At 38.8% G+C, this 135,956-nt stretch overlaps 1 protein-coding gene across 2 annotated transcripts; it reads right to left on the bottom strand.

The window, feature by feature from the left end:
- Positions 1-17,928: 17,928 nt before the first annotated feature.
- LOC140237446 (coatomer subunit zeta-1-like) lies at positions 17,929-132,930 on the bottom strand. Of its 2 annotated transcripts, XM_072317372.1 has the most exons (8): positions 132,863-132,930; positions 116,158-116,226; positions 115,158-115,239; positions 103,013-103,160; positions 41,241-41,318; positions 37,577-37,667; positions 30,343-30,363; positions 17,929-20,928 (listed from the first exon to the last, which is right to left on the bottom strand). In XM_072317372.1, the coding sequence occupies exons 1-8, from the start codon at positions 132,878-132,880 to the stop codon at positions 20,881-20,883; spliced, it is 555 nt and encodes a 184-aa protein (XP_072173473.1). In that variant the 5' UTR covers positions 132,881-132,930; the 3' UTR covers positions 17,929-20,880. The 2 variants fall into 2 exon arrangements, with proteins under 2 accessions (XP_072173473.1, XP_072173474.1); XM_072317373.1 differs by lacking the exon at positions 30,343-30,363.
- Between the last annotated feature and the right edge of the window lie 3,026 nt (positions 132,931-135,956).

The following is a 135,956-nucleotide window of genomic DNA, read 5'->3' as shown; positions in this document are numbered from 1 at the left end:
TCTGCTTAGCGCCTCATAAAAATGACACCGGATGGTCCATGAAATGAAATATCCACCTACACTCATTGACTGGAGACGAATGAAGACTGTTTGTTTCTGTAGTTTTATTTCTTTGGTTTGCTCTTGTGTTTAAACTGTTTTCTTGTCATGACGTCACCGGCTTCACTGATTTGACACGTCTTTGGCCAAATACTAAATATTGTTTGTTCGTTTGTTTGTTTCTATTTATTTCCGAATCATATAAAAACACTTACAAAAATAGGTAAAATAACAAAATCATGTCATCAATAAAACACGGAAGATGGCCCAATTTCAGTGATATTATTAGAATACATTGTACCACTGTTCGTCATTGGGGTCCTTCGATTAGTTCAGTTTAACAAAAAAAAATCCCATTTTCTTTGCTCACTTTTCCACTAATAAAAAAAAAATACATACTTCTAACTTAGCAGGAAACAGAAACAGAAACAAAACAAACAAACAAACAAATAAACAAAGAAATAAACCAAAAAAAAAAAAACGAATTAAAAAACAGTAAAGTAAACAATTTTCCAAAGGTATATATTCATGTTTTGAAAGCAGTCCTGTTCATAGTGAATGGCGAAAAAGATTTGTTCATGGGTTAGTTCGTTCAAGATGGTCATTAAGTGCAGTAATTTAAAGGATCTTAAAGTTGTAGCAGTTCGTATTTCAATAGGTAATAACATCCATGAAACTGCCCTATAAAAATGCTCTTTTGCAGCTATTTGTTTTAGGTTTAGACGGTTTCATATTTCATAACTCCATGTTTATCACCACAACGCGATTCCAGCAAATAATGAGAGACCAGGCTCTGCACAAAAAATGCTGAGAGTAACTCATACTCATTATTATGAAGTGAATCGTCTGTACATCCAAGGGCTGACTAAGCATGATTTGTATAGCTAATGTATTTCGATACTAAACGCGCGCAGACATGTACGTCCGTCGACCATGCCCTCCGCAACAAACAACACATCTATCATAATATACCACTATATTCTGCATGCTAGCGTCACCATCGACTGGGAGTTCAATGAACATACATGACAAAAATTGGAGATGCCGCCATCCTATAGAAAGGTGATCAGGTGAACAAGAAATACCAGGAAACTTTTTCGGTACTGCGAGCATCATGATGTTTGGGGATTGTGCTACAAAAATCACGTTTATGACATGGAAATTAGCTGATGAAACCCGGAAGTGGCAGAAGAAATGATAAACTCCACCCACCACCCCCCGTTAAAAACATGGCGCCGGCCGTAGGAGTGACTGTGAATTCAACAATATAGATGGTAGAAAGGGTGTATGACGTTCTCTATCTTTCGCCTCGAAAACGCTATGCAAGCGTGCCATTGGCAACAAACATTACACATCAATCAAATCTTTTGAACTGTTATCTATATAAATATCGTCTTTTTTTTTGCGTATTGTCAACAACTCATCTTCTTCTTATAGCCATACGCAGATCACTTCAATCAGTTATATTTTTGCATTCCAATAACAATACAATGTGACAAAATTTGACAAAGTGTCGGCATTAAATGCAGAATCAATGTACACAATCTAATACATACTAAATAAAATAAAGTAAACATACAAAGATAGGTATGTAATACATATACTAAGAGAGTATATAAAGTAAAGATACAAAGCAATTTCGTATTGAATGTGCACACGGAGAGGAAACACTCAAAGTAAAGCTTTAAGAAAATGACTAGAGTGCAGTGGATCATTATTCAAAGGCAAAGCTTGATTAGGAATATGGCCCCATGTTGCAACACGAAATGAATTATCACAGAGTAGACATTACATATCTTGGCACTTTACTGAGAGGTTGACCCACGAGACTCTGATTATCTTTATAGGTATCATTCGTTGGAATACTTTGCGATATTTCATTATGTTAATGATACACGAACATACCCAACCCTATATACACGTATGGTGTATCTGTAATGTATATACGTTGTGTATACGTACTTATAAATGTGTACAATGTATATACATAGCTATATGATATACATACATGCGTTTGTTTGTGTGTATGTGTGTACATTGTGTACGTGTGAGTGTGTTCCTTTATACCAACAATAGAAAACGCCACGTCAACCACATTCTGAAATATGTCCCGATGTATTAAAACCTACAAATCCAATTTAATCCAGGGGATACAATGACCAAAGATTCCCGTGTCTAGTGAAGTGAATTTTTTCTTTTGCTTCGTTCTTTCTTTTGTTTTTGTTTTGTATTCTCTGGCCCTTTGCTTTGGTTTATGCTGCCCCGAGGATATTTCCTGAATGCTAAAACGCCTGAAGAACATATTTGATTCTCGTTGTCACGCACGTATAGTTGTAGAAAGAAGGAAATGAAAGGCGTGGAACTCTCTTCGCTTTCGTCACATTAATATGTTGTGCCCTTTCACCCTTTGATTGTTAAAGCGATAGAGGATTTGGAAGATCATTTTTATCTCTTGGGAGTATACACTTTCCATTTTGTTCATTGCAGTTTGTAAGGAGAGATAGTATGACACTTATGTTGAGGTGACGTGATACTTTGGAGGGGTGTTCAAAACTACCATACATGGAAAGAAATACTTCTTTTATTGCAATGTTTTGATTAAAGATATAATCAAAATGATAATACATTTTATTGTTTTGTCCTAATGCGCCATGGTTGCATTTACTTCTTCCAAAGTGTAGTATTTAACCGTGTTTTCTTTTTCCCTTATTCTGGTTTGTTTATATCAAATTTTGAATTACACAAGAATATTTGGCACAATCATTCTATCCTGGAAAGCGTTATTCATCTATCGCACGATCAGCTTTTCGTATAGAGTGAAAATTGCGATGGTCTTTAACCGTCACTTGTCCTGACTGTCGTGTATGAGTATTGCAGCACTCTGGGGCCGTGGGATTGCATGTCATGCGGGGTCCCAGGTTGTCAGAAGAAGAGCACGCTCAGCCAAACAAGCGATCCGACGGACAAGGGGGGAAAAATGCCGCAGCTCCCATCCAGTTTGACAACGAATGGAACCCCGGGAAGAGGGCCACAGGAAATTGTCTCTTGCGTCCATCAATCTTGGCATCATCTGCTAGAGATCCACGTATAGAGTATAACAACGCTGCCCTGACCCTGTAACTTTAACGACAGATCTGCCACCTTCCACGTCTAATAAACGACAGGTAGATAGATGAAGAGACAGCTATATAAAGATGCAAATATCCTCTACGACCAAAGATTTTTTTTTTCATATATATAGATATTTTCTTTTTTAGCCTGTTGGTTTATTTTGGTTAAATTACATTTTTTCTCTCACTTTTTCTTCTTTTTTTTTTTGTAACTTTCTCTCGTTTGTTTGTTTATATGTTTGTTTTGGCTGCATAATTATAGTCCTATACATTAAATACAGAATATTGTATATATATATATATATATATATATATATATATATATATATATATATATACATATATATGTGTGTGTGTGTGTGTGTGTGTGTCTGTCTGTCTGTCTGTCTGCCTATGTCTCTCTCTCTCTCTCTCTCTGTTCTTGTTTTCTTATTAAAAGAGAAAGATGAATTAGTGTAGTTTCGAAAAAAAAGATGAATGAGGTACTACAAATACAAGTGTATAAAATCAGGAAATTTGAGAATAAAGGAGAGGGGGCAGAGGGGAAGGAGCTGAAATAAAGAGCAAGAAGGGAGAGAGAGAAGAAAGAAAGAGAAAAAAGAGACAGAGAGAGAGATGAATAGAAAGAGGAAGAGAGTAAGAGGGGCAGGGAGCAAAGTGACTAAGATTCAAATAGCGGGAGAGAGAAAGAGTGAGGTTCATTGTATAGTATAGAGGGAGAGAGAAGAAGAGAACAGATGAATGAGAGAAAATTGCATAACTGAGATAGAAATGTATTTTTGGAATCAAATATGACAAATTTTAATCTGTTTATTTACGCAAGTTAGATTTTTGGGTGTTATATATCAGTTATTGTTGAGTATATCCTTGTATTATGTAAAATTATATTCAGATATCATTTGGTAACATATTTTTACGATACCTTGGGACGAGTCTTTTATTTTTTTTTTTTATCTGTGCTTTGTGCCTCCTGCTTATTCCAGGGGACAGCCTATGTGTTTTGCAAGCTACATAGTTTAATTGAAATAACAAAGCATGTTGAATATATATATATATATATATATATATATATATATATATATATATATATATATAAATCTTATGTGTGTAAATGTTTAAGTGTATTCAAAATAATACATACCAATTCTATGACTATGAATTCGTGTTAAGACGCATCTATTGCCTTGAAAAATTATCGATTCATTTAATCTTTAAAGGTCCTGTTTATCTTTGGGAGCAGTGATTTAAAATATGTTAAAGATATCACATTTGATGCATATACGTAGGTTTGTTGTACCACAAAACATTCTGCCATATTAAAATTTTCGCGATAAAGCCTTTAATGTAAGGAGATATTAGTACTTTTCTCAATTAACCAAAAACTGTAGATGGTTTAGTCTGGAAGCATTTTTATCAAAACTATTGTTCACACTTTGTATATTTAACAACGCTTAACATCGATTTTACTTATTCAAATTTTTACAGTGGTTGTTTCAATCCCTAACTCATATTTTAGAATTATTTAAAAGAACGAATGCTGTGTTTTTCTGCAAATGGTAATTGTATGCCTTTAAGTGTATGTATCATAACATACTGTTAAGCGATATTTCAGCGTCCTCTAATCTACCTGACTGTTCATTTTATGTCAATTTGATAATTCATTATGGATTGACTTGGATGGATTTAACAGAGAGATTGGGATGCGACGGTAACATCTTGGGCTGAGTGCTGCAGGCGATACGTCATCCGCGTTTGAATCACCAAATCGTCCCGTTTTGGTGGTTCGGAAGGGGGGGGGGGGATCCATGCCCCAAGCCTCCTCGATCCGTGGCCCTTAGACTCCGTGGAGTGAAGTTCGCTTCACCCATCATCTTCACCGTGTATGACACTCGTGGTCGGCGACCGTGGTGCAGTGTTTTCGCAGACCCGTGGCGGAGTGTGGGCAAGGGCGCTTCATGCGTTTCGCCGCAAACTACGAGAGCTTGTGGAGTGTTTGCACGGGGCGACACCGCCGCGTCGCACCGTGTAATAGGCCATTGACGACACACGGGGGGAACATTTTTGAAGTATTAAATTAACCGTCGAAGGGGATAAAATCAGATTGTAGTCCATTCGCATTTCAAAGTGCCTTCACAGCAAAGTACCCAGAAGCAGGGTCAGATAGGAAAGTAATTAATGTCATTTCATTATTAATATTTAGGTCGCAGAAAAGGGCTTTGGTCTGGTCTGAAATTACCCACTTGTGTGTGCGCATCGACTGTCTCTTATTATGACGCTTTACCGTATTTTTTTAACATCAAGCATCTACGAAATTTATCCAGACATCTATAAAGCTATGTCTATTGAGCTATTTAGTTATCCATGAATGTATCCATGTACTCTTATATTCTCAACAAAATGAAAAGGGAGTTCGACATCTGTAACTTGTGTTGCAGTGATTCGTAAGTATGAATTTACCAGTTTGCAAGACTTCTTTTTTTTTTTTTGAGTATTGTTTAAATCTGAAGATTAGATACATAGATAAAATTTAGCAATTTTCTAGAATCTGCACATCGATATGAATTCGAATGAGGAGGAAAATTGAAGTTGTTGTTGTTTTTATTTCTTTCTTCAGATAAAAACATACACAAGTTGCATATACATTGCATATACATACAGTACGAGGAAACGGGGTATTGCCCGTTCAGCCATATCTGCAGGAAGTACTGTTCTTCCACAGGGTCACGTAGTCATGTTTGCATGATTTTTATGATTAGGACCTACTCTGAAAAAAAGGAGTGACAAGAATGTCGTTTTACACCACAAATTACACCGCAATTTGATGTTTATTATAGGATAACCAAATTTCACCTTCAAATCTGAATACGATACCCATAGTCTGCTTAATTGTATGCATGCATGACTAAATGTATTATGATTAAACCCAATAGTAGGATGGGAATACCACTCGAGTATGTATGCCCACGATTTTGATGATCGGCATTGCTCAAAACGCTGAACAATATGTGTGTATTTACGTTGATGAAGGGCAAATGTCAATCAGTTGCAATAAAAAAGATTACAACTCCACGCAAGAACTTTTAATTTGAATCAATAAGCATATCGGATGCTGTAAGGGACCAGGGGTGTTTGACCTACGAGCGACTGGTGATCAGTTCTTGTGCTGAATTACTGAAATTCTGATAAGTATCGCACATCACAACTGATCACCAGTCACTCGTAAGTTGTTCGTAACTTTAAGAACAGCTTTATGAAACACCCCCCAGAACCATCAGAGACTATCGAGCGGAAGCCCTGTGGTCTAGTGGACATGACGCCTGTGTAGCAATCAGGAGGTCATGGGTTCGAATCCCACCCGAGTATGCATTCCCATGATTTTTATCATGGCTAACACTCAAAATGCTGTGATGTGTGTTTACGTCGATGACGGGCAATTTTTCAGCTGCACAAACAAAAAAGACAAAAAAAAAAAAAAAAACTCGACGCAAGAATCATTAACACGTGGAGGTGTCGTGGCTGAGTGGATAAGAGCGCTCGTCTGTGAACGACATGAGCGTGGTATGGTTCGTGGGTTCGAGCCCATGCCAAGCCCGACACGTTTGCCCTTCATTCTCATTGCTGCTCTCCACCCAGGAGTATAAATGGGTACCCGGTAGGATGAGAAAGCTGATGTTGGTTGATCAGCATGTGCGCGCCTGTAAAATGGCTGCGACTGGCTGGAATGCTCCCCAGGGAGTGGAGAATGAGCACTGTTAGTGCTGGTTGGAAATAATGTATCCAGTGACCGGGGTAATAATAGTCTGTAAAGCGCATTGAAACCCTGAAGTGTGTGAAATGCGCTATATAAAAACCAGCTATTATCATTATTATTACTATTAATGTTTAAGCATGAAGTTTTCTGTATGATACGCCCTTTTCCGTGGGCTTGATGTTTACCTTGTGTTCATATTTCCTTCATTGTTTCTGAGCAGTAATGATAAGTAGAGCATGATTTAGGGACATGCGTCATATCACACGCTCACACACACACACACACACACACACATGCACACACACACACACACACACACACACGCACACACGCACACACACACACACACACACACACTCACACACATACACACACGTACACAGTGGCAGTGGCCGATATCCTCTTCGTGATTGTGAAATTCTCTGAAGGTGCTTGATCCATGACGCGAGTGTGGACAAACATACAACACTGTAGATGGTCGATCTCCCACGTCCTCATAGCTACTCAGTATACAAGAAAAGTTCGGTTTTCATCTAGTACTTGCGTGGCGCCCTACACCTGAGTCACGTGATACTTAGAGTGAATGCATGTGGCGCCTTTCACACCTATACTTTCTGCGTGTGTAAGATTAAGAAGAAGAGGGAAGAAGAAACGATAACTACACGCTACTACTACTGCTACTACTACTATATCCACACCCACACACACACGCACACACACACACACACACACACACACACAACTTGCTGTCAGATTTTTAAAGTGCTAATTGTGTTTGCGTTTATCTTGGGGTTTCACTTTAGCTATCAAAGGGATGTAATGGCGTACAGTATTCCTGAAATTCTATTCAGTTTTTATTTCTGTGTGTGTGTGTGTGTGTGTGTGTGTGTGTGTGTGTGTGTGTGTGTGTAATCTAATACCAGTCACGTCATGTCTGATCTGTTTGTTTAGAGGTAATTTGCTGGAAACCATAGGCCCTGTAGGTGCGTGATCACCCACCCTGGTTGTAAAGGATCAGTGTGGAGGTGCATGTTTTTGAGTGTGCGCATGCGTTTGTGCGTGTCTGTGTGCTGGTCGTTGTGTGTGAGCGTCGTGGTGTGCCGGTAGTGATATGAATGGCGTGACATCAGGTCAAGTCAGCATTTCTGGGAAACACCTTCAGACTTCAGCGTCTCATCACAGACGTTGAAATCCTTCAAATGCCTCCAAAGTTCACATTATTTCTCGAATCAACAGGATTATGAGAATCAAAAGAACCAAGATATAATTATGCGTGCGCACACACCCAAAACACTTCGCGTGATCCAAGGAGCGTTACTATCTACCGTAGTAACACTCTGTGGCTTTGGACTGTTCTCTGTTTAAACCATTTCGTCTCCCTCTTCCTCTCTTTACATTTCCCTTCTGATAAAAGGATCCCCTTTGATCGTTTCTATCGCGACATTTTTCTCACTCCTTGTCTTCTTCTTTTAGTTTCTGTATATTTCAGGACAAATGGAAAGAACCGCGGGGAAGGACAGACTCGCTATATTTTGATCTATTTACTCCGCTCCATCCATTATGCGATGAAAGATTTAGAACTGACCGTGCGAGGGCGGGAGAAATCAAATCTAGATGTTCGCGACGAGGAAGGCAAAAAACGCCACCTCATGTTGGGCAGCAAATCAAGCACAATCAGGCTTTCAGAATCGATGAATAATTGGTCCACTCGGCCCCTCTCCTGGGCTGATTAATTATTGAAATAATTCGGCGAGAAAACATCAAATTTAAACATCGTCTCATTCATTTCCCGTGCCTCTTCTATATTCTTCTTGTCACCGGCGGTGAAAAGGTCCCGAATGAGCCATTTCACGCCCTGACGGGTTTCTGATCAACTTTAGATGTAACTGTTGTGCAGTGCTGGGCTTTTAACACCCCACCCCCTCTTTCCTCCATCCAGTGAACGCATATAGCAGGGGTGTTTCATCTTTTCGATGAAGAATGGAAAATTTTGTCGAACTTTTGCGAACTAGACGGTAGCAGAGATTCGTAATGATTTGTCGCTTTGGTGGCTATAAGAGCAACCATCCCTTGGCAGATTGAGAAAAATATTACATACATGCTCAAAGCATGTTGTTGATATAATTATACGTATATATATATATACATATATATATATATATGTACACACACACACACACACACACACACACACACACTATATATATATATATATATATATATATATATATATATATATATATATATATATATATATATAATATTGCATAGAAATGAGGGGAAAAAAGAGATAAGAGCCATATGAGGGCTGGCAGATAGCTTGTTAAGCAGTAATGAAATGCTACGTTACCCGAGTGTAAGGAGAGATGATGCTTAGGCCTTCAGAGGCTTTTTGAAGCTGGACATTTTCATGTATTCGTCTCGGATAGTCTTCTCAAAATCATCGGCAAGAATGGCAACATGATATCATAACGAGGTTGGTGTTACCTATGAGGTACTATAGGCAAGACGTACCTCCTTGCGTGGTGTTGGGTCATAGATTTAGACACGGGATGCCGCGTTTCAATACAATATTTTGATATAAAAGCACAAGATGACCCTCGAAATAAAAACTACAAAAGCACCCGATATTAAAAAAAAACAAGAAAACAACAACAACAACAACAACAACATTAGAGAGCCAGGAAAAACAACACCGGATTTTTCCGGCATGACAACACAGTTGTAGATTCTTATGTCCCGGAGAGCCATTACAAACATAAAACAAACAAACAAACAAACGAACAAATGTTAATCATAAATGAACGAATGAGTCATTTTCGACTATTGATAATGTATGTTTTGTCTATATAGGTCGTAATCTGAGGTTTCGACGTGTGATTATATTGATACTCTGTGTAATGAACGAAATCTGTATGACATCAGCTCATAGCCAAAGTACTACCGGCATAGTATTTGTCACACACAAGAAACAACCGGAGCTATAAATCAATGAGTAAACTGTGTAACATATTCAGGACTACAACATTATGAAAACAGGTCCAAATTGTGAAACAGGTCCAAAGTGTGAAGTATTTAGGGGTCTGGGTGGATCAGCATCTTAGCTGGCAAGAGCAAATCAAATATACCTCAAAAAAGATAGCAACCAGATTAGCATTACTCAGACGAGTTAGAAAATATCTAACTCTTGACAGCGCTAGATTGCTTGGTAATGCATTGGTCTTACCTTACTTTGACTATTGCTGTAATGCCTGGACGAATTGCAACCAGCGCAACAGGTCGATATTGATCAAACAACATAAACAAATGGCAAGGATAATACTGAAAGCAAATCCTTTAACACCTTCCTCTCAAATGTTCAAAACTTTGCATTGGATTCCTATGGAGGAACGTTGGCGGTTCCATCGGGCTAAGCTCTTATATGATGTAATTAATGGTTCTGCTCCATCCTATTTGATTGATCGCTTTACGCTATGCAGTAGTACACATCAGTACAGGACAAGAAGGGCGGGCACCCATGGTCTTGTTTTACCCAGAGTCACCTCTGAGAGTGGGAAAAGGGCTTTTTCTTTCTCTGGAGCTATGCTTTGGAATGCACTTCCTGCAATTATACGCAGTTCTCCTTCAAAAGCTACCTTTTGCTGTAATTATTTGAAACATTTCGCCTCATAACCTGGGTTATTTACTATCTGATATATGTAGATCTTGTTAGATCCATTTTCTGTAATCTCTGTTGTATATTTCTGTAGTGTTATTTGTCTGTTTCGTTTGACTTTTATGAATGAGTTTGTGACACAGGGCCTCTAAGGAGAACAGTGCATTGACTACTGATAGGGCCACCCTGTATAAATATGAATGAATAAATAAATAAATAAATAAATAAATAAATAAATGAAAGAAGATGACAACTACAACAATAAACTAGAAAATATATCGTTACGCCTCCGCCATGTCGTATTATTCTCCCAATGGGTTTAGTCTACACATTGCCAATTTGAGATGGCAATTTCGCTTGATTGGCAAATAATCATCATCTGGTAATTATACACCAATTTTCATGACAATACTTTGAGCCACTCTCAAAAGATAGAGAACAGGTGAAATGATCTTCGACCCCATGGCCTAACTTTCTCTCAATAATCACTGTGCAGTAATGCATGTACAGTATTTACCAGATTTAATTACACTGTTTCTACACACTGTTCAATCATTTCCAGGGTATGGAGAAAATAGTGCAATGTCAGCAAAATAGAATAGTAAAATTTTAGTATTTCAACCTGACCTTTGACCCTTGACCTTCGACCTCATGACCTAAGATTTCCAAAGAGAATTGATGTCAGGCAATAGGCCTACAGTACTTGAATAATCATGAAGGTCTATAAGTTTCACGGAGATTACCTTGAGCCATTTCCCAGATATTGAGGATTATGGAGCATTTTCACTTGACCTTTGACCTCTGATCTTATGATCCAATACTTTTTTTTTTCTAAAGAATCCTAACTGGTAACAGATGAATACACTAAGTTTCATGATATTACATTTGGGCATTGTAGAGATTTATGGGGAAATAGTGGTATTTTAGCATTTTGATCATGACCTTTGACCGTGAGTCTCTGCGGTCAAAAGTTGATGGGCACAGCTTCGTCCACTCACACATACACATGCCCAGTTTCGTTTGGATACCCTAGATGGTTCTTAAGTTTGATTAAGATTGGTTACGGACGGACGAACCGACGGACAACCGGAAAACATAATGCCTCCGGCGGCACTTCGTTACGGAGGCATAGACATTTTTTTTTTCGTCATAACAGAACTATCATGTGCGTGAAATGAAGTGCTTGTATTATGTCTGATTCTAGCGTCACATCAGTGCAGTGTCTCATTTAAGGGAGAAAATGCAGTAGAATGAAGTATCATGAACCCCATAAAATCTGCTGAGAGGAGTATTTGAAAATCACCAGGTGAACCTAAATAAGCTGAAGATGAAATTTAGGGGATGATTTATTCATCCTGGTATGGCAATGTCCGTGTTTACTGTCTCGAGACTAATCTTAAGATAATCAACATTACGATAACTGCCTAACGTCGAGAATGGAAGCTTCTAAATAATGCAAAAGGGTTAAGGCGCAATACCGTGAAATCAACTGATGCCGCCGTAAATTAATTTCAGGATTCACGGCTGGAAAAAGTTGCTGGCTGAAAATAACCAACGAGACAGTGCTCATAGTGCTGTCAACTCAAGAAAAATCGCTTTTGAACGCAAAGATACGACGATGGAAGATAATCAGCAATGGGACAAAATTGTCCCCGATATTCATCTTTAAACCACGCATCCTGGTTTCGTGTCTGCTCCGCGTAATCATTGGTCCCACATGTCTGCGAAAAACCAGGAATTATTCCGATTACATACGAACATAGCGCGTCGTTTTACATGCACCAACCCGAGCGGGCACAATTGCAGTTATTTGTAGCTGTGGAATTAAGGCAAACAAAAAATGTGTATGACTTCCTGTTATCTAGTAGCTCATCAAATGGTTCCCTCGTGATGGAAATGAAATGTTGGCTTTTCCCCTGTAAAGACATGATCTCTGACAACTATTTCTGACTTTATAATGGGAAGGTATCAATAATTGCTTTTACTCCATGTGGCGTTGTTACTGAACGGAACTTCAATAACTATTTTAGAATAAAAGGCAGGATTTTAACAATACAGATGTCATCCTCTGTATCCCTCTCTGTCTCTCCTCTACTGCCATTGTACGTAAATATATTGCTTGCCCTTTTGCATTTCTTCCGTCAATCATGTGATTTAAAGGACACCAAAGCCCAAACAATGACGTCATGAAGTGTAGTAGACATTTACATTTGGGCTTTGGCATCATTATCAGCAAAATGTGTAAATGTGTCATATTTATGTGAGGAATCTGTCTTAATTCTCACACCTTCTCACGTGATTAGCAAAGCGTTTGATTCTTAGATCGGAGTGATTTTGCAGACAGTTTGTTCATGAGTCAGTATGGGAAGAGTGTAAAGCCTGTCTACTAACTGCAATAAACGTTTAACAAAAATAAATACATATCGAAGTTAAAGACATAACGAATAGCACACTGGGGAAATAGATTGACCAAATCCTTCTTTTATAATTTTCAGGCGCGGTTCTCGAACGACCGTGAAATTTCTAGCAACCACTAAAATGCTTGTAACATGCCAACCAAAGACAATTTGTCTGGGTCAAGGTTGAAGATTACATTAACGAGTTTATTTTCTCCCTCGTATGAGTAAAATCAGCCTTCCCCGATTAAATTATTCATGGACTTGTTCCGGGTACACTTAGAGTGCGACCAAAGGTGTATACTTGTGGCATAACGAAATCAAATCTTTAATGGGAGGAGATGAGAGTTTGTTGTTTGTTCGTTTGTTTGCTTGCTCGCTAGCTTGCTTGCCTTTGAGGGGGGGGGGGTGGTGGGTGGGAATGGGGATGAAGTCTTTAGGATGTAAAGCTGACATTACCCAGGTACTGCAACCTGTAACGCCAAAAATACATAGTGGAATCGGATGTGCAATGTATATGACTACACTTTTGTAGTAGACATCTTGCAAATTTAACTGGTCCCTTTTTTGCATGTATTTTTTGTCTATATAATATCTATATCCATTCAATGACTCATTTAACTGTATAATAAGTAATTCAATAATTACCTTTTCGCACAGGCCTACCAATAGAGGTAATCAGTCAGATGAACATTTCAAAGAAGATGCACATGTTGTTCTATCACTGTGCAGTAGTAAACAAAATTAGAAAGGGTGAAATAGATAGAGAGAGAAGAGCGAGAGAGAGAACAAAAGGTTAATGTCTACTCTCCGTCTTCATCGTGCCTTAACATCACTGTACAAATGTGCATTCTTAAACTGTTATTCCATATCACATAGGAGTACCAATAAAAAACAACCCCAACAACAACATAAAACCTGAAAGTGCAGATACTATTTGACAGAGCCTCGCCTCTCCCTGCACTGTCTCTTAAAGCCAGTTTAAGACTCTCGCTAGTCGACATCACCCCCTCCCCATTTTTAGGGAAGACAAACCCTACGAGAAACGTCTACACGTCAATCTTTCGCTGAGGACATCACGATACATTCAATGCATACACTTACGAACGCCCTAGGAACCAGTAACCTTGCTACGGTGATAAAATTGATGACTTCCTGTCATTGGCCATGTTATTTTGACCCATTTCGTTCATCGGTAATGTCATTACGTTTGCTATGAAAAAGAAAAAGAGAAAACAGAAGTGAAAAAGGCAATGTTGCTATCGCCACAGTTAACCCCTCGAAGTCGGCATGTGCAAAGTTATTGGAAAACCTCAATTGCTTCTCTAGCACGAAATTTGGCGTCACATCTCTGACTGATACGAGTCTCCATAGACCCACAGAAAAACCCTTTTATGCATAATTATGTATATGATTATCTATGTGATATGATATGATATGACATATATGGCATATAATCCTGGAAGAAATCAAATTTAAGGCGGACGTTGGTCTCGCATCACAGCAGTGTGTGAATATGTATGTACAACGTACATGTTACAATGTATAATGCTGAATTGTCATTATTGTTCTTCTTTATACAATCGAACATGCCCACAAAAAGAAACTTTACAAAATCATATTGCATTGTTTTGTTTTCAATTGTCAGTGAAATAATGCTCATATTCAATCAATAGTCATGCATACCGCTAACAAAGATCATAATTGTTATTATTAGATTGGTTCATAACTCATAAATAATGGCGCGCAAAATTACCCATATCTGTATGGTCATATAGTAGTAAAACAGTAGAGCAGATGAGGTCTCATCTAGTGAAACGGTTGCAGCGTATCTTCAATACATGTATAAACTTGAGTGTGTTTAGTGTTTACCTGTATTCAGCTATCTCTGTTGTGTAGTCAAGGGGCTGTGTGTCTCTCTGCAAGTCTGGGAGTCACAGTGAAGGGATTTTGGGAAAAGTAATGTGCTGTTGTAGGGTTCACTGGGCAAGTTTAATAGCATTGGGGTCAGTGTTTTCAGTTTCTTGATCCAGAATGATTCTGTGTGGAGAATTATTTGGCGAGATTTAGTCCTCATCTTGATGCCGGTAATCTTTATAAATTTTCTATTATTTGTCAACTGAGTGGTCGGGCTGGTTGAAATGTACTGTGTAGGGGAGAGTTTTCCGCTTGTTGGGTGTATGGTTAATGAGTATCTCTCATTAACTGTTTTGCTGAATCAGGCATGCGGAGATGTTCCAGTCTTCCCCACAAATTGTTTTTTGCATTTTGTGCAGGATGTCAGATAATGAGCAAATCTGATTTTTAGTGTATTTGGGATGTAAGTGGGAATTCTACCCCCGTGACACTGCTCTTTAGCTTTTTGCCTTCTTTTACACAAAGCCACGAAGTACGCAGCGTTTGGCTTCACATTTTGACAAAGCCAACTGTGTTGGATTCGTTTCAGCTGGTCAGCTTTGGGGCGGAGAGTGCGAGGGCGTCGGTATGCAACCAAGGGGAGGGGGGGGGGTCCGAAAGTATCTGGGATGGTCAGTCTGATTCGTCCAAGATTTTCTTTTTCCTGTTAGAGAATTTTGGGTGGCGAAGGTGAAAGTCAAGGAGTCTTGAAATTTGCACCGTGTATGGGGCATGCACAGCCTGAAACGATAGGGCGTCCCGGTTTGTTGGGTTTGTGGACTTTAGGGATTAAGTGCATACTAGTATTGGGGCGTCATGAGTCCTTGGGTAATTGTTTGGGTTTTTTTTTTTTTCCGAGTTTACATTGAGGCTTTTTACAGTAACGCTACTTTTTACCTTTTATAAGTGTGTGTGTGTGTGTGTGTGGGGGGGGGGTGGTCATGATCCAGAGGTTTGTAAGTCTTTGTGTCTGTATAGTTGTCACCTAGATAGACTTGTAGAGAGACACGCAGTCCTTGACTACACAATGAAAATAACTGAATGCAGGTAAACACACTCGTGTATAGTTAAGATACACTGCAACCATTTCATTAGACGAGACAGATTATGCTAGCTAGACAATTACTGTTCTGTGTTCTTTTGGTAGATCTTGATGAAGGCCATGATATAGGTCAAACGCTCGATTAAAGGGAAAAGTAGAGAGCAACGTCTGCCTCAAACTAGATCTCTGCTAAATATATGCTTCATAATGAGACATGTACGTTTTGGTCAGGATCAATCTCTTGCATAATAATTGATACACACACACACACACATATATATATATATATATATATATATATATATATATATATATATATATATATATATATATATATATATATATATATGTATATATATATATATATATATATATATATATATATATGTATATATATATATATAACACTTGCAAATTTATGTACATGACAAGTGGTCAACTTTAACCACAGAACCCTAGAGCTGAGGAAAAACAAAGTAGGTAATGTCAGTAAATTAGAAGACATGGGCTTTGCATCAAAAGCTCTGACAATTTCATATCAGTGACAACACCTCTATTTATCGTGCATCTAACTAAGATGTGAAACTGTTGTACGGTGTGCAGTGTATATAATAGAGAAAACCGCAAATCGTGTGTATGTATGCATGTATATATATATATATATATATATATATATATATATATATATATATACATATATATACATATTATGCACATGTATGTATGTATATTATATATATATATAGATATATATATATTATGTGACCGTGCACCACAAAACGAACAAAAAGTCGCACACAGTGATTTTGTGTGAGGACTGAAAATAGGTGAAATGGGTCAACCTAACCAATCTTGAGTTTTTCAGATTTTCTGAAAGAGCAAGTCTTTTTCTATATCATATTAAAGTTTGGGATCATAAAACAAACAGGAACTTGTGTTTTCAGCAGTTTTTCTCGAACACATTTTGGTGGAATAGTGTGATTAGTTGTTTCTCATAGAACCCTCTTCCCATTTCTCAAAAACCCTGTCCATACACTTTACTTTCAACTCCAATAACTTTAGAGAGAATGATGCTACTGCGTTGAAAATTGGTATTAATTATGAACAAAGTGTGTTAATGAAGCATGCTTAATTTCAGCTTAATTTGATAATCCCTTAATTGTTGTTGCTCCGGTGGTCAACATCCTGTTTTCTGTTCAATTCATCCCACAGCTGGCATAGCTTGGTAAAGATTAAGCGCTTGAATACACCCTGTACTTCAGAGCCTGTTTTCTCAGTTAACACTTTCTAGAGTGTGTCCTTTCTTTCCAATATATAGATAGGTTAGAAGAGTCCATTTGAATTGAGTTATACATCATTTTAAAGCTTAGAGTCTGCTCTTTCAGAATCTACTCTTATCTAAAAATCCATGTCTGGCGACTTTTTGTTTGTTTTGTGATGCAGGGTCACATATATATAATATACCATTATATTATTATTATATGATCATACAATTATTATATTATATGTGTATATGTAATTTATAACGAGTCACACATCTGTCATAACAATAGTGGGGAAACCGAAAAACACATCCACCTGAACTCATTCACAACACTTAGAATACCCGTGGTAGTAAAAAAAAAGAAGAAAAAATACATTTAGTGACATTGATGCCTTAAGACTACCTCTCCCTAGTACTGCCACAATCATCACAATATAGTACATTGCTATGATGTCATCATAAAGTATGAAAAGGAAAAACTCACATTACGTCACATCGTCTTTCACACGCACACTTTCACCATTCATGCCCATCGGATCAGCACAATCGGCACAATAAGACTAAAGACAAGTATGTATCTACACTTCTAATGACATTTTTTTTTTCAAATGATCACACACCCAGCTTTCACTTAGAATAATCTGAAGGATAATAATAGTCACAGACACACACACACACACACACACACAAACAAACAGAAACAAACATGTCGACATTAAAGCTATTATCATAATGCAGACTCAAATTCATGATCACTTAAATTTTTTTTCTTGGTTTGTTTTTACTATCACTGAAAGGAAAATTATTACAAATGTTAGCTTACGTGAACCAACGTTGATTATGAAAGACCAGTGACCACTGTCAGTATACAAGCAAAGTACATATGAACACACATAGCAGACCCACAATCAATTTTCCACAGCAATAGCCTGTATAACAAATAAAACAAAGGCAGAAAAATAAACACACAAGAGAGATCATTATAGTTGTTCAGTCATAATGTTCGAACGGTCCTCTTCTTATTTCAATATCAACCTTTAAATACTATAGTACAGCATCTTTCAACCAGATGTCTTGACTGATGAGCATATACTTATAACTTTCTCTATGAAACAAACAAACAAACATTTCTGGAGGTGCATTTGTACCACTACAATGTAAATTCTGATAAAAACAGAGAAGTTCATACTCCACATACAAAAAGGACAAGAATGTTGAGTCTGGTGTATAATTCAAAAGAAAAAGAGGAATGCAATGTATTGATTTTGAATCCACAGGTATGGAGGCATCAAGAAAAACGATATCGGTGGATTTAAAGAAAAATTGTTGCCTTGATGAACAAATCTGTTTCTATGTCTAGCCTTGTCATGTCACAGTGGAAACATGCTTTACCTTTAATCTTTCATAAGAAGAAGATACAAATTGGAGACATTGTGAGCAAATCACACAATAAAATGTGCTAGCATAATCACTTTAGGTTGACTTTTAATCAGAGAATGAAAGCCTCAACAAAACAACAACAATAGGGAATGCAATGCACATCCTCTATTTGCTCCCTATAAACTGAGACCAGATGTTGCCAGAGGGAGGTGTTGGTAACTAGGTGAAGACCTCACCTACATGTATCCTGGTAACTGATAGACAGTATCTCTTAAGACAGCTGAATGACGTACCGAACCATGTTTGTATTCTCCTTCCATCTCTGTGAAAATTGACACTTTCTGCTGCTGCTTGACGGTTCACTTTCTCTCACATACCTACATTGTAATGTGTAATATGACTAGAATATGACCTCTCTTTCAAGAGCAAATTTGATATCTTAAAGCATTTGAAAGGAATCGACTACGAATTCTTGTCTTGCGTGAACTTGCTTGTAGGAATGAAACTGCGGTAACCCGGGCATATTGTATAGAACAAAAGACGTGCCCCATAAAGGAAATGGTTCAGAATGAATTGTGTCATACCGTATCTACACCTTTACATCATTTCACTCTTCAATAACACGATCAATAATTTCCCAGGCGAGATATGTTGATGATGTAGAGTTGTTGGCCTGACCAATAGGTATATACGAGCATCATGCTGGTCAAGCAATCAAAGAAAATATCAAATAAAAATAGATATGCACGGAATTAATCTCCAAAAGCCAAAATTGTGTGGGTTTTGGTGCCAAGGGAAGGCTCATTGTTTGCTACCAGTGCGTCAATACAAGTGATCATCGCTCGAATTCCAACGGCTCTATTACGGAGAATGGGCTGGGAAGGGTGGTGGAGTTTGTGGGGGGGGGGGGGGTGGAACTATGTCGGCAGTTTTGCTTTCGCATTCAGTGCACTGCTATGAATATCGCCATTACCTTTCATGGGATTCACAGAGCCATCTTTGCACTGCAGAATTATTGTGAGACACAAGGGGCTTGTGACTACATCACATCAATCACATAACATGAATACCTGATGCAAACAAAATGGGGGTCTGTAAAGAATATGAATACAGAAATTATTGTCGGAAAGCGGGCAAACTCTACCTCATACGGATGAAAAAAAAAAAAACAACTCGTGATATACAACTACTGTATTTATTTTTTTTTACATCAATAGTAGTCAAAGGGATATAGATACAATTGTCATGTAGTCACAATTGCAAATCTAGTGGCAACAGATGGATGACATCAAACTTCATTTGAAAAAAAAAGTTAATTTATGCTCCATTCAAGATCTTAATATCTGACTGTAAACTTCTTCTTCAGGTGAGAAACATTCTGAACAGAAATCATTCAAAGGGTGCCAAAAAGAAAAAAGACCCAAAAAGAGACTTTTCTGACCAGTATCAGTTCTTGGGAAAACATCAAAAGAAAATGATTCAGCATTTTCAGAGCATAATAATATATCATGAATTTTTCATACATATAGCCTAGTTCTTTTCAGATCATATCAGAAGGGGTCAACTGCGAACTGTGAGAAATCTACTAGAATCAAGCACTTACAAAAAAACAAAAAAAAAAGTTTAAATTTGAAAGCCTTTTTCAGTGCGGTAATGATGGTTCATGCATGAAACATATGCCAAGGAGGCACACATGCAGAACATAGGAGTTACTGATGACTGGTCATTTCAGAACTTGTTACAACTTGGTCAAGCAATATATCAAACCAAAAAGAAATGACTGAGATGCCATTTCACTCCAAATTGATCTATTTCATTTTCACACTAAATGTTCAGTGTAGTCAGAGTTTCAATACTAACTTTCTCATTTAGCAACTTTTCAGAGGAAATCATAAACTGCCATAACCTGAATTTCACGACTGATTTTCAGGCCCTGAATCCATGAAAGTTAAGACAAAAGGCCCCACAAAACAAAACAAAAACATATGCAGAGTTTGTTTATTCAAAATCAATAATTATTACGCTCTCAAGATTTATGTTCCCCTCAATGGCAAACAATGGAAATCCAACTGAAAGGTTTTCGCTCTCTGAGACAACTACAAGGACAGTCAAAGGAGGAAAAGTGAAGCAAAGATTTGATGAAAATGCAGTATAAAATATGGGGATTCTCATAAGAGGTCCCTTCTAATGTGTGACTTAACTCCTCTAGACACTGACATAAACATTAAAATTTACATTTGTACAGTTCTTTTCTCTGTTCAACCTGATCGTACATGATACAAAAAAACAAGCATCTGTACAATGCTAATGTATGCGTTGCCGGACATCGCGTTTGGCCAGCTGACCCCTACTTGAGTAGTGACCACTTCAGCTGGTCTCGCGCTGACTGGAGAACCTGGATAGAGAGAGAAAGATAGGAATGGGGAAGAACGGAAACAGGAAATAGAGATTGATTTATGAAGGCACATTTTGAGTTATTAACATTATATAGAGGGCGCCATTGTAAAGTGGTTAGTAAACTGAATGTGCTAACCCTGTATATTTATCTTTACAAAAAAAGAAAAGAAAAGAAAACACAAATAAATAAATAAACACACATGTAATCCTAGGTAAGTCTACTCACATCACCAACCCAACGTGCAGAATGAAGAAGACAAAGTGAATACTTCTCTTTGGCCCCAACTGATTAGCAAGTACAAGTGTAGAACTGAATTTCTGTCACGGTCTTAGAAACAGGATTAACATGATGACAAACATACTTTTCTTAATTTTTTTTAAAACATAATCTCCAACATTGTCATCTGTGAAAGTCTTTTTTACTCAACATCAACAATGGCACTTTCTATATTTAAAGATAATCATCACAAAAGTGTACAGATAATAAAAGACAACATTTTCTTTCGGAGATCATAGATGTTTCCTAGCATACAGATAAACTTGTATGCAGTCTAAAAAGTTGATTTAGTACAAAACTTAATGCCTCTGGCACCCTTCAGGCCAAAGACATGGAAAGGTGATTGTGAGGATGGTCAGAAGGCTATGCATTACTTTCTGTGACTTTACAGGAGTCATGCACAACCCTCAAGGATGGCGAAGCTGTTAAGGAAAAGTCTGATTGTTAGACAAGCAGTACAGCATATCATTCTAGCATTTTACTGGTGCAGCATACTTTTTTTCTATCATACCAGACAGACAGTGGAATACAGAACTAAGCAGTATCTCAGTAGCACACTTTTCCCCCTACAGGTACACAGCACACCCCTTTACTTGACAAAGTGAATCTCAGACAAAGTGAATCTCACCGATTAGGCATTATGGAGGATAAAAGACGGTTCAAAATTTTGGATATTTTGTTAGCTCAAAGAAAAAAATAAACAATCTTAAAATCAAAGGTATAAAGGGATTAAGATAATCACATGAATTCATTAAAAAATACTTTTATTTTCTTATATCAGCAATGAAAGAGTTGTGAGATTAATCATTATCCTGAATAAACATTTTGGTTCTAAGTTTGTCTTCATCAAAGTTTTAGTGCAGGGATTTAACGCTAAGGTCTGGACAACATTCTGTGGCTACACTTAATACTGAGTCATCTTGAAAAATAAAATCAATCAAGAAATGGTTAAACTGAAAGTTCAAATACCATATTCAGATTTGGCCCTACAATTGAGATGTTATTCCATGTCAACAAATTGATATCTATTTTAAGATGTTCAGTATCTACATGAGAATTTGTTAAAGAATGTCATCACCCTCGGGCAACTGGGGATCAGAAAATATAACAAGCAGTTGGTAAAGGCACATTTCTCCTGTTGCAAGGCAGGACCACAGGCAAACACAAGCTAAGGGGTGGGATGGTGGGGAATAGTGGGATGGAGGGGGCGTGGTGGGATGGGGTGGGATGGAGGGCTGGGATGGAGGGGAAGGGGTGGAATGGAGGGGTGGGATGGAGGGGTGGGATGGAGGGAAGGGTGGGATGGAGGGAAGGGTGGGATGGAGGGGAGGGGTGGGATGAAGGGGAAGGGGTGGGGATGGTGGGGAGAGTGGGATGGAGGGGGAAGGGTGGGATGGAGGGGGAAGGGTGGGATGGAGGAGGAGGGGTGGGATGGAGGGGAGGGTGGGATGGAGGGATGGAGGGATGGAGGGGAAGGGTGGGATGGAGGGGGAAGGGTGGGATGGAGGAGGAGGGGTGGGATGGAGGAGGAGGGGTGGGATGGAGGGGAAGGGGTGGGGATGGTGGGGAGAGTGGGATGGAGGGGGAAGGGTGGGATGGAGGGGGAAGGGTGGGATGGAGGAGGAGGGGTGGGATGGAGGGGAAGGGGTGGGGATGGTGGGGAGAGTGGGATGGAGGGGGAAGGGTGGGATGGAGGAGGAGGGGTGGGATGGAGGGGAAGGGGTGGGGATGGTGGGGAGAGTGGGATGGAGGGGGAAGGGTGGGATGGAGGGGGAAGGGTGGGATGGAGGAGGAGGGGTGGGATGGAGGGGAGGGTGGGATGGAGGGATGGAGGGATGGAGGGGAAGGGTGGGATGGAGGGGGAAGGGTGGGATGGAGGGGGAAGGGGTGGGATGGAGGGGAAGGGGTGGGATGGAGGGGGAAGGGTGGGATGGAGGGGAGGGTGGGATGGAGTGGAGGAGTGAGATTGAGGGAGGTGAGTGATGGCAGGGGTAGGGATAAAGTGGAAAGGGAGGGGTGGGTGGGATAGAGGAGATTGTTGGAATTGAGGGAGAGGGGTGGGATGGAGGAGAGGGATGGAGAGGAAGGGGAGGGGTGACTAGGAGGGCGAGATGAAGAGGGATTATTCCTTGGGGAAACATGCAGTGAATAGTAGTTGGGGATGGACTAGTTCCTCTTCAAAATATAATCAGAGCTATTAAAGCGAGAATGGAGTTGCCACTATGCTATCACTTGATTAGGGAGAGACAACACAGATTGGCTGGCAAATAAAAACCTCAACATTTTCCCATGATAACCATGCATTGGACTCGCAGATTTTTGTAGGTACACATTATTTTTTTCTGTAAATATTCTTCATTTACATAATTATGAAAAGGAGAGCAGAATAAAGCAGGGAATGAAGAGTAATAATAACCAAAGCTGGATGATATTTATTTGAATATTCTGCATGTTTGCAGGGTTGTACATTGATATGCATACATATATGATATCTTGAGGTTAGGTATATTGATGTTAGTTTCAAATTCTCTAACATAATGATACAGCATTGTCCAAATTGTATATTTGATAGGCTGCATTTCATCCACATGTCTCAGGGGTGGATCCAGGAATTCTGTAAAGGGGGGGGGGCGCAACTAATATTTCTGGTGCCACTTACGGGTTTCATTTCATTTTTTCTTTTTATTTCTTTTGTTTTTAACGAAAAATAAAGGGGGGGGGGGGCGTGCATCGGCCACGTGCGCCGGCTGCGTCCCCCTCCGGATTCGCCACTGTGTCTTCATTATTGTTATATTTTACTACCACAATGTTGCACACCAATTGTTACATCACTGCCAGTTATAACTTTGTTATCACTCATTTTCTAGCACAAGCAATATATAATACTATTATCAACAGCAAAATCAATAGACACCTGCATGGTAAGTAAAATGTCCACAATAAGTTTCTGGATTGTTAAAATTACTGGACATTCCTGATGATAGTTACACATGGTTATTGAACAATGAAAGCGATGGGTTTCTGATGAAATTCCTTACATAAGTAACACAATAAAATAAAATCAAACAATAAAACAAACCACAAACATTCAACAAGAGCAGGAAAATCAAACTGTTTCAGTTGCAGACAGTTCAATGACAGCTACACATAATGTAATGTGAAGAAAAAGAAATCATTTCCTAGGTCTTCTTGAAAGCTTAGTTTTACCCCTTTGAGATAATCTGGGGTATGTTATATAAAACGTTTAACCCAAGAAAAACTCTGGTTAGAACTGAAAACTCAGGTTAGTATGATGCTGTTGTTGACTTTAACACAGGAAAAAAATCTGTTAAATATCAACCTGGGTTTTTCACAGGTAAAAAGTTTTATGCAAAAGGCCCCACATTTTAACACCAGCTATCACACATACACTGCACACATTCCTATTCTTATAGTGATAATCTTCTGAACACAAGCATAGTATACTCTAAAAGTGGGAATTTTATGAGTAATTTTTCATGCTAAGTCGGGAATGTTTTTTTTTTCTTTTTTTTTGTGAGTTGCTAATTCCATAGAATTAAAACATAAGTGTTTCAAAGAACAACTTAAAAAAAATTGTTCCTTTATTTTTGCAGCAGTTTCTTGAAATTCACAAAAATTTCCACATGAAGAAAATTTCCACTTTTACAGTAATATTGAAAATGAATGGCTTGGATAAGAAATGAGGACTCTTTCTATAACCATTCCACTGAACTATGCAAAACTTTCCCACCGTTGGTAGACTGCCTAATGCAAATTTCACAAAGTGCTGAAAACAACAAAATAGATTGTTGTCATGACTGCCAGGATGAACAATACTAAAACTTTAAGTGACTTAAAGGGACATAACAGACAATTTATAAAATTTCACATCATTCAGTACATAAATTGATAGTGCCATAATTATATAGATATGTGGAATTCATTTCGGTCCTTGAGCAGAGAAACCAACACTCTGAAAACCCAAAATATAATATGCTGAACAAGGATAACGAAGTAGCAGGCTCACATATTCCAATAACATAGCAGTGTATTTTCATAACAATACAACTTGCTTAACTCTTTATGTGTCATGGTGAAACCCCTTGTGTGCCACATTATTATGAGACAGCAACATAGTCATCCTTTTGGGAAAACATTCTGTTTTTCAAATCTATGTAATTTTATAGGTTTTTGTTAACTCTGGACATATAATGAGCAAAGCTGAAGGGAAAATGCCAAGCTTTGCTTTGATGACAATTGTATGACATACATGTACCTATGATTGCTTTTCTTTCAAATGACCAGTAGCTACATTATTGTAGAGACATGACTTTTGCACGCAAAACAGAGACAGAAACTTGGAATTTACTCGCAAATCCAAGAGGGAACACCACTGGATAGTCTATCACCACATAAAATGCAAGCCACATGTGACAGGGATGGAATCCTGAGAAATGCTTTCATTGTACTGTGGCATTTGGTGATTGAGCAAAATATACGAACTTGGAACGACGTCGACATAGACCCCGTTTACAGTGCGGGGCTGGGCCGAGCCACGGCCGAGCCGCGGCCGAGCCCAGCCTCAATTGCGAGGCCGAGCCCCGCAATTTTGTCCGTTTACACTGCCGGGCTCGGCCACGCTTTTCATTAAAACCTTTCAATATTTTGTCGTAGTGGCGCTCTGCTTGTAAACAAATGCAATTTGGTATAGTCTGGTTTTCAGACCCTTTGCCAACTGAATTCTGTGGCGACGAAGGAAAAATCCTTTGCAGGACAAAACCACCTTAAACTATACTAGTTTTCGACGTTGAGGGGGTTAATATCCTGAAAAGCGAAATAGTACGGGCAGAGGGTTTGGAAGCCAGACTAAAATAGGCCGCGCATTTGGCCCAGTTTGCGTTTACACTGAGAAAAAACGGGGCTCGGCCGCGGCCGAGACCACCTCCAGAGCGAGGCCAAATGCGAGGCCAATTTTGGCCCCGCATTTGGCCTTTTGCACGTTTACACTGAAGCGGGGCTGGGCTTGGCCACGGCTGAGAGGCGGCCGAGCCTCGCACTGTAAACGGGGTCTAAGTCGGGTGTGCGGACGTGGCACATAAAGAGTTTTAACAATTTCACCTGCATAGAATTATCGCATGCTTCCTTCTTTTGTACTGCTTTCTTGAGCGCAGAATCATGCATTCTTATGTGAAGCTGCTATGTCACCATCTTTGTTCATTGCGATTCGTTTCGAATTTTGAAAACGTTCTCACTCCTTGTCCCAATCACTATAAATTCTGAAACTCTGTACCCAGTGTAACCAATTTATAGATATTCAAATACAGAAGTATGAAAATCATCCACAAGTTTCCTTTAAGCAACTAATTTGCTAATGTCCCTAGATGGAATACAGACTGAACATTTTAAATTCCATCATTAAGGCTGTAGATGTGTTGTTACAAATTTCAATTTTCATTTTCTCCTTACCCAATCCGATTGAATCACCCTATTTGCCTATTTGCTCAGTTTTTGGAGTCTGCAACGTTCTTGAACATGGCAATCTGGGGACAGGTCACATATGATCTGTCCCTCACAATCTCTTTGTCCATTCGTCATTCAATTCCAAATACACTCTGGTCAAGGGGATCAATCATTTACCTGACTCATGGGACATCTAAACTGGTGGGCAAATTCATGCAGCACTGATCAGTGACTCTCTCTGGGATATGTCTTGAATTATTATGAGGGAGGCACTATAAGAAGTACTTCTACAACTGATAGTGTCACAAGTTTCTATCTCCCTGACTTTGTTCCTGACATTACTGTCCTAATCAAATCAATCCTCAACATCAAACTCAGTCTAAGTGTACATCATTGTCAAAATCGGACATTTTAATGGTTCGCCAGAGAAAGTTGCAGCCAAGAAACACAGTACAGATGTCACACCGCTCGCATAGTTGCATAGGTGTAACGACCGACTGCACTGCACTCGTGCAGAGATTTGAGCTCACAGAGTGATGTCACTACAATGTATTTCTGGCTTGCCAAACATGATATGCTCGGGGCAAAAAATCTGTTAAGAAACTCAGTCAGTTTTGACTCGTGACTTCTTCATGGCGTGAATATCTTGTGGTATATTGTAAATTATATTGAAAACTTCTCTTAGGAGACATTTCCCCTTGCTCTGACATCCGTTTTCATCTCATTTTCATCAGTTTTGCTTCTCATTGCAATTCCTTTAAATGTTTGAAACATTGACTATGATGCCGTCCCAGCGATGAAGTCACGCTACATGTGTTCAATATTTAAAGCATGATCGTCAGCTCATCGTTTATTATGGTGCCACTAAATGATTAGACACCCATCTTGCCTTAGTCATGTTCTCTGACACAGCACTGTGGTCACTGTCTTGACACTTTTGCAAGGGGCAACCTGAGAAATGCAGATTTCATTGCACAGAGTTCCAATGCATAATTAATGTCAGAATTATAGCTTTTTAAAGATATTTTTCTGAGAGATACTGGACAAAATTGTTCTTTGCATGCAATTTCCCTTACACATTCCTCATGATGGAAATCATCATAATTGCCACATTATTGCAACAAAAAAAAAAGTGTTAAAGACTGTATGTTACCCCGTTACCCCATTGAGGATGAGTCCCGAGTATACTCGGGCAAGTGTCTATGGGAAATGCATGTTGTAGCAAAATTAGCCCGTCCTTAGCGGGTTAAAATGTCACCAGGTACCTGTACCTCCAGAGTTGTGAAGGGACTAATATGTTCTGAAACGTCAAAATTATGTTCAGTGAACTAAAATCAAATCAAATCAAATCAATTTCAGCACTTAACTATCATTTTTTCCCTACTCTTCTTGGAAGTCGAAGAAAGCAGTATCTAACAACATTAGTACACTATTACACTTGTAGGCATGGTATTATGCATCATCATATATGTTACTTTTAAGCAAGACCCTTTTGGTGATAGAGATTGTGTTTGTTTTTAACTACATGGATGCCACTTAGAATTGATATGAATGCCTGAAAAAAAAATCATCTAGAATGAGCCATTTTGTAAAAAAAAAAAAAGAAAAAAGAAAAAAGAAAAAAGTGTTTTCTATGGCACGAAACAAGTTACTTGAGCCTGCATTCAGGCTTTAGCCGGAACAGTGACATCCCTATAACTATGATGAGGATTTTAGTTATAGAACACCCTCTTACTCAAAGAGTTTTACACTCCAGAACTTTATAGACCTTGGCACAGACAAAAAAAAACAACAAAAAACAAACAAACAAATCAAAAACAAAAACACACACATGAAAAGGTGAAAATACTACACATCAAAAACATATTTTGACATGTGAAAATGTCAGTGCATTTTGATGTGATCCAATACTAGAGCAATTACAAAAGCATATACACTGTAGATACTGTACTTTCTTGAATTCAACCAAACAAATATTCAAGATCACGACTTGATATGTCAGTACCTGGCAAAATCGAAAGCATGCAAATGTCTTCTTACTCTACTAGGAAAAAAAAAAAAAAAAAAAAAAACTAGTGCTAAAATCTGTCTCAATACAGTATAACTATTGAGCACACACTTTATCACATTGGAAGAGAACGACATTTGAATGATGCAAGAGTGGCGGACAGATCAACTACAAAAGTAAAATGCTTTGTGATCATGCTTGATCTGGAATCAGATGAGAGACAATAAAGTTAACCCCTCGACTGCTACCAGGAAGACATGGCATGTTGAGACCTGACATGTAGCTGTTACGAGGGTTACAGCTCGTTATTCCGAAGGTTCGTTATTCCGAAGGCTCTTTAGTCCGAAGATTCGTTATTCCGAAGGTTCGTTTTTCCGAATTTCATTTTTGGATTAACGAATCTCTGGAATAACAAACCTTCGGAATAACGCCACAAATGTTCGGATTAACGAACCCTTTTTCATTTTCGGATTAACGAACGTCTAGGTATAGGGAATTTGTGTGTTTTGGATTAACGACCCTTCGGAATAATGAACCTTCGGAATAGCGAACCTTCGGAATAACGAACAGCATCCGTTACGAGCGTCTATAACACTTGATACAAAATGTCTGAACCGGTTTAGATTTGTCACCAAGATGACATGTACGCAGTGACTAAATCTCAAAATGCAAGAAAACATGATGGTTCACCAAAGGGACAGATATGAAGCCCATTATAGAAGAGAGAGTGCTAGTACCTCAATAGCCATAAGATGGTAGGTTTGTGTATTTTGTAAACAGAGAACTGCCTAGTTCTAAACCTGGCACTATGTACATTTTCATCTGATGAAAAGCGAAGGGGAAAGTTTCTGGAACAATAACAGCAAAATGGTAGCCAGTAGCATGAGGGGATAAAGTATTAACTAGTACTAAAACTTTTTTTTTTTTCAAATGGTCTACATAAATCCCATAAGGCAATCGCATGAATAATGCAGCAAGGATCAAAATCATTGTATTGCCTACAGTGAAATCACATCAGATAATATAATTGCCGATTTTGACAAGCTGCTGTAGGGGCTATTATGAAATGATGTGTATTTATGTAGACCACAAAATATACCAAATATTGCCCTGTTTATCATTGTAATATAATGCTTGACAGCCCCTTTGGAGTTATATTTTACCTTACCGCCGTGCACTATGAGAAAAATATGATCTCTTGGGGGAAATATAACTCCAGCAAGGAGGCCAGGTGTTATATTACATCTCTAAACAGGCAACATTTATGTGATACTGCATCATTCTTGTACATTTACTGTCTATCAGTGACAAACCATTTCTTTGAATGCAGTGTTAGATCGTGCAATGTTTTTTGGTTTTTTTTTTCTCAATTAGAAAGACACAACTGAAGCATTTGAGTTATTGACAGTATTCTTTCGCACAATGAAAAATAATGACGAGAATTGAAACCAGAATGAAATGTGAGAAAGCTGTTACTGGTGAACATGCAAATCATTAATAGCATATCCAAGATGCAAATCTACAGGCTAAATAAAATCAGGATGTAGAGAGTGCATTAAGAGTAAAGCAAGAAAACAAGAAAGTATAAAATTGCTTGAAATGATCAAATACCCCTGCACAAAAATAGAGCAGGCAAACTGAACATGACTTTAGGCTGGTCAACTTACATCCAACTTGCTGCTGATGACCTACACCATCGAGGGGGGAGGGGTGTGCAAGGCAAACAAAACGAGGGGATTTGATAACAAAAATTAAATATGGCCAATTCACGCATTACGCAATTAAAATGTCATGAGTCAACTTTACGATTTTCACAGCTTTGCTGTGACTCTCTACTAAAATTACATGAATGTCAATATCTTATATTTTGTTTTGCCTTAAAACACAAAAATAATTTCAAAGTAATAAAAATTCCATTTTTTCCCTCCTACTAAGTATCTCTCAAAAAGGAAAGGAAGGAAAAGCCTTAAGAAAAGCAAAAGAAAGAAACATAGAGCAAATCTCACTGCAATTAAGATGGATCTTGAAAATAATGCATATGACACCTCGGGGACGGGGCGCTGGTGAAGGCATAAAAAATGCAAAATAAAGACAATATCAGCACTGGATTATTCCATGCTAGTCTCCTTTTCACTGATGGTCTCTTTCCAGTATTGGAAGCTTCTAGCTTTCCATGCTAAGATAGTACTGTAATGTTTGAGCAGAGCTGAAGTTTGTGAAGAATCAGGCAATTCCAACGAAAGTGTTATGCTTTCAAATTTAAATAATATACATTTTCATGTATGTGTATACTCAAGTTATTATTGATATGCATTTTTACAATGAACTTGTGTTTATATCAAAATTCTAAATTTTGAATTCCATCACCTGAGGAGAGATTTGTTCAGGGAACTCAATCTCTTTTTAATCTTTGAACACTCAACAGGAGAGAATATTAGGGTTTCTCTTCTTTTTTTTTCCTATCCCTCTCTCTCTTCTCTTTAGTGCATAGTAAGAAGAATAGATAAAATGTATATAAATGTGTCAATTGTTTATTTATTTATTATTATTATTTTTTTTAGTGAAGCTGCCCCTTCATTTCATATGATACAGATTAGTAAGTGTATGCTTTGAAATGCTTTGGATTCATGTTGCAGCGCTTACAAGCTATATGTGAGTTAAAGGAATCCCAAACCCAAAGAGAAATGTGGATTGTGTGAAAGCAGCAACATTAGTAGAACATATCAGTGAAAGTTTGAGAAATACGACATTGCTCTTTGGGTTTGGGTTTCCTTCAAAGAAAATCAATTTGGCAGGCAGAGTAGCCAAAAAAAAAAAAAAAAAGGATCAAAACATTTGCTTCATCAGAGGTACTCTGATCTTACTAACTTATGTAAATATTGGTCAATAAAGCATGAAATTATACCAAACATCTTACACCATAAATATTGCATATTTCTGCTCTATTTTAGACTCCTTATTTTTACATCATATTTTCTTATGAGTAGGAATGAAGAGCAAGAACCCCAGAACAAAGAAAACAGAAGTACGTAGAAAAGGAAGATACACTCTAGAACTATTTATGCAAACCCATGAAAAGGCAGAACAGTGCAAAATGAATCCTTAGCTCTTGCAGGGTTACCAAATTCTGCAGACCAAAAAGCTCACTTATGCACACCAAAAAAACAAACAATATGAGGGCTTAAAAATATGGGCTGTACACATAATACATTTTGGTTCAAACTGCGGACAATTAACTATATAAAGTATGGTAAATCACAGTTTAAGCTAAAAAGATTTCAATACTGCATATGTTGGTGTTTTGGTTTTTTTTTTTTTTTTTTGCTGATGAAGAAAAAACATGAATAAGAAAATTAAAACTATTAAATATGGTAACAAAAAATAAATGGGCAGTTCTGCATTGTTATGATGACTGCATCAGGGCTTATTTTTTTTTTCTTCCAAAATAACAAGGCCATCAATTTTGAGGAGATAATCCACTCCTGATTTGTCTATATCTATGTTTTATCACAGTTATCTAGTACTTATTGCTCCTAACTCCTCAAATAACTGTACTGCACAATACATGATACACATACACTGTGGGAGCATCTCAGTATTTTAATTTTGAAATACTAAAAAGGGTATATGTGTATATATATATATATATATATATATATATATATATTTACTTATTTATTTCTTTATTCCATAATTTTGATGTGCCAACAATGTAGGAGAATAACAAAGTATGGGTGTAGAATTGTAGACATTTTGATGTAAATACTGTCTTGTCAGAATGAATAGTATATCGTCGCTGGGGTGACAAGACCTCGTATCTCAAAAATGTCAAAAAAATTTTTTTTTAGCTTAATGGTCCAATAATGGGTCAAGTGATGTCTTGGCCAAATCCTAACTGTCTTACTCCAAAAATGAAGCCACCATGACATGTCAAAGAGAAGGCTTTCCCATTCACTATAGTGCTTTGGCCGCCACGTTTTTTCGCTCTCCTGAACATTTGACAATTTTGAGATACGAGGTTTTGTCACCCCAGGGACGATATGTATATATACTCTATTAGTATATATGTATATACAACTTTGTGTAGTTACTGAATGTTAACAATTCAAATACAATATTAATTGGCAAATGTCTGGTATTTATCATCTCAAATTACAAAAGGTGTGAGATATTTTAATCCCTTTTTTATTCTAGGTATAAAGAATGTTCCTGTGAGGCAGACAGTGTAAGATATTGGCGAGCAGGACTTACAAGTTAAAGTTACAGGTCATAAGATATTTACTATCTATATTAATATCCCCACCATCATATGCATGTCTGAAATATTAAAGTCCAACTCTCAATGTTATAATACTTATATGAAAAGTAAGAGTAGAAAGGAAAAATGGTGCTATCTATGAACGTGAAAGAAATATATTACATATCAAAATTAAAGATCACAGCACACAAGTTATGAACATGCATCCCATTTGTTTTCACAACTTTATTTTAATTATTAGTACTTATTAAAAAGAGATGTTACATAACAGCCCCCAAAGATGTTTGATGTTGAATCCTGGTGTTACAGCAGACTACATTTTTAGTTTGCATTTTGGGTTTCCTTTTAATTACTAAGTGATAAACAGAATCTTTTCTCTCATGAACTGAGCTTTTAATTTATTATTCTTGTTGTTTTTTTTTTTGTTTTTTTTTTCATTTCTTTCTTTGAATTGAACACCAACTGAGTAAGTCAAATTTTCAAAAATCACTGGCAATACTACTGTACTAAAGATAGTTTAGTGAGGACAGGTAACATAGAATTCATATGCAATTAAACAAATAGATTGATTTTTCTTGTCATTTATTCATTGACTGATTCTCATACATATTTACATTTCTATCTAATTATTAGTTTATTTATTTATCTATCTATTTAACTTAATGTATTAATGTAGTTGTGTTTGTTCTTTTTTATTTTTTTAGAACAAAAATTCAAGCTACCTTCACAAGTAACATTAGGGTTTTCATCCACTGTGGAAAAGTTAATTCGTTTTCAAGACTGCTGATTCCCAAACCTCATTTCAAGACAATTTCACACAGTGGTACATGGAAGTTGTATCCACACTCACACACACACACACACACATAAATAAAGTGAGCCTCCATTTCTTGATAGGATTGCCTGATGTAATAAATTGAGGTGATGGTGGTGGTGGAGTTTGCAACAATTGGTCTTTTTCTTTTCTCTGACAGACCTTCCAAATTGAGGAAAGAATATCCCATGATTTCACAAGCCTGAAATTTTATGACAAAAGGCTTTAATACAAATCTACACTATCTGCACTGTAGTACTGTGGACAGAGATCTTAGGTCTGAGATCTGTGTCATATATTAACTGTCTCCATGACAATGCAGCAAAAGTGATGTGTGTGCAATGTTAGCTTCTATACTCTTTCCAAAATTTAACTAGAAATGTCGCTATGGCGACTGATGCCTCCGCCATAATGCATGATTCTCCCAATAGGCATATAGTACAATGTCTTCACAATGTGTGATCCATGACAGTTTCACATAACTGGCAAAATATTGAAATGACAGGTTTGTCAGAAATGTCTTGAACTGGGTTTGCTATAATTTTCTAAGAGTGCAGGTACACATATTTGGGGAATTTTGGGAAAGTTTATGCAATGAGTAATTTCCAAGGTACGAAGAAAGAGTGTGATGACGGAACAAAATAGACTTTTTTTTTTGGGGGGGGGGGGGGGGAGGGGGGCATTGAAACCTGGCCTTTGACCCTTAACCTTTGACCTTCTGGCTGGAAATTTCCCGGAGAATCTCCATTAGGTAATGCATGTATTAAGTTTTGAAACTAATAATGCAAGCATTGCATATACTAGTATATGAGGGAAATAGTAAAATTTTGAGGAGTTGACCTTGACCTTTGACCCCTGACTATTGACCCATGACCCCTAAATTCCCTAGATACAATGTAATCCCTGCCAGACAGTACATGCATATGTACCAATTTCCACGAAGATACATTGAAGCATTTGAGAGAAAAGTAATATTGCAACATTTTCACCTAACCTTTGACCTTATGACATGAAACTCTCTCTGGAGAATCTTTACGCAGTAGTACATGTCCACACCAAGTTTCAAGAAAATACCTTCGGGCATTGCATAGATATGGGGGAAATTGCAACATTTGTAGCATTTGACCTTGACTTTTTGACCTTTGACCTCTTGCCAATGTCACTAAAATCTACTCAACTAATTTTCCCATTATACATCATCCTTGGACCAAGTTTGGTGAAAGCTGCTTCATCCAGTTTTGAGTTATCACATAAACAGATACATTTTAGGATTTGACCTTGATCTTTGACCTTTGACCTCTGTCCGATTTCACTGAAAAACTAATCAAGTAATTGCCCCATCATACATCATCCTCCAACAAAGTTTGGTGAAATTTGCTCCATCCAGTCTTGAGTTATCGCGTAAACGGATACAATTTCATGATTTGACCTTGACCTTTGACCTTTGACCTTCAGCCGATTTCACCCAAAATCTAATCAAATAATTGCCCCATCATACTTCATACTTGGACCAAGTTTGGTAAAATTCCAGTAAATATTACTCAAGTTATCGCGTAAACGAAAGCGGACGGACGGACGTACGGATGTACGTACGGACGTACGTACGGACGTACGGACGGACGGACAACCCGAAAACATAATGCCTCCGGCACCACTTCGTGGCGGAGGCATAAAAAAAGTATCTACAGACTTGATTAGCACTTTCTTATGTTTTCTGATCATAAAGATGCTGCCATTCATGCAGGCTGTGGGGAGAGATAACAAGCTATTTGCAAGCATATAACTAACATAATTCATCATGAATATGAATAAAAGAATATTTTATGAGGAATGATTGTTAAAGAGAGGAATAAGCGAAAATATTTGGGTGTGACCCTTGACGGCATGTGCAATATTCTTAGAAACTATATGATATTGTTATCTGAATGAATTTGTCAATCACATACAGCTGAAATTTGGATGCATAGTGAAGAATTTCAAAACTGTTTTAGGCACTCTTTTTGTGACAATATTTTCAAAGCATGCAAAGTCACTCAACATACCAAATAATAAACAAACACTAAGAAACAGATTGTTGCTGCATCGTGCATATTGCAATTGGTCAGTTAACACTGCAAATTGGAGACTGCATGCCAGCTCATGTATGTTCCGAATGATTTTTTTTTTCTTAATGCACTCTTCAACGTGCATATTTGGGGGTGTGGGCTAAATTTCTTACAACTGTACAGATAGAAATTTAAAATGTTGATAGGAGATCATGAAAATATTTACTCAGTGGTCTTTTACAAGTATGTCTTTATCATACAGAAATATATTACATTGGAATTAGACCTGATGACATAAAAGCAAAACATAAAGAAAGATTGTGTCTGCAGCATCAAGACTAGAAAAACACTACCTCCTAAAAAAGTAAACAAAATATTCTGCAATTTTCGGGTTTCTCCATCCCTTTCTTCTTTTGGTGAAGAGTGTACGAGTTGTCAGTGTATTTGTGCATGTGTTTCAGAGAGAAAGAGAGAGAGAGAAAGTGTGTGTGTGTGTGTGTGCATACAAATGTTAATTGGATGTCTTGTATATTTTAAGGATTGTTTGTTTCACAATGTAACAATACTGCTAAAGGATACTGTATAAGCCATATACTTTAGCAACTGATCTCTTTTTTCACAAATCAGGACTTCCTGACAATCTGCGAGTAGTTGCATACACGATTGTCGAGTTCAGTAATAAATGGAGAAATGTACGGGTGCATGTCGCATTTATCTTGGCATCAAAGTTTATATCTTTGTCTGTTGTTAGATTTTTAAGTAGCATCCAATTTACGAAATTTGTGAAATAAAAACCCTGCAAAATAAATATGGCCTATACAGTAGTCAACAGAACCAACAAAAGAGTATTGCACATTTGCATTCACATGGGCACATGAAATTGCGTACATGCATGCAGGATTGTCGGTGAACTTTCAATCAAAATCAAACTTAATACATCAAAGTTATATTTTGAATATATATCTGAACAGAAAAGCCCGTCAACTTTTTCACTCTCGAAAGTCATGCACAGAAACATGTTTCCAGATAGTGGGTCATACAACTTTCATGATGGTGTTTAAAGAGAAATATTACCAATTTTCTTTAAGAGGAGACTCATAGGCCTGAATTCACGAAGGTGGTACAAATGAAACCATGGTTTAAACCATGGACAAAAACCATGGAGCGCCAAGTGTCGCATGGAATATTTCGTTATGAAATCAGTCATTTCGTCGATGAAATGATTAGTTTGTAATGAAATGACAACACTTTGTAACTAAATGAACATTTCGTCGACGAAATGATAATTTCGTTAATGAAACGGTCATTTTGTCGACGAAATGACCAATTTCGTAACGAAATATTCCTTGCGACACTTGGCGCTCCATGGTTTTTGTCCATGGTTCAAACCATGGTTTCATTTGTACCACCTTCGTGAATGCAGGCCACAGTTTTGATTTATGGATGTTTACTTGTAGACTACAGAATAAGAATCAAAACTAAATGTATTTGTTACATGTCTGCTATGGTTACATGCTGATAAAATATATCAATTTCTGATGAAGCGAATTTAATTTCTTGAAGTCCTCTTTGTTTTTCCATTTCTCTAAAAACACAAAGCATTGCTAACTCGCAAAATAAAAAAAAATGATTAATTGATATCTGCAAATCAAATTGATGGTGAGGAATTCCACAACTTAAAATGCATTCCTTGGTCCATGCAAAGATAAATCTTGCTGGTGAGAGTATGGACCAATAGTGTGACTATGGGAAAAGGATTGGTGTACAAGAACCCATAGCTCTACCTGTGTCATGGTCTGCTCACTGAGTGGTACATCATCCCCTCTCAAAGCCACCTTCTGCACTACAGAGCTGGGATCTGCCTCCAAGATGATCCTGAAAAAGGAGAACAGTACAGCATGAGTTTTGCCTCCACAATCAAAGGCAGTGGTTCATTGGTTCTGGTGTAAAATCTCCATCACAAGTTTGATTTTCAATTGTGACCCTGCATCACAAAACGAACAAAAAGTCGCCAGACATGGATTTTTAGTTAAGGGCAAATTATGAAAAAGCAGACTCTAAGCTTTAAAATGATGTATAACTCGACTCAAATGGACTTCCCTAACCTATCTAAATACTCGAAAGAAAGCACACACTCTGGAAAAGTGTGAACTGAGAAAAGAGGCTCTGAAGTACAGAGTCTATTGCAGCGATTAATCTTTACCAAGCCATGCTAGCTGTGTGATGAGAGGGACAAAGCACAGAATGTAAACAACTGGAGCAACAACAATGAATGGATTATCAGATTAAGCTGTACAGCATGCTCTATTAAACATTCTGTCCCTAATTAATGCCAACTTTCAAAGCAGTAGCATTATCCTTTTAAAAGTTATTAGACTTGAAAGGACAGAGTATGCAAAGGATTTCAAGAAATGAAAGGGGGTCTCTATAAAGACATAGCTGATTAATTTACTCCCCCCCCCCCCCCAAAGAAAAAAAGGGTTGTAGAAAACATGCTCAAAACACACTTTCCCATTCATGTTATGATTCCAAACTTGAGAATAACGTAGAAGAAGGATGGCTCTTTCAGAAAATATGAAAAACTCAAGATTGACTTGGTTGACCCATTTCACCTCTTTTGAGTCCTCATGTAAAATCAAGGGATGCGACTTTTTGTTCGTTTTGTGATGCACGGTCACAATTTACACATCAGAGCGTAAAACCATAATTTTTTGAGTGCATGGAACTTTTGCACAATTAGTGAGGAGCCAGGACTCGCAAAAGTAACATACATATGATGCCTACACTGTTGCAGAGGCAACGTTCGCTCTGGATAGAAGTGCATAATTCTTATTTCTGATACATGTTTAAGGTACACATAGGAGAAATGAACAGCTTACCCCTTCCGAGTAATGGAACTGATATAATTTGTATGTAGTGGTATGCGTGCACGTGTACACTGTACAGCTCAGTTTACTCTGAGTGCTTCTGAAGTCAAGTACTAGTACCTGTCGAAGTACTGCGCATTCTGTTTTTTTTTTCTTTTCTTTTCTTTTTTTTTGGTTAAACTATGCATGTTTAGAGGGTGAATTCATTTGCGTGTGTGTGTGTGTGTGTGTGTGCTTTATATCTACCATCAGTGTAAGATTAACAAATCCCTGTGTTACTATTACAATGTACATGGAGTATCTCATAATTTTTTTGTGGTCTGCACTTTGCAAAAGTTTCATGCCAAAAAAAAAAAAAAAAAAGGACATTGGCTCTCGGAAAATGTTTTGGGTTTTACAGTACATAAAATGCTTTCTTATTCGGGTATGACTTCCTACTGCACACACAAACAAGCACTTAAACATTAAAAATATATATTAAAAGAAATCTCACAAAAAATGTAATACTCTCAAAAGTGATATATGCCCTCATTCAAGTGATACAAAATATTGTACGCGCATGCAGCACAGTCATATTTGACATATCAGGCTCTTGACATTCACTACGTCTAGTAATTAAAGTCAGAAAAATCTTGCATCTTCTATTAAACCACTCTTTAATCACGTCTGAAAAAAAATTAAAAATCTCCATAGCAACAGCCTCATCTGTCATTGACAGTACAACTAATGATCCAAGACTTTCAGCATATAACGATGTGGTGAAGGCAAGAAACAAAAACTCTAGAACAATACATCAGCTAGCTGAACAATGGTGGCCAGATATTGCATCTGGCACACACGATCAAGGGCGGACATCCAGTTCGATAACAATTATATGACTGCAGGAATGCTCATAATTAAGCTTGTCTGTTTTCTACAAAAGGTCACAACAAAACCTTCTCTTGCCAACTTTAAAAACCCTGCTTTGTTTTCCTCCCCCTAAAAAGGTTAATCGGAAATATGCAAGACATAGGAGGTCGTTAACTGCCATTGCTCAAACCAGCCCCATTCATAAAACAGGATATGATGAGGGACCAGAGTGCTCACTGCTTGCAGAACACGGTATGCTGTTATGAGGCTCTGTTAAATTTTGATATCTTCCATTAAGTGTCTGATATGTATATAGATTCACATCAATAGAAATCTTCTCCACAATGACAGATTAAAGGCATAATTTATTATTTGCAGATGAAACAAAAACCCAGCATTAGTGCTTTAGAATAGTTCTAAAATGTGAGTTAGGGAAAGAAACAACCATTGTAAAAATTTGAATCAGTAAAATCAATGTTAAGTATTGTTAAATATACAAAATGTGAACAATAGGTATAACAAAAATGTTTCCAGACTAGACAGTCTACAGTTACGGTTTATTGAAAAAAATACAGATATCTCCTTATATTTCAGGCGTTATCGTGAAAATTTTATATGATAGGATGTTTTGTGGTACAACAGACCTACACATGTGCATTAAATGTCATATCTTGAACAGTTTTTAAATCACTGTTCCCAAAGGTAAACAGGACCTTTAAATGTCTGCAAACAGAAGGATGAATTCTTTCTTCTTCTTCTTTTTTTATTTCTTATTTTTTGGTTGTTGTTAATGAAAGGCTGCAGGCTGTGGACCTAGAGGATATTGGTTCTATAGTTGAAACATCTCACTGGAGAGAAAAAAAAAAATCTGCTTCTATTGTCTTCATATTAAATCTGTATCATGCTCATAACTTGATTCCAATAGGCATTCTTTTAATCAGAATAGAGTGAAACATTGCTTGACATCTTATATTTTGTCCATTTAACCATTCCTGTTTTGATGGTGTTTTTTTTTAATATACTACAGAAAACAGATCATAAAGATATACTCTTGAAGAGAAATATATTGCAAATGGAATGAATACGGAAGCAGCAGTTGAAGGAAAAATTGTAGGAAATGAGCAAAATTCCAAGACCTTGTACATCTGTAAGAATTGGGGTTGGATGGGCCATGCATGATGGTAATCTGCATCATAAGATTGCGACATAATTTGCATGGTATGCACTACTTTCATCAACCTATCTCTATCAAGAGATTATTCAGGAATGCATATTCATATTTTCAAACTATGTACAGGTACATAGGTAGAGATAAAAAGTATAAAAAACACAAAAAACACACACAAAAAAACTCCACTCATTACCACAGCTCCTCACACTCATCAGTTCAAAATTCAAATTGTCAACAAGACACTGATCAATAGAAGGAGAACCCATTTGGATTTTTTCTAAATGTATATAAACTACCAGGTAAAAAACAACAACAACAAAACAATCACCTGCAAGTACTACTCCTGTATGTCAAGAAAATATCTTTCTTTTTCTTTCTTCTTCATTCATGCATTCAAACAAAAGATAAACAAAAGCAGTGAAATCCAGCATCTAATTGTGGTATCCTAGTAAAGAAACAATGCAATGCAACATTCCATATTAAACAAGGTAGTCACCAAACATACTGAATCAATTTCGTTTCTCTCTCATTACTGGTATGAAGTGCAGCTGACATACTCACCCTTCATCTATGATCTCATCTAGGGCAAGAATGATGGAGTCCAAATGGTCAAAAAGAGCCTTCTTTTCCACATTTTTCCTGCATGAACAACAAAACAGAACAGAGCCACACATGAGAGATGCAGAAAACCACTAAAAATGAAATATCAAATTTTCAGACGTCACATAATTATAAGAAAATCAAGAATATTTTGACTACAGTGCATTTAATGATAGAATTCTTAATAAGAATACAATCTTCTTTCTGTTGTGTTCATCAATGCAGAAATAGCATACAGACATCAACCTGAAAACTCACAGTAGATATTAGAGGAATAATAAAAAGTTTTAGACCAGTACTGCAACTGACACCACTTAGTCAATAGAGGGCAGCATTGAATAATTCTTCACTGCTTTCATGGACTGCAATACAACACTGTTCTTCACGCTGCTACAGAGTGTCTTCCGTCCTGTGGGCTGCCCTGCTAACCCATTGAGGACAGATTGATTTTGCTACAACATGCATTTCCCATAGACACCTGCCCGAGAATACTCGGGATTCGTCCTCAACGGATTAACCTCACTGTGCTTTGTTTATTGATTGGCACAGATGTTTGAAAACTAATTGTCAATGAAGAGAGATTACTTAAATGCCCCTAATCCCAATAGTGTCTGTTCAATTCATTTTCTTTATTTCCATCGAGCAAAAGCGATACATACATGTAGAACAAAGTATACAAGCAAAAAGTAAAGAAACATACACACTATATGAAGGACTAGAACTAAAACAAACAATGTATACTTTGAAAAAAAAAACAACAATGCATACTTTGCACACAAAAAACAACAAACAAACACCATGGCTTTTCTCTTGGACTGGGACACGTTGCTATACACTTTTACAGTGGGCTTGCTAATCTACAACTTTCTCAAGTTTGGATTGATCCCTAATTGCTGATGAAAAAGCTTGATATGGTTAGTTCAGCTCAGTGCCCGGGCACACAAACAATTACATATCATGTGCCATTACATAATTTCTCCCCAAACAAACATATCTTGGGATAATGACCAAGACAAAAGTGATCTCCCACTTCATAATATCGTCGGTTGAGAATGATAAGGGCGTTAAGTTGCCACAAAACCCATAGTGTTCGAGATAACTTAAAAGCCCTTCTCATTCTCAACAGACGATATGCACATGACATTTTCCAAAATGATTTCCTAACTCAAAGAGACTCAGTATACCCACTAATTGTGACAGTGTTGTCATGGAAATGCTTTGTGGTTAAACTAAGTAAAACTCACACACACAAACATAAAAAAAATTGAACATTATTACAACATATAATGTGCAGACCTACCAACCTTTCTGATTGAAAAAAGGATGAATTGACTCAAAAATAGGAAAGAAAGAGCAGTTCACATACGAGTGTGTAGAAAAATTATTACAAAAAATAGGAAACACCTATTGAAACAAGAGCTGGGAATGGTCAAAATTCATATTCTTTCCTCCAAATTCAGAACGGTTGGGAGGTCTTGGCAAAGTTGGTACACAGTACCACACAACTGTAAGCAGGCCTGGCATGAAAGCCCCTTTAATCGCCAAGTTTACTTTGGCAAGCATTTACTCTGCCTGTCACATGTAGGCAACCTTCGAGTTAATCACCGAACAGTTCAACAACCCATGAACGGAACCTTGACCATGGAAAGACAACATTCAGTGGGGTCCTCAGGGGAGGGGGAAGGGGGAGGGGGAGGGGCGGGAGGATGAGGCACTCATGTTCCAAGGATGACAACTGATGATACAGATCACTATCATCCCAATTATCCTTCCTGCTGACAGATGAAAAAAAAATATTGAAGATGGGTCACAAAATGTCAGGGCAGGCGGGAGGGAGCTCCACGATAGTGACATCACAAAAACATTACAGTCTAATTGCCGGCGAGCGGTGACGAGTCTCGGCGAAATAACAATGCTGGGGATGGCCGCGGGGAGGAAGAGGGGCTGCCAGGAAGACGAAAACGACAACGACAAAACGGGGGAAAAGACATGACTGGAATCGGAATAGCCTGGGCAGGTCAATCAGCGCTTTCATTTGGGCGAGGGATCCCCCTCTCTTCCCACAGAAAACAGGATCTGTGCAATTGACTCTGTGACTAAATATTGCCACCCCGACGGGATTGGGGAATTCGAAACATGTTGTCACGGATACTCATCCCCAAGATTTGAATTTTTTTTTCCATCTATATACCTGAAACCAAGAAGGATCTTACAAAAGAGATGATACTGTACGTCCACCTCGATTCAGTCTTAATCAGCGAAGGGGACTAAAGATAAAAGCGCATCGCTGGAATCAATTAAGGCACCTCATCGGATAGAAAAAGCTGACAGAGGCTAACAAGGCCCAGCAAGCCACCTGATTCTAATCTCCTATGAAGCAAGAGATGACAAATAAGAATTAGTGAGTATCAATTTGTGCTTTCTAAAGATCTTTCGCATATGGCATTAAAACAGATCTACCATAATATTTGAATTACAGATTTTGTTTTTCATGTTGTTCTCCTTAGGCGAAAAATAAAACATTTATAAATACTCCATTATCACACACTCTCTTTGCAAAAAGAATCCTCTTGCATTACAAACTTCAATTACCATTAGGACCCTACACTAACATCTTTTTCAATACATTTTTTTTTTTGGGGGGGGGGGTTAGAATTCAATTTGACCTCCTTTAAACAGGACAAACACTCCACTCTCATGTCAAGCTAATGATGATAAAATCATTTCCTACTTGGCAAATGAAATCAAAGCATGACTGAATATAACCTTTTCTCACAATCCACTTAGTTTCTTTAATGTGATGATCACACTATAAAACAGATGGTCAAAATGATACACCTTAATAGTTTATAATCCACACATCAAGGAAATATAGATAAAGTGTAAAATGTCCAATTCATTATGTTGTGCTTGTGCCCTCACATTAAATCTATCAAACATTAAAACACCGTAAAAAATATTTCATCAATGCAACATTGCACACTAACCCATTTTTTTTCCCCTACTGATCCACCCTGTCCCTGTTGGACCAGTAGATGCCAAGTTTATCGATTTCTTACTGATCTAAACCTCAAATTTATGGGTCCTGTTCTTTTTTTCGACTGGCCCCGACAACATATTTATATACATACACACACACACACACACACACACACACATATATATATATATATATATATATATATATATATATATATATATATTTCATTTATTTATTTATTATTTTTTTATGGTCAATTCAGACCAGTAAATTTGACAATTCCTGAAAAGTTACTGGCCCAACAGTGATTTTTACCAGTCTTGGGACTGGCAGATCAGTGCAAGTGTTAAGTGTAGATTAATATAAGTTTGTTAAAATATGTTCATCATTCAATGGGAGGAGCTTTAGGCCAAGAGGTTCACAGGCTTGGATTGATAGTGTCCAAAAGACATTCATACAGTTAGTCACATCAGCTTTTCTTTCAAAGATAACTCAAACTTTAGCCTATTAACCTGGGGGGTGTTTCATCAACGTTTGTCGGCGCTGACAACTTGAATCAACATAGTAACAGTCAGTGACCAGAGCATCTCAGCCAATCAAAACCGAGGATTTTGCTGAAATTGGTCAGCGGCGACAGTTGTCGGCGCTGACAAGCGTTGATGAAACACCCCCCTGATGGGCCAATACAAAGGGAAACTTTATACGTGAGTGAACACATTTGTTTTTGCCCTCCAAGGTAGAAAAGCAAAACTTGCAAAAAATGGACATGTGGTCATTCATGTGCAAGTGTCCTTCAAGATAACAATGATAAACAAAAGACCACTAACTCACAATGATAGACATGAATGAAATATCAAAATTAAGTTTTCGTTCTCTTGAATCTCTTTATAACCTCAAACAATTACAGAGTGGGAAACTAAATGGGGAAATAAACATTTTCTGTCAACTCCAACTCCTAGGTGATTAAATGGACATAATTTCATGATATTATTCTTTTAATTTAGGAATTCATGAGACAAATTCAAGAAGCAAATACGGTTTTTGATTTTCATAATTTAACATAACAATTCAAATTTTTGTTAATATTGCTTCTTTTCTAATGTCCTTTGAATGTGGATTTGACTGAAAATTCATCATATTCCTCCATTTCTTTTAGCCTTTCTTTACCTTTGGGGCTACAGAGACAGTATAGAGATAACAGCTTTATTTTTACAAATTAATTTGTGTTTCTTATTGTGTTAACTCTAACATTTGTTCTCATTGTTATGTGGAAGAGCAAATATGCATGAAGGACAACTTGTTCAATTTTGCATGTTTTACTTTTGCAACTTGGAAGAGACAAACAAGTGTGTTCACTCATGCATAAAGTTCCCCTTTTTATTGATCTACCAGGTTGATAGCCAATTAAATTACCTTCAATATGGTATACAATACATTAATTTCTAGCAAAATATTCTTTGGGAAATAAAAGCTTGAAAAAGTTGTCACTTTTTTTTTCCTGCCAAGTGTATAAGTCAAATTGGAGGGGAGGAATAAACAGAAAGAGGGGGAGGGGGAGGGGAAGGGATCTGGGGGAAAGGGGTCCTGAGAAAGAGGAAGGATGGAGTGAATCGTATTGAACTGTCATCTTGTAGTCATGGTAACGGGAACTGTCATCACTTCATCTTAAATGGTTACTTTGGAGCAGGTGGGTTGAATCTCAAATCAGTATTAAGAAAACCACAGACAGTCAAGTGGTCGGAGGTTTGTAACGTTATTGCCATTGTTTCATTTCCTTTCTTTCCAATTAACTGTTTCCTAGACAGAGGAAGGACATGGAAATCAAGAAATTAGACAGCTGTGGCCCATTTATGTGACATAATGAAAACAGATATTTTTCCTCCACCTCAATATGATGGTCTTTTGTTGACTTTTCCCTTTCACCTTTGTTTGAGGGAAATTTATCGGTTATTCAAGAAGCATGGACCTATGTAACGTTATCACAGTAAACTAGCATTAGAGATGGTTTCACAATTCCATAACGGTCACTTTAGACACATGCTCCTGAAATTTTCATAAGGGAAAAAATAAACAGCTTCTGTAGGAAGAAGAAAAATGCACCACTAATAGGAAAATGTAGATAATCATCATAACTGCAGTTAGAATACATCTGCTCTATGTTGACAGTCAAAGTAACAAGAAATTGTGAACATTGATGGTGAAAGGCCTAAATTGGTGGAACCCAAATAGAAAGTTTTCACAATCACGAAGATAGATGTGTCATGTATGTGATATACTTTTGAAGAGACGTATTATAGTCTGATTGGTTATATCAAGTCTCTGCCTTCTGCTTGGAAGGTTTAAGAAATGACAGCAGGTAGTCGCATCACGGCGAGTGGAGACTGCCGCATGACAACATCAATCATCAAGACAGCTTTATATCGCTTGCCACTGTTTGGCCAACGCCGTGTCGCGCAGAAACCAAAACAACACAAGGACTGCCATTACGAGCGGATGACCTAAAATCGAAGGATCCGGCAAGATTTGAGCTCCTCCTGCGAGAAACAACCGCATCTCGCTGCCCTCCCATCTCGATGCAAAATCGTCCCCCCACGACGACGACTCCCCCCGCTCCCAACCGACGCGGCGGGTCGGCGGCGATGCCCCTGCCAGGTAAATTCCTGAGCGCATGGCTCCTCTACTCCTTCCTCCCTCCCACCGGAGGACCCAGGAGACAAGAACCGATGACAAATCCTGACTGGTAGTTGGCAAGGATGCCTTTGTGATGATGTACGGCCCAATTAGGGCAGCGGGGGCGAGATGGGAGCTACGGGAGCACAGGGGGACGGGGGCTCCAATTTGGAAGGAGGGCTCGCGGAAATCGTTGAATTTTGGCTATGCACGGGAATATGAAATTGAGGAGGCAGCCAAGCATACTGACAACAAGATCACTGAAATGTTTGACCTCCTTTCTTTTATCTCTATCACTTAAAACAGATCTGCTAAAAAAAAAAATAATAACTTCAAATAGAAAGGAAAAGCACAAAACGATGTATATGGCTTTAGACACAGCAACAACATTGCCGATAGTCATTGCAAAAGCATCCAGACACTACAGAAGATGATCAAATTTACATACAAAAAGACAACAACACGATTCATTACAACAAACATTAACTTCAGTACAAGTGCTAAACAGGGCATATGAAGAGAAACTTGCAACTTTCATGAAGAAGGTAAAATATTAATCATATTGTGTCATGCTTTTTTTTTTCTACAGGAAACCACTAACCAATGACAAAAGGATTAGTGATTGATACTAATATGAATTATGACAAGTTTGCCCACTCTGCAGTCTGTGTTTTCTCGTTCCAGCCCATTGATTTCAAGTGGACAAGAAAAGCTGCACATTGCTGATGACACACTACAAAGCGAAACTGGGGTGAATTTGAACCATTCCACAAATAGGAAACCCTTACTTCACAAACCTCCCACCCTCCCCCCGTCATTCACCACCCCCCCCCCTCCATCCGTTCTCTTCCCCTATATAAAACTGGAAAGGACAGAAGGAAATGACAGCAAAGTGAGTGGGGAGGATGTATGAAAAAGCTCAACAGACCAGCTTTGATACTGTGTGATAACAACTCATGTGGATGGAAATAATTTTTTGGGGGATGTTAATGAACTCTTGAATGGGAAGGATGACATTGCAAAAAATATGTGAATATACATAATGAATGGACGTGTGTGTGTGTGTGTGTGTGTGTGTGTGTGTGTGTGTGTGTGTGTGCATATGGGGGGGGGGGTATTTATGCACACAATACCGTTCCAAAGTCTTTCATCTCTGTTCCATCATGCTGCATCCAGCAAACATCCCTCAAAGATATCATCTATGAAAAATCTTATCAAATTGTAAGGGGACTACTTTAATATAGTAGATACATCATTACTCTTGGCTGCAAAAGTGTAATACTCTATACGCATGATGATGAATATGGTGACGTGACATTTGCTCCTGTTTTCAATATGTATGTTCTCCGAGGACGTAGGGTTAGGGTTGTGATAGGGTTTTAGGTTTAGTTTGATTAGATTTAGGGTCATGTTTGTGGGTAGGTTTTGTGTTTGGCTTTAATAGCATGATTCATTTTATACTATGGGAGCAATTATCACAGGAGCAAACATCATGGAACAGATAAATATGTCTTTGTGTTGGATTGACCTTGTCTGGTGTGTGGTGGGGGGGGGGGGAGGGCTCCATTTTGAATGAACTAGAGAGTGAAGAGGTGGGAAGAAAAGAAAGAGGACCTAAGTCGAGTGGGAGAAGAGGTCGTTGCTAGCAAGAGTAGTAGCAGTGCACAGGATGCTGCAAATTGGCCACGTCGGGCCAGGGGTGGACGATGACCAACCACCTTGTCTCAATGGGTCCAAATGGCTAAAGGAGACTCAGGGGGCCACTATAAGGTGATCTATGGACAGGAAGGGACTGGACGGATCTTGTGCAAAGGGGAATCAGGCTCTGACCAGTGGTCAAGCAACAGAAGAAAATACAGATATTTGACACTGCAGTTGCTGGTGGCTTTCTATAAAAACATGGCAGCCCTTCTACACTTCTAGTATTTAACGATTTCCACAGAATATTTTACGGCAGTAAGCATCAGAAAAGTATGAGGGATGTGTCAGATAAAATTGCCCCTGAGGAATAGCTTTCCTTCCAGGAGCCACTGTGGCTCAATGGTTTAGACTGTGGATTCCCAATCATGTGGTCACTGGTTCAAGTCTCCTGGCAGCAGCTGTTGTGCCCTGAAGGCAAAGCACTTTATCCTCATTGGCTAGTCTTCCGAAGGGAACTCACAGCCATTCAGTCCGGTGGTAACTTGCTGACTGCATTTTAAAGCTTCTATAGCTCCATCCAGGGTCGACACAGAAATGCACACTCTACTGTACCTTAACCCGTTAAAGACAAGTCCTGAGTATATTCGGTTAGGTGTCTATGGGGAAATGAGCATTGTAACAAAATTAGCCCGTTCTCAATGGATTAACCTGTTGAGGACGAGTCCTGAGTATACTCGGGCGAGTGTCTATAGGATAATGTATGCATATTGCAAGCAAAATCAGCCTGTCCTTAACGGGGTCAATAGACAAAAATGTCATCACACTATTTCTCATTGAGGATTGTTCAACATTTCTCTGCAAACATATATTTTACCATCTCAAAATACAACTTACAATGTGTTTAGAAATTCTTTACAAATAAATCTACAACTGGTAGATATCCCGTAATTTACGGCAAGAATTGTCTGCCAATGAGATATTTTTTTACTCTATGCAAGTGCCACTGCTAATTAAAAAGGAAACACTATCCATTACTTTAGTGCATTTTTATGAAAAGTTCACTATTTGTTGGGCTAAATCGAACCTCTCCCTCATTCTTCACAGGAAAGACGGTCACGTAAGCTCTTTAAAGCCTAGAGTGCACGCTCTCTCCCGCAAGTATTCAATTTAGACCCTCAGAGGGCGCTAAACCAGGGTATCACTATCAGGCGTGATGTTTACCAGTTGGACCTCTGTACCGCACTGCGATCTGTCGGGTACGGAAAGGGATCAAAGGATCGGCCCCGAATTGACAGCGATGCGGCATCCCTATTCCCAGCAGCCCTCGCTGCCAGAGAGGGCGGCCTCTCCTTTGCAAATGGGACAATGACAACAACGACAATAAAAATCTGGGAGTGGTGTTAGGAAGGAAGCGCAGCTCCCTGGGAAGATTTGTGGCAGAAACACAATTCGGCTTAATCCCGACGATCGGCGACGAGTTTTAGGCAAACAACCGTATTCAGTTCAGCAAAAACAGTCAAATGATATTTCACTACAGTTCGTATCCTGTTTGTGAAACCACAGACGATGGTCTTATCCTTTGCCTGTGTATAGTCTATTCTGAAGCCTTTCCAGTCTCAAATAAAAGCATTAGAATAATAATTTTTCTTAGTTCTACTTTATCTGTTCTTTAAAACTGAGAATGCATCACAAACAACTGTCACAATGCTAGAGGTGCACCTTGTAACAAGAGCATGTACAAAATGAAAAAAAAAAGATACAAAAGTAGTATTGTGTCAACGTCATTTTGGTAGCTTATATTTTTTGACCTCCAAATCCGGATTGATGGAACAGTGCAGGGTTATTGAACATAAACTCTTCCGGCTTTGGCTCAATTATTTTTCCAGGTCTGCATGAGGAGGGGAAGAGAAAGAAGATCAGATAAACACCAGGATGCAGTTGAGTTTGGTCTACACCTACAACGCCTACAATCTTATTTGTATAAGGCTCACGGATTATTTGTTTTTTAGTTTTGTTTTTTTTTTTCGCTCTGATGATCTGATGATATGTCAAACATCGGTATGTATTATGGTATACACTGTAACTGTATCTGTCATCTTCGTGCAACAAAATGGATTTGTGTACCATTCCTAAATAAGCCCTCTAGAAGAAACGCTTTTGCAGTAAACTGCTTTCTAGGGCCCACTGAATGAGTTATTATATTGAGAAATCGTTGGATAAATAAAAGCAATTCATAGGTTACACAGGCATTACCATCCCCTTACCCCCTCATCAGAAAAAAAAAAGAAGAAGAAGAAGAAGAAGAAGAAAAAAAAGAGAATTTGTGTGTAGCTGCACACATGATTAGTGCTAAAAAAATAACTTGTAAATGGGAAGATAAGTTTACATCATGTCCATATAACCTGCTACCCTCAAAATATAACAATTCCAAATCAAACTCGGGCACAGCATACCCTGGCTCCCACAAGTAATGGGTCAAAAAAAACAAACAAACAAACAGGGAAAACAGCTAATGAACATGCTGTCATCACCTACTATAGATATTTGGGAATACCTTCGGAGGCGGTGATTAGCAAATCTTCGGCCAGTGACAAATCTTCACAGTGATGAGGCATATTCCACGGCTGAACTGGCGGAAAGGTCAACTCGCAGCCACTGGACCGCAGAGATTTAAACCTCATCCAAAGAATGACCGCCAAGAGAGTACAGGCCCTGGTCTCCGGAGTTTTGAAGTTGGAAGGTGAGGGGGAAGGATGGGGAAGGAGGGGGACAAGGGAGAGGGGAGAGATAACTTTGATGGGAGCACGGAGAATATTCGTTGGCCAGCTAGACAAACGGAGTTGACAGACTTGAGGTCAAGCAAGGTGACTATGATATAGATACATTTACCACTTTTTTTTTTTTGGGGGGGGGGGGGGCAGGAGGGCACAGGTTTTCCCAGTGAGAAGGGGTTAAAAAGACAAGATAGATGGATGTGCTGATGATTCCGCGATGACACCGCGATTATTGATTGACATGCAAGGGGCCTTAAGAGACAGATATGGAGTGGTACAAAAGAACAAGAACAATGGAAGAAGAAACCAGATAAACTTGACAAAAAACAAAAACAACAACAACCCAAAATCTAAATAGGGTAACTCAGACCTGTATATTTCAAGTTGTGCTCAGAACACAACAGACAATTATCTATTTATTTATCCTTTCCATTAAAAAAGAAGTCCCTACAAAATCTAAGGGGATTTACCACATGCAGAAAGATCAGTGAAACACATGGGTCAGTTTTGTTGACAGTTTTGGGTAAACTAGACAATCTGTTAACCCGTTGAGGAAGAGTCCCAAGTATACTCGGGCAGGTGTCTATGGGAAATGCTTGTTGCTGCAAAATCGGTCCGTCCTCAACAGGTTAAAAAAAATATAAAATTGTAAAGTTTGGATGAATTCCATCAGCAGTCCTCTACATGGCAACTCTATACATTTTTTATTCTTTTTTGTTTTTGTTTTATACCATTTTCTTTCACCTGATAAGGAATAGATGACAATTTAAATCAATCATAAGGAACACAGTCAGCCTGTTTACATGATGGATAATTAGCAATTACAAATTGATGATGTTAGTAACTTATAATTGATGACTGAAAACTAATGATACACAATGATGGAAAATCAATTGTCAAAACTAAATTGTTAGTTATACTAAACTGTCGTAATACTAATAAGTTCTAGTCCAATGTGACATTCATGTGTCTGGCAGTTTTTAGACCCTGTAGACAACAAAAACTAAGTGGCTGGTGTGGCTGAGTTCTGTTCCTGGAGAATTCTGTCCAGTACTGCCACTTCTTCAGACACTAGAGGGCAGTATTGCAAGAGCTACTGCAAATTCTCACACACACACTCGGGAAGAGAAAAAGGGTCGGTTATTTGGGCTTGGAGCTTGTCATGGAATTTGTAGTTTCTCTACTTCAGGATGAACGATTAGATGCTCAGACTGACATCGGACCTTGACAAAAAAAAACCAAAAAAAGAAAAGACAACCACAAATCCAGCAGAGAGTGAAAATTATGAATATGAGACATCAACCACCCAACCCCCATCCAACAAAAACTCCTCCTGGATAGATCTACCAGCTCTTGAATAAAGATCCATTTGATCTAGTCTTGAAGTACAATCACATATGTACAGCCTGAACTTTCCTCTTTCGTCTTAATCTGTTGGAGACGAGTCCCGAGAATACTCGGGCAGATGTCTATGGGAAATGCATGTTATAGCAAAATTAGTCTGTCCTCAATGGGTTAAGTGTGATTGGAGGACACTTCACAGCAGCTATTACGCAAATCTTGGCTCTTACGAAATTCGCGAAATTAAAATGCACACGAGCATTCCTAGTTTTACAGTAAAACTCAAGGCCACAGAAACTTTTGGTTGTTGTTTCTGCTCTCATCTTGACTTTGCAGGTACAGTTGATAGATTTCTTCCACAAGTTTATAGTGCTTGTACAGTACATTTTGCAGACACGCGATATGCCTTCCACTGGATTACAAATATTGAAAGCACAGGTTGCCCAGTTACTCAGTAAACCCTCCTCCATCAACTAAATTCTTGGCGAAAGGGTAGGCCGCCAACCTCAATAAATGCCTCCTAAACTGGGGATGGCGTGTTATTGTGGCTTGGCGATGTCAAATTTGATGTTTATGTCTTTCATTGTTGTCTGATGTCGCAGATAAACTGCTGCCTGAGACATCAGGGTTTTTTGGGAAGACCACCGATGCATGGCGCTTGCCACTCGACCGTGACAGCGTTTGCGTTGCGGTCGCTCTTTATCACTTCCCGCTGGAAGTATCGGGTATCCCGAAATGTGGCAGCAATATCTAAATCAGTTTCGGCGTGAAATATGATACCTGGGCGAGTATGGCGAGAAATAAAAAAAAAAAATTGACAAATTTGTCACTGTCAGAAATTCTCGTCAAACAGATGTACGCACAGAAAATAGCAAAGAATAAAAGTGTGGGCACACTGTGGAATTACTGCCCCCTTCTGGTTTGCTCCTTCATTGCCTCCCTCAACACTGTGCACCCGTACTTGTATTGAGTCACATGTCATCTAGAACGGACGTTAATTGATGTTGGCGGGGCTATCGAGGTCATCTGGGTTCACTGAGCCCCGGCTTGCACACCCACACCGGCCAACCCCTTCGCCCCGCAGTGAGCCTGCGAGTCAGGGGGGAGCGAAAAGGACCGTCGTGCGACAGGAAAGGGAATACCAATACGAACTTCCCGGGAAGCTCTGATTAAGATGCTCTGCGAGCAAAGCTGCCGAGAATCAGCCACTGGCAGCAGCGGAGCGACGGAGCTAACGTCCATTATCTGCCCCGCATAGCATGCCCCGCAGAGAAGCAATCGTGATTCGGCATGAATTTGCTAAAAAAAAAAAGTACACGACTCTCGCTCTCCTCCGAAAGCGGTCAGATGCAACGAACTCCGCAGAAAGTGCTCGCTGCTATCGGTCAAGTCAACATTTATCAGACTCAAGCACAATCCCGCCTTCAGCAATCTTTGTGTTGTTGAACAGCAGATTCCTCTCATTCTATCTTTCTCACTCTTTTTTTTTTCTTCTTCTTTTGTTGTTGTTGTTGTTCAGCGATCTGTTATCAGTGACAGCAGAAAGCAAAGAAAATTGTGGAACGAATGATTTTTGCCCGGGAGTAAAAATGGGAATCTTCTGGCAGTAGGTCATATGATCGCATGGGAGTGAGTCATGTTGATCAAGGCTGCATTACTAACAACCGTCTAACACCACGTCTTAAAGAAAATACAGCCAATGGGAGGCATGTTGTAATCAGATTGAGTCAAACCTGCAATGCGAGAACTTTCCGAGGGAAATATGTTATGTCACTGCAGATCTGAAGTATTGTGGAAGGTTTATGCCTCTAACCTGATTTAAAGCGGGCTAATTGAATGAGAACGGATACACGGGCGGGGTGTTTACTTTCAGCAGACTGACGAGCAAGGTTATGGTGTACAACAGGCTTAGAGTTGCTTTTATCACCCTTGACAACTTACAGCATCTCAGATGACTTATGAGGAAAATCAATGCTCCTTTGAATGATGCACTGTTAAGATTTGTTCATGATTAGTTGATAATCTTGTCATTTGTCATTATAATAAACCCACTTTTTTTTTTTCTGGTTCGACTTTTCACTGGGAATAGCAAAGCTGAGGCTGAACCCTGTGAAGAAATACTGCCTGTCATTCAAGACTGCCCAAACAACCGAGTTTGATTCTAACTAATTTGAGCTAATGAGAGAATCCCAACCTCCTGTCACTGTTCATTCTTAGACCCCTGTGACAGGTAGGCTCTAGCCTTTTGTCAAGGCCCTCTCGCTGTATGATGGCTATAACAGGCCAGCGAAGCAAGCCCAGCCGAGCGTGAGGGCATTTTAGATCTGCTTCACACATTATTAATCATAACCACAAGAACGATACTTGAAGAGTCATATTAAACGGATTCCGGTCAACCAATGGAATGGCGTGCTGCCAACTTCCTCCTTCTTGGTGTTCCGGCCCATTTGCATGCATCACTGACAACCCGTAGAGGTCTGTCACACACATTCACCGTATGCAAATCGGGCTCAGGGAGACAGACACGCAGATTGGTCAATTTTTTTTGTGCCCAAATCGGGGAGCAAAAATCGGTAATTCAAAGGGCTAACATAAAGATGCGAATCAGATCTCAAAAGGCCCTTGTGCTGTCGCACTCAGCTGGGCTTGCTTCATTTGCCCCAATTCGCTCACCATCATACAGCGAGAGAGGGCCTTGGCAAAAGGCTAGGTAGGCTCCATATGGCAAGCTGAGACAAAGAAAGTATCCCGTGGGCGGGACTGGATACGGGAGAGACAAGTTCAGAAAAATGGAACACGGCTCATCTCTGTCACTATCAATGGCAACTTGTACTGTGTACAATGGTACTGATGTTTGTCGAGAAGTCACAATGTTTATTGGAAGGAAAGTTGAATTGCCTCTCTGGAACAAAAATTGCATCATCCTTTTTAATTCAACACATATGTGATGTATCATCGCAATACCATAATCTACCAGAGTCACAGACATTTGGGGCAAGAAATCTGTGAAATAAGGTATATGGTTGAGAAAAAAAAAATCAATTTGACTTTTTCTAAATGAAACAAAATGTTTGATATCTTATCTACACTGTACCTCCCATCCAAATCTAAAAGTCGACAAATAGTTAGAACTTGGATCTTTTGGTTTTTATCGTAGCACATTAGATACTCTGGTGTTTTGAGTTTTGAGTGATAACTTTTTCAAAGCAAGATCTTCCAAAAACTGTTGTCTAGTAGCATACTTTCTTACTACTCCTTTATTTAATCATTTCTATGGTATATTGCCTGTTATGGAAATCAAGTGTGAAAAAAATGCACACCATTTGAAAAGAACAGAATCTAAAGAGTTTTAGAATACCACAATCAGGCTGCTTTGGTTTGTGGGCCACACAAGATGACCAAAAAATTCATATGTGATGTACCCCTCGGCAGTTGGTTGGCAAGTATTAACCCGTTGAGGACGAGTCCCGTGTATACTCGGTCAGGGGTCTATGGGAAATGTGTGTTTTAGCAATACAAGCTCATCCCCAACAGGTAAAGCTGAATCTGGTGATGCTTGTGATATAAGAGAAATCACCATAACAGCAACGGAACATTAAGACTAAGGACACCTTAATCAATGTATAGCCTTCCAAACTAGGAGGGTATGGAGAAGGGGTGGGGTGGGGCTCTTCACATTGTCATTCTTTTTTTTCCCCTTTCTGCATACTCCAGGAATTGAAACACAAGTTTCCATCATTACTCACCAGAAATAAAAACTTCTCATTCTAGCCAACCATGACCGCGAGGGTAATCCGAACGTACTTTATTTTCCCTTTCTGAATCATCAGCTGCCTAAAAACAAGGAAGGCAAGTCAGGAGTTTTATCACAGGTATACATCTTACCATTACCAACTGACATAGCAATTCCAGCAGCATTTATTACACCATAAACTGAACTTCACAAGAAATATATCCACCACCTTCTCTCGCTTCTGATATCAATGATTCTTGTATCTGCAGGCACAAACATGCTGATCCAATAATTGGCTGGAAACATTTTTTTCGGTGATTTCTGAGCCCGCAGGGACTCGAACATCCTGCAAGCGTGAACCTTGCCAGTGAACTGTACAAGGACGCTCCAGTTGAGCGCGTGCGCATGAGAAAGAGAGAAGGGGCTTCAACTCGGGGAGAGATGGAGTGATGGGGGTCTGGATGAAAGTGTGATAGATAAGGGGAAACCAAAATCAAAAAGTCTTGAAACAGATGTATTTATGGAGGGAATGAAATGATGCATTATCCTGTACGAGAAAAATTTGACAAGTATTACAAAAGAAGAGAGGCAAAAAGGATGCTAAATGATTTTCTTTCAAATGCAAGGAATGAGCAGTACAGTATGTTCACTTTCAACAGGAACTGAAAAAGAAGTATAAGCACGAAGAAAAGAGTGTTGATAAATGAATAGAATTTCCTTGTGAAAAAAGTCCTGTCTGATTACTACCTCTAATCACATTCTATGTCATCTCATCGCCATAAATTCTGAGATGGGCACAGAATTGGTTGTCTCTTTTCTGTGTGTTGTGTTCGGCAACTTCACACAATGTTTTCAATAGCTAAACCTTACTGAGTCATTGTTTTACACAGTTAGGCAATAATTAATGTAGCGGAACCAATGCCACAACTGCTCAAATTATCAGCATCAGGCCTGCATGGCTATGAATCTAGTTTAAGCACGTCCCATAAATACAAAACAATATTCTAAATTCACTCAAAAGATGGAATGATATTAATACTTCTCATACCTCTCAGACATTGAAAGGTAAAGCTCAAGTCCATATTTAAAAATGGTTCAGGGACCAGCTGCAATGGATCCATGGAAAGCAACGTGCACAGCATCTTACACTTTGTGCGCACGATGACTCTACAGAATTCGGCGTCGACCTTAAATAAACCTAGTCAGAGTAGCACACCCCCAACGGGCCATTTGTCCCCCTTCTGGCTGTGCCGTAATTTCTCCTGTGCTTTCTGAGAAAATGTGAAAACGTCGGCTAATTGTGTAGCCAGCCGGGCAGGTACAGGGGGAAAAATGACTGGGAACGTGACCGCCTCCGCTCCCTCGGGCCAGGGCGACGGAGGAATGCTCACCTGCACGCGACTCAAGAAGAGAGAAAAATTTACACAAATCATCAACCGTGGAGAGCTTGGCTTTCATACCAATGAAGCCTATCATTTCAATGAGCAGACCAAAGTGTCTACACTAATTACTTTACATTCGCTGCATCAAATCCTGTCAGTGCCTCAAAAACCTACATCTACTTGCTTCAAGTTTTCATCATCATCATCATCATCATCATCGTCATCGTAACAGTCATCGTCATCATCCTCATCATCATCATCATCATCTTTTGCAAATTATTGTTCAGGCTTTTCTTTATGTTAACACAATTTTCTTGGTGCATTCTCATACAGAATTGTGAAATTCCTGCCTTTGTCACTCTTCCCTAGCACTAGACAGAAGCCTGCACATTTTCATCTCATTCTCCTGTATGAAATGCAAACTGTTTCAGCCTTAATAATAATAATAATTATATTCACAATATGCAGCATTTGCTCATTCTTTTTCTTTTTTTTTTTGCTCAACTGCCTATCTAGAGTGAGTTATGTTTATGTTTTTGTTCCTTGTTCTCTCTGCTACTACCTACTTACTACTGATACCATATTTCTCCAAATCATGACTGGCTTTCTAATAGCTTACCAGGCAGAAACTCCTTTGTTTCAAGGTCTCATTACTACTTTACATCCGTGTCTCACATTTTTCAATATAAAATCATAAAAGTTACTGGTAGTGAACATCTTTGGACATTGTTGTTTCAAACACTCCGTATAGAACTTCTGAAGTTAAGAATAAATTTCGCTTGCTACGAACCACAGGGCAAAAGGTCTCTAACTTCCCTGATGGAAAATTTACAAACTGCACTGGAAACAGACAAACTGCAATTGCATCACGATTCCCTCTCATCAAAGTCCCTTGGAAACATTATTCTTCCATACCCACAAAACTTGGTGAATGTTGCCATGGCGATGCCATCCATCCCTCTTAATGCCAGGCGTCTTGCACGGAGCTCCAATGCACTGGCGGAAGCAATCAAGCCCCCAATTACTCCAGAAAAGCATTTGAGCGAGGGACAGACTTGATTAGGTTCAGACAAGTATTGGACTCACAGCGGAAATTGGGAGTTTCATCGCAGTCCGTAATCCCTTCAGGTTACTGGTAATTGGTGTACTTTCACTTATACTTTCTTACAGTTATCTTATGGGGTTGGCATTCTGACATCAAAATGAAACTTGGCAGTTCCATATTTTGCCTGCATCGTCAGGATGATGAACTCAGAAGCTCCTTCCAGTTGATGATTTGGCTTTAGAGGAAACCACCCAATACACATACTTTCCAGGTTCGCCTCATCAGTGAGGGACAAATAGTGATTGTGTTCTGCTTCCCAAACTTTGGCCCATGATGGACCTTGCTACCTTAATATGAAATACCAAAATCTGAACCTTCCAAGACATCTACATGTACGGTAGGCCAGGGAGCTAATGCACTTTCTTTTCTCCTCCTCCTCCTCCTCCTCATCCTCAGGAACCACCTTCAGTCTTTGACCAAACCCCAGTCTTCATATAAATTTGCCTCAGCTGCAGGGTGAAGCTCAAAAGCTACGTACATGTACATCACAATGATTTGTGTCTCTGTTCCAGCTATCCCCAGCTGATCCCAATGGACAACTAACACCTCATTGCCCATATTATAGTCTCCCTGAGATGCCCAAACATCCAGCCAGTATGGTGCTGCAGTTGGGAGAAACAGAGGTGACCACACCCATCAACATCCATCCATCCTGTTATCACTAGTGTTCTTCCAGAACACATAATGCCCATCATCTTATCAGTCATTACCCTGAATTTGCAGTATTTCTTCCTCAAAAATAGCTGCTACTGGTAGTTGCAAAGTTACTTCTTCTATCATAACTTTAGAGCTTCTAATGCTTCCTCACACTACAAACTTCATTTTTTTCTCAGATGGTCAGCAGCTGAATATTCTGTGCTCCTTCACCTAGAATGAAATTTAAATGATATGGAATGAATCTAAAAATCCTTTGTTTTTTCAATGAGTTTTGCAGGCATCAGATTAATTTATTTCAAAAATTAAATCGTCCACATTTTTTGAGGGGTCTTTTTACTGTGAATTAAATGGTGGGTGCAGTGAGGGTGGCCATGCTGACCTATACAATGTAGACCAAATTGGAACATGACCATCTGGAGCTAGAGTGGGCTAATACCTTTAAAAATGCCCTAGGATTGGGGTGGGGGGGGGGGGGAGGTGACATAGCACAGGTCCAATTTGACTGGGCAAGTGCCTGTGGCATGAACAATTCTGCCAGGAGGGCCCACGTAGCCCACGTCGCCAACAAGGCTGGATTGATTACCAGTCTCTTAGCAGGGCTTCCTGACAACGGCTTCAGCTGCTCACCCAATGCCGTGGCTGCATCCCCCTCCGGCATGGCTACACTTCCTCCTCCTTTATCCCCCCAAAAAGAGGCTGAGATGGAACGGTGGAGTCACCCGCTTCGTCCGGGCGCTGCGGCAAAGCTGCATCTAATCAAGCTATCCATCACTCTCGAGCTGCGTCGAAAGGCCTCAAAAACTTGGGGGCACCATAAACACCCGTCAGGTTTGCCGATAGGGGGGCATATCATCCTCGTATGACTGCTGTCCCCCAGAGACTGGCTGGCCCTCTCTGGTTTCTAGGGGGAACACCTCCTTCCGCACATTCAGTGACATATGCACCGAAGCCCCCTTCCCCCCTCCCTCCTCCACAAACCTTCCAGTTGCACCCGACGCTCCACTCAAACAGAAGTCCTTAATCTCTCTCCATCTCCGTTGCGATTCCTGTTGAAAACTCACTCAATTTGGGGGGAGAAATTGAAATTGAAACATTACCCCCTTATTGCGGGCCACTGTGGGACTATTGCTCTGAGTTTACAATGTGTATAAAGGACATAGAAACCTCTTCCAACATCCACTCAGAATGAATGTTTCTAAATGTTTTGCCATTAATGCTACACAAGTTTTACCTCGCCATGTGATATGGTCTTTATTGTTCATTAGCATCACAATTACGTAACATGGTTAAAGATACTACAGAGTTCACGAGAGATTTGGGTTAAAATCATATGATACCAAGGCCCAAAAAAAACCCAACTGAAATTTTAGACGCATAGAAGATAAACACACTAATGTTGCCAATCTTCAGTTACTGGTCCCTACTCTTGATTTGTGTGGACAAAAAATGGGTGTGGTTCTCTGAGATACCCTGACCCACTTTTACCTGCAGGTGACAACATGCAACACATTTCCACTTGCAACTTGAAGAAGCTTTTCTAAGGAGATGCTCACTTGATTCAACGAACTCGACACAGATTGCGAAATTTGTCTGTGTATTCCAAACTAAGCACTGAAGGGCTAATAGCCATGAACAGGTCTTCACTAATTTCATGAGTCATTCATGACTTCATATGCTGAAACTGGACCTATCTGTAATGGGTCGACTGCTCTAGCGAGAAGACAAATGTGACTACAGTATATCACTGCCATGACAATTTCATGTTTACCCCTAGCACAACAGAAATTGACTCAACAATGACATTGGTGGTGATGATTTTGACAATGAAGGATAAACACTACCATACTAATTATCATGAGACAAACAATACAGCAGAGATGAAACCAAGCAAATAGAGATGACCCAAAAGCTCATGGCACAGGCTGAAACGAGGAGAATGATGATAATGATGATGATGAAGGCAACAATGATAATGATGGTAATGACTCTGGGTGAAATGGAGGTAGACAATAGCATACAAGACTGTAGAAAAGAAATGACAAAAAAATATGGAAGATGAAAATTAGGTAAAGCCATAGGAGACAAAGAGGAGAATGAGGCGGGACAAATGGAATGTCTCGAGGTGGGAGAACAAAACGAACAAACAACACCTGAAGTAGACGCCGAAGTAGACGAGGGTGACAAACAATCAAAAGGGGAGGAAAGTCAAAAACAGGGCTGACCAGAGTAATTAGGCTAAACCCTGCTTTCTTGGTTCCTATCCAGGCAGCTGCCTCACTCTGGGATGGCAAACTCCCACGCCTGGTTACCCAGTCCGCTGCTCCCCAACAAATTGCCCCTCCAGCGGGATAGGACATGGGTTGGGCTGATAAGCGCCCTCAAGGGACGAATCTGGGAGATGGGGAGGTTTGCCTCGTACTTCACATTCTCCCTCTCCCTGTCTCTCTCTCTCTCTCTCTCCCTCTCTTTTACGATACTTCTCTGCTTCTTTTCTCTCATTCTCTATCTTTCTCTCTCTCTCTCTCTCTCTTTTGCCCTAATTCTATCTACCATAGGCCTGCAAGGTGTGAAACAACATTTTCATTCCAACAACAGCCAACAGTCTACAAGAAAGGCCTTGGACACTCTGTTCTTCTTTTCTGTTCTTGCTGTTGTTGTTTTGTTTATTTGTTGGTTGTTTATTTGTTTGTTTGTTGTTGTGTTTTGTTTGTTTGTTTGTTTGTTTGTTTTTGTTTTTGTTTTTTTTTGGGGGGGGGTCATCAAAGAAATCAGGCAAATCAATCATGGTCAATATGATTATGATGTGACAGCCCAACACTGTATTCTCTGGAATAAAATCAGAGGCTACAAGCTGTTACCTGCCTGGGTTTTGAAATTGACTCCTGCCCACCTGAGCGAAAGGGAAGAAACAAAAAGTAGCAAATATGTCTGCTAAGACAAACGATCATTTCCTCATGCATAGTCATTTCCAAAGTGAGTCTGGTATTAGGAACCTACTTTTCAGATTCTGTTAGGGAGGAAATTTCACTCAACTTTTCGGTGAACTTGATCCATACCTTATATTTCATGAACATCTACAAAAGAAACACCTGTACACCGTTAAAACATTAGATTTCAAAATGTTCCAGCATGACTCTGGACCATAATCATAACTAGAATTATCACTGAACGTGGTTAATACCCCCGCACCTAGTGTTGCTTTATAGTATGTGATGTCATGAGGGCAATCATACAAACAAAATGTGACCACAGTTGCTTGAGTGCTGTGGTAACAGTTGGTTCCACAAGGTTTGGGTAGAAAGTGTGGTTACCATGGCAACGCATTGTCTGATACAAACACAAGGGACATTTTGCATAACTACACTTAAAGACCATCATACACACCAAATTTGACCTTCATAGCTTGAATGGTTTATTTTGATACAAAAATGAGTGGTTACCACGGCAACACATTTTCCTTATACTAACACACATTGGTGTCTTGCAAAACTACACTTCTAGATCATGATACATACTAAATTTGACTTTAATTGCTTGAATGATGGAAAAGTTATTCGATCTGCAAGGTTTTAGTAAAATTGTGGTTACCATGGCAACAGTTTGTGTGAAAAACACAAAAATATGTGTTTCACATCTATACCTCAGGGCCATAATGCCTACTAAATTTGGTTTCAATTGCTTGAAAACTGTGGAAGAAGTTCACTCCACAGGATTTTTTTAAAAAAATGTGGTTACCATGGCAATGCATTGTTCGATACAAATACAAAGGACATTTTGCAAAACTACACTTAAAGAGCATCATGCACACCAAATTTCACCTTCATAGATAAAATGGTTCAATTTGATACAAAAATGAGTGGTTACCATGGCAACACATTTTTCTTATATTAACACATTGGTGTCTTGCATGACTACACCTACCGATCATCATACATACAAGTACTAAATTTGACCTTAATTGCTTGAATGATGTGGAAGTTATTCAATCCACAAGGTTCTGGAAAAATTATGGTTACCGTGGCAACGCTTTGTCTGACAAACGCAAAAATTATGTGTTCCACATCTATGCCTCAAGGCCATAATGCCTACCAAATTTGATTTCAATTGCTTCAAAACTGTGGAAGTTGTTCACTCCACAGGATTTCAAAGAAAACATGCCGTAACCATGGCAACGCTTTGTCAAGTACAGACACAAAGAGTGTCTTGCATAACTACACCTATAGATCATCATAGATACCAATTTTGAAATTGATTGCTTAAATACTATGGAAGTAGTTCCCTCCACAAGGTTTTGGTAAAATTGCGGTTACCATGGCAATGCATTGTCCGACAAACACACAAAAAAAACATGTCTTGCACATCTATACCTCAAAATCATCATTTACCCTAAGTTTCATTTCAATTGCTTCAAAACTGTAGAAGGAGTTCGCAACGCAAGATTTTGCAACAGACCGACCGACCGACCGCCCGACCAACATCGCAGTGATTCCTATATACCCCCTTCACACTAAGTGTGGCGGGGTATAACTACAGTGAAGGGGGGGGGGGGGGTCTTCAGTAGTTGATATGAAACATTGTTTATCCAAGAGGTCGGCAAGTAGAACAATTATGTCCATCGTTGGGGATGGGGCTCTTTAGTATTTCTTTCTTTTTTTGAGATCCTGAAGATGGTGACATACACAGTTTTCAACCCCGTTTAGGTAAACAGAGCGATAAATTGGGTAACAGGCATTTGACGGACAATGTGTGTATTTACAACAGGTGTACGTACATCAGCCACATAGCAGGCGACTATCAGTGATTGCTTTTTTACACGACAATGAGAATTGAAAGACACACTAGAGGGCAGCAGACACGCCCACGGACACCGGGAAGGACGACGGAGGCGGGAAAGATCAGAAGCTGGGCTCGTATTAAAAAGGAAGCCCCTCGTCCACACATCCTGGTATTATGTCAACGGCCCTAGCTTCCTTCCCAGCCTGAGCCGAAGAGAGTGCTCAGGTTTGCTGGAAAGTCAATCCAGCTGATCCTTCCTGTCCGAGATATGGCACTGATAGACGACCCTCTGGACCAAACTACGGAAAGACAGCTCCTAACTTTTCCTCTCCTTTCATTGTCATAACTCCACCCCCCCCCCCTTCTAAAATACAAGCTACATGTAAGGCAAGGAAAATAAAAAGAACAAAAACAAAAACAAAAACAATAGCCTGGTTTGGACAAACTTTTGGCAGACCACTTGTTGCCGTTCAGGGGGGTGTTTCATCAACGTTTGTCAGCTCTGACAATTTCAGCAAAATCCTTGATTTGATTAGCTGAGATGCTCTGGTCACTGACTGTTACTATGGTGATTGTCAGCGATGACAACTTTTTGCGCTGACAAACGTTGATGAAACACCCCCCCCCCCCCCCCAGGAGCATTTATGCAAGTGCATTCATGACTTTCTCTCTAAATCTACAGAATATTTACACACACTATTAAATGTGGACCAACAAGCTCAGAGGAAGAGGGCATTCACACAGTTCTTATGTCTTTCTAATTTGACCAAGCACAATTTGGGTTTGGTAGCGTTGCCTTCAATTGACAATTCTAGGCACGTAATATACATCTGCAGCAATGAAATACCCAATAATGCTGTCATAAATGCAAGAACAGTGAGCGATGTCCCACTTTCAAATCCACTGTAGAAAAACCGATTAAGGGACAAGTTGATAGATATTTCTGTACTTCTTTTTATAATAATAACAATGATGATGGCCATGATGATGACAATGATGATTATAAAAAATGATAACAATAACAATAATGATAAACACAATGAATACAAGTCAGAAATATTTCCAAGTGGCCTTCCTTCTTCTAAATCACTGTAGTTATTGAAAAAAAAAAGACAACAATTTTTTATGCTGTCACTGATATGACATCATTGTGTTGCAGCTTTTCCAGTATGGAAGATATTTGAAGATCTTATGACTATATCAAAAGCAAAGACTCATTTTCTTTTCTCACATGGTGCTGAAAGCAACCTCAAAAATTGTTATCTTCTTCTATTTTTTTTCAGCAATAGTGATTTAGAAAGAAGGCATGCTTCTTGGAAATATTTCTAACAACTTCAATCTGATGATGTCATCTGATGCTGTTTTGGTAAAATGCTTAAAATTCAGGCGTGATCAAACTTGTGATGAAATGCTCTGTGCCCGAAAGAATGAATGTGTATACTTGCGTCTGTTTGTGTGTGTGTGTGTTGGGGGGGGGGGGGGTTGTTGTCATACAACTAATAGAATTTAGGACAATTACAAAGCACTTGTTTCACATCATATAAAAGAAAATTAAAAACAGTCAAAATACCAGAGGTTATAGTTTTCATAGCACTAAATGCATACCATATTTGGCCAAGGTTACATCAGAGTGTTTTCTATTATAGATAAGCGCATATGAATGCACATACTTTGTATGTATCTCTTTTTATGGTTACTATATGGAGGCCATCAGGGTAGTTGGTGGATGATTGGATATAATGAGTACACTGTGTTCAGAGGTGATAATTGGCATGGAGGTGACGCTCTGTCATTGGTCGCTTTCCTGCCTCTGTGGTTCACCTCGATGGCCCACTACAAGCTGCGTACTTCTCCCCCATGACACGATTGACAGGTATCATACACCCTTGGCAGCCGGTGCAACACATCATGACTTCACGGCAACAATGGCACATAGATAACAATGACAAAAACAGGCTGGGACCACATCCCGTGCAAAAGGTACAAAGAGAGGCTTGCAACATAACTCTTTAAATGTGTAGAAATCTGAGGGAGAGAGAGAGAGAGGAAAAGATGTGATGTAGAAAAATGCTGGAATCTCCGTACTCTATAGCCTCTAACAAAGCAACCGTACAATATAACAAACTCTTGGGGACATTATTGTGACTTGTATAAAGAATTGCACAGTCTATGAACAAAGATGATTGCACAGTTGAATATAATGTCTGTAATATAGTGGTTATTAGCCTTACTTGACCAAACAAAAAAGGTTAAAAAAGACAGTAAGAATATAAAGGAATATTCTATTTCCACATGAACAATCACTGACATTAAAAAATGACTCAAACTGGCCTACATCCACCTCCTTTATTTGCCGTCCCGACATCTCAGTAAACAGCAAACTATGTTTTATCTGCAAAGGCACATCCTGTCATTAACATCTCCCATCCATATTTGTAAGGTTAGAACTGTTCAGTTTCAAGTCACATCTATGAAAGTGCACTAACACCAATTACATGTTACCTTCCCTGACAACAGTAAAACCACAACATTACACTATGCAGATGGTGTTCAGATAAGTTTATATGAAAACAAAAACAGAAAAAAAAAACCTCTCCAGAGGTTTTTTTTTTTTTTTTTTTTAATTCCCCAATGTCATATGATGTAAAATGGAACCAAAGGGTTGGCAGAGTTTGAAAAGAATACCTCTCCAATTTCTCCGGATTTCAATTTGTTTATAATGGAACTTCAATCATTTGTGAAGGTCGTTTGAGTCACATTCACACATCAACCCGATTTTCACGGGTGACGGGAAATTAGCTGACCCCAAAATGTGATTCTGAGAACACAAAGAGTGCGGGAGTAGTGACAACTCGCATTACCTTGCAACACGCGTTCACCAGGGAAGCATCGCAACAAGTACGAAATGAAACTCGGGTAAACACCAACAGATGTGCGGAGTACCAAGAAGAAAGATCTATCTGATTTAAGTGGGATTTAATTGTGAGATTTGGGTTGATGCTAAGTGTCAATCATGAAGTATCTGGCCACCAACCCTACATGGGCGGGGCTGGCCTATGCCAGGTCTCCGCGGAGTATGACGAACTAATTGCAGAGGAAAACCCGATTTATCACAACACTCTATTACCGGGGGAGTTTATTGACATCAACAAGCAAGCAGTGCTTCAGTTTAGTAACATTCACACTGTCAAAGTATTATTTTCTTTTTCTGTTTCCTTTTTTTTTTCTGTTTAACCCGTTGAGGACGAGTCCCGAGTATACTCGGGCAGGGGTCTATGGGAAATGCGTGTTGTAGCAAAACAAGTTCGTCCTCAACGGGTTAAACAGAATACAAGTAGCCTCCTTACCAAACCTTTGGAGGGTGGCAGATTTTCTGTAAAAGAAAAATTCATCATTTGTGGTCTTTGTTAAAAAAAAAAGGATACTGTAAAGTAAGAAATATTCGCTGCATGAAATTTTGCGCGAATTGGAGCCGACTGCCTTTTTCGCGGCATGACATTTTTGCGAATTGCAACTGGCATCCAATGCATTACAGTGTAGACAAGAACTTTGACACATGCATTTTGATTTCACAAATCTTGGCTCTCAGGAAAATTCATGAAATTAAAATGCACATGAAAAAAATTCTGATTTTACAGCAGTCTGAAATTTCCTCATGGTGTTTTGAACAGACAGTGTGCACATCTATATCATTATGCCAATAAAATCATAATATGATTTTATACAATATCATTGTCCAACACCAGTCGGATATCATAGATATTGCACAACCACCTTGATATCAGTTTCAGGAAATAAAACATATGCAAGAAAGAGCTTTTTAAACTCTTTGGTTCCTAGCTAACAGGAAGATATGTTCAGCATTCAGATCCTGAAAAAAAAACCCAATGGTTTACCTTTTTTTTTTTCGAAGTCAAACAGGAAGATTGACCTATTTTCCTCTTTGTTTTCAAATTTATTACAAGTCAAACAAATGATTTTCATGTTTTTTGTTTTCTTGTTGTTGTTGTTGTTGTTGTTGTTGTTGTGTGGTTTTTTTTGTTTTTGTTTTTGTTTTTTGTTTTTTTGTTACTAAAGAAATAGGCCAGTGCTTCTCCAATGCAAAAAGAAAAGAAAAGGGGGGAAAAAGCCTCATAGTGAACTAGTTTGTACGACTAGGAGACTGGGCTAGATCCAAATTGACATAAGACCAGTCCAAAACAAGGGAATTTTTTGGAGATTTTTATCATTTTAGCATTGTCAATGACATGAAAAATCATGTATGATACATAAATATGTCACCCTGGAGGAATTGATGGTTTGTACAGTTCTTCATTTGCAATTGAATGCAGATGTCATAAATGCACCACAAAAGCTTGAAAAGCAAATTGAAAGTTGGAACAGTATTCTGTGTGAGTGATAAAACAAACTGCCTAATATATGAGCCATGCAAAGTCAATACTATTATAGCGGTACAATGTGTCTAGGGCTGTTGGATGGCACCTGAGGAACCTGCTGCACGTGTGAATGCACCCATGGCCAATTACACTTCCATTCACCTTCAATTATGGGAAGGCGCATCAAGACAGGGACGGAGTAATCCATGAAACATGATACTTGTAACGATAACCGCAGCACCGAATGAGTGATACAGCACCGACTCCTTTATCGCCAGCAGATGACCCTCAACAAAAATAATTGAACTGACATTTCGAAAATCTTTCTGGGACCGAGAGAAACAAAATAACACCACGATTACGAGTTAAGACCATGTTCCACTGGTTTAATCCCAAGTTTGTGATAAATCTCTTCCCGGCACACACACTAGAATTGAATCATACATGATGACCTTTATCTGAAGGTAGAGCAGTCCGTGATGGGGTGTGCACGTTGCCTACCCATCAGCGTTGAGCAACTCGTGCAGCTAGGAGTTATTCCATCACAGGGTGACATTTGCCAGCATTCGGCACTATACGCTGCAGTTGTGAAACTGCTAATTGATAGCAGAGTACCACGTAAATGAAATGTTAACAATGAAAAGTGACTAATTCATATTCAGTACAAACAAAACACTTCTCCGCTCAGTACAGGACTCCACGATCACGAATTTAACCACTCGCGAAATCGTTAAGAATTCCCTATTCGCGAAAATTTAGACTCACGAAATAAATGGCGTATACAGTAGTCAGAGCTTTCTTCAAAATAAGGTACGCTGTAATTAATCCACTATGAAACACTGGGAAGGAGTTGGTCTGCTGAGTGAAAGGGTGAGTTTATCAATTCACTTCCGATGTAGAATGAAAGTTTCCCAACAACTTTCAGGGACTTTTGGGCAGTTGATAAACACAAAGCAGTTTTAATTATGGGGCTTTAAACATGTTTCTGAAACACCGAAAAAAGTGCAATCGCAAACGCTTTTGAGCCAGAAGTGGGTTTCTGGGGAATCAATATATTTATATGCAAAAGTCTTTTTGGAATGCGTTTATAGCTTAGATCAGCTCATGCCAACCACTGCCAAGTACTGCTACTCATGTCAAACTGCACAATGGAGTTGTGCAGTGACAAGGCCTCGCCATTGACTCATGACAGAGTTGATAAATGCAACAATTCGAAAAAAGGGAAATGATAGGTGTTTGCAAATGCATTTTGATAGTGGGTATTCAAACATGTCTCAAGCATGGGAAAGTTGACAAATGCATCCTCAGACAGATAATACTTCCCGTCATCTTGTAACCCGGCCACATCAAATATCATCATTGCAACCAAGAGATAGCCACAGTGTGGTGAGAAGGTAATGAACCAAGCTTCTCCAACCTTAATGCAACTTGCACATTCCTTGTGTACTTACAAAATGTAGAGGGGAAAAAACACAACATAACAGACAAACAACAAAGACAAACATACAAACAAATAGATACAACGAACCCCTGCATAGACTCCTTTTCCACTTTCTAATCCTGGGGCCTATTTCATGGACAGATCTGCAATATTATTGTTCTAAATTACCACATGTGCAATTATTGAGGTAACAACTCAAACCTGAATAGATATGGCCTGACTGCTGCAACAGCACTTACTGTGCAACTACTGCAACTTTAATACAATAATTGCAAAATCTATTTACAAATTGGGCCCGAGGTCTGAAATATGAGACATACCACTTCAATGCTGATTGCCTCTTTACATACATTTAAGCATTCTTTGGACTTTGAGGGTTCATACGTACATCTACAACTTGACAGGCTTCCTAACTTTAAAGGACACGTCCGCTTTCATATACATGAACATAAGGATTAAGAGAATGCAGCAATATCAGTAGAACACATCAGTGAAAGTTTCAAGAAAATCGGGCAATCCGTTCAAAAGTTATGATTTTTTGAAGTTTCAGAGCCGCAATCACTGGATCAGAAGACTACTACAGCTTGTGATGTCACGTGTGTAGAACGATGTAAGGAAAAATTTAAAGAAAATTCAACATATTTTCACTTTTCTCATATGATAATAGAGCACTTGACTTGCCTCTTTCAGAAGGCAGGTGGAATAATACTCCCCTTAACATATGTCAGTAGCGAGTCGAGAGAATGTTTACTTTTTTCAAAAAATGAAATTTTGTGGAATTCTCTTTATATTTTCCTTATATCGTTTTATTATATGCATGTGATATCATACACTGTAGTAGTCTGCTCATCCAGGAGTGAGAGTGTGCAGAAACTTTAAAAATGCATAACTTTCAAACGGATTGCCTAATTTTCCTCAAACTTTCTGCGATGTGTTCTACTAATATTGCTGCATTCAACTCAATCCACATGTCTACGAAGGCGGACTTGTCCTTTAAGGCCATTGTGCCTTTTGACTGGCGATAACCTACAAAAGTTGGACCAAAATTGGGAGAAAGGGATCTTGTCTTGATTCCAGAGAGGCTGCCTGAGAGGAAGTCGCTCTCGCTCCTGTAAACATCGCCGTAATTCTCGACGATGGATAGAATCAACGGCGGCTTTTGCTTTGTGTTGTTTCAGGGCATAAATGTTGCAGGCCATAATTGGAGTCACTTGACTTGGAAGTTGGCACACACACACACACACTAAGACATGTTTTCATTAAATCTTTTTAAGAGGAAATTCCAGAAAGATGAGAAGAAAAAAAAAATCAAATATTCAAGCATAACGAATACATTAGAAGACTGCAGTTTATTTTGCGTCCTGATGAATACAGCAAATTACAGAACAGTGAGAGGGAGAAAGTCAAATTTTCAACCTTAGACAAAAACAAAAACATAAATTGTAGGCTGGAGTCTTTGATACATATCCAAATTAGATTTAAAAAAAACACATGAAATTTGATGTTTTCCCCACAAGAGAATACTAAATTCAAGCCCCGCCAAAGCGCAATGAAAATGACAGGGTATTCAAACAAGATATGCATGGACAAATAAATGAAAAGAAAAAGCAAAAGCAGAATGCCCGTTTTCAAGAAGTACTGTAGAATTGATAAGGCAACCAATACTTGCTTTGCACTCCTAAGGAAGTCTGTGACGATTAAATGGTCACCAAGCCTGGTATTACTTTCAATTTATTCTGAAGAAACTTACAGAAGAAAACACTGAAATCTATCAGGGGAGAATCTAAGTTTAAATAAAAGCAGAAAACTCCTGTCTGATATTTCTGACATTGGTAAAAGAAAAGGACAAAGCACTAACCCAGGTTTTCATCCCTAAACATGAAGTAGAGGTTTAGTCCCTTGCCAGTGATGCTAGTCAATGTCTTCAGATTTGATATCGAATCAATGAGGTCGCTCTTTACTGAAGAGTAACCAATAGGAAGCCAACCTGTCAAGGTGCGTGTTGATTGGCTGCTGGCAGAGCTACTCCCTCTACAGGTGCAGGTGTGTGCACGAAAGTATGATAAATATCAGGTGATTGGCGGCACCCACTTTGGCATAGCTAGAGTGGCATCATGGTGTTGTGCATGCTCCACACATATACACCATGGTGTTGGTCATTCTTCTGTGTGCGACCACATTAGGACATATTTACACTGCTATTAAAATCTGAATGTGTGTGTTTGTATGCATCTGGATATTGTGTGTGTGTGTGTGTGTGTTTTATGTGTGTGTATGTATTCCATACCATGATATCTATCAAATGGATATACACACTTTATAATGTTAATTGCTAACGTCTGTGTGGACATCTTTTACCAACCACTGATGGGTGCATAAAACATTCAATTTTCTTTTGGGATAGTACATTACAATTTCCTTTGGTGTCTTGGAAGATAATAATCATCATTTCAATTTGATATGTTTGACTCAAACCTTTAATATTCATTTTTCACAGCTACTTCATACCTACGTAAGAATGAAAATAAACCTGCTTCATGAATTATGAGAGCTACATGTACCAGGTACATAAGAAACTGTTTCTTATCAAAGATAAAAGAATAAAGAACACAATTAGTGTTATTTCAGTCACATACATTGCAGGATGAAGAGAATATGAATGGTCTTGATAGATGTACTCTGACTACAAAAGAGAGTTCATCTAGGAATTTTGTTTTTCCACCTTGTAGCAGAACTAATTGGCCCTGAGACTCGGCGCCCAAGAGCCTCTACTGTTCACCTGCATGCAGTCACGGTCATCTGTCTGAGTGGTCAGAGTCTAGAGGCCATGTGGCAGCAACGTGAGCCACAACAACTCACAAGTAGTAAGCCTCATGCGCCAAATACGTCCCTAGCAGGTGATGCACATGTACCTCCATCCCCCTCCCCACTTCCCCACGCTGTCCCCCACTACCCCCCCCCCCCCCCTTATGATGACATTGTGTGGGCACATTCACATCTAAGATTATCGCATTCATCTCGCTTGCGTACCAGTGCGTGGATAAATGGGTGGGTATAATTAGATTACCTTTTTTGACGCTTTTAGCTCATGTACTCCCATCGTACAAATTATACAGTGATGTTTCATCTCCTGTAGTGAAATACTGCCAGAGGCTACACAGATCCTTTGTTTTATGAAAAGATAATAGGGTAACTACCAACCAATTCATGGAGGAAAAAGGAAGAAAAAAACTGCTGTGACTCTTACATAAAAAATTTGAGTCAAATATTTGTTTTTTCTTCTTTTAAACGTCATCCTCACAAATGCTCTCATGTTTGTGTGTGTGTGTGTGTGCATGCACTTGTGTGACCGAGTAGTTGGGTGTTGTGTGCGCGTGGGGAGGGGGATGTCAAGTTAACAACACCCATAGTTTTTTTTTACATCCCTCTTGTGCTTAGAAGTGCAAAGATTCAAGTTTAATTATCTACTTCATATACAACACAACTTTGTCCTTGGTTTAAAGAAGTTTGCAGCAAAAACCTTCCAGTGTCAGCTTTCTTTTCCTGTGAATGAAGATGTTAAATCTCCTACAACAACAGATGAGACTCTTTCAATCATCACATGGGATACAAGCTCGGAATCAAAATAGATTCACCAAGGAATTGGTTGGGGAAAAAAAAAGAGCTCTTTAACCCATTGGGGACAAGCTGATTTTGTTTATAGATAACACACATTTTTTCTAGACACCTGCCCAGGTATACTTGGGACTAGTCTGCAACAGGTAAAACGAACACTGAAGCATGTTATCCCTGTATCACGATATATGATAACAACAGATTATTCATGAGACGAAGCATTTGTTGTGATTGAGTGAAACGCTGAATGGCCGCATATCTCGCTTCAAGGAGTTTTGATAGGTAGTGAAATCTAACCCGCTCTCTTTCCTGATCAGCTTCAACAGGGAAGCTCAGAGAGAGGGTGATAATATTTTTGAACAAACAAGCTGAATGCCATCCAAAAGCAGCCCCAAGACTGCCAGGAAAATCAACCACCAATTTGCCGCGATCATTTTCCAGCCTGTTTGTTTTTCCACCGCCCCTGTGGCGTAATCGAGACGGGCAACAGGCGGCTAATTTTTTGCAGGTGCGCGGCGCTTCCATTTCTTCCAAAAGTGCAGGTGGGCGTCGCACGGCGTTATACCTGGCGCGGAGATGTCAAATTGTCAATATCCTCAACTTTCACGCAGTGCCTGTCAATGTGTCAAGCGAGGGCAGGCAACACTCCCACAAAATGCCCTGCCACGTTCAGAGCTATCAGGGTCCTCACTGCCGTAGCCTGGCTTTCAGGCTCCCGTACAACTTTTTAATGTGTCACTCTGTACAATTCATAACTGTTTGGTTGGCATTTCAGCCATCTTGAATCAAGACTAGGAAAGTTCATTTGGAATGAGGTAAATTCATTCATCAGAAGTGAAGCTAGAGCAACTGTTTTTTTGTTTTGTTTTTTGTGATGAGGATTTTGGTAAAGTGACTTTTGTATTGGCGTAGTGATGGCAATTACCCTACCATTGCCCAAACTGCTTACAGTTTTTTACCCCTTATGGATGAATGATCTAAGAATTCACAGTACTATTTCTCATTGAACTCATCAAAGCTAAGACTTTGGTGTGGATAACAGCAGTGCAGTGCAAAAATTACACACATTTTCACCACTGACACTAGATAGCAAGGAAGAAAGAAGGTACACACATATGGGCAATTCCACGGTAACTGACGTTACGCGTAAGGATTTTCATGAAATTGTTTATGTTGTAGTTTTGTGAATGAAAGCACCCGGGGCTTGTAATTAGCACTGATGAATGAGTTCATGAGAATGAAGAAATAGGTGGAAAGTTTTTCTCTCAAACTGCATTCCTTATCACACAGCAAGTGAAAATGTGTTGGTAACTGACGTTACGGAAAAAGGACATGGGAAATTATGGTGTAGATTTAAATGGAAATATCTCATGTCCCTGACTTCTAAACTCTATGTGTTTTATATGGCAATATACCTAGGTTCTTAGGAACAGTTGTGCAAAATAATGTGCACTTTAGATATTTCCTTTTAACACCATGCCAATTTCAGTGAAGGCATGACGGTAACTGACGTTACGCTTACATTTGCCATAGGGTTTACACATGGAAAATCATGATTAGGAATAGTTTTGTGATATTTTATAATTCTGACCTTTCAGAGTGATTTGTTTGATATGGAATCATACCTTGGTTCATCAATTACAAATACCCAAATGAAATGAAACATTAGTCTATTTTCTTTGTGTTTAATGAAAACTTAAAGGGAAACATGTCAGTAACTGACGTTACGTAACTGACGTTTTACATACTTTTGCTATGGGGTTTACAAAGAACTAATGTATTTAACAGGTTATACTGCTGCAGTATACCAGTAACAATCCCAGGCATTTACTTAGCAACAAATTAAAACAAAATCTAAAGACACAAATGGGATGGGGTCCTTAGGGGGCAAGCTCCCCCCCCCCCCCCCCATGCCATAGCACAGTTGAGCAAAAATAATGTAAATGCACCAGACGATATTTCTTGATATTTGTCTTAAGATTGAATGCTTATTCAACTGTCATGATTACAGAGAGCCATTTAGATTCAGCAGTTCCAAGTATGAATATTGACATAACTGAGGGTTTTTTGTTGTTGTTGTTGTTGTTTTCTTTTAATGAACAGGAAAGTTTCTATCTAGAGTACCCCACCCATAATGCCCTGCAGTACTACACAAACACAGATATTTTTGTGTGTGGAAAAAAAAAAAAATATCTTTCAGGTCATGGGGAAAAAACACACACAAATAAAAATATTCATAGGGCCTATATATGTATGAAATCTACTGTGATATATTCTTTCTTCTTTTCCTTATTTTACTCCTTCTCCCTCAAGGCATTGTTAGGGCCACAAATGAAAAAAAGAAAAGAAAATGATCTCCATTATCAATGATGATTTAAATGAATAGTGTTACACTTTTAATATTTTTTTCTGTGAAAAAGAATCATGCTATTTTGGTCAAAAGGGCATTATTTGTTTATTCCTTGCTTGAAGGAATGTAATTGTTTTTCTTTTCCTTTTCAATGGTATATCAAGGCTTGCAAATACATCCCAGATACCAAGAAATAGAACTTTGCAACGAAAGAATTCTAAGATCAATATAAACGAATCTTCCTGTTCATAATTATCATGTATTACAATTATGTCCCTGCATGAATGAAATAAAGTAATCAACAAATATGAACAGTTTTTTTATTTTACCCTAGAATCACATCTCACTTTGAGCAACATCAGTGTTAGTTTCAAACAGTAATGACAGTACATACCTTATGTCAGGCCTGCTTATGTACCATTTCAAGATGTGCCATATTAGCTAAACCACACATTTAAGTGCAAGCGAAGAAATATATCTGTTCCTGCATTTGCCTTTAGGTAGAAACTTCACTAAGCTTCCAGAAAAAAAGAAAAATGCTAGCAAAAGTAGTCATTAGTAAAGATGATAAAACTGTTGATATACAGCTGTACACAAGCTTTTTAACAGAAAAAGGTGGTTACCATGCAACCACATCATTGATTAGGCCTACAAATTTGGTAGCTTTATCATCACGTAAGACTGTGAATGTACTGTATAGTAATTTGAGTGCATTATATATTGCATGTGGTAAAATTAAACTTCCAGATGATTTAACCTTAAACTTGTGTTGAACAGAAAATCAAAAGCTCAACCCCCCACCAAAAAAAAAGATAAATAAATAAATAAATAAGATAAAATAAAAAAAAAATGTATCCATGGACATACAGTGTACCATGGTGATGACATCATTCCCTATCAAAGTTCCCAGATGTATTGAAATGGCCTAAAGTAAAAATATTTGCCTAAGTTATAATTACTGACATGGTAACTGACGTTACATACTGGTACATGACGTTTCGGTAACTGACGTTACACATTTTGATGTGTTCATTTGACTCTCCAGTATGCCAAGTATCCTTATTTTCTGGTATTGAAAGGAAGGCATATGGGCATACATTAGGAATCCTAAGTTACATCATACAGCTCACTTTCTTTGATGAATAAAGTTAAAAATTCCTTGTTTTTGGTAACTGACGTTACATCTATCATTGTCAAACTAATTAAAAGTTTTTTATAAAATTCTTTACAGCAACCAGCTTTTTCTTTCTATCATGTGGTAAAAGACTTGTCTGGTAACTGCATACATATAAAAGATTGTTGTTTAGAGTACTAGTAAAGTGGATATACAGAAGGTCAATTATGTGACAATACACTCTTTCTTAGCATTGAGTTATAGGCATATTTTGTCAGCCATTTTGAAAATCAAAATGGCCGCTTTTATTGAAAAACATAATGATTCTTGAAACTTCAACTCAAGTATTGTCTGAAAATGTATGGTGTTTGAAACAAATATCATTTTGAATTTTCGGCATCTGTGTCCTACATACCGTGGAATTGCCCATATGTGATTAATAATGGAGGTTACAATCTGTGACTAGTATGTAATTGATAGAGTGCCCAGTGATGAACACTTTATCTTACATTTTACACAAAAATGACTTAGACATTACCAAAAAAATCAGGTCACTTTTCAGCAAAGTCTCCTGTCGAAAAAGTAATGTCTTATCTATCGAAACAAAGATTTCACTGTTCTACTAACATTTTCTTTTCTTTCAAGTTTAGCAGTACTGGAAGACCAAAAGACCAGTCATTCCTGTCTTAACACGAAAAGAGTAAAACTGAAACCTATTTTCCCCTCCTTTTTGAAGTTTGTACTGAATTTCTGTCCCTCCCATCCCCTCCCCTCTCCTCCCCTCATCCTTCACCCTGACTTCACGATCACTGTCTGCGCCTTGCTTGGCTGCAAGAGGCGCTGCGGGCCCTTGCTACAATCAACCCCGAGACGGCGTAACAAGAGAGAACACTGCCAGCCCTCCCGAGAGACGACGCATATCGCCATCGATGATCGCTGATTGGAGTCCCATCGCCATGGTAATGAGTCCCCGCTACTGGTACTGGCGACACATGTTGCGTTTCCCTCACGCCGGCTGACACCTCGCCTAGTCCAATCTGACATGTATGGTCCCCGAATGCTGGGTGTACAGTGGAGATATGGTACACAGAGAACGGCCCGATAAGAACTCGCAAAAAACAGACACAAGAAACTTTGTGAGGCGCCCCCTCCGATTTCTGTTCTGTTCTTTTCCTGGTGTTGTTTTCGAATCCCCCGTCACATCTGTGGCACGTTTCTTAATCACCAGACAGTAATGCTCCGTGGAGACTTCTGTACGGGACTCATGACTAGGAATTCGGAGCGAGAGCAGACCAAGATTAAAAAAAAAAAAAATAGAAACTCTTGTATTTGAAAATATTCTCCAATTCAAACTAAATGGCATCCAAAGATATCCTGAAAGATTAGAGATGAAAGGTGAGAAACGGGTCACTAATCAGTACTGACATTTCTCAAACACTACAGAAACAATGTTCGAACACACCCACCTGGGCCTGTGTTACACTTATTTGTTACTTTTTTTTTCTCACAGTTTCTTTTCTTTCTGTTAACCCGTTGAGGACGGACTGATTTTGCTACAACATGCATTTCCCATAGACACCTGCTCGAGTATACTCGGGACTCGTCCTCAACGGGTTAATACTGTGCTACTTTTTATTTAAATTGTTTTCTTTCTGCATAAAATCAGGGAGGTCCTCTCACCTCGTTGATAAAATTGCATGTCACTTTGATGTCACAAGTTGCATAATAGACTCTTCTCTGACTGGCAAGGCAGGAAAAAAAAAAAGTTAATGGGCTTTCATTTCAAAAGTAAAGTTTTAGACTTTTACATGCACCTCACCAACAACATATCACAGACAGTGACATACTTACGGTGGTGACTACAGAAACTATTAAAAGATGAACTTTGCCCAAATGTTGTCAGTTTACTTCTTTCTGGTAGTAGTATTGTGCGTCGTAAAGAGTGATTCCCTGGGATACTAAAATACTGTAAAATCTGTTGAATTGGTGATCAGTGAGTGGTATAAAAAGGGGAATAAAACCCAATATGTGGATTGAGTCGATGCAGAAATATTAGTGGAACACATCAATAAAGTGCGAGGAAAATCGGACAATCCTTTCAAAAGTTATGAAGTTTTAAAGTTTCAGAGCTGCCACTGCTGGATAAAAAGACAACAATAATTTGTGATGTCACAGTGGGACAATGATGTAGAGAAAATATAAAGAGAATTCAACATTTTCCCATTTTTCTAGCATAATGAAACACCACTTGGCTAGTAATAACAATCTTTCAGAGGGCAGGGGGAATAGTATTACCCTCAACATATGTTAGTAACAAGTGGAAGGAATATGTACTTCTGATTTTTTTTTAAAAATCAACTTTTGTAGAATTTTTCTATAAAAAGTTAGGCTAATCTCTCTCAATCCGTGTGATGAAAAGTGACCCAATATGGTCACCAACAAGAGCAAAATTAACAAATGCATGATTCCAAGTGAAACTTTTAACAAGCATGACCTCATTCCATGCGAGACAATAAGACTTTGAAGGGCAACGTTCGAGTATTGCTTGCCTCCTCGGAAACTGTTCATTTTGTGTGGATTGTTCACGTGACAGCCTGCCCTGATGAGAATATGCAAATGCTTTGTAAAATCTGGAACACCACAACAAAGCAATGATCCCTTTATCAAGAGGTGATTACAGACCAATCATTATTTCTCTTTCTGAGAAAATGATAAATTCCATTCTCCTCCAGCGACCTTGAAAGCCGCAGATATCCCGCGCAGGCATCAATGTCAGCTAACCAAATCACCACTGATATACGGCTGTCAAGGTAGGGAGACAGAGACTATCATCAACCCATCACCCGCGGGGGAAATTTGCGTTTCCTGCAAAATTCTGCCTGACAAATACTGGCCGTCTCAACCGGCACATCTAGGAACAATGAACAGGTCCCATCTAATCTCATCTCCTCCGCCATTTTTTTTTTTAAACCACACCACAGGAAAATCTTGACAACGAACAGGTTCCCCTTTCCCATTCATTCCCACGGCTCGACACACATAACACACATGCAGCCGACACCACTTGCCAACCGTCACCGGTTAATTTCTGCGCATCCCGTTGGAAACCGATTTCTGTCGACGGTTTCCAGAGTTTGGCCGAGTGCTTTGTGATCACCCAGGGTTTCGAAAATGGGGAGTCACACCTGTAAACAAAGAGTCACCCACAACTAGACACTTGCAAGCACATGAAATTGTGTACATCGTACAACATAAAAGCAGCATGACTGCAAAGTAAGCATAACTACATAAGAAATATAAGTGACTATTGTTTAAATTACTCATCATAATACAGTTCGATCCAGCCTCCTTTTATCCAGAACTCTCTATTATCCGGACGCGTTCACGCAGTGAAGGACTTTTTTTTTCATCCAAAAATTGAGAAAAAACAGTGACTTTAACATCTTTTCATGGATCTATTTCACTAATTTCATAAGCTGTGCATGATAGGTTTCTTAATATCTAATGAGGTATAACATGTATGATTTTCACATAAAGATATACTTTACTTTTGTGAAGAAGGGACTACAATTTTGCTGGCTAGCATAGATTACACCACCGTTGCGGGGTACGCTACCTGCCTAGCTGCCAGTGCACTGGGATGGCAGCTTGGACGGCAGCTATATACATTAACATTGTGTCTCCCATATCTGGCCAAGTCGCTTATCCGGATGAGCGCCGGTCCCGACATGGCCGGATAATCGAGGTCGAACTGTACAACAGCGTTCACATTACACACACAAAAAAAGTTGTATTGGCATAACCGGCCATATGAAAATAGGGTCGGTAGGTAGATTCCTTTTTTTTTTTAATGCCACACTTTGCAGTGAAGCAAACGCTGTAGACTCCATATGGTGAAGTACAAAAACAATCCAATGTTCTGACAAAAAAAAAAAAATCATGCTACTACACATGCAGATTGAATAAAAACAAGTGGATAAATCATTTTAAAAAAAAAGATGAAAGTTGTAAAACTCAAATGAGAAAATATGGCGACTGCGCTGAAGTGATAACAATTGCACTGTCGATATCGAATTATTGTGCTATTGTGATCGCGATAGCGAAGAATTTTTTTTTGTGGAAATCTCTGGGATCGGAGACATTTTTAGGGTGGGTCGTGTTATGCCAATACAACTTCTTATTTTTTTCTTGGCCTTACTTTGAAATTTACTTTTCAAGAAAAAGACCATCCCAAACATGAAAATCATTCTATTTGTCTTCAGAAGAAAAACAAACACCAAATCAGCATAGAACAAAAGAAAGAGTTCACAGCAGGCTCATACTTTTCATAATTTGCATTGTAACTAAATCCTGGCATCAATTCTTTGGTCCTAGTTTAAGCTTCAATGCATTATCTGAGAAAATATACCCACTATTACATTATACCAGAAAATATATTTACCAGAAAATATATTTACCTGGAAATATATTCCTATACCTTAAATCAGCAACAAACAACACAGAAAATTCATTCAACAGGAGGGTCACACTTCTCAAGATTTAACTTCAATGCTAGCATCTGATTCGGTGCTTTGGTCCTAACAGCGAAAGGTTCAATGCATCATCTGCGAAAATATACTTTATACCACTTTGCATCACTTCCTAAAGCGTCTCCACTTCATGCCATGGTGGTTCAAATTTGTCACTGACACAAAACGATGCAGTAACTGAATGTTAAACCTTACAGGAATATAAAGTGTGTGTGTGTGTATGTGTGTGTGTGTGTACTTATATGTGTATGTTCATATTGTATGTATGTATGTATGTATGTATGTATGGATGGATGGATGGATTAGATGTATGGATTTATGGATTGTATACCTGTACAATGCTCTGGGTAAGTTTGCTTATTGTATTCATCCTATGTATTAACACTAGCTATATTAAACATTACACAGGTGTCACTCCCGTGAAAGCAACAAGGTTCTTTGGAGAATGACTCAGCCAGGTTTTTACTGGAACAGAGAGCCATCCTGGGGCGCCAGAATGGTATCAAGGAGGCACTGGAGTGATATAATTGGTCCATTTCACCTGAGCAGGTAGATAAGGGTCTCTGCAGGTTTTCTTCGCAGAGGGACTTTGGGGTCGCAACTCCACAAATGTGACAACATTCATCTGACGTCCTCGCAAAAATTCATTACTATACAGCAGCCCCTAAAAAAAACACCCCAAAAAACAAAACCTCGCACACGTAAAGATGAGAGTGCAAATCCCCGCCTGCCCCGAGGCACAAAGTGCATCTGCGCGATCGCTTGTTGATCATCAATAACTGGGTCTGAATGCAATATTTTTGCGCAGATGGAAAGCATCTTGCACAATCATGCACTGACTGTTTACTAAAAGCATGTTCGACCACAATACAATCATAATTGATTTAGATTGGTTTTGCCAAATGGCTCAATGATACAATTCCGTCTCATCCTTTGACAATTTCCACAGATCCTCACAAAAATAGCAGTTGACAAAGATGTGAAGTTCCAGTGTGGTTTAAAAAAAAAGATACAAAAAGACAACAATAAAAGAAGTATGTAGGACACCAATGAGGCATAACATGTTGTGGTGTGTTATGTGGAATACTCCCAGGTCAATGATATTGAGGACACATTTGGTGCCTATTGATGACATACTTTGCCATTCTGAGCCTAGTGACCTAGTTGCAGGTCGTTAAAAGTGATGTTATTTCCCGGCGAAGAGAACAACCCATCCTGCCATTGTTGCCAATCAGTGTATGTGACTGTATCTTCCTTTTTAAGACTCTCTTTTAAATGAAACCCAGAACTTTGACCGTGTGAAGTTAAATGTCTCCCTCAGGGGTCCACGTATGAATACATCGCTCTCGTGGGCGAATCTCTGCCGTTGACACCTCTCCCTAATACGCAACTTCCATGCTCTTTCTGGGTCATAATACCTGACAACATTACACGCTTTATGACCCTTAAAGGCCCGCTAGCATGGAGAAACATTGGGACCAACTGGGTTACATTAAAAAACCACAAATAGTGCCCACTGGTGAATATTTGCATCAAAACGTACGCTCATCAGTAATGTTATATAACAGAAGTACAATGTATGTGTATCTTTTAATGTCAAAGCTCCATGTTCACATGGCACAATGGCTGCTGGACAGTGTCAACAGGGAGTTACATAATTGCCAAAGATCTACTTTTGGGAGGCTCTGTAGTCCGCACAGGAAATGAAACAATATCACCAGCACTACCCATGTTGAATTTGAGTCCAATGTCATTCTTGTAAATGGGGTAAAGGAAGAGGGGGAAAAAGTATTGTTTAAAAAAAAAAAAAAAAAAATCACATCTGCCTTTCCCGGAGGTCAGACAAACTCTAGCAGAGGGGCGCGATATGCCCCCCTCTCTTGTCAACTGTCAACCAACCAGTTGTTGGCATAATTGTCTGCGCGATTAATCTTTAAATTGGCAACAAGGCTGTCCACTAATTGAGGAGTCTGAACCCGTCATCAGCAGACATCAGTGCCTTGTCCAGGTCTTCTTCCACCATCCTCCTCCCTCCATCGACCTCCCCCCCCCCCCCCACGGCATTTCTCTTTCACTCACGCTGCAAAAAATGTGTGAGTTTGCGGAAATTTTTGACAATACCTGCTGCGACAGAATCATAAATTTGATGGGCATTATCATCATGTTCCTGTCTCGGTCACCAAAGTTATTTATAACCTTGGGACTGAAAAAAAAAAAATCTGCATTTCCTCCTCCTCAGCGACACACTCTTACCACCCAGCAACCTCATCGACCTCTGACAACCCACCGTTACCAAAGCAACACATGCTCCCATTCATCTCTTTGGCAATGCGCTATGATATCTCAACTGGTATCTGTGCATGTTCATCATCTTTACCGCAGAGGCAATGACTGAAAAAAGAGAAAGCTATGAAAATTTGATATTCTTTCTCTTTCAGGACTAAGACAGAGACTTGAACACTCGTAAGATTTCAAATTCAATCCTCTTTTCTGAAAAAAAAAATGTACAACACCTTTTTCTGCTACAACCAATCCTTCCTAGTTTGCTGATCAAGTACGAAAAAGTAACAATTTTACGAAAAATTATTTACACCTGAACAATTGATTAAAACAAGAGAATGTCATGAATGTATTCAAATGCCGGAAAATCACTCGACTTTGAACCAATCAGAGCACAGCATGTAGGATTCTTGGACAGATTTAAAGTTCACAGTGAAACATTGAGAGCAGCATTGTCTCAAAAAACAGTGACAACGCTAGCATTTGAGGGTTACCTCTCAACTTCAAAGGTGTAAGACCAAAAAAAAAGAAAAAGAAAAAGAAAAAAGAATGTCTGAAGTCAATTATTTACAGTGCTGCCTCTTGCAATAAATTTCTCTTCTTTTGCAAGAGGAATTCCAGGTAGGATTCTGGCAAGTCACCGTCGGACCTTGGCACACCATTTAGTTCATTAGGACAATTACAGGCGGGGGAACGGCAGTTCGGCTCGGTTCGGAGGGGGAGACGGACAGTGGTCTCCCTTCCTTTACCTGGCCGCGTGGGGCGAGACCTTTTCTTAATCCTCTCTGTAATGGGCTGTGAGTCAGGACAGGAACCCAGGTACTGTGAAATAAGGATTTCAAGATGCAGGCCTGACACGCCCACCTCTGCCGTCTTCTTTTTCTGCCTCTGCCATTATTTTGGTGTTTTAGTTTTATTTTTTTTTTTTTTTTATAATTTGCTTTTGCTCTCTCTCTCTCTCTCTCTCTTTTTTTTTGGGGGGGGGGAGAAGGTTCTATGATTCAGGGGACAGCCTCTTCTGGTTAATAACAGGAATTATGTCTTTCTGGTATTATTACTGTTATTTTTCCCCTTTTTTAGGGGGTGGGTAGGGTGGGGAGGGGAGTGAAGTATCCTGGATGTAGATCTGGTCTGGTCTGCTGGACACGTGCTAATTTAGAGAGATTATGTGCAACATAAAACACTTTAGTCTTGAAGTTCAGATGGTTAATTGCCATGCCTTTTGCAGTCAGTCTTAAGAAACTCTACCCCAACCTGGTGACAGTTTATGCTATGACATACAAGTATGATTTCAAGTATCCTGAGAATTTCTTGTAATCAAAAAAAAAAAAGAAAAAAAAAATAAGGTTATACCCAGTTCATTGAGATGAAAAAAAAAAAAAGAAAAGAGATCTTATAATGTAAAAGATATCAAATTATGACTAAACTTCCCTACTGCATCATATTTACCACATCAGATATACTCTCAAACTTGAACATGCCCAATTAATTACAGCACCATACGATAAGCAAAAGCCCAAGGAAACAAAACAAACCAATAAAAATGTCACTAGTGCCAATATTGATAGTGAGATACATGTCCAGTTTATAATCAATCTCTAAGGACTATTCTCATTTTTTTTTTTTTTAAATCAGGAACTCTCATTCATAAATGCATTCACATTAAAATTACCATGGTAATACCATCATGGTAATTTGATGGCACTGTTTTTATTGGTAAAATACCACGGTATTACACCTAGATACTGCAGTAATTCACGTGGTGCATTCTCATTTACGAAACATTGTGGCATTTCTGGTAAGCATTGCGCATACACATTATTTCCAACAGGAAAAAAGACACAGAGTGTGTGTCAGGTCGTGTAAGAAAGACGCTGCTGTATGATCAGTGGTATTTCGTGACACAATTCAAACTCGAATCTTGCATGCCTATTTCCTGCAAAAGTGGTACCGTCCCACATAACACTGTATTTTGTGATGTATTTTGTTGCATAGTTATGTTCACATTATGCACACAAAATATCACGGTACTTCACCATCACTATGAATGCATCTAATGTGTCACAAGACACATTGTATTAAATATCAATGCAAAGCTCTTTTTTTTTTTTGGTCAAAAAAGACTCAAGATTAAGAACAACTTGGTTTTTTTTCTTCAAAAGTCATACACAATCATACACAAGCATGCACGTGTACACTGAACTTTTCTTCGGGGTCAAATTCTGCAATTAAACCCTTGCTGTCTCCACAATGATTTGCACAATGTACAGATACAGAAGCAGAGTATGTACTTTCCATAGTCAAGAGTGCACTTACGATCACACATATCTGCCACTTTCAACTCATCAGATAACACAATTTCATCAACATCTGCACAACATACAGAAATTGGGGACTTCTGTTTGCAATTTTGGTTCCATATGAACTGCTAGCCAAGGGTTCACATACCTCCAACATTCCAAAGTCGGAGAACTTTCGTTACAGCGGGCACCCCGCAATTAACCAGTTGGGACACTTTTAGTACTTCCAGTCAGTTTCTACACCCCTTCGGAATCCATGATTCTATGAACTCTCTCCCAACACGCATTCAAACACATAATATGCTCCAGTAACACTTTGGGACACATTTAGTACTTCCAGTTGGTTTCTGGGATGTCAACCAACTCAAGAAAAGACATGAACGATCTCATTGCTGACACGTGATATTAGCATCACAATGATTCTTCGGGAGTAGCTATTTGTAGCCGATAATTGAAGCTTGACATAAATTTCAAACAGCCATTTCTAAACACTTCAAGCCGAGCTGTCTACTGACTTGTAGGCAGGGCAACACTTCAGAGCTATTTTCTTTCTGTTTTTCCTGATTGCAGCAGATTGCATTCTTTTTCCATATTTTGACTTCTTTAACTAATTTCTTCTTGACTCTCGGCTCCTCTCTCCTCTTATGTCTATAACCTCATATTTGTTATCTTTCTTTGTGCTTTGACACTTGGCTCTACATTACATTTATGTGTTTGTGTATCACAACACTCTCATTCACACACAAATACACACGCACACAAACATTTTACTCCTGCTACATTGAGAAGTTAATCAAATATCTTTGCATGATGTACAACACAATTCATAAATTCATTCATGAACAAGCAGTATATATATTAATCATATTCAAATATATATATAATACATATAATATGTAACATATAACATATATCATATATTATTTAATGTATAATATATATATATATATATATATATATATGTAATATATAATATACAGTATATAATATATACTGTAGAATATATAATATGTAATATATACTATATACTATATAATATATGATATATAAAATAAAGTATAAGAAATATGATATAAGATATATGATACATACTATATACTATACACCTATGTATCAGTTATATAAGAGAATAGTATGGCATATACTACATATTTCTCTCAAACATATGCCATTGATTGTTTCTATTCCTTTTCCTCCAAGTCTCTCAACTCTCTCTATCTCTCTCTCTCTCTCTCTCTCTCTCACACACACATACTCACACCCACACTTTCTCGCTCTCTCACCTGCCTGCAGCCATTCTGAACTTGGCAGTGCCGAGCTGGGAGGCGCTGCAGCGGTAAGAGCAGCCAGCGGGCTTATCTCATCTGCCCAGGTAGCAGGCCCGAGCTGCACACCTGTGCTGCTCGCCAGACGGCCTGGGGTACACGCCGGGAGGGGGATGTTCTGATAAATGAGTGCTAAATGGCTGACTTGCCTACGACACGTGTGCCCCAAATACCCATGACAAACTGGCTCATTTGGAAGAGAAAAAAAAAATCACAAATTTTGTGCGAATTACACTATCAATGTAATTCAGATCGTCTTTGGCTAGTGATGCACATTTCAGAAACCATTGTACGAGGGGGCGTTGATTGATTCAAATGATGCTTCATTATACTCCTGTAATCTTAAGAGACATACTTTTAGTAATAGCACTTTCATTTACACAGCTTCCTCTAATATGGGTCAAACTTGATCTGGCAATGACTATACCCTACAACATAAATTACAGGAATATGAATGTGTTTGATATTTAAAAAGAAGAAGCAGATTCTACTATATCATAGCCCACACTTGTGGCTATATGAATATTTTGGTGAACTATCATATTTCATCCTATTTTAGTCTTGCCTTCCACCTATCTCTGAGAATTTTTGTTCTTGAGGTCTTCATTTTGAAACTGACTACACTTCAAGGTATCATAACTTGACCATTTTCATATCTTTACATTATTGTTATAGAAAGATATTGCATAATGAAATTTCAATTAACAATAAAAACATAATTGATTACATACATATTTGATATATTTATACATAAATGTGTGTACATGTCCATACATACTAAGAAGATATACAGTTGACTCCCACAATAACAAAATTCTCGGGACCAGCAGTTTTCTTTAGTTATATCGAAATTTCATTACAACCGAACAAATAAACAATAAAAAAGCACAGAGTGGATAACGTTGCAGCCCAAATTTTTACTTTGTTGTAACCCGAATTTCGTTATAACCATGTTCGTTATAACGGGAGTACACTGTAGTTTCATACCTGCATGTTCTCAATCTTCCCATATTCCTCCTTCATAACCTCCCATCCTCCACCCCCCCCCCCCCCACCACCATTCCCTGAAGCTGACTCCATCTCCTTCCCCGAGTTTCTTTCCTCCAAGTCATCGCGACCGTTGCACACCTGTATTACTCATAATTCTCACCTGGTTTCCTGAGCCCCACTGGGGCGGTGCCGCGGACCCCTGTTCGCAGGACTTCAAAGGTGTTTGGCTAATCCGAATGACTTCTGCCTTGCCGTGAATGGCTTATCAGTCGCTGCCATCCAAAACCCCTTTTTTAAACGTCAAGGACTTCTTCCCTTGCACTTTTTTTCTTCCAGTGGAAATAGCAATGCCTTGGTTAAATCTTTATATTCTTTTTTATACCATGTCAAATAAGGAAAAAGGATAAAAAGTGATAGTCACTTGGAGCTATTTCACAAACACGCAAACACACACACACACACTCACACATACACACACACTCTCTAACATAAATGAAGTGACGCCAAACAAACAACTCCAGCTCAGGCTCACTCACGTCATGGTTCAACCGATTGACAAAAGTTTCAACCTGCCAGCCGGCTAATTAGACCTGAAGATCTAGGTTGTTCAGTCTACAGCTGTCTGACCATAGACACAACCTCAATTGACCCGATGACGGTACAGCTTTGAGCCACACGCTTTGTCGCAGGGGGTGACTGGGGGCACCTAGGACGAGTATGACTGATAGGATGTTACAAGCATTAAAGGTAGGATGTCTCATCTGCGAGAACATGATGGGATCATGGACCTTATGACTTTCTTTCAAGTTTACAATGACAGCTCATGCTGCAGACATGTCGCAGTACCCAATTCATGGTTCCAAAAACAACACTGACCTGGTAAAGCAGACTTTGTTCATCTTACCAAGATAGCTGAAGAACTAACCAACCAACCAACCAAACAAAGATACAAACAAACAAAAAGACAAAGGGATAAGAGGAACACTTTGACATCTCAGAACATGTGATATAAAAAAACAGTCAGGTGACTTCTGCTGCAACATGATTCATTTCATATCGATAACAGATGCCCATTTCACATAGAGATGCACATTTAATGCAATAATCCTTATCACCATGGCGGCAGCTAGAGAACAACCAATTAAGTATGCACCCTGTTGCCATAGTAACTGCAATTATTGCACTTTCATATCCACTTGCAAACCTCTTTATGACATGGTCCGAAGATGTCATCTGGCGTTGAGACCATTGCACTGAACTGGAATTTGGTGCAAAATAGAACTGCTATTAAACCTCAATCCCATTCACAACCACAGTACAAGAAACATCCTTGTTCATTAGAAGGAAGAACTACTTTGGTCCCATTGTCAAAAGTCCACATTACCTTCAATTATGTAGATTCTTAGGTAGTCTGGAATGAGAGTCTTCTCACAAACATACGTCTATTGCTTGCAAACTATGTTCTTGCTGTTCTCTCTCCGCAAATTGTACTCAACTTTGTCATTCACAGGAAACAACCTAAGAATCTTCCACCACACAGCAGTGTGGTCAACCCTGAATTACTGGCTTTTGTTTCAGTAACCCACATGTGCACAGAACTTGAAAACCTGTCATTCTTCAAAGTGTCTGCAAGTTGTATAGATGTCTCTTTACCACTAGGTTTGATTTCAGTTTAGTCACACAAAGGCACAAAATATTCAAGGCAAAACACAGCAGACATGGATTGAGGCATGCTACAATGTTTCTGAACAAAGAGTCATCAGCCACAGACTTCTCATATTCTTCATATGGATTGCAGACAGTTGCGCCGAGTACAAAAACTGTTACAGTCCTCTCAAACATGACAACTATCAACACCATACAAAGTTCTGTTAACATGTTTAAACACTACCCTTTACTAGTTATAAGATTTTTTTTTTATCATGGGAAAATTTTGGCTGAATATTATTCACTATTCTTACTATGTAGAATGGATTAACAATCACATTAATGTGTACACACTTCATAAATAGTCTGATATTGGTATTGGTTACAAATGCTTGCTCTACTATTACTCTATGATTTCTTTTTTATGATAAACCAAAAGAAAATACAGCTCTGATACTAATTCTATTCACTTTCCATAAACTTTACTAACATTACTATTTCTTATTTCATCTTTTTTCTACTTTTTTTGGTGGGGGAAGGGGTATGAATTTGTGTCATATTCAGAAAAAGAGCAGGCATGACCATAGCTAACACCTATTCACAAATCTGTAGGATTGTAGGGATTTCATATCCCAACACAAAACTGGCAAATCAGTTACAGTCATAGAAAAGAAGGCTGAGAGGGTGCTTTGTAACACAATCCAACTGCAAAGGAGGGAAAAAAAGGTAAATGAGCTGAATGATATAATGATCCAGTTTGCCTTTCCTTGAGTAAACTTACACCATTCACCGCTTCATGAGTTTAGGACCCAACCCAAGACCAGCCCAAGCCCTCAGGATTTGCCCAATAAGACGGGGAGGGCACGTTGGCCCAGTTCTCGCGCATTGGACACGACCCAATTCTCCTCCGTATTCGCAGCAGCCCCGATCGCTTGGTGGAGGAAAAAGCGGTTCGGTTTCACGGGCCAGGATATTGCAGCAACGTGTCTCAGAACACAAAGTTTTGTGCTACACGGCAAACCGTCACATGTCAAACAAATATGATGGCCATGAGTTGTGGATAAACACAGAAGGCAATGCCTTTTTGAGGACAAGGCCTACAACTTTCTGTACTCAGAACACAAAAACAGAAAAATACTTTAAGGTTAAGATTTGTTAAGTGGAAATGATAAATACATTTTTATTTTAAGTGTGTCTCCTCATTGCGTTTTTTGAGCGGATGAACATAAAAATTTATGCGCAGCAGAGTTCATTTCTTTCTCCAGTGAATTTATGTGTTGGTTTCACTGTACATAATTGATTCTGCATGCTTCCTATTGGGGAAAAAAATGCAGACAAATCTTGGTAATGACCACTTGACACAGATTGACTTCATAAGCAGCCCAATCAGAAGACCAGCTTAGTTTGTTCCATTCTTTTAATTTAAGCAAGTCTCTAGCAACATGCACACTCCTTGTGATTCCTTCATTATTCAGTCACATCTTCAGGGAAGATTCTTGTTTTGTTTTTTGTTTTTTTTTAATTTCTAGAACAGAACTGATGATTATGTATAGCTGATTATTTGTATTTGAAGCTGATTTATATGTTTGTTTGTTTGGATAATTATAAAGTGCTTCGAAACATGTTGTATTAAGCTCTATATAAATATTTCATATTATTATTATTGATTAAAAAACTTCACAGAAATATGTTAAAATTCCTATTGCAGGTCACTGCATGATGCGTGGTGTCATCAAGGATGCAAGAGATCTGAGCTTCTCCGGCCATTGACTCGTGTCAAACCCAATTGTGTCTGGGCGAGAACCGAGGACGGCCGCGCTAACGCGATGATTGGCACAAGAAGGGCGACATCGCGCTCCCGATAATTGCCGCAAGACAAGAACGGGGCAATCGAACTAAGCCCCCAAAGCTTTCTCTCTCTCTCTCGCTCCCGATTGAGAGCTAAAGAGTGATTAGGTCTACTTGTGGGCGAAATCACGGCGTTAAGGGATCAGACGCAGAATTATGCCCCCCCTGAACGTGTCATCATAATCAACGAAAGGAAGAGAGAGAAATACAAAGATAGCAACAGAGATAAATGGATAGATAGTGGTATGGATGTAGCAAGAAGGAGGCAGAGAGTAAGAGAATGAGAGAGAGAGAGAGAGATAGAGAGAGAGATAGAGAGAGATAGAGAGTGATCAATACAAAGTGAAATAGAGAAAAGAGAAGGTAGGAGATACATATTGAGGAAAAGAGAAGAATAACAGCTTCTATTATGTTTGTTTTGTTACTATTGGTAAGAGCACCACGGAAGTAAAATCCTTTAATAACAGTCTCGCAATCTTTTTTTTTTTCTTCCTTTGGTCTGATTAATCTCCTTCCTGTTTTACTACCCAGGTACAGTTTTGAAGAAATTAGAACAAGGACATACAATAGATCCTACAACCCCCCACCCCCACCCCCCCCCCAAAAAAAAGCTTAAAGATGCATCCCTCTTCAATACTCTCAAAGACAAACCTGACATTCCGCAATGGAACATTGCAGTTGAAATACTGACAAATAGTCTAGAGTATTCAATCAAACAAGATTTTAAAGAACTTCACGCAAACTTTCCTCACTGCAAACTTTACTGTATTCTGCAATGAAGCCTTCTTACTTGTTAGGAAGTAATTATTACTATTATTGCTTCTTCTTCTTTTCTTTTTTGATGGAGTGGATACCAAAACAAGAACAGGATCCGTCACTGCATAGAGGCCACATTTTTTTCTAGGGTGAGGACATGGCAGATATCTATTTTTTTTTTTAAATTGATCCAAATTTAATTAGGCAACGCATGTCTGTAAAGGATAGCACTTTCACAACAAACTTTTTGAACCTCGTTGGTACATCGCTTGTAGTTCCATATCGCCATTGGTTATTAAACAAGACAATAGATTTTTTTTTTTGTAATGCAAGTACTTCGCTATTCCCTCTTTGCTAAGCAAGAGTACATGAATATTGATATCAAAACAGTCTGTGCAGCATGAACTAGCCATTAATCTTATGAATATTCAGTGACATAAAGCCCACTTATTGGTCAATTGCTGTAATATGCATTGGGGAGGCTGACCTCCATTAAAGGCTTTCATTTTTTTTTTTCTTGCACACATCTCAAGAGCCTGATGATAGAAGTCTGCCTGGTGCTGCATCTGCTCTGTAGTAGGAAAAGACACTGAGTATGCCACTGAGTTTGCAAATCAGGACTCGCACGACACTTTTACAAGTGGTTTACCCATTGACGACATTTTGCTATAACACATTTCCCATAGACATCTGCCCAAGTACAACTCAAAACTACCTACAAACAGTCCTCAAGAGGTGAATTTTTTTTTTATCTAGAGCCACAGTGGCAAAATGTTACATTTGTATAGGAATCCCTTTTTCAAGAAGTAAAGTTAGCAATATCCCGCCTTGGAGAAATACACATTGACTTCGTGTAGAGGGCGACAAATATTTTGGCATGTTGCTGATCTCACAAATACATCAGGCAACTTGAAGAATTTGATGTATATGGCACAATATAATCCAGGGTAGAGTCATACCTTGGGTTACAGTAGTGTATAGCAGCATTTCATGTTCTTATGATTTACAGAAACACACTGCTACCATTGTGGCTAAATTTTAGAGATCAGCAATTAACAATCCCAATGCCAGTTAATCCCTGTTATGACCTATTAACCGTAATTACAATATCGATAATGATAATGATAATTCTGAATTTTACATAATCTTTTCCCAAGTAAAATTGCTATAATTTTCCACAGTACAATGAAATTCAGAAAGAGATCATTTTAATCCACAAACTCCGCCCACATTTAGTTATTTTTGTTTGAAGACTAATCATAATGCCGCCATCATAGGGACAGGACCATAGCATTATGTTTGGTACCATAATGAGATAGAGAAATGGAATTGATTTCATTATGGAACCTATCTGATATACAACTGTATAAGCATTCATTTCTTGTTGTGTTAAGATCACTATAAACACAACAGAATTTTCTTGCATAAAGCACAAAAAAATCACCTTCACCCAGTTTATGGTACCCAGGGTACAGTGCAAAAAAACAAAACAAAAACAAACAAACATGCAAACAAAATGAATAGATAATTCTACAAAATGGCAGATTCTTTGTAGTTGGTATCCCAGTGTACCAAATGCTGCACTATTGTGAGAAACTTTTTACAGTAGACTATATGGCATATATGGTAGTCTGGCAATAACTATGTTGACTACACCACATCTGGTGGAAAAGGTGGCATACTTAAAGTGGGCCAGGGGGCTGTTGTGTATCATCGTCAGGGCTATGAGAGCTGTTAGCCCCACCTTTTTGCGGAGCCAATCACATGGAGGAACCAGGCAATCGAAAAGCGGTGAGCCACTTCTGTTTGCTGACAAATAATCCACATTGTCTTTGCCATGGGTGGGCACCTGTGAAATTCTCAAGGACGGGAGTCGTCAAAAATTCTCAGACACGCATATTTCGACTGAAATGATGAACAAAGCTGATTGAAGATGACACCAAGCACTGTGTGTACATGATTCATCACTCATTCTCAATCACCGCAAAAACTGCTTAACTCCTTCCGTGCTTCACAAACAGTTATTTTGCGCCGAAAGTGAGTAATTTCGTGGAGCAGAAAACAAAACTTTAGCGGGTTTGGGGAAAGCCTGCTGAATGAGAAGTCGGGGAACCTTTGCGTTACACTGTTAAAGATGCATGTGGTGATTTCACGAAACCATTGTGCAAAGCAAATATCATAACACTTTCCTTTTAAAGACAAAAGACATCTCAGAAATTTATGTAACAGACTATTCAAATCATCTACGTAGATCTGTTGGTGTTGCAACAAAAAGAAAAAGGTTTTCTGTGAGACTCTATGATTTTACTCTTGACACTCAAAACAAATATAGAACTGTAACATCAGTCCTAGGTTAAATGTATTTTGTGCTAAATAGCAATCAAATCCACTTTTTCTTTGAGTTAATCAAGGAAATGTATCAAGAAGCATATCAATCTAAAACTTTCCCCCTGTATCTACATACCTTTAGCTGCAACACAATGCATGCAATGAATCACACAATGCATGAAACATCTTGCTACAACAGGAGAGACACAATACCACCCCCTCCAAAAAAAAAAACACAACAAACAAACAAACAAACAAACAAACAAACAAACAAACTCATTATTACTTAAGCCACTGTATCACAAGACCAACTAAACGTCGCAAGGTCAAGTTAAGGTCAATTTTGGAAAGAGGGTATTCTCAACTTCGAAGTATACTGTATGTACTCACTATAATACAGGAGGATGCTCCTAACCCACTGAAACAAAGAGTGGAAAATCTCAGATAAAGCCGCTCTTTTTGATAAGGGGTGTTTAAAATAAAGGTATTATATTAAAGTGCACTGAGTCACTCTAATAAAATAACCACTAATTTTTCATGAAAACATAGAAAAGACCCAAATTGGTAAAGTTGACACCAAAATGCATATTTTTATGCCAGCTGGAAATCAATCCATGTGACAGTTTGGTGGGTCATGTGGCAGTGTCACAATCATTCACTTCTTATTTCGAGTCAATGATTATTAGAACAGAACATTATCAGAACATTGAAAGCAATCAGGTATATGTAGCTCCTAAAGCTTTAAACTCACAACAAATGGATTAGGATGGAAAGTGTGCTACATACACCATTCCATCCTAGTCAATAATGTGACCGCCCAGCACAAAACCCAAAAGAAGTAGGCCAACATGAATTTCCACTTTTCCACACAGATTGAAAGAGTAAGTTTTAAGCTTTAAAATGATTTACATGAATAATTTGTTGAAATTGGACCATCCTAACCCACTCAAAAAGTGGTTGAAAGAAAAGGGAGTCACAAGGCGCAGTTTCATAGAAAAGGAGGAAATGAGGATTTAAAGATTAGGGTCACTCAGGTGTGCTGTGCAAAAGTATCAATGAAAACATGTGCTATTACCTGTCTGAAAAAATATGGTTCAGAAAAACTGCTAAAATCTTGATTTCGGTTTCATTTTAGCTGCCAACTTTTGAAGGTAGGTAGAGAAAAGATTACTCTTCCACATAAGACAAACTTTGAGAATTTGAGTCAGTCAACCCAAATGATATATTTTGGCTCATTACAGAGAATCCTTATCTGCAACTTTTTGTATGTTTTGAGATGGGAGGTCACATATACAAGAAATATAGAAATATTCTTGAGAAGTATTCTTCTTTTTTTTCCTCTAGATCTCCTGCTACCAATGTACGAATGTACTTCTACTCCAAAGATTTTACCAGAAACTTACTGTTAAAGTATTACTCTTTAATAATCCAACTGGTTTTTAGAAGAAGCAAACAGACCAACAAAGAAAACATGCCAGATTTTGCGAGAGCGCACGTTCAGCCGACTTTAAAAAGCAAAATTCACAGCACCCATTCTCCCAGCCTCTTTCTACAGCCGCTCACAAAGAGGCAGAACCTCCTGGGCAATTTCTGCAAATTTCCTCCTACAAATTAACCATTTCTCGCCGCCACAACTCAGGCAAGTAGTTGGGAAAGTGGAGTGGGGAAGGTGGGGGGGGGGGGAGGGGAGTTGTTGGAAAGCAGAGAGGCATACAATATGACAGCATCCCTCACATCCCTCAACATTGTATGAGTGGGACTATGACATATTACCAACATTGAATCGCTGTACATGCACAATGATCATATCGATAAATTCACTATTTTCCTTCGCCAGTGTTTGCATTCAAGTTAAAACCTCTTGCACAGAGTGTCTGAAAAGCTCTTAAAGTAACAACACCACCAACAAAATCTAAATCATACTCAAATCAGGTTCACCCTGCCACTAAATCGAATAGTGTAAAACCAGGAATGTTCGCATGCATTTTGATTTCGCGAATTTTGCGAGAGCCAAGAATCACGCAATCAAAATTCACACAAAAGTTCTCGTCAACACTATATGCACTGAATGCCAGTAACAATTTAAACAAATTTCATGCCACAAAAACGGCTGTCAGCTCCAATTCGCAAAAATTTCATGCAGCCATAAATTTAATGCCGCAAAAATATCTTGCTTTTCAGTAGTGTTGCCAGCAATAACAGGCTCTTCAATTGAGGCTAAAATTTCATAATCCAGTATTGAAATTGTCATAGAGTTTGTTCCATTGCTCATCAGAAGCAAGATTTCATTAAGTACCACAACATCTGCAGATATACCTACATCCATATATTCTGGTATTACCATGTTCAGTACTATGTATAAAAGTGCAATTGCTTTAAAATATCATTAGCTGCATTCACACACAGGAGCTATCAATTCTTGCATCACAATGCAAAACTCATCTTACTTACCGCCATACACATCACTGTGCAGGACGAATTATGGCGAATATTTCAACAAAATAAATCAAAAGTCATCTGAACGTGACCTCGGCATTTGAGTTAGCAGACCTACTGTGGTGAGTTGCATTACTGTAAATTATAAAGATTGACAATGTCTCCGTAGCCGTTCATACACATTGCACTGGGCAAATTATCATGAGAATTAAAAAAAAAAAAAAATTGAAGCAGGATTGATTTTCGCAGAAACGCGAAAAATCACAATTCTTTTGTCGTCCACGTACACACGAATTAGGGTTTTCACGTCACATTGCAATGATCAAATTTCAAAAACCATTAATTTCAGAAGGAAGTTCAGTCTCTATTCTGTGTAATTACATGCTGCAAGGAATACCAGTGTATAAATCAGCTTTAATGTATGTATTATAAGCAAACACAACTTAGTGGGGGGGGGGGGCAATTCAAGAATCAAAATTCAACAATCTCTCTCGTATCGGCAATGCATCTGTCAGCCCGCGGCAGACACTAATCCAATAATCTCGTCCATCAAAAATCAGAACGGTTTCAGTTGTTTGTTTTTCCTCACTGACTCACCCATCACAAACAAACACTCAAGATCTAGAACGCGGTTTCACTCCTCAAAACAAATAACTTGTGAAAGTGATTGCCCGAAAAGCTATACAACTTAAATATAATGGCAGTAGCTATAGGGTGAGAGGTGGAGGGGTAGAAACGGGGGGGGGGGGGGGGAATAGGCAGTGAGAGAAAAAGAGGCAAAATAAAAGAGGGAGAGAGAAAGAAATGCCTCTCTATTCTCTTACGTTTCAATCTAGAAACTGGGACTTGTTGACAAACGATATAATTAGTCCCACATATTGGAACTGCACGGCGTATCTTAATTAGGAGCATTCTATGTCATCGTTGGCTCTGGGAGAGAATTCTTAATGGTATGAGAAAGGAGTAATTAACGATTTCCTTTCGACGGGAGATTACAGGAGAGCGATTTGTCGCGGAGAGCGATTCGCTGGTGCAAGCCCCCCGGAGAAAGACGTCAAACCTACAGAGAGTGCTTGGGTGTGCCGTCCTTGTTTGGGGGAAAAAAAAAAAGTTTTGCCGAAACTTTTTATTGCATTAGGGTCACCATGGTTTGTTTGGTTCTTATGAGCATTCTCCCAGTAACTTTACGCAAGAGGGTTATTAAAAGTTCATACCATGTTTTTCAAAAGAGTTCTACAATGTTAGTATTTGATAAGCATTTGGTCACATGGTTGAGGCGCTGGACAGTTGATAAACGGAAAACAACTTTTAAGTGCTGAACTGGGACACGAACCTTGTCTGGAGCAAGGCACATTTCACAGGTTAGTTCATTCGGCAGTGACTGTTTACTACGTATCAACATTTTGGGGGCTTACCTCTATCATAACCTCAGACAACCTATTTGTATATACTGTCAATAACTAGATTCCACCTTACCTAAGTTATCAACATTATAAGAATTGTGATTAGAAAATCAATATTTTTTGACATTAGGAACAGAAAAAATACAGCAAATAACTTGGTCAGGATCAAATTGTAAATTTCACTCCCAGTAGGTTTTTTTTTTTTTTTTTTTTTTCAACAGAACAAAAAAAAAAAATACTTTTCAATATAGGCATGATTATTTGGAGGCACTTGTGAAGTGCAGACAAGAACAAGATTTCACCAAGATTGATTCTTAGGATTCCATCAATACCTGTATATCACCAAATTTTTGACAACTTCACTAAATCACAAAATATGTGGTGTTTCATCGGCACAGCACCAAGGACTACAGACAACTATTGCCACGTACTAGTATACATCACTGTGTGTTCACACAGGAAAAGCTACATGATAATTAAACAGATTATCACTCTGTGTCTGGAGGTCAGGATTTCAGCAGGTCAGCAGGTCAAGGGACTAAGAGCATTTTCACAAGGTCACTTGGCAAATTGGACAGGACTGGTCAAGGGAAGAAGATGTCCAGGACACTGTAGCCTGCTATAAAGCTTGAAAGATTCAAGGCTTTCCTGACCAAGTGAGGACTGTCGTTGCTAGCGCTAGCACTGCCGCACCACTAGGCAGATCACCGTCTGCCGCAGGGAGAATTTGGGCAGGAAGCATCAGCGATGTACCTGGGAATCCGCACATCACCATCACCGAGGGTTACAGCAAGGCGATAATCAAGAATAGGTGTTGATGGTGGAGGTGGGGAGAGGGGGTGGTGGTGTTCACATGAGCCACAGCACAATGCTCATCACTATCGTAATGCTAACGACTATTAGTTCAGCCTTTTCAGATCTATTGCTGCGATACACAATTTGTACTACACATCCAAGATTGACCTTTATGAGAGGATCTTCGTCAAGCAGATACCACATTTTTTGCACCAGCCTTACTTTCAGGAAAGTATTCTAAGAGTTTTGAGAATACAGTTGAACCTCTCTTATCCGGCCTCCCTTTATCCGGATCTCTCTATTATACGGATGCGATTTCGCCGTGATTTTTTTAATAATTATGGGAGGAAAGGGGGATTCCCAACTCCTTGAGAACTCCTACACAAACACACATGAATTACATATTGCTTCCAACATGATTAACATACATTACATCAAATTTCCTTCCAAATTGCTTACCTTCAGACATTTTAACATCCTCAAACATTCCCAAATGTAACAATGAAAAGGTTGCAGTATACACATTACTACATGTGGCACTACAATGGGCTACATCAGTACATGTGTATGTATATGTACATGTATAAAGCATTGAGTCTCCCGTATCCGGCCAAATCCCTTATCCGGATGAGCCCCGGTCCCGACTTGTCCGGATACGAGAGGTTCAACTGTAAAAAAAAAGTATGTCTTTCAACCTGCAGTATTAGTGTCCTCTTTATTCGTCCTCCTCTCCTGGGGTAATGATACCAGAAGAGCAGATTAAAAATGTTTTGTAAAGTAATTTCTGTTGCCTAGCAACAAGTGGACTTGACCAGATCTGAATCTGCATACAATAACCAGCCTACTTATTAAAAATCAACTGGAACTCAATGAAGCACCTGGCCTCATCATAACCTCGGTGAATCTGTCGTTTGATATTCACAAAGCTGTACGCGGATGCCTGCGAGAGTCTGTCCTGTCTCGGTGTGTCTGGACCCGTCTGTCTTTCGTTGCGACCGGCAAACTCGGGAGGGCAAGGAACTCTTTGCCCTGTCTGTTGTCATTTGTAATTGGCGGAAAAGCAGTACAGGGATTGGAGCATGAAATCCGATACGAAAGGTATCATCGTGTCCTCCGTAGGGGGATGGAGAGGGAAGGGGGAAAGGGTGGGAGGGAGGGAATGAAGGGCTTTTTTGCTTTAAATGGTCAGACCAAAGATACAATGAGCATCTATTAGAAATTGTATCTGAGAAAGAATCTAAGGGGGGGGGGAGGGGGGAAAGAGTAAAAAGGGGGGTGGTGGGAGTGTCAGAGGTCCCATGAGTGTAGGGACAGCTTCTTCGGGGCTATCAATGCCTCTTGCTGATGGTCTGGTCTAATGGACAAGATGTTTCCTCTCTCTTCTGTCGTTCTGCTATTAGAATGTTGTGGAAGAAAGGAACTGATATAAAAGGGGAACTGTGACTGGGATACTCCATGAGAATCTTTTTATGTAGCAGCAAATCTTAGACCTGCAAGGGGGGGGGGGGGGAAGAGGAAGTTCAATTAAGACCTTGGATTATATTCCACATGATGCAAATGTCTTGGAAGAAGGAAGTGTACTGTTATTTCTTACACATGCACACACATACACACATTGTCATACACACATATACACACCCACAAACAAACAGACATACGCACACAAAATGCTACCCTCAAAAGATCTTCTGAACACAGCTATATTAAAATTTAATGATGAAGTTATGGTTGCAAAATGATGGCAGCACATGCAGTGCTTTAATGTGGAGATATTGTCACAGCCAAAGAACAACCACCTATCCCTGGACTGGGGATGTCTCTCAAAGATTGCGAGAGCGAGACATGCCTTTTGTCAGAGGTAAGAAATAGATCAGAGCCAGAGATGCATTCTGCCAGTCCCAGACAGGCTTTTTCTGGGCCCCTCTGCGTGGACCCGGGGAGTCGAGCGGCTCAAAATCACATTTGCCACCAAGAGGATGTCAATTACAGAGGTCCGTGTAGTCTGGAAATGGAACCATGTGCGGTGGCAAATCACCTGTGAAACCAGACCCCCTTGCTCACTACCTGTCTGCGGTCTATAAAAAGCAGGCACGGTTGCACACGTGGGACCGGTCCTCAGGGCGGACTGATCGCGGGGGGAATGGGGTGCAGAAGTGAACCCCTGGTGCAGAGACTTGGGAGAGGAATGGGACAGAATATTTTGGAGCATGAAGCATAAAAAAGGCTGTATGTGTCATCCATCATTTCTTGATCTTCCTTTTCATCTCCTCTCACTCTCTCTTCCTCCTTCTTCTTTCCTACCTCTTACTCTGTCTCTCTGTCTGTCTGTTTGTCTGTCTCTCCCTCATCTATCTATCTACAACTGTATCTATTCTATACCATACCATCTATCTTTTTTATCTACTTCAGCCATTGATGCTGGGGTCCAAGGAAAAAGATTGAACTCGACAAAAATTGCAAATTTGTCACTCTTGCCAGGTGTTCATAAAATCATATGAAAAAGGTTAAATGAAGCATATATTTTTCCTAAAACCTCCCCCCCCCCCCCATAAAAAAGGAATGCTCCTTTTAGATGGAAATGGATGACAGGTATGCTCTCCATTTATCTACCTACCTATGTATGTTATCTATCTTTCTATCTATATTTCACCCCAACTCTTTCTATATCTATCCATATTTCTATCTATCTATCTATCTATCTATCTATCTATCTATCTATCTATCTATCTATCTCTTTACATCCTGTGAGCTTTAGATTGTATCACAGTAGCTACAAAACAAGGTAGAGTTTTCTGAAAGTGAGTGTGGGTAGGTTTGCTATAAGCAGGTTGGTGATTGCTATGGTAGCATACAGCATCTCTTGAAACAGGATATTGTTCTCTATAAACTCTCATAGACTAGTGCTATATATCCAACTGATAAAGACTATATCTAAGGTAGCGTTCTGAGAGGTCCCTTTCATATTTTCATTCATTAATTCTTTTCTGACAGAAGATTTTGAGCTTGGTGATCTTGGTCCCCTTCATCCGGCCCTTTTTTCACTATTAAAGTGATGTCTGCATCCAGGAATGTTTGTGAAAAGTGAACTGTCACCAAGCTACGCTATGATTGAAGCACGGCGATGCGCTGACAGATACAGACCTTAGGATTTGGCTGACGGTGTCATAGAGGCAGTTCAGCACACTGACCAGGATGAGCTCATTTTCCGTCGACCCGCCAATCACGTAGAAGTAGAGATCGACATTGCTCCTGTAGACGATTGTCATCCCATCCAGCATGATAATTTCAGCTGCAGAAAGGAAAATTGAGATATAAATTATCTTTATTGGAATGAATTTAGTAAAGAGATGTATGATGCACACGATTGATATGGTTTACATGGTCAGAATTGTTTGATTTGCATGAAATGAATTTGGCAGCGAGAGGATGCATGTTGCATATCATTGCATCCTAAAACCGTGATGTAGCTCTTGCCTTCCACTTCTCAAACCTTGCCAGCAATCAAAATATGATCAGTGACAGAAATATGAGGAGGTTTCATTCTACATTAAGAAATACTAGCAATGAATTGTAGAAAACATAATAATGAGATAAAGCAAGAAACCACTGAAATGAGTGATGAAATATCCTCATTTTAACTAAGTGCACACAATCCTCTACTTAGAGGTGTTTAGTATGCATAAATTTCAAAATCATTATTATGTACTTGTGTCAATAATAGAAAAAAAAATACACATTCTGATTGGTTGTTACCTTACATCAACAATGTCTGACAAAATGTACATTGACCTACTGTATTAAGCTGTCTTTTCCACGAGGGTTGAATTTTCATGTATTTTGCAAGTTACTGTTGGACTGCAAATTGAACATGCGAAGATGTAGCCATGCACTATGGTAATGGTGCACTTACAATAACCTCAGTGTTAATTCACAAAAAAAAAAAAAAAAAACATCTCGCGAAAATGTCTGTGAACTCCTCATTCATGAAAATATCTGTATGCAAAAATAACAACTTATAGAGTATAGCATATCAATATTGTGGGGACTGCTCATTCAAACTTTGATTACAGCTATGATAATGAAGTGACGACAAAAAGACCAACTAGACTGACAAAATGCAAATGGAACAGTTGTGCGAGGTTGAAAGTTTCATGGAAACCAATCATCTCATGACCTAATATTTCACAAAACTGCCTGCAATAAAGGTCAGCACATATCGGGTACCTAAACCTATTTTTAAAAAGAACATAGTTTCCTGGGAATGGAAGTATGCAAATATTTTTCATAAAAGGAGGAGAAGAGGACAGAGATTGGATGACAAAGGGAGAAGGGAAAATAAAGAGGTAGACATTAGGGGAAGATGGACTGAAGAGAGAAACTAAAACTACACCCCGCATCCTCATCACCGCAAACGGGGGGACATATTTAGACGCCACCGTTGTCTGGCCTCCAAGCTCCCTCATTACACCCCGCTACTTATACCGTCCTGGGTTTTCCTAAGGTGTCCGGAGACCAGGGGTGCCTTTCCATGGTTTGCTCTTATCGCTAAACCCCATCCTGTCTTGCCCAGAACCAATTTTGCCACTGCTGACAGACGTCCCCCTGACATTTTCATGTCGATTTTCTCCTCTCTTCGGAGCGGCCCCAATATTAGGTCGCTCGTTACACACCTGCCGTGTCGAAGTCGTCACTGCTTTTGCCTTTTTTTTTACACACTTGACAGATTATATTGAAAGATTACATACAGTCACAATCAGATGTCTGAAACGAGATGAGACTTTTTTCCCTCTCTCTTTCTCATAAAGAAAAACGAGCAACGATTAAATCTTAGCATTCTGAATTAAATATGATTTAAATTACACTCAGTTTCCTCCATGCCTAACCCTTATTGAATACTAAATTAATCCATTGCCCATGGGAATCAGGTGGTTTATGTGCAAAGTCTACAGAGATTTTAAGAATCTTGGAGGGAATGGCTTGAGCACTGCGTAGAGGTGCACTATAGCCTATGGTCCAGTTCTTGTCCTAAAATGTCCACTTGCATTCTGCTGTTTCATTATGGCCTTCACAAAGACTAATGACACATACAACCCTGTACATACAGTTCAATAATGCTTAAAAATCAGATTATAAAGACAGGAATCCTTAGTTTGTGAGTTTTTGTTTGTTTGTTTATTCATTTGTTTGTGTTTTTTTTTTATGGAGATGGGAGGGAGGGGATATTAGAGCCTCAGCTCATGCCAGATCTTTCCCTTGAAATGAAGTTCCAAAACAAATTTGAAATATTTCATATGTGAAATCTTCAAAGATCTGCCTGAAGGCATACTTGTAGATTCTGTAAACTTACCACTGGATAGATTCACTCAGGTTTCATTTATCTATTTATTTATCTCTATCTATCTATATATCAATGTATTCATTTATCTATTCATCGATTTATCTATCTATCTATATATTAATTTATTTATTTATCAATTCATCTATTTACTCATCTATTTATTTATTTATGTATGTATTCATGTATTTATTTATTTATTCATTTATTTATGTATTTATTTATTTATTTATTTATTTATTTATTTATTTATTTATTTATTTATTTATTTATCTATCTATCAATATATTAATTTATTTATTTGACCTGAATGTAGATAATTTCTTTGTATGCCTTGAGCATCTTAACCAGCAGCGTTGATGTGTTATTAGTCCTCACTATTCTCATCGTTACTATTAAGTAGGAGGTGGAAAGAGAAAGAAGCGTTTAATGAGTGGCCAGGCAACATCCCCTGATATGATTTATGTGCTTCTCAGAGAGGCAAATGCAAAGTGTAATGTTACCTTTCCCCTCCAAGTGTTTGTGGTTTCCTGAAAACAGAAATACTAGCCCTGAAGCAGGCCATTTCTTTTCCCTGTACAACTCCTATTACATGTGTGCAGTCAATTGCTTCTCACTGACCGAGGTAAGTTGGTTAAGGTCACCATTTCTTTCATCAAATTTCGCACTCCACTAACTTTTCACAGATTATTGTGAACTCTTAAAGGGTATATTGTGCACACTTATCATATCTCACATTACATTTTGTCATATTTAGTTCTTGAAAGAACATAATTCATTTGCCTTATTTGAAATGAGACAATAAATGACTCTAAACTGAACTCTACCGAATACTGATGTACGAAGTTTCCTATTGGGTCAAGGGCATAATAATCCCTTCAACAAACATTGTACTCCAGTGACTGGCTATTAGGAAATGAAGTTTATTGTGCACACTCATTATATCTCATCTTACATTTTTTCGTATTCAGGAGTTGTCAAGTAAACTTCATATGCCTGAAAAACACTTAAAAACCAAAACAAGGCAATGAACAGCTGTCACTGATTTCAACTGAGTATTCTATAACACATGAACGTTTCCCATTTGGATTAACAGGTCAAAATACTTCACAGGATATGGTACCTTGATGTAAAGAGTTTGTAAAGATATATATGGGAAATGTATCTTTCGATATTGTATAGGCCCCAGGACCTTCACATCTTAAAATTCCCTTTATTTTCTCTTGGTATCTGTGCAGTCCCACACATTCAAAATGGTATTTGAGAAAAAAAAAAAATCACAATTAAAAATCAAGGTTTCATATTATCCTCTTCTTCCTTATTAACCCATCCACTCAATCTGTTGAGCAAATGAGGAAATCCCCCCCCCAAAAAAAACACAAAAAACAAACAAACAAAAACAAAAACAAAAACAAAAACAAAAACAATCATGCACACAACAGGTCATCAAAAGTCTTTGATGACTGAGGAAAGTCTGAGGAAATTTTTCTTTTGGTTGAATTTTCTGAGGTTATTTTTACATTTTGGTTCCTCTGGGAGCTGGGGTACCTATTGGATTTCATTTTGCTAGTAAAAAACTTTCATTTAAAGCATTAGTTATCACCACAGACCACACTATATCCGCTTAAATTTTTGAGTGCTCACGAGGTGATGACATTTCCCAACACAAACATGGATGCAGTAAAGTGAAGTGGTTATAATTTGAAGTCAAGAAAAGTGTCTGTAAATCCAACGATTCCTTCCAGATTCTGGGCATATCGCACCTCAACTGACTCTACCTGCTTGATCTAGGATCTTCATAATTTACCTGTGTGTCACGCGGCCCCTGAGGAGAAGAAAAAAAATCTCTGCTTGTGTTTTGGGTTTCTGATTGGGGGGCGGGGGGGGGGGGGGGGGGGGGCATGTGAGTACAAAAAGGGTTTAAATACGTTGTATATATATATATATATATATATATATATATATATATATATATATATATATGTGTAAGTTTAATTTCGGTTTGACGTTGCGAATCCGGAGTGATAACCAGAGGAGGGGGACTCTGTCAGACTATTCCCTTTCAAGAAGTTGAGTTTAAAACTTATCTAGGAGGAAGGAGACATGGCTGACTGGGGAACAGCCAGGCTAGGATCGGGGGAAAAAGAACCCTGGAAAAAAGGGCGGGAAATGAATTCATTCCTCTCTTTTGCCCCCCTCTTCACCAGCCCCCCCCCCCCCCTCCTACCCCCCAAGAGCATGCCTAGCTACACAGCATCACCATGTTTGCAATAAACACTCAACAAGTATGTATGGTAACTAGCAATCAAAATAAATCCCAGGCCCTTTGCACATCACAAAGTATTTTTCTCCCCTTTCATCGACAGTGTCTCGTTTTCTGTGGTTTTCAGCAATGTTGAAGCTCCTAGTGCAACCAAATTTCCTGTCGGGATCATCTATTAAAGCTTGTAAGTCTAAATTCAGTGCTTTAATCATTGCAACAACAACCTGACCTTTAAATTTTGTCAGGATATAATATTGGAAGCAGAAACCAGACCTGGTAAAACAAGGCCCTTGATGCACAGCACATAATGATGCTACCCCCCCCCCCCTCCCAAATGGTGCAACATCTCTGCGGTTTCTAGGAAAGTCTAAAGCACAGGGTGACATTAATCCACCCACTCAGAATTAAAGGAGCAAGTTTCAAAGATATACATCGACATTGCAATTTGTCTCAAGCTCAGAATTTCACATTTTCTTTTCCTGTTTATTCCAAGACAGTCAAAATCTACACGTATAATACATACAAGCTTCTTTGATTATCTTTGATGCATCTGATGTGCATGCATTTAAGACTAGCTGGACGAATTGTTCTACAAGTGATGTCACACATTCTCCTTTCCCGAACTGTCTAATCAAGAGCTCTCTAACAAGCCTGATAAAAATCTCCATAAAAACCACATCATCTATAAATCTAGTCAGTAATGTCTGGGTTTTGACATCAACTGTACCTGACCTGAAGTGCTTGGAGTACTACACTGACATAACTAAATGCAACAAAACTTATTTGTCAAAGATACTGAAACAGTCAACGAAAAATGAGCGAATGAAGCCAACCCATTGTGGTTTGCTAGGTGACTAGCAATAGTCAGCAAATGGTATCGACAGACACATTGTGCTGCGCAACGTGAGAAGAAGAAACATTCGACGTCGTGACTCATCAATCATGCATGTTGTATTCATCAAGTCCAGTGGCGATTGATAAAACATGATATATGGTAATGTAAGTACACAAAACACACATCCAGTTTGGGGATTTATGATAGCAATTGCTCAAATTTTGTTGACTGAAATACCTCCTTGTGCAAACAAGGAGTATCATTAATGTTTTGCACTCGCCCATTACGTACACTGTATATAATGTGAGCAGCTGTGACAGTAATAGAGTTTAGTCGGTTACATATGGGTCATCCTTTGCAATGACTGCAGTCAATACATGTTACACAAATTCAGAGTAATATTCTGCTTAGAGCAGATACTTATGGTAATGTGTACCAGTGGGCCAGTAGATGACATTACCCAACGCTGCAAACTGGCACCGGTCCGACCGTCCCTGGCCAGTAAAATTCACGGTTGGACCAGGAACTTTTTCAGGAATGGACCAGGAACTTTTTCAGGAATGGACCAGTAAAAAACGGAAAAACTGGATACCTAGTGGTCAAAGAGGCAGTTTGGACCAGTAGAAAAAAAAAATGGGTTAGTGTGCAGCCCTGCATTACCAATATATTGCATGCTACCTGTAAACTATTCAAATCTCACATTCTACTATCTCTGTCCCTATCATTTCACCGACCAGGTCCTTCATGATTCATAACTGTTAATGCAATTCTGTCATATGTTTTCCAAAGGATAGCAAATGGTGTCATATTTCAAAGCTTTTCTAAACTGTGAACTTTATCTTTCAATGGAGGATTACACCGGTCCCAACAAGCACGTAAGCAGTAGTTGGCTACAAATCACCACTTGCTCCTATAATACATACAAAAAAAAAAACCTTTTCAAATCACATTATTACGAATATTAGATAAGCTGCACAGAATAAGTTACCAAATGTTATATTGGGTAAGCTTGAAAGAATAAGTTTAGCAATTGTTGAGTGAAAGTTGATATTTCAGTTGCCAAAGTAGAAGCCATGAGAGGGGTCAAAAATTTGCCAAGACCTGAAGGTCATTAATGGCACAAAACAGGGCACAAACCAGTGCACATAAAGGAAATTACTGGAACCGAATCATGATAAGGCTCACCGCCAAAACCTAGTCGTGTTTGTTTTACCACAATGGACCTAGCCCGAAAACGTCATCCAAATACGGTTGTAACTCTCTTGAAGTGTTATCGCTGTCCAGATAAACAAACGCCAGCAAAAACATAACCCGCATGGCAGAGGTAACAACAAATTTCCTGTCAACTGAAAAGAGTTTTGAGAAGTTGTGTGCCTTGTACTACAGCATTTCCATGAAATCCTAGGTCGGCTAGTTTGAGTTCCAGAAAGGTTTTAAATGGGAACAGTTTCCTACAGTCAATTACAAAGGCAATGATAAAGCATTTGATTTGAAGTTACATCCTCCACGGCTTATAGATTCTGGTATATCAATTGACAACAGTCCCACGCAACAACAAAAAAAACCAAAACAGTAGCCAACTATATAGATTTTAATGGTAATCAAACTTCCAGCCCATTTCCAACGTTTCAAAGGCTTACGTTGGTATAATCATTGATTGACAACAGTCCAACTGAAAACTTATGGCCAACTTGATTTTCATTGACATTGCAGCTCCAACCTATTTGCACCTTTTCAATGCTAATTTGCACCAAAATGCTGAACAAATAATATCACAATTTGAAAATTAACGACATATGTTTGACGTACTTCTTTTTACTGTTACTAACACAAAAATGACAGCTTGGTTCTATTGCTGAGGCACCCTCTAATCCATAACTATGCTAGCCCTGTAAAGGAGGAGGAGGAGGAGATCGGAGTGACTCACATGTTTGACCGGGGGACCCTGGAGCGGAGGAGTGCAAGCTTCGTTGGCGTCCCCGAGACACTCGCCCGGGGATCGCCTCTAGCGACCGTTTCGGCAGAATTTAGCTCCCGGGGAACCATAAATAGGGATTCCGTTCCATTGAAACATCTCTCTATAAGCGAGTGATGAGTGAGGGACACTTGGTACTATTAATGCACATGTGGGGGGTTTGGCGTTTGAATCTACACAATTCGATTTCAAGCGTTCCAATTTCATGTCTACAAAGTTCCACAGGTATAAAATGGGGTAAGGTTCTAGAATACTGAACTGTTCCATCAAAAGAAATTAAAAACTAATCCTGCCAATACATACAGGTTGCAATAAATATTCAAAGTATCATTCAAAGTGACTACACAACCAATACAAGGATACTAATATCTAACATTTGCCATCAAAAAAAAAGAAAAAAGATACACCTTCAGCTTGCAATCCCAGCCGCATCCTATATACCATGGTCATTTTTTTTTCTTTCTTCTGTGAACTTCTGCTGTTTCCCTTCTCCTGTAAAAATAGTCACTCAATTAATTTTGTATAAGTCAGATTTTAAAGAACTGCTCTTCTTGATGAGTTTTTTTTGTTGTTTTTTTTTTAAATCCCATCCCACCATCTCTAAAAGCTAAGTACCTTTGCCTCACAGTACGTACATCTGTGTACCCTAGAGGGTTTTTGTTGTTCTTGTTTTTTTACCAGTAAAAATTATCTTGGAAGAGACAGACACAAAATTAGTTATAATGATGCTTCATCACTGAAGTTTTCATCGTTTAATGGATCATGTAGCCCACCCAAATGAAACATTAAGAATAAAAAAATCCCCCCCCCCAAAAAAAAAATTGTGTACAGCTTTATACGTAGCGCATACGCAGCTGAAGAATGTCAGCATGCGTTTAACATCACTAATAAACATATGCTTCAGTGCACACATTTGCTGACAGGAAATTCTATTTTGGGAGGCCTGCGCTCCTTGTGGTTTTTTAATGTACCCCAGTGGGCAGTGAATAAAGATCAATTCAATCGGGTCAATCTTTCCATCAAATAGTCTTCACACACTACTGGGTCTTTAAGCCTTTCTGTGCCAATGAATTAAACTCATACCTGAGGACAGGAAATAAACGTGGTACACAGAGGGTTAAAGACAAAGCATGGTTTCAGTAATGATATCATTTACAGACACATCAATACAAGATAAGCAGTCAATGAAAATCCACCGCAAATTTTCTCCTTCAACTTGACAAAAGAGCAACTGAATACTGGCTTCCAACAGCCATCCACATATCACAGCATTAGCCCAACAAGGCTAGCAATGTTTAAGGCCTATTTTCTACAAAGAAAGCACAGCATTGTATACTGGGAGCTTGAACCTCAAAGTCACTATCAAAGTGCCACTTTTAATGGTCTGAGAACTAGGCAGGGGCACAGTCATTTGTGATATCTGGAAATATGGCATTCTACACCTGACCAGCTGCACTAATGAGCTCAACATGTAGTGGGAGGAACCCACGAGTGTGAAACGGGCGTGACATGTTCAACTTACCTCAGAGTCAGGATCAAATAAGAAAGAAAGGGAAAGAAAGAAAGATGGCGAAATGGTGGGGCTCTGAGGTGGAAATCTGCTCTTTTTGAGAATAAAAGGATGTGATCCACTTCAAAAGACTATATCATATGGGGTGAGAACCCCTCCCTCCCCCTCCCCCTCTCCCCTTTGGAGCTCCAGTAGCAGGAAGGAAGAGGGGGAAATCAAAAACATGTCATGCATCCAATCCCCCCCGGAAGCCCAAATGAACTCTGCCTTTTCACACTCGACTGCCCGTCCCTTGGACTGTACCAAACCGGGGGAATAGGGGACTGGCAAAACCACACCAGGGGTCTCCCTTCTTTAAAGAGGAAGCATTGGGGGAGAGTGGGGGAGAGCGACAGACACCAAACACAATAAGAGAAGGACACAGCTAGAGTGCAGTAATGACAGACATGCAAAGACCAGGAGAGAGGATGGGGAGGGAGGAAAAAGGTAGAAGAAAAAGAATATGAATTTGAGAAGGCAGAAGATGACCAAAAAGTACTGAAGCAAACAAAACAGCAGAAAGCAAAAGAAATAGTGAAACAAAGAAAGGAAAAGAAAACTTGGAGAATACGGAGTGACTTGTCAATAAGAGAGAAATGCTACAATGTATAAAGAGAAAAATAAAGTTAGAAAAAATAAGGGCAAAAGGTGAAAGGGTTAAAGGGGAATGAAACCCAAAATATATATGTGACCGTGCACCACAAAACGAACAAAAAGTCGCACCCCTTGATTTTATGTGAGGGCTCAAAAAAGGTGAAATGGGTCGACCGAGTCAATCTTGAGTTTTTCATATTTTTTGAAAGAACTACTGTACGAGCTGAAATTTTCGCGGTGGTTTTATTTTCGCGAATTTCGCGAATCACCTTTGAACCGCGAAAATAACAACGCGTGAATAACTAAGTTCAGTTAGACCCTCGCAACCGCGAAATTAACAAGACGCGAAAATGTCCTCCAAGTAGCAATTCACGAAAATATCTGTACGCGAAAATTTCAGCTCGTACAGTATCCTTCTTCTACATTATTCTCTAGTTTGGGATCATAACAAGAATGGGAAAGTGTGTTTTCAGCAGTTTTTCTACAACCCTTTTTTGGGGGTAGAATAGAATGATCAGGTATGTCTCAGAGTCCCCTTTTCATTTCTTGAAATCCTTTACACATTCTTCACTTTCAAGTCTAATAACTTTTGAAAGGATAACTCTGCTGCTCTGAAATTTGGCATTAATCATGGACAGAATGTGTTTATAAAACATGCTCAATTTCAGCTTAATCGGATAATCCCTTCATTGTTGTTGCTCCGGTGGTTTACATCCTGTGTTTTGTCCCTTTCACTGCACGGCTAGCACGGCTTGATAAAGATTAAGCATTTGAATAGACCCTCTATTTCAGAGCCCCTTTTCTCCATTCACACTTTTCCAGAGTGTGTGCTTTCTTTCCAAAACTTTAGATAGGTTAGGGGAGTCCATTTGAATTGAGTTATATATCATTTTAAAGCTTAGAGTCTGCTCTTTAAGAATCTGCCCTTAATTGAAAATCCATGTCTGGCGCCTTTTTGTTGATTTTGTGATGCAGGGTCACATATGTAAATTGAGTGAACAATATATTGGCAATATTATTAGAACACATTTTTCAGTTAAGTTTGAGGAAAATCAAACAATCTCTTCAAAAGTTATAACTTTTTAAAGTTTAAGTGCAGCCATTGCTGAATGCAAAGACCACAACAGTTCGTGACGTCCCTCATGGACAACGATATAGAGAAAAATATGAAGAGAATTCCACAAAATTTCATTTTTCATGAAAAGTACACATTCCCATTTTGATATTGAAATATGTCGAGGCAGAGCTCGACACTTACTTTTACCTCTGGTGGTCCATTTGGACCACTAAAATGTTTGAATGTTAAATTTTGGTGGCCCGAAAAAGAAAGGCGGTGGCCCAAAATTAAAGGAAATATACAAAATCTATTTTGAATATTAAATGTAGCTAAGTGATCGGGCCACAAAAAGTTGCCTTTTTGGAAGTTTGGTGGCCTGACATAAATTTTTGGTGGCCGCGGGTCATCAGCCATTGCCAATGTTGGGCCCTGGTTAAGGGTAATATAATTCTCCCCGTTTCCTGAAAGAGGTAAGTCAAATGTTTTTTAATTAGGCTCGAAAAATGAAAATATGTTGAATTCTCTTTATTTTCATTTGTTTTATACCACTGTCCATGCATGATGTCACAAACTGTTGTAGTCTTCTCATCCAGCGATGGCAGCATAAAAACTGTATAAATTTATAACTTTTGAACAGATTTTTAGATATTCCTCAAACTTCACAGAGGTGGTTCTACTACTATTGCTACATTCACTCAATGCACATTATATACTTGTATTTTATTCTCATCAACAGTAGAACATGGAGTCAGAGGTTTAGGTAGTGATCATAAAAGCGTGTCAGAGAGAGAGAGAGACAGACAGACAGACTGACAGAAGTGGAGGTATAAACCAAATAGTATAGAAGCTACGCTAAGAGGGTATACTCTTGTGATTTCGCACGCAAACGGGTGTAGTATGCCATGGAGCCCCGCGCGCCCCTCATGGAGCCCAACGGCGACCATTTTAGTAACAAAACCGCGATCTTCTTAACACGTGAGCCTATGGAGAAAACCCTACCTTCCTTTCATTTTCTTCATTTTAAGAAAAAACACAGCAGTAGAATTGTGTTTCAGGCCTCAAAATATCAGCAGAAGTAGTTTTTCTGTTGATACGTTGAAAAAAATTTGAAGAAATGTCATTCCTTTTTAATCTGTAGTCCTTCAAAGATTGTATTTGAACTGACAAACGCCGTCTACCTCTTTCTCTCTCGGTCTACTTTAGCTCAAACTTTGTGGGACTGCATATTGGAAAATGAATGACATTTCTTCAATTGCATTTCATGGTTAGACAGGAATGATACTTTCGTATGACAAAACGAAGTCCTAATTACATCTTTTCCCCTGCATGCCCCCTAAAAAGGGGGAAAATGAAAGGCAGACAAACATCACTACTATAAAATCTGGGTTATGATCACGTAAAATACGCCCTCTATCGGTCATTCAGCTAATGGCGTCAGTTTTTCGCCCATGAGCGTACTACGCGAAATCGCGAGAGTAAGCCCTCTTAGCGTAGCTTCTATACTCTTTGGTATAAACCGAACAAAGGACATTTTTACTGCAAGCATGTAGAATGTTGCCTTTGATAGATAATACAACTTCTGAGGCAGAGTCAGGCATTTTCCCTGCCAAGGATGACCACTTGTGGGATTAACTCATTGAGTGTTGAATTCAAGCCAACTCTCATCCTCCTCATTTACCATTGGCTCTGTGCGTCTTGTTGAAGAGGTTCTTCTCGAAGGCTTTCTGCTCCTTGGTCGTCGCGAATGTGTCATCATAGTACTGCAAACAAGAGGAGACAAAAATGTGAAAGCGAAAAGAGCAACGGGAAAGTTTAATCACGATCCTATTCATCAAACTGGTGACTGAGTAGCAGGTAAGGAGGATGATGTGAAAAATACCACATTTTCAGTAAAAAAAGAAAGAAAAAAGAACAAAAAAAGACGAAGAAAAGGTAGGAAAGCAGATGATGGCGCCAGTTTCTGGTTGGATGAGATCACGTTCATCATGGAATTGAAAATGACGAAGTCATGCACAAGGGCTTTGGTGAACACCGTTTGGCAAGAAATCGGGTCAGAAAACAAAATGCAGACTAATCAAGATGATGACAGATTCTGGGGGCTAAATTTGCTCCAGCGTGAAAAAGATGTAATTGTACAGAATAGTGAATTACTGCTAAAAGTGTTTGTAACATATTCCTTCATTTCCTTAGTGACTGAAATTGCTTCTTTCACTTCTTCCACCCGACCACTGTCTCAAAATGTTGATGCTCTGATAGAAGATGGCATACTGATGGTAGTCTAAATACTACATCCCACCCATCTATATCCATGTTGGTAGCTTGTCTGTGACGAATATGATCAAACATTTCATTTTTAATGGTGGTGTGACACTTATCTGACTCTTCATAAACAACTTACGCACTGATATTTTAACTCTTCCACATCCATTCAAGAGGAAATGCACAAGGACTAAACATCCTATAACTGGTGATATGGATGTCATACATGCACAATTGCATAATACAATTAAGGGGGCATTTCCAACACAAAATGATTCATCACAGAGACTTGAAATTACATTCAGAAAAAAAAAAACGAGAATATGTTAACCCATTATCCACAGAAAGTGGGTGGTAATATGTTAAGTCTATGGGAATTCCAGCCTCTGACATAGAGAATGATGAATTTGGAGCATTACCTTTGCTAGTAACCTCTCCCCGTCATTGTCTAGGATGGCAACAGCCTTGACTGTGTAGAGACTCGCCAGCTGTATAAAGGAGAAGAGGGGAACAAAAACAACAACACAAGATGCATTAATTTCATATGGAAATGATCAAATCACTCTATATCAGATAACAGCCAAAGCTCTATCATCTTCACCGTCTTCAGTAATTCTCTTGACATAATTTAATAGCAGCAGCATAGTCCATATGAGTAAATGCTAGCACCATTCATTATAATGTCCACTCTGGTATTCTTTTCTTTACATGGTAATATGCTGGGATGTTGCTGCTATCACCACACACAACTACATAGTGTAATCATCTCAAATATCTTTACATTGTGTCTATAAGTGAGTACCCACAGAGTCATTCAACAATTAAATGTATTTGTGGAAGTTTATTGAAGGAATTTCTAGCCAGAAAGGGGCAAAATTTATCTTTCCATAAGTTACAGAAAATACTGCAAATGATGCTCAAAGAGGGAAAACAGACAAAACATACAAACAAATAAACAAAACTGTATACACATACAGACACATTTCAAACGAGCTTATGACAAACATATCAATCAATTCACATGAATTTTACTGTAGGAGAGCTACTGTTTCTTTTCATCTGTCAGTTGGAATAGAACACAGCACTTCACGATTCCGAGCCTGAAAATAAGGTCAGAGGAATCTGACCACTGACATCACAGCCGCTACCTCTGAAAGTTGACCATGGTCCACCTTGAGCTACGAGCGGCATCCTTTTCCAGATCTGATAAGAAATCACCTTGAAACTTGAGTTTCCTCTCTCTTCACATCACCCTGCTTGGCAGGGTCTGGGGAGAGGGAGGAAAACCCCTAAGGTTGGGAGTCAACCCCTGCAGGGATGGGATAGGGAGGAGGGGGGGGGGGGGGAGGGGGTGAAGAGAAGGGGATGAGATTGACCCTGAATTGGTAACCCTCATTCTCCTTCCTTTTCTTCTCCTTATTCTTCTCCTCTTCTTCCTCCTCTCCTTCACTTCTATTCTCCTTGCTTTCTATTCTCCTTTACATTCTTCTTCATCCTTCTCCTTTCTGCTTCATCTCCTCTTTTTGTATCTTTCATTCTTCTTTTCCTTTTTCTCTTTCCTCTATTTCTCCTTTGTCATTTCCATCCTCCCAGTTTTCTTTTTTATCTTCTCATTTTTCCTTTGCTTCATCTCTTCCTTCACCCTTTTTTCTAACTTCTTCTTCTCTTTCCATTCCTTTGTCTTCATTTTCTTTATTTTTTACTTTCAGATGATGATTGCACTGCAATGCTCGTAGGAGTATATCACCTTTTCAAGAAATAAGATTAAGTTTTCATCAGAGACATACAACTACTCATCCCATATGTGATTTCATAGAGGGTTTTAAAGGGATGTATTGAAGAGTCCTGTTATCTACAAGGAAGCAGTCATTTTCACAACATGAAAGACTACTGGTATTCTCTTCATGAACTGCTCTCCATTGCAACTGATTGACGAATTGCCCTTCATCGATGTAAATCAAGACCAACTATTCAGTGTCTTTAAGTAATAGTTATGATAAAAATCAGGGGTATACATACTTGGATGAGAATCAGCATCAACAATGAAGGGATTACCAGATTAGGCTGAAATTAAGCATGCTCTATCAAAACATTCTGTCCATGATTAATGCCAATTCTGCAGGCAGTAGCACTATCTTTTCAAAAGTTATTAGAGTTAAAAGTGAAGGGTGTCCCTCTAAAGAGGTACCTACACTGTAATTGCACTAGGCCCTACTCTACAAAAAAAAAAAAGGGTTGCAGAAAAATTGCCGACAACACACTTTCCACTTCATTTTATGACCCCAAACTTAAGAATAATGTAGACGAAGAATAGCTATTTCAGAAAGTATGAAAAACTCAAGATTGACTTGGTTGACCTGTTTCACCTTTTTGCACGTAAAATCAAGGGGTTTAACTTTTTGTTGGTTTTGCGTTGCACAGTCACATATGCCTCATCATCATCATCACCATCATGAGATGACTACAGCTGCAAAGAATTTGCAAAGTGCAACACAAGGTGTGAAAAATCATCATTTGCTCATTTTCCTTTATTTCATTGATGTGGTTGTTGCTACGGTTGCATTTATCGTGTCACATCTTCTGCTCACTGCTCCTTCCCCTGCCCCTCCCCCCCCCCCAAAAAAAAAAAGAAAGAAAGAAAGAAAGAAAGAAAGAAAGAAAAGTAAACACTTTGTCACTAGGGTAATTTGGCCTTGGAGATTTGACAGGGAGTCACAGCGGGCGAGTCTGGGGGTTGATGTCTTGCAGGGTGTTCAGACGCAAAAAAAAAAAAAAAAAAACTATACTAGAACAGTAGAGCTATACCAAAACGGTATAGCTATACGATGAATTTACACGTCTGAACGCTGAATAATGAAACGACGAATAATGAAACGACGTATAACGAAACAACGTACAGCGAAACGACAGTCAGAGCATCGTTTCGAACTAGAACTTGATAACGAATCAGCATTCCATTGTGTCTATTGTGCGTCCGAACGTATGGCGACCATAGAACGGCATAACTGGGCGGGGCTTAATGGGAGCAAGCAGGAAAGGTGACCTTGTACCTGTCACTCATGACCATAACAACATGCGCAGTGAGAAACTGCACATCTATACGACGTTTTTCCGGAATGGTCGAAATTAGTGTCTGAACGGTCTGTCTGCTACACGATGATTCTTTAAACGTCATTTCTTTATTGAGTTTTGGTATAAAACTGGCTTGCGTCTGAACAGGGGGACAGTGACCTGGCCGAGGAAGTTGTAGGAATCCTCCACAAAAACTTGCTGGGACTGAAAGTGTGACAGACATTCCCCAGGAAGTAATGGACAGTTCAGTTTAATAGAAAGGAGGGGGAAACTCCCAACACTCTCGGTCTATTCATCCTCTCCCTTCCCTTTCATCAGTTTCTCTTCTTATTTGTCTGTCACTAGTTTCAGTCTTCTTTCTTTTCTACATCTTCATTTTTTTTTTGGGGGGGGGGGGGGAGAGGTAGCTTGTATGATTTTGGGTTTCTCGAGTATATGTTTCAAATGTGCCGATGATTCCTGGTCCTAATTTGATCCAATATGAACAGGAACCAAAAAGCTGAGTACATTCTCCAAATCTGTGTTATCTTGTGGAAGCAGGAGATGTGAGCTCACAATACAGTCACTGGCCTCTAATTGGTTCACAGCCCCCGACCACCTCTAGATAGCCCTCTCTCGGTCCCTCTAGCCCCTTTTCTCAAAACCATCCTTCTCTCCCATCCATGTAAGCTATGTCACTGTTAATGTAAAACAGCCACCACATTCTTGAGAGGGCTTCAAATACCCCGTTTACACTAAGCTGGGTTTGAGTTCTGAAGAATCCTTGAGTAGCCTTGAGCAGCCTTTCTGCTCAGTATAAACAGACAGAATACAAAAAAAAAAAAACACCTAGAGAAGCACTCTGAGAGTGCAGACCTCTGCCAATCAGCTAATTTCAACCAATGATCTTGTTCTTTCATTGAGATCTGTAATTTCCACCCATACACATGACGTACGTAGCTGAAAATCGCCTGATTTCCCATATACTTGTAGAAGCCTTTTGTTACGTCATCAACTTTCAGCTGCGAAGCACACCTTGCTTTAGCAGAAACTAGAGCACGCAATCTAAATTAGTGCATGGATGAAAACCTAAAAAATGCACAGCTTGAACTACCAAGTTCATTGACCCTGCCTGCCAAAATATTGAAAATTCTTCATAAAATCCATAAAGATTTCTTGATCATTACCAAAATTTATTCATTGTTAATTGTGTCATTCTCAACCTTTCCTGCAAGTTTCATCCAAATCCGTTCACCACTTTTTGAGTCATTTTGCTCACGAACAAACAAGCAATTGGTAATGAAAACATAGTTAAACCTCCTCCCTTTGCGAAGGTGAAAACAGGAGAGCCAATCCGATCAGGCATTGACACCACCTACAAGGGGTGGTTTTAGAGCCTCCTAGAGCAGCCTCCAAGTGTCTCGGCTGCAGTACGGGTTTTCTAAGAAGTGTTTTCTTTCCCCAAAGTTGCTGGCTATCAAACATAAACAAAGTGGCTGTTGTGACAAATTGCGGCTGATAAACGCCGCACAACTTGCACACTTTCGTGTTCAGTCACGTTTGCGATTATATATGTGTAGGAAATTCAAAAGCACGCGCTGTGTAGGGGGGGGGGGAGGGTGGATACAATAAAATCAGAGCCAGCCAGAGCCTGCTTTTGGCAAGCAGCCCAAACGGTATAAACGGATAAGAGATCTGTTTTTCTGAATGGGTTTCCGAAAAGGTTCAAGCAGATTCAAAATTTTGGTTGCAGTATAAAATTGGGAATTGGTTTATACCAATTCTATTACATGTACTACTACTACTCCTACTACTACTCCTACTACTACTACTACTACTACTACTACTACTACTACTACTACTACTACTACTACTACTACTACTAATATTAATACTACTACTGTACTATTATAAAGGATAAGGGATAAATTTCAGCTACATTTGTTCAGTACACAACAACCTGTGAGACTTAGCTGCTCAAGAGAGATGTTCCCTACATGTTGCTGTTGTTATTTTGTTGTCACTTTTGTTGTAATGCTGAAGATATAGCACAGTACACACGACAGCTTTTTGGTTGTTGTTATTATTCTTATTATTATTGTTGTTGCTATTGTTGTTGTTGTTGGGGGAGGGGGACAGCTCTGCTGCTTTTAGTACCCCCAAAGAATTTACACTTGTGCATTCTTTGGGTATGCAGTCTTCTTTAAGCAGTATGAGCAATATTTATGTATCAGAGAAAAGGTGATGAACTCCGAAGAGAGAGAGCAAAGATGGTTTGTCATTTAACCCATTGAGGACGGGCTGATTTTGCTATAACATGCATATCCAATAGACACCTGTCCGAGCTTATTTGGGACTAGTCTTCGATGGGTTAAAGGGATCGTATAGTTTTGGTTGAGACCTAATTTCAGGTTTCTAACATTTTTTGGAGAGATAATGAGAAACCTCTTATGAAATATGAAAGAGCATGTAATTCTATGAGGAATTCAACGTTTATTTGACGAAATTGGTTTTGAAATGGCTGAGATATCCAAAACATAGCGATTGTAATAAAATGTGGGACCCACAGTTTATTACAATCGCTTTGTTTTACTTTGTTTTTGGATGTTTCAGTCATTCCAAACCCAATTTTCATCAAATGAACTTTGAATTCCTCTTAAGATGGTATGCTCTGTACTATATCATAAGTGTTTTCTTGGTATCTTACAAAAAGTTAAAAGCCCAATTCTCATCTCCACATATACAGTACCATCCCTTTAAGGACCCTGTAGCATAGCGGGGATTCATGGAGTAGGAAGGTTCGCCCAATTCAGATCATATTTAAGAGTTTCCACAATGAATTGTGTACAGCTCCATCACCGATTCTTCTTGTACGTATACACGCAGCTGCAGAATCTTGACGGGAGTCAGCCGTTACTAATGAGCATGCATTTCGATGCACATATTTCCTGACAAGAACTGTTTGTGGTTTACGGAATGTACCTTGGTGGGGTAGCAGATAAATTGGACCACCCACAAATCCCTATGCTTAAAAGGATGATTGGTCATCTAACATTCATCTAACATTTGGCAAGACTCAGTAAGAAAATCACCATGCAGAGCCACACAAATGACCATTTTTTTGTTTTTGTTTTGTTTTTTAATTTGCTTGCATTACATGCATGTTTGTTCTGCACATAAAAATGTCACAGAGCTTTCCCTTTCACTTAATTTCATTCTATTTCTGTTAAAGTCATTCTTAATATCATGAATATTATACTGTTAGGCATCCCTTTGCTGGAAGAAGCCGACTTACACTAATTGTACATAGTTGAGAAAACTCAAATTTCAATCATTTTGTGGACGCCAAAAGTGATGTACATATATTTTACTGAAGCTAAATTCATTAGTCATGTGACAAGCAGCTGCCTGGTGAGCCCATTTCATGACAATGTTTCTATAAAATGTTATACATTGCAATAATTGCAGTTGCTGTTAAAACTGTTAAAAGTCCAAATCTGATTGGTTGTTTCCTGGCTGCTGCCATGGCAACTGAAATAGTGCAGCTTACAGTAATTGCAAACCTCTCTATGATACATTGTACACATGCTATGCCCCCCTCCCCCAAATGCTATGATAGATGGCCATCTGACCTCTAAACTATACCAATTTTATCTAATCTTATTGCACTTGAAACCTTTAGTGATATCTTAAAAACCTTCTCCTTGATACATACTTCTCTTTACATCTAGAGCAAGATAAGGAAAGAGGCATGAAGCCAAAGAATACCGCACCACTGTTTAATGGAGGCAGAAAGCTGTATCTCCTTCACACCACACTCTTGGTATTCGTTGGTTTTGTTCTCACCTCTGTTGCCTGCAATCGCAAATTTCGAGCGAGAAAAGGAAGTTGGTTTGGACGGGGAGGGGGAAGTGGGTGGGGAAAGTGACTGTCTGACTGTCGCTCCTCGGTTGCCGCATTTTCATGCACCGTTAGGTTATCCCGCGTTGCCTTCATGTGCTTCAAATTAAAACATTTTCATAGCTGCTGAATTGCGAGAAATGATTTAATGGCGAAGATGTCAAAAATTATTGCCCATGCTTGGCTTGAAAGCAGTGCTCTTACCTTGTATACTTCTCTGCAGTTTAAAGTGCATCAATAGCCTGAAAATTTTCTTTGTGACATGGAAGAGCATTGCTCTAAAAGTGTTTTCTAGATAATACATAATCATTGTGCAGCATAAACAAGTTCATAAGTGTAACACATTACATGTATGTCATGTCTAAGGTACATCTCTGCATAACATGCAGAAAATAGTGTAATTTCACTATTTAGTTAGTGTAACTTTTGCATTTAACCTGACCTTGGACATTGACATTTGACCTCATGATCTTAAACTTACCAAGGGAATAATTGTCAGGCAGGACATGTATGTACAGTGCACTAACGTTAAAACAAACACTGTTATAACAAAATTTCAGTTACAACACAGTAAAATTCAGGTCCCAACATTATCAGCACTATGTTTTCTATTCTATCTTTTTGTTCGTTCATAACGAAATTTCAAAATAGCCAAAGAAAACTGCTGGTCTTGAGGACTTCATTATATTGGGAGTGGACTGTAGTTAGTTTCATGAACATACCTCGAGCATTTCCAAAATATGAGAAAAAAAAAGAGAAATTTTATCATTTTCATTTGACTATTGACCCTATGGCCTAAAAATTTCTCTAGAAAATCTAACTAGTAATCACATAAAGTTTCATGAACCTACCTTCAGGCTTTGCAGAGATATATTGAGCAAATAATGTTTGTTTGTTTTTTCATTTGAATGTGACCTTTGACCTTATGCATGTCCAGCCACAAGCTGATTGGTGCAGCTTCATCCACTCATCAAAGTTTCATTCTAATACCTCAAAGTTAAGCTGTCCTAAGAATTGATTAAAGACAGATGGACAGACAACCCGAAAAAACAATGACTCCAATGACATTTCTTAAGGGAGGCATGAAAATAACACAAACATCCAGAAGAAAGTGTTACTTCTGAAACAAACTACTAAAAACAAACTATTTTGTCTAAAACATTGCTTGAAATGAGAGCAAATCTTTCAATAAAATGCACTTGTATTCTGAGGATTTCAGCAGGAGTCCCATTTGCATGGCATCAGGGTTCTACTAGTAGTATAGTCATTTGATATATATTGCAACATAAGTGTGTTTGATTGAGGGGCAAATTTTCATTTCAATTATAGTCAATATTTGGCACATTGTTATTTTCATGATCGAAAGCCTACTTGTGAAATTTGTGAAAATAAAACCACCGTAAAATTCCACCAGATACAGTAAATTTACCCATGCACTCACCATCTCAATTATCATCAGTGTGCAAATGGCATTGGACAATGAGAACTGGAAATGTTTTGCTTTGTTTTGGTTTGTTTTGTTTTTGTTTTTTGTCATTCTGTCTTGTAATGTACAGCATATACCATATATCTCTTTAAAGCCTAGAACTTTGAACATTCAGGACAATTGAAAATTCATGTACTGGCTCGATAGAGCCATTGAAATTTGACGACTGGGTAGCGCCCCGAAAGATGCTTTATATGACTGTTTAAGAATGATTTCAATCATCACCAGGCCCAACATTCCTGACTCTGCAACACTCGCCTTCGGGAATATGGAAAGGTTTCTCAAATTCAAACGTGCTGCAATGTGCCGTTAAAGACTCTCTACCTGCTAGTTTAACTCAAGTCCTATAAAGGACAATCTCACAGTAAGAGTGCAAGCATTCAAAGTTTTTTGGTGGCAGATATGAGAAAGTTTCTGCATTATGATTAAGATTCTCCCCAAATAAAGAATAAAAAGAAAAGTGAATTACTTCTGGAAATGGAAGAAAAGGAATGAAAATTTATAACAGGCATTGGTATGGCAAGCCTAAAAGTAATTTAATCTGTATAAACTAATAACTCAAAATATCAAAACATGCTTAAGTGATGCAACATGGTCTTTTGAAGTACACGTGCATCTACTCACAGAAAGAGCTTCCCGTGCACAAGATTGGATCATGCGGTTAATGACAACACTAAGCAGCATTTTCAGGGATACCTTTTAAATTTTGAAATCACTTTCTTCTTCCCCGAGATTATCTGCGTGCCACAGACTGTGCAGTGTTCCGTGCAGAGGAGCGCGGCCCAACTCACCTGAGTCCCGCATGTCTGTCAGTGATTATTGTACCGGAAGAATTCTCACCGACTTCTGAGTAATGTTTGACTGTCAACATCAGAATACACATGGTGCCCCGGTACCTCAAGTTCTCCTCGTGTGACACAGCCATCCCTAAAAGCTTTACAACTTCCTTTCTGGTTCCTTGTTTCTTTGCCGAGCTGCATTTCTTTCATACTCTTTCTTTCCCTCTCTTTTTTCCATCATTGCATCTCATCTTCATCCCAATTCCTGTTCTGCTCTTCTTGATCTTTCCTCTCTCCTTCTTTTTCCTCTTCCTCTTCTTCTTCTTCTTCTTCTTCCTCTTCTTCCTCTTCTGCTGCTACTTTTCATTTTTCCTTTTGTATCTGTTCTGTCTCCTCTTCCTCCTCCTTCTTCTTTCAATGTTTTTCCTTTTCCTATCAATTCATACTTTCTCCTTTTCCTATCAATTCATACTTTCTCCTAACCCTCTCTCATTTTCATATGGGTCACTATTAGAATGTAAACTTAAATCAACATCCACAGTTAGGGAGGGAGAAGACTTGACCATTCAAAAGATCTGTAGATTTCATAAGACACAGCTTTTACACATAGCAACAGCCAGCTTTGAATGCACCTATGTCTGTAATAATGAAACAGGGGCTGCGTTTCACAATTTAAAACAATTCAGTAAATGTGGACAATAAAAGGGGGGGGGGGGCTTGTTGAAGACACCTGCTTTGTTTGAGAGAGGAGCAATGGAATACGTCACTTTGCGTATGAGACAAAAACAAGATAATCCAAAGTGAAACCTGGCTGCTGAAAGTTGCCACATCCACCTGCAAAGACTGGGCAGGAGAGGAGGTGTAGGACCCCCCCTGGAACAATGAATCATGTGAGATAGCCATCGCGCGCCTTCCTCCTTCCCTCCGACAGTCTCGGAACACGCACGTGTCATAATCGAACGCACAACTCACTCTCCACTTTCAGTGCTCACCGTCTGTGGCTCATGTGGGGGGGGGGGATGCACGCCTCACACAGAACGCAGTTCGAGGAAGGAATATTGTGGACGAGGAGGTTGAAGTTGCGTGGGAGGCAACAGCATCAAAATTATGATGTACAACTTCTTCAAGCTCTTCATTCATATCAGAGCTACAAAACGAATTTATCACTTAAACTAGAAATGTCGCTATGGCAACTGGTATGCCTCCGCCATAATGCATGGTTCTCCGAATAGGCCTATAGCACAATGTCTTGACAATGTGTGATGACAGTTTCACATAACTGGCAAAATATTAAAAATGACATGTTTGTCACAAATGCATTGAATGTTCTCTTTCCTTGAACTAGGTTTATTTGGATGAATGGCTATACTGTCTAATAAGAGTGCAGGTATTTAGGGATTTGTACCCAACTTTTGACCCTTTTATAAGTTTAAAGAAGAAGTGAAATTTAGCACTTTCTCTTGACCTTTGACCTTTTGGCCTTTGACCTTTTGACAAGAAAATTCCAAGAGAATCTGTATTGGGTAATACATGCATACACTAAGTTTCAAGGAAAAATTCTGCAGGCATTGCATAGATGAGAGGGAAATAATGACAATTTGATGAGTTGACCTCGACCTTTGACCCCTGACCTTTGACCCATGACCTATAAATACCCTAAATGATCACTGTCAGTCAGTACATGCATATATAAAGTTCCATGAAGATATATCTTGAAATATTTGTGAGATATGGAGAAAAAAGTTAAATTTTAACATTTTCACTTGACCTTTGACCCCGTGACCCTAAAATCCAAATAAAGTATTATCCCCCCAGGATATACCCTCATACCAAGTTTGATGTTAAACCACCACACGGTTCTTGAGATATCGACAAAAACAAAACGGGACGGACGTACGTACGGACGGACGGACGGACGGACCACCCGAAAACATAATGCCTCCGGCCACTTCGTTGGCGGAGGCATAAAAACTTTCTCAAGGACACTTGTTGTTGTTGTTGTTTTTTTTTTCCTGCCTATGCATACTGATAAAAAGTGAACATAAGCACAGCCAGCAAATTACTGGATTGTAGGCTACAGAAAAGACAGTAGACTAATGTCAAATTCTGCCTAAAACTTACTGTTTTATCCAGCAGAATAATAGCTGGTCAGGACAGCTTCAAGAATATACAATGCATGCTAAGGTTAAAAATAAAGGGTAAGTAAGGTTCAGCCAAATAATATTGCAGGCTATCAAGTTTGCGTTTCAGCTTTCCTTATATACATTTACCTTATAATCATAGATGACCGCTTTTACACCTCAAATACCAAAAGACTACAAGGGGACCCACTGAGGATTCAGAGACCATCCAAATAAATCCTCTGTTCTCTTTACTTTTCTTTTCTTACTGTTGGTAAAAATAAATCAGCATGTTTTCCAACAAAAGCTGTACACTGACAGCTCATTTCATATTTTCTATGAATTTATGGACTTACATTGTAATGTGGTTATACAAATTCACAAAGTATTGCAAGCACTTGTTACCTTTATCTCTGTCATAATAAAGTACACTATTAGCAATTTCTATTGGTTAGACTTGGCCTACATACTGCAGATAAATGCAAGCATACAAACCTACTTATGACAACTGATGTCATTAAATTAAGGAAAATAGGCCTTTACAGGGATGATATTGAGGTTTGTTGAAAAAAAATTGGAAATCAAAATTTTCAGGTGATTTTGACATATAGAAAAAGCAAAATGTGTGTACACTTGAGAAAAAAAATCTGAAATCAGAATAAATTTACAGAGTATCATGCCTGCCTTTAGCAAAACATCAACTTTAAAACTACTGGGTACAACAGCACACCTTTTATTATTACTATCATCAGTACTATTACAAAATTCATCATAAACATAATTTGTAATATTACCATTATTACTATTGCCATTATCATATAATACAGGATATTGTCTATCATATTTGGGTATGTATTATTTGCAGAACTTTCTTTGTCTTGGTAACATGCATGCTAAATATGATACATTTTCATGGGCATTATGCTCACTGCACTAGACACACAGATCAGAATTCTTAAACAGCCCCCCCCCCCCCCAAAAAAAAAAAAAAAGAATAAAGGAAGCCATGTCATAGGACCAGATCACAAGGAAAGAGAGAGAGAGTGGAAAAAAAGAAATCAAAGAAAATCTGAGTGAAATACAACTAAATATCAAGTTTAATTCATCAACTGATATACTCGTGCAAGTGTAGCATCTGTTGTATTATTCCATGGGCCATTCAGAGTTGTTCCTCGGCTGTGATGTCTAACGTCTAATAGCCCAATTTAGTCTCCTCTACAACAAGTACCTAACAGGCACATTTACACAAATTCTTGTCTTTCAGCACGCTGTTATCCTTTAATCCTGCACGAACAAAACGTTTTCTTTTCCCAAACGTCAAGCGCGCACATTTTTGCACAAATCTGGGACTCAAGGGATTTCTCCTTTCCAAACTTATGTTTGTCTAGACACGCCTCATCCCCCAGTTTCCTTCCTCTGCATTTCTTTTCCTTTTTTCGCCATTTCTTTTTTTTTTTTTTAATCACAGGAACTTGTGATAAAAACTTGAGTGGGTTACGCTTACTTGCTGGAGTTTCCTCTTCTCCTCACATACCCTCTCCCCCTTCTCCTTTCCCTTTCCCCTGGCAGTTCTTGATGAGGGGGGGAAAAAAATCAACATTTTCTATTAAACACAATTGGCATCACTCTTTGTTTTGGAATCTTAAAGCGCATCTTTGGTCGGAAAGCTCAAATTTAAATTATATGAAAAGAAGGTATGAGAAATGAGCTCACAACTTTTCCTCACATTCTCTTTCAATGTTTGTTTTTATATTTGATATTGTATCAAAATGCCGATTCAAAACAGCTGTTATGTTTACAATCCTAGCTCTGAAAGCGTCCACATTTTGCACCAGGTGCAATCCCATACACAGGTTTGCAGAACTGTCGCAATATCGTCAAGTGGGCCTACTTTAGAATTGTGCATACACAACTTGTGCAGTTTGCTTGAGTTCTTGTATGCAGCACTTCTTGTACATACAGTTATACCTATTAGTTTCAAATTAAGACATTGTGGCAGACTTGTATTATTTATTTTTTATTTATTTGTCTTGTGTTCACAGGGTGGCTCCATCAGTGAGTTGAACACTTGTTCATGGAGGCCCTGCACAGTATGGACAATATGCACATGTATTCATAAACATCAAACATCAAACAATTGTTATTGTGACTATTTATTCTGTTGATAGAAAGCTCAACAGCTTTAAGACATAGTGTGTTCTTTGAAGTCCATGTAAATTGTATTTTTGAAAGGGTGGTATTGTGGTGTTATTGTATAGACATTGCTCAAGGTGAAAAATATAGCCCACTGCTTCACCCACAATGTCCTTGGGTTTGTTTTTTTTTTTCAAAAACAAATTATCAGCTTCAAGTGTCATGATCAAGTCAGCAACTCTGAATTTTACTGCATGTCCTATAGTGGAGGAAGATAATGTACTCTTACAGTATTAGTGAAATGAAGTGACATAGTTCTGAGATATACCTCTGCCAAGGAGGGTATGTTTTTGTTGGTGTTGGTTTGTCTATCTGTTTGCAAAATAAAAAAAAAAAAATATGTACATATTTGGATAAAGCTTGCAGGAAAATTTGATAATGACACAAGGAATAAATGACTGAATTTCAGGAAAGAACCGGGTTAATTTCTATGAAATTTTTGAAGGATTCGTTATCTTTTGGCAAGTAAGGTCGATGAACGTGGGAGTTCCAGCTATGCGTATTTGAGGTTTGCATACTATGCACACTAAAGCATGTGCTCTGCTCAAGGTAGAGCATGCTGGAAGCTGATGAGGCTGGTACTCAATCAGTACAGGTTATCACTATAAACACAAGGCTTCTTTATCTTTGGGAAATTGGGCGATTATCAGCATGCGTGTATGGGTGGTAATGAGCTGCTAGGTGGAGGTTTAAAAAAATATATATATATAAATCTCTACATAAATGTATGTATAATGTCACTATGTTGATGTCAACTCACAAAATGGCAAGAATTGTATAATTGATTTACCATGTCTCAACTACTTTTTTAAAGATAAATACCATGTACAGGTGGCATTTTCACCCACAGAGCTGCATACTGAAATGTTTCTTACACACAATATAAATATAAGGGAATAGTCAAGGTTCAATTAGTTAAATACATATATGACTTAATTGTAATCTACAGTCATTTCAAATCAAGATTGGACTTTAAAAAGAAATGCACAAATGTTGGATCATTGATTCTTTAAATGAATATGCATCATGTAACTCTAGGGGATCTTCTTGAGGCATTTTTTTTTTTTTTTTTTTGGGGGGGGGGGTTCTAAATATTTCCTACAGCTGAATTCAATAGTTCTTTTTTTTTTTTACACTTACACAGAATACAAAATGCAACTTTTTATTAATCACTCATTGATTAAACTTCCATTGTACATACAATGTAGGACAAGCCCATGAATTGACTTCTTAGATAATAATTTTAGAATGCAAACTATGAATTCATTTTCAAAAGATTCATATAATTATCAAACTGAAAACATTGCTGTTGACATGCTCTGAACAATGTTCATGGTCACAATCAAACAGTCCCCTTCATGCAGGTCAGTTATGCCATCCAAATGGAAACTTTATTTTTTTGTTCTTTCTCTCTTTGTTCAATCAGTATGGTGAAAAATACCTCAATTTATGTTTTGTTTCACTTCATAAGCAATATTCTATTTTTGTTTCTTGGTCTTCAACAGAATTTAATGTTACCCATTTAAAGAGTGATTCAGTTTGTTTTGTGAACAGCACTGCCTCATTTTCTTACTGTTGTCATTATCACTGTCAGTAGTACTGTAATATCATAATCATTGATATACAGCATAAACATAAAATTACAATGTATAGCGATGACAATGACAATGACGATATTATCATCATTATCAGTGCGATGCATATCACTATTCTAAGAAACTCAATCCTGAATTGACAAAAAAAAAAATGATTCCACACTTGAATCAAATTTTGGTCAAGCTAATTGCCATAATTTGTCTCTCAGGACCAAATTTTAAAATATCACGATGCTACATGGACACGTCACTATGCTACAGGACACTGTTACATATTGTTTAATAACTTCATCAAAATTGAGTCTGAATGGCACAAAATTTCCAGGAAAATGTGTGGCCTCAATGCAAATGTAAAGCCTACAAACAATGAATGTATAGCATAATTAATATTGAGTTATGCTGAAATGTATTTTTTAAATATCACGATGCTACATGGACACTGCCCCAACTTCATGGAATTACCCGTATATCTTGCGAGTGCAGCACTCGATCAATGTACGACTATGACAGGGACCAAGGCCCTCGAAACTGTTGTCATCATTTTGCGTGCAGTACAGTCCTTATCGATGCAAACTGTATGCACCCTTCCCTCCCTTTGCAGCACAAGTACAGTGGGCTTGGAGACACTGTCAATCCACAATAGTATTCAGGTAGACAAATTCCTTTCATCCTGTCCTATCTAGATCTACAAAGTTCTGTATGATGGTACATCATATCACGTTCAATGATTAACTGCGATCAGCCAGAACGCAAAGCATTCCGGCTCTGTTTGTAAAGGTTTGGGTTTAAAATCTCTGCATGGGTGGTATTTTGGCATGAAATTGAACTTTAAATCTCAGTATGTAAAGATGTAGGTAAATCATTTACAACTCACCACAGGTAAAATTTGGTTCCTAAAATAGTTTTTTTTATGTCCAAACTATTACAAATATGTAAACTGACATGATATGAGGTTGCTACACTTCGATTGCATAAAGTAAGCAATTTGGGACTTATGTGCATGACTACCCAAACTATCGCCTGTGCATAAGCATCAAAGACATTAATTAGCCCAGGGCGCTCTGTTGTGAATCATGGAAAGAAGATGAACTAAGTAAAACCTCTTTACAAGACCACGGAACAGTCTGGACAGGATATGTGCAAGTTTACCAAAAAGGTAGTTACAGCTGTAAGTTACTAGATATGAACATTTATGTGGTATAAATGCAAGCCTATTGCTGGTGAAATAGGCACTTTTAGAGGAGCCTGAATTTATGTTGCTACTCAACAGCACAAATACCCCACTTGACTAGTTATTCATTCTCAGGGCACTCCCACAAACTGTGTCGATGCGACAGTGATAGATGCATGATGGAGCGCCGCGTGCCCTGGGGTTGGCTCAATGAAGAGTAGAAGTCTAATAATATTAACAGATTAAGCTGTTTTCATTTTCTCAATTTATCAATAATGGGCCAATTTCTTCAGATTGACAATTGACCACAAGCTTAGATAAACATGTGATCTACACAGCAGAACACGTTCCTTGTAGTGTACAGGAAAATGCTCATAATCGACCTGGCCTCGCCCGCCTTGCTTGCTGTCATGTCACTTATTTAAATCACACAGAAAAAATCCGTCTGTCGTGTGCGGAGGAGTTTTATGACATTTTTTCGTTATTTTAACGGTCCTCATCCGTAAAGGAGGGGATTCCATGAAGCCAGACGTAGTCTCTGCGGAACATATCTCCGACGACAAGATACCGACTGATCTTTTGGTCAATCATTTGAACTAGAAATTTACTGAAGGCAGCAAACGCAAAGTAAATTTAGACCTAGGCCCACACCAAGTTCAGCATATGGGACCACGTACTAAGACATTAATCAAGAGGCATTGACTGACGTTTGTCCTTTGAAAACTGCTCAAAAAAGCGCAACGTTCGCCTAATTATCATGAAAAATTACATCCAATGTGTACTTTGTCAGTATAATAAATTGCAGAAAATATCTAAAACTAGTTCTTACCGCTGATGATGAATCCATGTTTACGTGTGCCAACGTGTAGTCTCGAGATTCACGATAAATGACGTGTCTCGCTCTACTCGAGAGATAAGTTCCGATGATGCGAGATGTTATTTATTTCCTATAGAGGGCGTCTTTTATGACAGTGGTACACACTGTACTGTTGACTGCGAGCCGCTGCGGCACACCAGGGGGGCGTTTCATCAACGAGTTCGTCGGAGGTTTTCACCGACAAATTTGCTATCAGCCAATCAGACGCAAGGATTTACACTGACAACTGTTAAAAGGTAATGAAATCCTTGGTCTGATTGGCTGATAGCAAATTTGTCGGTGAAATCTCCGACGAACTCGTTGATGAAACACCCCCCTGGGGGTGTTTCATCAACGTTTGTCAGCGCTGACAAGTTGTCAGCGCTGACAATTTCAGCAAAATCCTTGGTTTAGATTGGCTGAGATGCTCTGGTCACTGACTGTTACTATGGTGATTGTCAGCGATGACAACTTTTTGCGCTGACAAACGTTGATGAAACACCCCCGCAACTGTTAACAATCATCATACTGCTGTATTTATATATATAATGAAGTGATCATTATAATAGTAATGGATGTATCAATGGCTATATATATCGGCGTAACATAGGTCCTATAAATGCAGCTGTACAACTCTTCGCAAAACATGTTTGAAAGTTTTGTTGCAATCACAATTGTGGCAGTCGGGCATCGCTAGTCAAATGCAAGTAAATAGCTGCTGTCAGGAAATAAACGCGCCTGTACATGCCTTTAAAGGTACAGTTTGCATATTGGTATTGGCATGTTGTTATTGTTAGGCCACTTGTATCGTGCATGACAATCATTTCCTTTTTTGCACTTTCCTTGTTAATGATTAACATATTAGACAACTGAATTGATGACGTCCTGATTATTTTCAAATCTTTTGGTACTGACGATCATAACAGAATAACCATATCGTACATAGTACAGTGCAGAGTGCGTTGACATATTAAAGTAATAGCATCAACTAAGATTCACCTTCAAAAACGTTCAGCATTCTGTTGAATAAGGGTTCCCCTCTTTTAGAGAGATTTATCTATCTCTGCTTATTCAATCACAAAGCAGTTTTCTACCTGACATTTCCAGGTAATTATCTCATGTGCAATTCCCTCATCTAGCTGTTTTCTATCCGCATCTTTCCGGGCCCTTGTACCTATATCAAAACAATTATCATTAAATCCAATGATCAAGCAACTATCAATAGGCTACAAGCATATAATTTTATAAGCGTTTCACTTCCCTGAATGCCCTGCTATTCCTGCTTCTTTTTGTCTGTATCGTTTTCATTCGTTCTTTCTTTCTTTCTTTCTTTCTTTCTTTCTTTCTTCCTCCCGTCCTTCTATCTATCTCTTGGAACCATTCACAGTTTATTTCTCCTGTCGGAAGTACGTCAGTCGATAGTCAGTCAACCGCGGAAGTCCAATACGTGGGAGGTTTGTATAAAATCGCGAGGGCGAGCGAGCGGAAAACCGTGCAGAGTACAGTAAGCCGAGTCTGGCTACGTCGTCCGACTGCCCAATGCTGCACGTGCATGCTTACAGAAAAGGAAGGCTCTTTACTCATTATACTCCTCCATGCCGAGTTGGAGATCGATGCCTTAATGTGCTCAATGTATAATTTGACATGATTTGATACTGCACTATTATAGACCAGAGTAAACTTGGTGGCCCGGGAACATTTTGCCACATTAACCTCACTCTTCATCTCCATAATGTGAGTTGCTGTTACAAGCACTTGTAGACATAAGTTACAATACCTGGATTTTGTGGTGCAGCTTTTGGCTGAATTTACAGCAAGGCTTGCTGTAGCGTAGATTTTACATAATCAAAAGTCTCAACATTAAATTTCACATTTTCTTTCAAGACAGAATAATGATTATTATTTCATTCCAACCCCCCCCCAAAAAAAAAAAAAAAAATGGTAAGAAGGTAGGAACGGTCGTGTGAGAAATTACTTATATCTACTTTGCGTTATTTGTTTTATACTGCATGGTTGATCTGTTCAGTTTTGTAAAACTGCTTTTGAAACAGGCAGTGTCAAAATCTTTCCAAACTCGAAATGTTGTTAGATTCGTGGACACGATATGTATATGTATGTATGTATATATATATATATATATATATATATATATATATATATATATATATATATATATATATATAAATTTCAAACCATTGGTGTATGTACAGTCAATAAGGCTGTTGACTCTGACGAGCAACTGAGGGTTCAAATCCTCTTCGAGCAGAATGTTTTACCCACAATGATGTGAAAATGGGCACTTGTCATCCCTGGGATACAAGAATAATATAAATTTCAGAGACCTCTGGTATGAATCAGAATCAAATCAAAGTTTTGAAGAGGGCTGCCCGGATAAATACGTCGGTTGAGAAAGATTTTATGGACATGCTAAAAAAAAGGCCATAGTTTTAGAAGTACCTTATTGCCCTTCTCTAATACAATTGTCTCATTTTTTTTTCAAAGGCAGTATTATCTTATTAAGTGATAACAACTAATTGGTTGTCCTTTGGGATTCACCAAATATTTTTTTTTTAATTTTCATGAGATGACCCGAATCTCCAAGCACTTTATATATTTTGCTTACATAATCATAGTTGACAAATTTATTTCTTGTCTGTATTTATGTTTTTATTTTCAATAAGCAAAAACAATAACATCCTGGATAACCCATTGTCAGCTGCGTCTTATAGCGACACCACAGTTCTTTCCTAGAGTCCCCATAACAAGTGACTTGGAAGCAAAAATAACATCTAAGGACGTATTTGGAGTTTGGTGACTCTTGTAAAACACAAAGAACAAAAAAAAAACAATAAAAGAAACATGTATACACAACGAAACAACAAAACATAACATGAACAGAATTAAATTGTATGAAAATCAGGTTGACTATGCTGATCTTTTTTTCGAATGATATAATATTGGATATGACACAAAAGTAGATTCCTCTGCCCTTTTCCCAGTCATGATTAGCCATAATTGTTATTATGATATTCGCGTCATGTCTCCTTGTTTATTGATGAGCATGAAG

The sequence above is a fragment of the Diadema setosum genome, chromosome 14 (genome assembly GCF_964275005.1).
Source record: "Diadema setosum chromosome 14, eeDiaSeto1, whole genome shotgun sequence".
Lineage (NCBI taxonomy): Eukaryota > Metazoa > Echinodermata > Echinoidea > Diadematoida > Diadematidae > Diadema > Diadema setosum.
The sequence above is the reverse complement of the archived record's forward strand: the minus strand, read 5'-3'. Positions and strand labels throughout refer to the sequence as shown.

Coding starts and splice junctions, on each gene's coding strand:
- LOC140237446 (XM_072317372.1), bottom strand. Junction 30,364..37,576: donor GTGAGCAGACCATGACACAG/GTAGAGCTATGG, acceptor TCGATGGTGTAG/GTCATCAGCAGCAAGTTGGA. Junction 20,929..30,342: donor TCATCAGCAGCAAGTTGGAT/GTAAGTTGACCA, acceptor CTCTCTATCCAG/GTTCTCCAGTCAGCGCGAGA.